The following is a 126,123-nucleotide window of genomic DNA, read 5'->3' on the forward strand; positions in this document are numbered from 1 at the left end:
TATCATAAAGGGCAATAAAGGGCGCTTCTGGGAACTGAAAGCCTGGTACCTGCAGGCTCTTTCTGTGTGTTTTGCTGTCATTGAGAAAGTGAAATTTGAAATGTCTATTATAAAATCTACATCCAGGAGTGAACAGTCAAGGGCACTGTTATTAATTACTGCTGTAAACCCATGGCATTCAGGGGCATTATGTAAGGGATGGATTTGACCCCAAATCGTATAGTGTGCCTCATTGAACTCCTAGACTTATGGAATCCTAGGGCTGGAAGAGACCTCAGGAGGTCAGCAAGTCCAGCCCCCTGCCAAAGCAGGAGCAGCCCCAACTATATCATCCCACCCGGGGCTTTGTCAAGCCCGGATTTAAAAGCCTCAAGGGATGGAGACTCCACCCCTCCCTAGGGAACCCTTCCCAGTACTTCACCACCCTCCTAGTGACATAGTTTTCCCTAATATCCAACCTAGACCTCCCCCACTGTAACTTGAGACCATTGCTCCTTGTTCTGCCATCTGTCACCACTGAGACCAGCCTCTCTCAGTCCTCTTTGGAACCCCCTTCAGGAAGTTGAAGGCTGCTGTCAAATCCCCCCTCACTCTTCTCTTCTGCAGACTAAACAAGCCCAAATCCCTCAGCCTCTCCTAATAGGTCATGTGCTTCAGCCGCCTAATCATTTTGGTCACCCTCTGCTGGACTCTCTCCAATGCGTCCACATCCTTTCTATAGTGGGGGGGGGGGGGGCAGAACTGGACACAATACTCCAGATGTGGCCTCACCAGTGCAGAATAAAGGGGAATAATCACTTCTCTGGAAATGCTCCTCCTAATGCACCCTAATATGCCATTAGCCTTCTTGAATACAAGGGCACACTGTTGACTCATATCAAGCTTCTCATCCACTATAATCCCCACATCCTTTTCTGCAGAACTGCTACTTAGCCAGTCAGCCCCCAGTCTGTATTCTTCCATCTCAAGAGCAGGACTCTGCACTTGTTTTTGTTGAACCTGATCAGATTTCTTTTGGCCCAATCCTCCAATTTGTCTAGGTCACTTACTCTTCAATGTATCTATCTCTTCCCCTAGCTTAGTGTCATCCACAAACTTGCTGAGGGTGCAATCCATCCCCTCATCCAGGTTATTAATAAAGATATCGAATAAAACTGGCCCTAGAACTGATCTTTGGGGTTCTTCGCTTGAAATCGAACACAAACCAGACATTGAGCTATTGATCACTACCTATTGAGCACGACAATCTAACCAGCTTTGTATCCACTTTACAATCCACTTATCCAATCCATACGTCCTTAACTTGCTGGCAAGAATATTGTGAGACCGTATCAAAAGCTTTGCTAAATTCAAGGTATATCACATCCACTGACTGCCCCATATCCACAGAGCCAGTTACCTCATCATAGAAGCTAATCAGATTGGTCAGGTATGACTTGCCCTTGGTGAATTGATGTTGACTATTCCTGATCACTTTCCCCTCTTCCAAGTGCTTCAAAATGGATTCTTTGAGGATCCCCTTGATTTTTCCAGGGATTGAGGTGAGGCTGACTTGTCTGTAGTTCCCAGGATTGTCTTTCTTCCCTTTTCTAAAGATGGGTACTACAGTTGCCTTTTTCCAATCATCCGGGACCTCTCCCGATCTCCACGAGTTTTCAGAGATAATGGCCAAAGACTCTGCAATGACATTTGCTAACTCCTTCAGTACTCTCGGATGCATTAAATCTGGACTCATGGATTTGTGGATGTCTAACTTTTCTAAATTATTCTTAACCTATTCTTTCTCCACTGTGGGCTGCCCACCTCCTTCCCATACTGCGTTGCCTAGTGCAGTAGTCTGGGAGCTGACCTTGTCGGTGAAGACAGATGCAAAAAAAGCATTGAGTACTTCAGCTTTACCCATGTCATCTGTCACTAGGTTACCTCCCTCATTCAGTAAGGGCTCCACTCCTTTCCTCATCACTCTCTAATTGCTAACATGCCTGTAGAAACCTTTCTTGTTACCCTTCACAGCCCTTGCTAGCTGCAATTCCAATTGTGCTTTCGCCTTCCTGATTACTCCCCTGCATTCTCGAGCGATATATTTACACTCCTCCCAGTCATCTCTCCAAGTTTCCACTTCTTATAAGCTTCCTTTTTGGGTTTAAGCTCGCCAGGGATTTCCCTGGTATAAGCTAGTTGCCTACCATATTTGCTTTTTTTACTGCACATCGGGATGGTTTGTTCCTGTGCCTTCAGTAAGACTTCTTTAAAATACAGCCAGCTCTTCTGGATTCCTTTCCCCTTCATGTTAGCATCCCAGGGGATCATGCCCATCAGTTCTTTGAGGGAATCAAAGTCTGCTTTTCTGAAGTCCAGGGTGTGTATTTTGCTGCTCTCCTTTTGTCATAATCCTGAAATCTACCATCTCCTGATCACTGCTTTCCAGATTGCCACCCATCTCTACTTCCCCTACTAGTTCCTCTCTGTTTGTGAGCAGCAGGTCAAGCCTGGTGAATTAGAGGCAGTTTTTCTCACACATGGATTCATGGGAGTGTTGCGAGGTTGGTAACAGGGGAGCTATGAAAGTCCGTGCCTGGATGGAACTCTGGCATGTTGTTCAGAGGAGTTCTAGGCACAGAAGTAACAGCCATATTCAGCGTGACAGCAGCTCTGACTGAATGATCCATCGACCAGTGTTAATGTCGGCTACAGAAGAATCTCTTCGCCCACTCAGGCTCTGTCTACACTGGGGAAGTTTGGCGACACAAGTGCTGTCAACATGCAAAAGTCACCAAAAGTAAAAAACAGTTAAACTGTTTTTTCTGCCTCCCATTGTCAATATTTCATGGCCACATTGCTAGTTCCCCTGTCAACAGATAGAGCAAAGCAATGTGGGTAAGCCCACCACTGCAGTGCTGGGGGAAGGCAGAGCTGATTCTGGCACTTCTTAGGATTCCTTCGTAGCTCTGTGAGCTCTCCGTACTGAAGAATGTCAAGGCAGCACAGCTGTCCTTCCAGCCCTCCCCCTGCAGCAGCCGTCTGCCTGCTGCTGTGTTCCTAGCAGGGCAGAACAGGAACATTCCGATGATTTGTTGTTTGTTTGTTCCCCAAATGGAGCAGCTCACTCAGCTGTCAGACACTGCCTGGAGCTTTGAAAGAGGAGTGGCACATGACTACAGGGCAGCAGAGATCGCAAACACTGAGCATAGTCATCAGGACAGGCATTGTGAGATAGTGGCTGAAGCCAGTTCTCTTAACAAAACAAACAGCAGAGTCCACACTGGCTCTTTGTTGACAATAAAGGGAGGAGGAAAAGACAAAAGTCTGTTGTAGGGCTAGAAGTTTTTTGTCGCCATAACTGGGTGTTTTCCCCGACAAAAGTCGTATTGCAGTGTAAATGTTCTCACTGTTTTGTAACCAAAAGGCAGATTTTGGTGACAAAATGTGCCAGAGTAGACAAGGCCTCAGTCACTTGCTGTAGGTCTCATGCAGCCAGCAGCAAAGCATCATGGGGTTTCTAGAATGCATAGATCCTTTTCTAACACAAAAGGTACTGTGCCCAACCAGAGGAATTCTATTTTTGACCTGCTTAGAGTGGGTAAAAATGAATTGATTACTAGACTGGAAGTTGATGGTTGCCTAAGGACCAATGATCATAGCCCAATTACCTTCATTCTGGGCAAAGAAAGATAAAGAATTCACTCTAAGAAATGATTATTAGATGGCCCAAAGGCCACACTTCCATGATCCAAAACAAGGTCATTATTGAATAACAGCCCATAGTGGTTCAGTGGACAAGCAATGTGAGCAATTAGAAAAAAGCACAATATAGAACAAATGGGGAAAAAGTGAAATAGAAAAGAGAGAAATAGATACCGATCAGTATAAATTAGAAGTTATGAGGTGCAGAAAATCCAAAAGGCAAACAAAAGATGACAGGAAAAATCTGTGCTGGCAAAATAGTAAGATGGAGTTTTTAAAGATGAGTAGGAACAAAGTAAAACCAAGAAATGCTACAGGCAAACTATTAGAAGGAGATGGTAAAATTGTTAATACAGATGTAGGAAAGCCAATAATTGTTGGCTAAATACAGGAGTAACAGTTGGGCTAAATACAGGAGTAAATGGGTGAATTTCAATGGCTTGTGTTATCCAAGAGATCAGACTAGACACTATAATGCTCCCTCCTGATGTTAAAACATATTAATCTGTTTTTTTGAAGATAAGCCTGTGAATGGATGATTAATTCTTGGAACTCATTGCCACAAAGTACTCATTATCAAACTTAGAAAGAGTACTGATTGGTTTTAAACGTGTTGCCTTTCAGATTTTATAGAATAGCCTCTTGCTCTCAAACCATGAGAGGCTAAACATGACGTCTTCTCTAAATCATTTGTTACTCTCTTTATCTAGTCACTTTCAGTATTTTCTGTTTCATTCTTTACACATCTTAATACCTTTTTGGGGGTGAGTTGACCTTTATTACACATTTTGCAGAGGCTTTCCTTGAGCTGTCTGTAATGAAAACTTTTCCCCTAGTGGTTACACTGGATGTGGAACCTATAAAGTAGGTGGGAATAGTGTGGGAAGAGTTCAAATTGTTCCCTTCAGAATGTTTCCCCTTGCACTAGTCAACATTGAGATTCATCGCTCAGTGTTGCCCACTTGCCTAGCTTTGCGTGAAGTTCATCTGAAGTTCCTCACAGTCTAGTTCTGAGAGAAACACAGGTTTGGCCACTTCACTATTCTTGCCCTTCTCCATACGATGGGCAAATCCATTCAACAGCAATCTGAGGCATAACTTGTTGGCACTTCACTTTCAGCCTTTTGCCATTTTGAGAATTGATCATATATTCTTTTTCTTCTGTACCCTGGCCAGTTTCTAATCCATGATGGCAATTTACTTGTTATCCCACATTAAGTTGCTTTAACACCCCGGAGAAAGGCTTTGTCAAAAGCTCTCTGGACATCTAGAGAGCGTCTACACAGCAGGGCTTAACTCGAAATAAGCGCCACAAAGTGAGCTACGTCAATTGTGTAGCTTATTTTGAAATAGGGAACGTCTACACCACACTTATTTCGAAATAGAGCACTCTGCCTCCAAATCCTCTTACTCCTCGTCCAATGCGGGTTACAGGAGTGACCTGGCAGCCTACTCTACTCCATTGCTCATCCCCCAGTTTTCTGCGCTCTACTTCACCTGCCACAGTGGGAAGAGCACAGCAGGCTGGCAGTGGGGCATCGGGGCAGAGTGGAGTGGAGCAGGCTGCCGGCTTGTTCCAGCTCCCCTCACTGCGGCGAGTGCAGTGGGGCTGACCTCTGCTGCTGCCCTGTGCCAGTCCCCCAGAGAGAGGGGGTTTGGGGCAAAGGATACAATGGAGGCCGGAAGGAGTGGAGGAGAAGTGGGGAATTGCCCCGGGCTCTGTGCCTGGGGCACAGGGGTAGAGGGTTGCCATAGGCTCCTTGTCCCTAGGGACAGCCCTGCCAATTGAGCACAGTAGTGAAGACAAGTCTGGTAATTCTATACTACTTCCCCTGTTCCACGTCTCTTCCCTCCCTCTTCCCTTCCCATAACTTTCCACTCTTTCCCTCCTGCCACATTCAGTCTGTGCCCCACTCCCTTCTCCCATTTCCCTACTTTCCCTTTCCAGATCTTCTCTCTCCTTCAGAATACACAGGTTTGTGGTGGCTTTCCACACAGTGAGAGAGCGTGAACAACCACCTGTAGGTAACATTTTCAAAGCAGCGTAAGGGATTTTGACCCATCTGGTGTTCATTTTTCTTCTGTAGAAGTTAATGCCAGATATGTCAAAATCCCCTAGACTGCTTCAAAAATCTTACCTTCTAATTTTGGGGGGAACCCTCAATGACAAGATAATAGATTTAGGGAGCAGATTACTCTTTGAAAATTAACTTCACGGCAAAAAAGATTTCAAGCTTATCTTCTATTTTAAATATCTCTGCTACATTTTCATACTGTAAGCCTTTATACAGGCAAGTATCGATGATTAAATATTTGACCTCTAGAGTCATAGGTGTCTATTGGAGACATTTGCAAGGCAACTCTATAACTTTCTAAAGACCAACTGTGTTGAAAACAGGACTAATGCAGGCAGTTCAGGTGCAGACAAAGGTGCAGGCAAGCCCTCCCCTCCAACAGTCTCCTGCCCTGAGTCCTGCTCCTCCCATGCCCTGCGCCCCTACACCTCCCAGCCCCCTGCCCTGGTTTCTGCACCTTCTACAACCAATGTTCCCTCCTCCACAACCAATGTTCCTTCGACTCTTTTCCATCCATGTGCAGAATAAATTGTGGCCTGTATAAATGTGCACCACTAGTTCAGGTTGTACCTCCCTAAACTGGGACTCTCTGGTTTAGTGACATCCATGGTCCAAATGTGGATGTTCCTGTGTCAGAGAGCCTTGGGGCAGCAGGGCTGGGAACCTCAGAGTGGGGGAGCCCCAGTAGTGTGGTTGGGTGTCCTGGGATGCAGGGGGCGGGCGGGAGGCGATAATGCAGACAGGAGCCCTGGGGCAAGGGTCCAGCCAGTGCCAGAAGCACAGCTAGCTGGAGGCAGGGGGACTGGAGGTGGCTGTGGGATGGGGAGCCAGGGGCAAAGGACCTCCCTGGGTCTGGCAGATTCCCTCATTTGGGTCTGGTCAGGTGCTGAACCAGGGAGGTCCAACCTATAGAAACAAACCTAGCCGTGGGCACTCTGCTAATCAGCTGAGTGGCATTTGACTCTCTCCTGTGGCTGCACAAGAGCACAGATTACAGGGAACACTGCCCACAACCCAGCCCCCAGCCCTAGCCCCTGCACCCACCACAACCTAGTCTCTTGCTCTGAGCCCAATCCCCCCACCGCACTTCATACTCTATCCCACAGTCACATTCCTTACAGGTACTGTCCTGTAGCCATCTCCTGCCCTGGCCCCCCTCATGCAAAGTTGCCGAGGAAGAACGAAGCTGCAGGATACTAAGGCTACGTCTACATGTGTACGCCCCGAACTAGCATTCTGCGCTGTCTACACAGCAAGCCCGTTATTTCGAAATAGCAGGCTTGCTATACGGATATCCCAATAAACCTCGTTCCACGAGGATTAAGGAATGTTTTGGCATAGCACCCTATTTTAAAATTTGGCGCTGTGTAGACAGCACCAAATTTAGAAGAAAGCTATTTTGAAATAGTATCGAAATGAGATGCACAATTTGCATATCTCAATTTGCATCTCTTATTTTGATAGACCGTTGCTGTGTAGACGCACCCTTTAGGAGCAAGGGGAGAGATTCCGCCTCAACACAACGGTACATTTGCAATCCACAGACCTCAGATAGAGCAAGGTAAATCCCCTCATCGAACTTCACAAAGCTGCTGATTAAGCAAGAATGAGTTCAGTCAAGGTAAACAGAGAGTGATGCACTTACTGTGAGGGGCTGCACACAATTTAGAATCCAGCTTCCTTTCTGTGCCTGGGCTAATTCCCAGACAAACAGAACCCAGGGCAGGGAACAAGCCACACTTCTGTCTTCTGTCCTGTCCCCAGCATACAGAGTGTGCTCGGGGAGGGAAGAAAGCTCCACCTGTACAGGGAAATTCAGAGCAATCAATATACAACCTTAACCCTTCCCTTCCCCTCACACAGCTCTAGCCTCTTAGGACCAAACTGTGCCTGGGTTTTAATTCATGAATGGGAACAAGCAGGGGGAGATGCAAATAATCTTTCCCCTTCTTGGCATGGGCCATGCATGGGCCAGGTACAATTGCAGTCCTGGCAATAGGACAGTTTGGGGTGCTCTCCCCAGGCCGCGTGCTTTGGGGGTCCCCATAGTGACCACCTCCACCATCCTATGGGTAGGTTTGAGGGGATTACCTGGGGGCCTGGTGCAGGGCAGCAGCAGGGGCTGCTTTTCACACCCGCACCATAGCAACGCAAGCCAGAGTGGTCCAGCAGCCTGCTCCACTCTGCCGCGCTGCCCTCTCCTGGCCCGCTGCATTCCATTTCTCCATGGCAGCAGGAAGCAGAGCACCCCAGCTCAGACCCCAGGATGCTCTGCTTCCCGCCACTGTGGAGAAGCAAGGTGCAGCAGACTGGGAAAGGGGGACTGGGCAGGGCAGAGAAATTTTCTGGTCCGCTCTGGCTCCTGCTGCCATGGTGCGTATGTATGGGGTGGGACCCCTGCTACTGCCCCTCGCCAGGCCCCAGGTAATAGCTCAGCTTGCATTGCTCAGGGAGAGGGAAGGGGGCAGAGCAGGGACAGGAAGGAGCACGGCAGGGATGGAGCAGGGGTGGGGTTTGGGGACGGGGTGGAGCAGAGGCTGGGCCTGCAGTGGAATGGGGGGTTGCCTGGGGCACTGGGGAAGGCCCCTTAGGGAGGGCCCTGAGACCTGGGACTCAGTTCCTATGGGCACAGAATCATAGATCTGGAGGGATGGGAATGGATGTTGCGAGGACATCTGCTCTAACCCCCGGTGCTGAGGCAGGCCCAAATTAACCTAGACTATCCCAGACAAGCGTAGGCATAACTCAACCCATTGAGGGCTGCGTATGCTGCTCTCTCTGTTATGTGGGCTGCATCCACACAACACATATACTACCCGTATGGCCTAGAGGCTGTTGCATGAGCCACAGCGGTGAGCTAATTGAGCCATAGGCAGCAGGTTGAGAACCACTGGTCTTCCAGAGATGGTGATGTGTAACGGGGTTGGCACTCACCTCACGTGAGTGCCCCCATTTGGCCAAGTGCAGGTTCCTGCACTGTCTCGTTTTGAAAAGTGTCGTGGCTACTCAGCCCTCTGACTGAGTCACTTTCCTTGTGCACTCACAACCCATTCCGGGGTAGGCCTCTAACAGGGGCCTATCCTGGTTCCCTCTGTAGAGTGTCTCGGAGAACAGTCCATTCTCTAATCTGTTTCACCACTCAGTATGAGAGCAGTGCTTTCAGGGCTTTTCCTCCTGGAGACAATGTTCTAACAGCTCCCCACTCTGAGCTGTCCTTGATTCTGCCAGCCAGCCAGCCCTGACCTTCTCCCTTCCAGCTCTGGGCTGTAACTGAGCTGCCTCTAGTCTTGCAGCAACTTTTATAATCTCTCCTGGCTCCTGATTGGCTGGTTCCTCCACAGCCACTCTAGCCTGCCAGGAGGACTTCTCTATGGCCTTAGGGCTTGGTCTGCCCCATCACAGGATACCATAGCCTCAACCAGATCCAGTGATTATCTAGCTTGACAGTGAGAATATTTTTCCTAATATCAAGGCTGACTTCCCCCCGGCTGCAAACTGAGCCCATTACTTCTTATCTCACCCTCTGTGGATGTGGGGAACGCTTGATCATGAGCATCTTTATTACTGATCGATTGCCCTAGACTATATAAAATCCAGCTTTCAGGAGCCCGGCTGCTGCAGACATTTTGGGTGGATGTAAGCGCCGAGGAATCTTTCCAAGCTTTAAGCTCCACTCAAAACGGTGATTGCGCAGTGGACATCCCTTCTAATGCAGATTGGTGGCCATCAACTGGAATGGTCACTGGCCCCAGCCAGGATGTAAGTCACCATAAAGCCACTCTCTTGTCCCTTTCACAGCCCACGTCTACCAGGTGACCAACACGCCACCCACTCCACCTCCATGCGCTCAGAATGGTGACCACATGCTGTCTCCTCCCCTACCCCTGCTCTCGCACACCCGATTCCAATAATCCACTGTCCTGCTGAATAAGTTTATTGAGACGAGGTACAGACAGAGGAGCCATAAAGAGGTTAAGTTTGCTGTGTGCCCTGCACGAGGGTAAAGTCATCATAGTGTTTTGTTCAGTCTCTGTAACGTCATTTTATTCTGGCAATCCAGCTGGCATACGTCCCCTCATAACAATTATTGCTCACGAGATTACACAGCCATACTAATCTGAAGCCACTGGGATGAAGTGTATTTAATAGCCACTCCACCATGGCAATCAAGGAGGCATATCTAACATGATAACATGTTGCTGGCATCGGAATTAACTAGCCAATATTAACTGCTAAGGTTCTCATCAGTCACTGCCAAATGCTCATCAGTTTTGTGGTTCACTTTGTGCATATCTGAAGAGGACAATAAACTGAGTGGCTACGTCTAGACTGGCATGATTATCCGGAAATTCTTTTAACGGAAAAGTTTTCCATTAAAAGCATTTTCGGAAAAGCGCGTCTAGATTGGCAGGATGCTTTTTCGGAAAAGCACTTTTTGCGGAAAAGCGTCCATAGCCAATCTAAACGCGCTTTTCTGCAAAAAAGCCCCGATCGCCATTTTCACGATCGGGGCTTTTTTGCGGAAAACAGTACTATGCTATCTACACTGGCCATTTTGGGCAAAAGTCTTTCAGAAAAAGACTTTTGCCCGAACGGGAGCAGCATAGTTTTTCCGGAAAAGCACTGATGATTTTACATGAGATCGTCAGTGCTTTTCCGGAAATTCAAGCAGCCAGTGTAGACAGCTGGTGTTCCCTGATGCGCGTCTCTGGCAAGAGCAGGCTGAGATGCAGCAAAAGCTAGCAGGGCACTATTTAAAGCACTGGTAGGAACCCAGGTTGCAATAGGACAGTGCCCGTAAGAAATTTTACTTCCACGGCTGGGTTGCAATAGCCTTCCACTCCTGCAGCAACTCAAGTCTTATGAATAACATCTGGGTATATCTTGCTGGTCTGCCCTGAGCCTTCTTGAATAAGCCCCTTTCTCTTCCTAGTCACCTGTATCAACGTCATCCAAAGTGAGGGAACCCTGGAGAGGAGCAGAGGCAATTACTAAACTGTCCCACATTTCAGAGATGTGATTAGCTTAGAATTACTACACTGTCACATCTGCAGTAATCCAGGGGTGGGATTTGCAAAAAGGTCTGTGTGACTTGAGGGCACAACTCTTCTCTCCATGTTCTCATTGTGGACTTGTGCCCCTAAGTCAGAGGGGGCTTGAAAAGTCACAAGTGCAGATGTGCAAATATTTAAAACAGAACAGATACTATATGTAGATGCAGTTTGAACATGAGCTTCCAAATTTTTTTTTAAAAGGGCCATTTCATAGAATCATAGAATACTAGAACTGGAAGGGACCTAGAAAGGTCAAGTCCAGTCCCCTGCCCTCATGGCAGGACTAAGCACCGTCTAAATCTGATATCTGTCTAACCTGCTCTTAAATATCTCCAGAGATGGAGATTCCACGACCTCCCTAGGCAATTTATTCCAGTGTTTAAACACCCTGACAGTTAGGAAGTTTTTCCTAATGTCTAACCTAAACATCCCTTGCTGCAATTTAAGACCATTGCTTCTTGTCCTATCCTCAGAAGTCAAGGAGAACAATTTTTCTCCCTCCTCCTTGTAACACCCTTTTAGATACTTGAAAACCACTATCATGTCCCCCTTCAGTCTTCTCTTTTCCAAACTAAACAAGTCCAGTTCTTTCACTCTTCCCTCATAGGCCATGTTTTCTAGACCTTCAATCATTTGTGTGAGTGATGGGGAGACTGTAGATTAGGGACTCCTTGACCAAATTATTCCAAATTTGAACCACTAACTCTGCCCCTGAGTCTCTACTAAGCTAGCAATATTCAGACCAATCTGCCAAGACGTGTGGATTTGAAAGCTCCATTTGAATTTTCCTATGCTGTTAACAGTTTGTGCTGAGCTGGGATCTCAAAAAAAAAAAAAAAAAGTCTGAAACTTCAGATTCAAATCTCACGATGACTAATCTTTTCTACTGGGCCTTCCCCTCCATGGAATGAGAGAACAGAGAGAGAGAGAGAGAGACACACACACACACATACACACAGAATGTGTGTGTTTTTCAATATTTCTTGGTGTTACCCACAAGAAGGTTTTTTTGGTGACTCTCCAGAGCAGTTCCTCAATCTGTCCAAGTGTTCTTCAGTTTAAGGGCAGAAAAATTTTTTGGGGCTAGCTCGGGCCTGAGCTGAGAAATGGGCCTTGCTTGGTACATCTCCAGACATATAAGTTGTTCCCCAAGGAATCAGTGTGGAGGGCTTCTCCCAGGCACTATTTTTAAAGGGCAGCCATTGGGCTTAACACACAGATGCTGAATGCCCACCAGCACCACTAGTAACCTAGCATTTCTGCCATTGCTAGTGCAGTGAGATGATGGGGAATTTTAAGGAAAAGGTTCAGGGTAATCCCAGCTTTGCAGCACGCCAATGTTTGATCTGAAACTCATTCTACTGTAAAAGAGCAAACAGAAGAACTAATTAGTTATGAGGAAGGGAGAGGAGTGCGTGAAGACAATCACACTCTAACTAGAAAAGAAACAACAGGGGCCAGCGTCTTCAAACTTCAGCTACCAGGTCCTTTTTAACTTCTAGGACATAAACTGTAAGATTTCTGCTTACCCTTCCTTAGCGTATCATTTCCCGCCCCTTCTCTCTGTTCTTTTCCATCCTGTTTGTCTTCTCTAGCATCAGTTTCAGGCTTGGTCAATTTTTGGAATTGGTTCAGTTCTGTGATAGAATTGCTGTAATCAGTTTGGCAGGCTCATGCAGCCTGGGAATCCCTGCACTGGCGTGAGAGAGAACTGGTGGGAAGAAACTAGTGCAAATGTCAGCTGAAACCGAAGGAGTGAAGTGAAACCTAAAGGCCGAGTGACTGGCTTACAACCAAGCTGTCCCTGTGTCCTGCCTGCAGAAGCAAGAATCAGAGAAGTTCCTGTTCTTTTTGATCATTTTCTTAGAGTTGGTAAATATTATAAGTATTATAGAATCCTAGAAAGGTGGGGCTAAAAGGGACCTCAAAGATCTCAAATCCAGACCTCTATGCTAAAATAAATCTAGAACAACCCATACAGATGTTTGGCCAACCTGTTCTTAAACCTCCAATGGTGGGGATTCCACACCCCCTTCAAACACTATGTCAGAGTTTAACTACCTTTGTAATTAGAAAGTTTTTCTTCATATCTAACCTAAATCTCCTTAAGCCCATAATTTCTTGCCCTATCTTTAGGGAGAATAATTGATTACCATCATCTTTATAAAAGCCCTGTAGATATTTGAAGACTATCATTGGGTACCCCCTCAACCTTCTTTTCTCAAGATTAAACATGCCCAGTTTAAAAACCTTTCCTCAGGGGTCAGGTTTCTTACATCTTCTATCATTTTTGTTGCTTCCTCCTGGACTCTTTCAAATTTTTCCTCATCTTTCTTAAAGTGTGGAGCCCAGAACTAGACACAGTACTCCAACTGAGCTCTCACCCGTGCTATGTAGAGTGGGACACTTACCTTCCAGGTCTTATATATAACACCTCTATTGATGTGGCCCAGAGTGTCAGGTCTTTTTTGTTCATTGTGGACACGTACTCAATCTAACAGTTGAGCTTAAAGTGCAACAAGGGAGGTTTAGGTGAGACATTAGGAAAAACTTCCTGTCACTGTGGTTAAGCACTGGAATAAATCGTCTAGGGAGCTCATACGGCAGTATACAGGCAATCCAGGAAGTTTTTGGAGAATGTTGGGGATAACTTCTTGGTACGAGTGCTGAAGGATCCGACCAGGGGCCGTGCACAGCTTGACCTTCTCCTCACAAACAGGGAGGAACTAATAGGGGACGTAGAGGTGGGTGACAACCTGGGAAGCAGTGATCATGAGATGGTTGATTTCAGGATCCTGACCAAAGGAAGGAAAGAGAGTAGTAAAATACACACCTTGGACTTCAAAAAAGCAGATTTTGACTCCCTCAGAGATCTGATGGAAAGAATCCCCTGGGATGTTAACATGAAGGGGAAAGGAGTCCAGGACAGCTGGCAGTATTTTAAAGAAGCCTTATTGAAGGCACAGAAAGAAACCATCCCGACGCGTAGCAAGAGAGGCAAACCTGGTAGGAGACCGGATTGGCTTACAGGGGAAATCCTTGGTGTACTTAAGCACAAAAAGGAAGCTTACAGAAAGTGGAAACTTGGACAAATGACTAGGGAGGAGCTTAAATGTATAGTTCGAGAATGCCGGGGGTTATCAGGAAGGCGAAAGCGCAAATGGAGTTGCGACTGGCTAAGGATGTGAAGGATAACAAGAAAGGTTTCTACAGGCATGTCAACAAGAAGAAGGTGATCAGAGAGGGTGTGCAGTCCCTAATGGATGAAGGAGGTAACCTAGTGACAGAGGATGTGGGGAAAGCTGAAATACTCAATGCTTTCTTTGCCTCTGTATTCACGGACAAGGTCGGCTCCTGGACTTCTGTGCTAAGCGACGCAAGATGGGAAGAAGATGGACAGCCCTTGGTGTTCCATGCCCCAAACTCCTCTAGGAATGGCCCTGCCTGCATTTTCCTTCATTTCCTCTTGACCCTAATGTCAATAAAGAACCTCTTCTTGTTGCCTTTTATGTCTACTGCCAGCAAGTCATGATATGCCTTACCCTTTCTGATTTTGCCTGTATATGCTTATGTTATTCTTCTGTACTCTTCCTTAGGGACTCATCAAAGTTTCCATTTTCTACAGGATTCCTTTTTGATTTTCAGGCCTTTATAGAGTTCCTGATGGCACCATAATGGCTTCTTACTGTACTTCCTATATTTCCATAGGATGGTTTGCTGTTGTGTTGTACATTGTGTCCTTGAGAAATGGCCAGCTCTCCTGAATGTCTTTATCCCTTAGATTTTCTTTCCAGGGGTCCATACCTACCAGGTCTCTGAGTTTGTTAGTGTGCTTTAAAAAAAAATAAAAAGCCCTTGTTGTCCATATTTTGTTGCTCTCACTCCTTCCTTTCCTTAAAATCATGAAATCTGTCATTTCATGTTCACCTTCACCCAAGTTGACTTCAACCTTCAAATTCAGTACCAATTGCTCCCGTGTGTTCAGAATCAAGTGCAGATAATGGTGGTTCCCTGGATTACTTTCTTGGCTTTCTGAAACAAAAAGTTATCCTCCCTACGTTCTAAGAACTTACTAGATATTTCATGTTTTGCTGCATAATTTTTCCAACAGATGTCTGGGTATCTAAATTCCCTCATTACTGTCAGATCTTGTGTTGTGGATGTTTCTATTGTTTGTTCTAGAAATGCCACCTCCACCTCCTCTTCCTGTTTTTTTACTGTAACCCCCTGTCATGTTATCACCCCTCTCTAATTTTCCCTTCTTTACTTCAACTCAGAAACTTTCATCTGGTCTGCCCCTCAACTCCTTCTGGATCTCAGAACAATTGTGTGTATTTTTGCTGTATATTGCAACACTTCTTCCTTTTTTTCCTATTTGTCCTTCCTGACCAGATCCCTCTATAGCTGTATTCCCATTATGAGACTTATCCCATTAAGTCTATGACCTCATTGAACTTTTCCATGTTCACTCCCTCTACTCCCAACATCTGTTGCCTTTTTATGCTTTCCTAAAATTTTTGCAAATGCCAACCTACACTAAAAGTTTTAAGTTCTTTTTTCTGAAATGATTTGGATTTTCCCCACTTTCTGTGTCCTGAGTTTTTCTAGTAGGAATTCAAAACAAAGGGAGAGGGGAGGAGGAGGGGAAGACTGGGGGCTCCTTTTTCAAACTTTTTTCCGTTTAACAGAGTAAGAAAGTGTGCTGAAAAAAATTTCCCTCCACTTTCTCGTATTTTCTTACTGTTTTTCAACCTAAGCAGCCTTTTTCTATGATGATATAAGCAGGGTCAGAAGGAATGTGTCCCTTACAGCTAGCTGAAAATGGGGAAAGACCCTGGGTGTATCTATGTAAATACAGTTTGTTCCTGCTTTGCATGGGTTTGTTAAATAAATATTCAGTGAATGGAGTATGTTTTGTTCATTGTAATCAACTTGGCAAGTGTTGGGTCACACATGCTGTTAATACGAATGGCAATGTCTGGAATTGTTGTGGGAATACAAAAAATGAGGGACTGTGCTAATCCTTGCTCAAAAGACACTGTCAGTTTAAAAAATGACTCTCTTGGGCGTGTGCATGTAAATACAGTTTGTTCCTGTTTGGTTAGATTTGCTTACTATTCAACAAGTAGAATGATGTTTTGCCCATTTGGTGGTTGTGGGTTAACAAATTGTGTTAACATGAAATGCAGGAATTGTGAAATACAATCTCTGATGTGTGCAGTTATTGCGGGAATATAGCAAAGACAGTCTGAGTTTAATCCAGTTCGAAAGGAGAGAGACACTGTTAGTTTAAAGGCCCTCGGATGGACAAGGGTGTCACCACCAGAGTCCTGTGAGGTTAAGAGGAGAGGACAGGACTCTCAATTAGCAGGCTACATGCCCTCAAAGTGTTGGCTGTATGATGGGTTCAGCCTGTTTCTCCCCACTGTCTCAATGGTAAAGCTAAAATAGGCTCCATAAGGAGTCTCTGTTATTATTTTAAATTTACTTCAGTGGATGCTCAGATTTCTTGTGTCTGGACTGTGTTTTGGGCCAAGAACTGAAATCACTGGAGTTTTGCCCAAGCCAGATCCACAACAAGCAGGTAGGAACAGTGAGCTAGCAGGGCGGCCAGTGGAGAGATGGAATGAGCAGCTAGCAGGGCCAAAACAGAGGGGTAATGAGCGGTCACCATGGCAGTGCCAGAAAGCAGCGAGCAGGTGGTTGGTGAGTGACCAGTGGATGGGAGGTGAACTCTGCGGATGCACCTCTGAACTCTGGGTCTGCCTTGCCCAAGGGCAGCAACTGTGAGTGGGGGGCAGAGAAGGATTTGGCATCTGAAGGGGACATTTACATTGCTAGATTTAAGAACCGGAGAGGGAAAGGACACTGTCCAATTTACTTGGGGTGGGACTTTTACTTATGTTTTTTGTTTATGAAATCCAACTGTCGTGTTTTCCCAAATTAATGCCATGTCACTTCCCTCCATTTTATTAAAAGTTTCTTTTCTATGCTCAGACTCTGTGCGTGCGAGTGGGGAAGCATCGCCTCTTAGAGGTGCCCAGGAGTGGTGTGTGAATTTCCCAGGTTACTAGGAAGGAGCTTGAGCCATTTCTGTGTTGGATGGATGGAGAAGAACCCCTAGATATTGAACCTGGCCCTGGTTGGGACCCACAAGGAACTCATTGCGGGGGCAGGGAGCCACGGGTCCTATTATTTGTGAAATTTGCCATTCGTGGGGGATTTGGGAACGTATCTACCATGAATGGCGAGCGTTTCCGGTATCCAAAATTAAAAGAAGAATCCGCTAGGTTAACACTTCTGTCTGAACGCAAGTCCATGCAAAAAGGAAATGAATTAACCACACTGTTAGAATATTGTTTATTGTTGGTGTAAGACGTAGCATGTCAATATTGCTGTGTTGTCAAGGGCCAGCGAAATAGCCGGGAACGAGTAGGTGGCATACATGACGGATGGTGTGTACATTCACATACTACGTATGGGCTTGTGCAGGGGATGCATGGCAGATGGTCAGACAATCTGAAGACATGTTCTGGACTGATAACCTTTTGGGATGGTTTCAATGTGCATTTTCTTATGTCACAATATGTTTTTAAAATGAAGCTTTCTCTATAGGTTTAAAAAGGAAAAAAATCTGAAATACATTCAGTATTCCACTAGTAATTTTTACCTTTAAAGTATTGATAGCTATTTGCAACCTTAATTCCAGTGGCTGAACTTTTTTTTTTTACCCTAGAAAAGGGGCAGGGCTCTATTTAATAATGACTGATTTTAAAGACACAGGAAATGCAAAGCCCATATATAGATTGTGAAAGTGCTCTTGGATTCCACCAGATTGCAGAGAACAGCATTCTTTCATTTTAGCATGACAAAATTCTTAAAAAAAAAAAAAATTCAAGCCAAACAAGGTCTCTTCAGTCCCTCAAGGTGAGTTTGTAATGCATATGTTTATTGATCTATGTCAGTCAGGTTCTCTGAAGAATGCTAGAGTTTTCTGTGCAGATAGGAACTGGACACACAGATTGAGAGTTCTCTGGGCCCTTGTAGAGGCAGAGAGTATAAGTTCAAGATCGTATTTCTCTTGTATGAAAAGGTAAATGTAGAATGTGTGTCATTTGTTCTAGTTTCTGAATCTCTTCTCAAGTCTCTTGTATTTGTGTGTGGGGAAAACAGCAGAAGGAGATACAACGGGGGAGGGGCAGGAAGAACCTAAAACAGGACAAAGGCAGCACCCCCTTTTTTGTCTGTAAGTGGAGGAGTGAAGCATTTCAACTGAAACCTTTTTTTTTCACCCCAATATGCGAATCAGTGTTGGCCAAGTTGTTTTGCAAATTGATGTTGACAATTTTTTTTGGTTGGGGAAAAAAATAAAAAAAATTTATTTTATTTTATTTTGGAAAAAGTGAAGAGGTTTGTTTTGCCATTTTGGAAGTAAAATATCTCAGCTTTGTACTTTGAAATGTCTTGGTTTAAAAATTGGGATTTTGTGGCATCCAAAACTATTCTGTTTTGATTTTGCAAATGTGCCACTACACTAAAAAAACTAACAAACCAAAAACACTTATTTGCACAGCTGGGGAGAGGGGCTATCTAAGCCTCTGTCTATACTGGGAAGGTTTAGTGACAAAAGTGTTGTCTACATGCAAAAGACACAAAAGTGAAACTGGTCAAACTGTTTTTTCTGCCTCCTATTGTCGACATTTAATGACCACATTGCTAGCTCCCTTTCCCTCCACGTTGCTAGCTCTCCCGACAGGTAGAGCAAAGCAATGTGGGTAAGCATCCCACAATGCAGTGTTGTAGGAGGGCAGAGCTGATCACTGCCTTTCTTGGGATTCCCTCCAAGTTGTCTCACAGAATTCTCAGCTGCTGGGAGCAGCATCATGAGCAGCTCTGTGTTTTCTTCGCTGAGGAATGTCAAAGCAGCACAGCAGTCTCTCCAGCCCTCCCCCTGCAGCAGCCGTCTGCCTGCCACTGTGTTTCTAGCAGGGCAGAATGGGAGCATTCTAATAATTTGCTCTTTTTGTTGTTGTTGTTCCCCAAATGGAGCAGCTCACTCAGGTATCAGACATTTCCTTGAGCTTTCAAAGGGGAGGGGTGCATGCTTGCAGGGCAGCAGAGATCACAAAACTGAACACAGCGACCAGGGCAGGCATTGTGGGATACTGGTGGAAGCCAGTTTTCTCATAGAATCATAGAACACTAGCGCTGAAAGGGACCTTGAGAGGTCTTCAAGTCCAGCCCCCTTCCCTCACAGCAGGACCAAGTACCATCTAAACCATTCCTGGTTTTTGTCTATCTAACCTGCTCTTAAATATCTCCAATGATGGAGATTCCACAACCTCCCAAGGCAATTTATTCTAGCGATTAACCACCCTGACAGGTTGGAGATTTTTCCTAATGTCCAACCTAAACCTCTCTTGCTACAATTTAAGCCCATTGCTTCTTGTCCGGTCATCAGAAGTCAAGGAGAACAATTTTTCTCCCTTCTCCTTGTAACACCCTTTTAGGTACTTGAAAACTGCTATCACGTCCCCTTTCAGTCTTCTCTTTTGTAAATGAAACAAATCCAATTATTTCAGTCTTCTCTTGTATCTCATGTTTTGTAGAACTTTAATAATTTTTGTTGTTCAACTCTGGACCCTCTCCAAATTCTCCACATCTATATTGCAATATGGTGCGCAGAACTGGACATAATACTACAGTTGAGACCTTAACAGCACAAAGTAGAGCAAAAGAATTACTTCTTGTGTCTTGCTCACAACCGTCCTATTAATGCATCTCAGAATCATGGTTCGTTTGTTTTTTGACTCATATTTAGCTTGTGGTCCACTATGACCCCAAGATCCCTTTCTGCAGAACTCCTTCCTAGATAGTCACTTCCCATTCTGTATATGTGAAACTGATTGTTTCTTACTAAGTGGAGTACTTTGCATTTGTCTTTATTAAACTTCATCCTATTAACCTCAGACCATTTCTCCAGTTTGTCCAGATCATTTTGAATTATGTTCCTATCCTCCAAATCACTCGCAACCCCTTCCAGCTTCATATCATCTGTAAACTTTGTAAGCGTACTCTCTATGCCATTATCTAAATTGTTGATGAAGACATTGAATATAACTGGTCCCAAAACTGATCCTTGCAGAATCCCACTTGTTATGCCCTTCCAGCATGTCTCTGAATCATTAATAACAACTTTCTGAGAACAGTTATCCACCCAGTTTTGCATCCACCTTATAGTAGCTCCATCTAGGTTGTATTTCCCTAGTTTATTGATAAGAAGGTTATGTGAGACTGTATCAAATGCTTTACTAAAGTCTAGGTATACCACATCCACCACTTCCCCCTTAACCACAAAACTTGTTATCCTATTAAAGAAAGCTATCAGATTGGTTTGACATGATTTATTCTTGACAAAGCCATGTTGTTTGTTTCCTATCACCTTATTTTCTTCCAGATATTTGCAGATGAACTCCTTAATAATTTGCTCCGTTATCTTTCTTGGCATAGAAGTTAACTGGGCTGTAGTTTCCTATTACATGTCTAGATTCAACTGCAAATGGGACAAACAGGATTTGAAATATCTCCATTTTGAAATACATGACTGTTCTGTTGAGAAAATGGTCACATTTGCTATAATGTTTTGTTTTAAACTTCTTTTCTTTCAAACCTTGAGCCTCACTGGAGCAAAAGTCTTCGCCATTATGAACTGACTTTCTGTGGCTAAGCTTTCAGCACAACAATATCTGTGGAAGGGGGTGGAGGCAACTCAGGAAAAGCACTCTATGGTTTTGCTTAGATTTTGTCACCACGTCTTAATTTTTTATTGTTAAACCATTTTCCTTCTTTGAGCTGTTCATTTTTTATGGCTCCTGATTGCTGATTGGCAATTCAATTATTCTTTTGCAGTTCTGCTGAAAATGTTATTGCAAATTCTATTTAAAAACTGGCCTCTGGTTTTGCCACCTAATCAATTAGGGGCTCAGCTTTGGGGAGTGCAAATAATCATGCGCTTCAGTGTTGGAATTTAGAGATCTCTCTGATTTTGGGGCACCATCAACAAATCAGTCATCTGAGAGTACAATCCTGTAAAGAAACCTGCTTATGTGTAATGGTGGCGCCATCTGTTCCTTGGCAGGCTCGGGGCCTGTCACCTGTTGTGCCTACATGATTTACATACCCTCAAAACTGTATCTACTACTGGTCACAGGCAGAAAAACCGAGGCGTTTTTTAAACCAACGGCCCTAGGTCTCTAGCTGGTAGGTTGATGAAATTAGGTGTATGGACATTATTCTTAGTTAAGCATTTATCATATTTTCAATTCATGGCTTTTCAGGAATCTCTCACTTTCCATTGCCCATAAATGCAGTCGGAAGTTTCTAGAGATTTGTTGAACAACAGTTCAACCCCCCCCCCCAAACCTGGTTTAATTTGTAGAGCTATCTTCCATTATTCACCCTGAATATACTTTACCAGCATGTAATCCCACTGAAGTCAACATGAGATAAGATGTCAGATTATGACCTGGAACAGACAGAACAACTGGCCTGTAGTCACACAAGTCTGACTGAGCCTGGGTGCAGCATGATGTCCAAACCTCTTATGACACAGTTATGACCCGTGAGCTAAATGCGTATGATTATCCCCAGTTACAGATGGGAAAACAGAGGCACAGAGAGACAAAGTGAGCTGTCCAGTGCTTCATTTGTGAGGAAAACAATTGTGGAGTTCTGAGGTGACTTAATCTCATCACTAGAATACACTTCTGCCGCCTTCTTGGGGAAAACTGCTGTTACACCCCATTCATTCTGAATAATAGGATTTTATTTTGTATTTCAGTTTCCTTTCCTGATACCCAACGATGGAAAACAGAAGCAGCAGGATCAGTGACCTGCTCGTACATGCCTTCAACAACCTCTCTCAGGAAGAGTTCAAAGGATTTAAAGACAAATTATCACACTCTGACATGGGGGGGAAAGGTACCATCCCCCGAGGTCGGCTGGAGAACGCTGACAGGATAGATACAAAGAACCTCCTGATGGCATTCTATGGTGGAGACATTGCAGTAGATGTTACTGTAGAAATTTTCAGTCAGATACATCTGAGAGAGTCTGCTGCTAAACTCAAAGAACAAAGAGAGAAAGGTAAGAAACCTAACACTGCTGTAAAACCTGGGAGTCTCTCCCCAAGGAATCTGCTCCAATACAGCAGGAGCAGGAGCAGGAGCAGGAGCAGGAGCAGGAGGAGAAACAGGCTGATGGCAGGAATGACTGTCAAGCTTTGAATCCCGGCAAGAAGCCAGGGGGATAAAGCAGAGATGCTCATGATGGGCCAGATTCTTTCATCTCCCTTTTTTCCACTCAGTTGGCACAGCAGAGAGAGTAGAAACAGCTGTAACTCTCCATCTGAGTAAATCCCCAGTGACGGACAGGAGTCCCCAGTGGGCATAGAGCCAGCAAAGTGGTGCAGTGGGAGTGTCGCAGACAGAGAGAAAAGTAGGGAGAAGGAGTGACTAGAGTACATATCCTGCTGGGGGACCATTCTTTGGGGATCAGTGGCAGCTGGTGCAAGTTAGAATTGCCCCCACATGGCTCTAACCTGGGTTGGGGCTAGGCTAGAGAATCCACAATTATAACTGGAAACTGATCACAGAGGAGGATCTGACAGAGTGTATTCTCACTAAACTTCTGAATGGGACTTCCTGTGAGCACCCACACCTGGCCAAGTGTGTGTGCTTGCACTCACTCTGTTCTTCCACTTTTTTTGGCTATTCAGCCCTCTGGCCAAGTCACAGAGCCTGATGTGAATCACTCTCATCCCCTTCCAGGGTACAGGTTTGTGTGTTCCCCACATGGAGGAGTTCACTCAGCTGTCATATACTTCCCGGAGCTTTGAAAGGGGAGGGGCACATGCCTGCAGGGCAGCAGAGATCACAAAATACTGAGCACAGCCATCAGGGCAGACATTGTGGGATGCTGGTGGAAGCCAGTTCTCTTGACAAAGCAAACTGCAGAGTCCACACTGACTCTTTGTCAACAATAAAAAGAGGGGAGAAGACAAAAGTCTCTTGCAAGGGTGGAAGTTTTTTGTGGCCAAAACCTGGATGGTTTTTCCCAACAAAAGTCATATTGCAGTGTATTGTTTTGTTACCAAAAGGTAGGTTTTGGTGACAAAATGGTGCCAGCATTGACAAGGCCTGACTTTTTTAGCCACACGGCTGTGTCGACACAGCCATGTTGCTAAAAGCTGTGTAGTGTAGGCATACCCTTAGCACCTCCTGACAAGACAGAAGCTGTTAGAAAGAAAACCAGCTGTCTTCTTCTGAAGGGATAGCTTGTGGGTAAGGTGGCCCCCCAGTATTTGCAGGGCTCCTTTTGAAATGTTTTTTTAACAGCCATCATCTATTTTCAGTGTGTGTATGTGCACACATATGCATGTTTAATATGATTTTTAAATGTTCCTCATAGTATGCAAAATAAACCAAGTAAATTGATAATGGTAAATATTTACTACTAAACTATTTAAGATATGTCAAAACTTAAGGAAAAACTTAGGTTTGCATTTTCTGCCCCATAATTACTAATCTGTAGCTTTCCCCAATATTTCAAGGCTATTTTTATTTCACATATTAAATCCCAGTGTAACCATTCTTATAAAATTTCTCTCCATTATTAAAAGTACAACAAAACCAGACACACTTGTCCTCCTAGATAGAGACACCTTAAATTTGGTAAGTGTTGCAGTTTAATTTACAAAATGGGCACAGGGTATGATAAAACAGTCAAAAATGTCCAACAGCTTTACAAAGACTAGTTTAAACGAGGCTTGCATTTTGACTCATAATGCATCAGTTTTACTAGAAAGAATAATTTACATCTTTATAAGGAAACTGGCAGAAAAGAAGTAAAATACATATTTTTTCTTACAGTTAAATTTCCTTTAAGCTAGGATGTGTATATATATTCTACACAATAATGGTGTGGTTGTCAGCTCTTTAGAGCCGGCTCCATGTTTTTCTTCTGTTTGTACAGCAGCGATCTGATCCAATGCTGGAATTCCTAGATGTTACGGTAATACATCATAATTAAGTCATACTTATTCCTTCAGAAACCACTGACTTAATTAATTGCCCTATCTCCCTTAACTGCATGACGCATGTGATTCTGTTAAACATTCATGCAAATTTCTCTTTCAGCTTTATGTCCTAAACAAACTCCTGGAAGAACAGGTATGTGACATTCAAACAGAACATTGTATTGAATACAGGCATTAGGCCAGATCAGCCAGATGTTTTGTTTACCACCAGAAATAAGAAATAACACCTTGGACTGTCTAGTCTTGTCAAGCCAGGTCTATACTACACCGAGAAGGTCAGGTTAAGGTACACAATTCCAGTTACGTAAATAACATAACTGGAGGTGACATGCCATAAGATGAGCTTAGTACTGGCTTCACTATGGGAAGTCGATGGGAGCAAGCACTTTTGTTGACTTCCCTTACTCCTCACGAATCAAGGAGTACCAGAACCTACTAGGGGCGCCCTCAACATTCCATTTAGTGGGCCTTTGCTAGACCGACTAAATCAAATGCCAGAAGATCGATCTTTGGCATGGTAAGTATAGATGTGGCTTTAGACCACACAGATAAAGTACAGTTTGAAGGAAGACAAGGAAATGCCTGGGTGATCTCCAAGTGCTGCGGAAAAGAGTGTTAACGATCAGGTGGCATCAGTACTGAGTCAGCCCAGCAGTATGGAGCCAGAAGGTGCTCTTCGGCTAGGGGTACTGTTTTTTAAATAAGGTAAAATAGCGATGGGAGCCCATTGGCAGTCATTAAAGATGCTATGGAATTTTGTAAAACCACTGTTCTGGACTGATTCTGCTTTGTGCAGTTACAATCTTTGCACCTTAAATTCCCACTTCTGTTTAGATTGTGCATTGACCATGTAGTGTCCTAAATTGTTGTGTAAGGCTGTTGCGCATTGTTACACAATTGAGAGGTGGCTGCATTTCAGTAGCTGATGAGGTGATTCCTATAAACATGTCAAGCTTAGTTATCTGACTTCCGTCTATACCAATAGCCTAGTTATGCAAATCAATAGGGTGCCCCGTGTTTTGGAAGGATTTCTGTATAAAGGGCAGTGTGGGAATACTGCCGGCTCCATCCCCTGAGTCTGACAGGGAGGGAGGGAGTAGCTACAAGAGACAGGTGCCTCCTTGGTGCTGCTGCTGCAGCCCTCCCCATCATTGGCAGCCTTGGGGAAGGGAGCCTCTCTCTTATAGCTACTCCCCCTCTCTCCCCCCTCGGACCTCCATCTTGCCTTTACTGGCAGGCTGAGGCGTCAGGCTAGGGTGTGTGCTGAGGAGGTTCAGGGCTCTGACAGAGGCAGGTATGAGGGAGGGTTGTAAATAGGGTTGCCAACTTTCTAATCTCACAAAACCAAACACTTCTGCCCTGCCACAACCCTAAGGCCCTGCCCCTTCCCTCAGGCCTTCCCCTGCTGACTCCATCCCTCCTACCGCTGTCACTTACTTTCCCCCACCCTCACGCACTTTCACCAGGCTAGAGCAGGGGGTGGAGCATAGAGTGAGGGATGAGTTCTGAGCTGGGGGTGCTGGCTCTGGGTGGGATCGGAAATGGGAGAGGGGTTCAGGATGGGAGAATGGGGTCCAGGCTGGGCGGTGGGTTGGGGGGTCAGGGCTCTGCCTAAGGGTGTAGGTTCTGGGATGGAATCAGGATGAGGTGAAGAAGAGGGCTCCAAGCTGGGGCTCAGGCAGGGGGTTGGGGTGTGAGCTGGAGTGTGGGTACCAAGAAGTGGCTGCTGGGTAAACTTTTTGAGTGGGTGTTCCAGTTGGAAACTGGCTGCCTGGCAACCCTAGTAGCTAGGCAGGTGCTCACCTTGGATTTGGAGACAGACAGCAGGCTAAGAAATGAATGGGATCCGAACAGTTGGAATAACATGAGGTCCCCTCTCTGCCCCACATTTCAGGAGAGAGAAGCCTTCTTGTTTGTTCCTTCACCTTTGACACCCTCAGGGACTTAGACTTCCTGGCTCTGACAGCCTCAGGGGAGGTGATCAGTATTCTGCACGTCCAGTTATCTGAACACCCAGTTATCTGAACATTGCAGATAAATGGAATTCTATTATTGGGCCTTGCACGCACACACAGCTTTTAGTTGCATGACTAATTTCCTAACCAGGGCCAGTAGTTAACTCATTTGGGTATACTTTATGCTGAAGCTGCAGTATAAGCTTAACATCGCTTAAATAATTGTCTAAATAGCTTTTTTATAATATTATTGATAAGACTCACCCCTCCCCCCGAATTTCCAATTCTATATTTCTAATGCTTCATGTCACAAATTTAGATTACACGGTGAAATATCGAGAACACATCCAAAACAAGTACAGAGTCATAAAAGACTTGAACTCTCGCCTTGGTGAGAATGTGACTCTAAACAGCAGATACACAAAGCTGATGATTGTAAAGAAACATTGTCACAAAAAGGAAAGAGAACACGAAATAATGACCTTGGGACGGAGACACGAAGAAATCATGACGAAGCGAGCTAGTTCCATCACCCTGAGCAATTTATTTAAATGTGATGAAGATGGACAAACGCCGCAAATTGTTGTGCTACTGGGAGCTGCAGGGATTGGAAAAACAATGACAGCGAGAAAAATTATGTTTGATTGGGCAGGAGGAGAGCTCTACAGGGAAAAGTTTGATTATGCTTTCTACATAAATTGCAGGGAAGTGAATTTTGGCAGTGAGCAGGGAAGAATTGCGGATTTGATTATAAAGAATTGTCCCAATAAAAACGCACCAATTGAAGAGATTTTGATAAATCCAGAGAAACTCCTGTTTATTATTGATGGTTTTGATGAACTGAGATTTTCCTTGGATCAGCCAGAAGATAATCTGTGCTCTGATCCCTGTGAGAAGCAGCCCTTGGAAATTACACTGAGCAGTTTAGTTCGGAAAACTGTTCTTCTTGAATCCTATGTAATAATAACTACAAGACCCACTGCTTTGGAGAAACTCCGGCAGTGTCTGGAGTGTGCACGTTACGCAGAGATCCTGGGGTTTTCTACAGCTGAGAGGGAGGAATATTTCCATAAGTTTTTTGGGAATGAAGAAAAAGCAAGAAAAGCCTTTAACTTTGTCAAAGAAAATGAAATGCTCTTCACCATGTGCTTTGTCCCCATTGCATGTTGGATCATCTGCACGGTTCTGAAACAACATATGGAAGCAGGGGAAGATCTTGCACAAACATCCAAAACAGTCACTGGTGTGTACATGCTCTATCTTTTCAGCTTATTAAAGGGTCACAGCAGCAATGCAAAGCAGCCCACACCAACTAACTTAAAGGGACTTTGTTCCTTGGCTGCAGATGGAATCTGGAGGCAGAAAATACTCTTTGGGGAAGAAGAAATCAAGAAGCATGGCTTAGATACATCCGACTCTCTCTTTCTGAATGAGAACATGTTTCAAAAAGATATTGACTGTGAGTGTGTTTACAGCTTCATTCACTTGAGTTTTCAAGAGTTTTTTGCAGCTTTGTTTTATGTGTTGGAGAAAGAAGAAACAACTGTGGTAGATGCAGGAACTGCTATGAACAATGTGAAAAAATTGTTAGAAAACTATGGAAAATCTAGAAATTATTTAATGTTAACAGTGCGATTCCTGTTTGGTCTCTTGAATGAAGAGAGGATGAAGGACATGGAGAAAAAACTTAGCTGCAAAATTTCACCCAAAATTAAACCAGATTTACTGCAGTGGGTTAAAACAAAACCAAAAATATCATCCTTGTCCCTAGAGTCTGAGGAGCTGTTCTTGGAGCCTGATGAGGAGTTATCATCCTTTAAACGTAACGCTGAGATGATTTACCAGCTTGAGGAGTTTCACTGTTTGTATGAAATTCAGGAAGAGAATTTTGTGCAAAGTGCACTAAATCGCTTCACTGAGCTGTATTTAGCTGAATACAATTTTACCAAAATGGATCAAGTGGCTCTTTCATTCTGTCTAAAAAACTGTTGCAGACTGGAGACGCTCCATCTAAATCTGTGCATGTTTGGATTAGAAGACTCGAGTGAAGATTCTCTAAGGCCACCCAAACAGCCACGTTTGTAAGTAATGTATGACATGGAAAAATGCCCACACAATTTCTTAAGCAGAGAAACATGCATTTGGGGAGGGAGAAGGTCATTTTAAAAGGGAAGCCAACAGTGGGACGAGTGACAAGGGTCTTAAGGCTGAACTCCAGATCAGTGTGGGTACAGCTACACTACAGAGAAGATTGACACTCCAGAGGTCAATCGTCTAATGTTTGATTTAGCAGGTCTGGTGTAGACCCCCAAATCGAATGCTGAGGGCAGCCCCCGCTGGTTTCCTGTACTCTTCATTCTGTGAGGAGTAAGGGAAACCAACAGGAGCATGGGCTCCTGCTAGCCTCCTGCAATGTACATGCTGCAGCGGCTCGGTGTAAAGTAAGCTGAATCCAGCTATGCATTTTGCATAGCTGGATACCCTTACGCTGACCTGTCTGGTCTAGTGTGGACCAGGCCTGGGAGAATATGGGCAGTCCGGTGAAGTGTTAATGAGGCATTAAGACCATAGCAACTTTTCTTCACCCTCACCATCTTCTCCTCCCCCTTCTCCAGTAGGCCTTTCCTCCTCACAGGGTGTGTGTCCTGACCCAGGCCAAATGCTCCATCAAGGTCCCATCCCATCCCTTGTCAACCTGTCTCAATGAGGGGATTCACACCTGCGTAATCTTGTCCCCTTGTCACAGAGATGGGACACTTGGAGAGGATGCCAGAATCAGGAGAGGCCAATTGACACAAGATGTGTTAGCCGAGGAAAATCAATCAGCTCCCTATTATCAGTGCATGCTGCTTTTTGTCCAAATTGTGTGTGGGCAAGAGTGAGGTGAATGCGGGGGGCTAGGAATAGGGAATGCAGAGAGATTCTGTTAATTTTGAACTCATTTCTTCACATTGGAGGATTGTTTTGCCAGCCTTAAAAAAAAACCCAGTGCCACATGCGAGTCCATTTCAAGCCCATGGCTGTGTCTACACTGGCCACTTATTCTGGAAAATCAGCCGCTTTTCCGGAATAACTTGCCAGCTGTCTACACTGGCCCCTTGAATTTCCGGAAAAGCACTGACGATCTACTATAAGAAATCAGCCGCTATTCCGGAAATACTATGCTGCTCCCGTTCGGACAAAAGTCCTTTTTCCGGAAAACTGTTCCGGAAAAGGGCCAGTGTAGATAGCACAGTAGTGTTTTCAGCAAAAAAGCCCCGATCACGAAAATGACGATCTACATTGGCACGGACGCTTTTCCGGAAAAAGTGCTTTTCCAGAAAAGCATCCTGCCAATGTAGACATGCTTTTTCTGGAAATACTTATAACGGAAAACTGTTCCATTTTAAGCATTTCCGGAAAATCATGCCAGTGTAGATGTAGCCCATCTGTTTTATATCCCTTCTTATACCATGCTCATCACTGTAGCACCTGGGTGACTGTAAGGAGTGCATTAAGAAATGTGACTAAACACATCAGTGGGTTGTTCTCTCATCCTCCACCCAGAGGGAGAAGTGTGTGTGCAGTGCAGTGTAGTGTCTTGTTTCGCTGGCGGGGCAGTGAGGAGGAGGGGTTAAATATGTTTTTAGTTGTGTTACCTGAAACTGTGGTTGGACTCCCTTGGGAATCCCATTCCCTGAGTCATGGAATAACTCATAGACAATGTATGATCACACCAGGTTCAGGAAAGAGAATTAAAATCTGCTCCCAGTGATCAGGGTAGGAAATTTCTATTCTCTCTTTTTAGGGAACAGCATCAGGATGAGCTGACACCTTCTCCCATTTACCTGCTCTGCCAAGCTCTGAAGGATCCAAACTGTAAACTAAAGAAACTAAAGTAAGAAGCTCTTTCTTTTCCTTTTTAAAATCCTCCTGTTACTGTTGTTATCCCAGAAGTTCTACAGCACTATGGCTCTCGTTACCTTGTCTGCTGGAATGTCTGTATAGAATTGTCTAAGTGCGCAGGAATTTAAATGTCCATTTACAGTTGACTTGTTATGGTCTGAATAGCTTGGGAACCACAGTTTTTGTATGGATAATTGGGAGTTTGGAGAGTCAAGATTCGGGGGCATGGTCCCCTCATTCATTCCCATCACAGCGTGGCTGAAGAGATCTCCCTGACTCCTGGCCAGGACTGCGCTCTGTCCTGCCATGGTCACATCCTTCTTGTGCTTGTGCCTTCTGGGATCACAAGCAGGGAAGGTTAGCATTCTGTTGAGGCAGAGCAGGATCATGATTGGGGGGGTCTCTGCTGTCACACATTGTGGTGCAGGTGGTGTAACCTAGTGGTTGCAGCAGAATCAAAGGGCAGAACTGAGTTGTGGCCAGGGGTTGGTGGTCAGAGCCAGGGTTCAGAACAGAACCAAATGGCAGAGCTAGGGCTGTGGTCAGGAGACAAGCCAGGGTCTGAGTTAGGACGAGGCCAGGAGTGGAGCAGGCCAGGGCTAGTCAGGTGGCAGGTCTGGCACCAGCGCAGGTGTGGAATGTGTTTAGCCCCTGGGCTGTTCTTGCTGCAGGGCTTCAAATGATGATCTCCTAGATCTTCTGACCACTTGAGGGTTTATTGGGCCCAGCTGAGTTCACTGGGTTGCTAGGCCACTGTGCCCTGAGGCAGCTGAGTTCATGCCATCTCCTTAGCCCTGCCAAGATGGCAGCCTCCACCTTGTGCCTGCAGGGGTCAGAGATCCCCCTCTCTGCAGCCCTCTGCAACTCCACTGGCATGGCCCTGCTCAATCACACTCATGCCAGCAGGGCTGCTGAGGAATCCCTGCAGGCACAAGGTCCCTGCTTTGTTACCCAAACCTCTGTGTTGTCCAAATCCGTTCCTTCTCCTTTTATATGTGTTCACTTTTTTGGACTGTATTCCTTTGGTATATATGGTCATATATCAAAATGTGAAGAGCCCCCCAGAACAGAATTGTCAATCAAAAAAATTTAAAAAAAAATTTAAAAAAGGAGGCTGCACCTTTAAGATGGCCACCATTTTGGGCACCATTTTTAAAACCCAGCAGCTCCGACCCGGTAAGCACAGGGGAGCCGGAGGGCAGTGGGGTCCATTGGGCGGGGGGGCTCAGGAGCGGCTTCATAGGCCTCACTTTCGGGGGGCAAGAGCCGCTTGCGAGCCGCGGGTTGGCCACGTCTATTCTAGGGAGATCCCCAGAGCTCTAGCACAGGAGCTGTGTTTTAAATTGGAGAACAAATTACTTCCTTTTTTAGACTTAGCAGTAGGACTTTGAATTGCACTTTATGGGGAAAATGTGACTTCTGTGGAATGGTTGGTATAGCCCTTGTGCTGGAAATGCTTTCAAACCAAATATGTATACAAGAGAGAGGCCAAAAAGAGAACAGGTATTTAGAAATTTGATTACCCTTTTTAGTGCACTCAGAGGAGGAGAGTTCCCCTGTCAGCAAGCCAGATTTCACAAATATTAGCCCCATCCTGAGTAAGTAAAAAGTAATGTATGTTGTGGTATTTTATTGTAAATTTGGCTTAATAGAACCTTTCAGAAAAAAAATCTGAGCAGAAGGCTAGTAGCTTCTTGTTCAGATGGGGGAGGGGGGGGGCAGAGACCTCTTGTATCCGCCAGTGGAGACAGATGTGATCTCTTGGGTAGAATTACCCGTTCCCCCCCTTGCACTGCTGCTGCTGCAGTTCCCCTGGAGGTACCTGCATTTCTACTAAGAGCATAGTTAGTGGTTAGGTGGCAGGGGTTAACAACACGGGCAGGCCTCATCTCCACCAGGGGAGCTGCGACGGTGAAAACCCACAAGAACAAGTTCATTGTGGGTATGTCCACACTGCAACAAAAAAGTCTTGTGACACCGTGTCTCAGAGCTCAGCTCAGCTGACGCCAGCTGGTGGGGCTCCGGCTGCAAGGCTATAAAACTGACATGTAGATGTTCCGGCTCGGGCTGGAATGTGGGAGCCCATGAGGCAGGAGGGTCTCAGAGCCCAAGCTTCATCCAGAGCTAAAATGTGCACAGTGTGGCGGTATGGCCCTGCAGCCTGAGCCCTGCCAGACTGAGGCAGGTGGCCAGGCCAGCCACGGCCAGGCCATGAATCTTTTATTGCAGTGTGGATATGTCCTGTCGGCCCAGCTTATGAAACTGGGGTTTCTTTGGAAATTCCAGACTTTTCTAATCAAGCCCTGAGAAAACGGGAGAAGGAGGGAAGGACTTGGAGCTGCCGGCCCAGCCATAGGGCAAGGCGAGCAAGACGGTTTCTTTGGGCCCTGTGCCTTCAAGGTCCTGCATTGCCTGGCGCCCACCCGCCCAGCTGCTCACTCACTCGCTGCCCTGGCGAGGAGCTGCTCAGCCACATGGCACAGCCAATCACCTTGGGCCTTGCAAACTCTTTGGCTGGGATTGTAGAGCTGGCAAAATGGAACCCATCTTTGAACCCTGAACATTCAATACTAAGTATCCCAGAGATGGTGGCTTCTTTCGAGTCCTAAGTAGAAATGATGCAACAGAGAGAAAAATGCCTCCCCCCATTCACAGAACTGTAACCTACCTTCCAGAGCTCAGCATTTTTATTATTGCCCAAAGACATTCCTTTCGCTCCCTTTATTACCCGTCCCCCAACCACTCACTGATCATAAAGTTTCTTTATTGGGGAAACCCGAGTGTTTCTGCTGAGGGGATGGAGCATGGGAATTTTGCCACTGAATAACCTTTGTATGTGGAATAAAGGATCCACGAGAGCTACAGGTGCAGTGGATTGAAAGCCACAAAACGATCTTACGATCCACTAGCACAATGTTGAGATTTTATTCCTAGAATGAAGGACGCTTCCTAGCAACCCACAGGTACCCACTGAGGAACCGGACTGACAGAGGTGCTCATTTCCCTCTCTGTTTATCTGTCTCCTGCAGGCTTACTAATGGCCATCTCACCACCGCTTGTTACAGGGATCTCGCCTCTGCTCTCAGCACCAAACAAACCCTGAGTGAGCTGGACCTGTCGATGAACAGCCTGGGCGACTCAGGAGTGAGGCTGCTGTGTGAGGGACTGACCCACCCAACCTGCAAACTGCAGAAACTGGGGTGAGTATTCGCTGGTTTCTTTCTGTAAAGAGCTCAGCAGGATGGTGTGTGAGGTCGGGACCTGGTAGGAGCATGGAGAGGCTGAAAACTGAGTGTCCCCCTGACATCCAGTATGTCAATGGCTCCCAACAGCCTGATGGTCGGCCATTTTCGGAGAACAGAAGTTATAAATAGGGGTGGGCCCAAACTGGAGCACTAATTCCAAACTCTCCTAAAAGTGAGGAGTCAGTGGTAGCGAGTAATCTTCCCTGGAATGGATTTTTGAATAAACATTGAAGCGTAACCTCATCTTCTGAGGGAAAAGCCCATTTTAAATACCACCTTGGGATCTTCATAACAATTTACCGTATACATTCTTGTTATGCTTATAAGAAGCAAAACTCGTGAAGTCATTCTGCCGCTCTACTCTGCACTAGTTAGGCCTCAGCTGGAGTACTGTGTCCAGTTCTGGGCGCCACATTTCAAGAAAGATGTGGAGAAATTGGAAAGGGTACAGAGAAGAGCGACAAGAATGATTAAAGGTTTAGAGAACATGACCTATGAAGCCAGGCTTCATGAACTGGGCTTGTTTAGTTTGGAAAAAAGAAGATTAAGGGGGGACATGATAGCGGCTTTCAAATATCTAAAAGGGTGTCACAAGGAGGAAGGAGAAAATTTGTTCCTCTTGGTTTCTGAGGACAGGACAAGGAGTAATGGGCTTAAAGTGCAGCAGGGGAGGTTTAGATTGGACATTAGGAAAAAATTCCTAACTGTCAGGGTGGTCAAATATTGGAATAAATTGCCAAGGGAGGTGGTGGAATCTCCCTCTCTGGAGATATTTAAGAACAGGTTAGATAGACATCTGTCAGGGATGGTGTAGACGGAGCTTGATCCTGCCTTGAGGGCAGGGGGCTGGACTCGATGACCTCTCGAGGTCCCTTCCAGTCCTATGATTCTATGATTCTATGAAGCACACAGGATCTTTTTCAGGGGAAAAGGCAATATGCTGCGTTTATTGAAAGTACAACATGAAAAGCAGCAGATGCATTATCTCTCTCACACACACATAGGTCCTGCAGCTGATTTATAGTTACCCGTCTGGCGTGGCTCAAGTCAGTCTTACTGGCCAGGTCAGATGGACTGAGTGAGGAGTCAGGGTCTATCGGTCACAACTCGAGGCTTCTCTGGGGCTTGATCTTGCAGGACTGAACTCAGAGTCTAATGGCCAAAGCCCTCCATTTTATATATGTAAGTTCCCATGTGGATTTTGCAGTGTCATGCTGCAGTCCTTGGTATGTTAATCTTAGGGTTTTCCCCACAATTATCCTGTGATGGCTATTGTCAGGCTTCCCATTCTTGTCCCTTATTTGTGTCTCACTCTTGGGGGGTCTGCCTGTCTCCAGGGCTCGTCTGTTCTGCTAATTGATTCAGCTTCTGGCACTGTGGATTTTCTCTCATCCTCTCTGAGTCTCTCTACTCTTTTTGACAATCTGGACCTTCCTGATGGCTTTCTCACACATTCTTCACTCACATCAAACTATTTACAGACCATTTCAGACAAAGGATGACATACTTAATAGAAGACACAATTTAGTTTGCAATGCAGACGTTGTCTAACCATGAGAAAGAGGGTGAAACAGAAGTATACAGAACTTATCAGCAAATCACATAGGACTTGTGATCATTATACTTGTATTCTTATGCCAACACGGAAATACTACATTTTGGCTACCTTGTTTCACATGTAAGGCAGAGATGTGCAACTCACTCAGGGAAGAGGGTGGATCTGTATGTTGTCTGTGGGCCTGAGTTTAAATACAATATACAGTAAAACTCCATTGGTCTGGCATCTGATGGTCCGGCACTCCTGATGGTCCGGCACCATCAGGAACCCGGAAGTGTTCCGGGCATCTGGATCTTTGGAGCTGCTCTGCCCCTGGCTTCCCTGATTCAGCCGCTGCTGAAACGGACCAGCAGCTGAATCAGGGAAGCTGGGGGCAGAGCAGCTGGGGCGCTGCTGGGTTGGTCCCGTAGCTCTGCGCCTCTGCGCTGTGGGACCAACCCGGCAGCACCCCAGCTGTCCCTGATTCAGCCGCCGCTGAAACTGACCAGCGGGTGACTCCGGGAAGCCCGAGGCAGAGCTGCTTTGCTCCGGGCTTCCCAGAGCCAACCGCTGGTCAGTTTCAGCAGCGGCTGACTTGGGGACGCCTGGGGCAGAGCAGCTGAGGTGCTGCTGGGTTGGTCCAGTAGTGCTGCCCCTCTGCGCTGTGGGACCAACCCGGCAGCACCCCAGCTGCTCTGCCCCAGGCATCCCCAAGAGCAACTGGAGTGCTGCCGGGTTGATCTCGCAGCGCCAAGGGGCGGCGCTACCAGACCAACCTGGCAGCATCCCAGCTGCTCTGCCTCAGGCATCCAGATTCAGCTGCTGCTGAAACTGACCAGCAGTGGCTGAATCAGGGACGCCTGGGGCAGAGCCGGACTATCGGAAGGGGGGGCTATGAGGGGTCTGGGATGGCATCCCCCCCACACCACTCTAGACCCCTCATAGCCCCCCCCCTTCCGATAGTCCGGCATATCTGATAATCCGGCACCCCCTGGGTCCTAAAGGTGCCGGATAGTTGGAAGTTTACTGTACTCCTATAAGGCACAATAGAATCCCTAGATAGCAACCTATCAAGGGGACAACATGGGCTTATGCTGTAACTAATTGTTTTGTTTGTTATTTGTTCAGCGCTTTCTTGCCACTTTCTTCATCAGTAAAAAAATCTGCTCCCCTTTAAGGACACTGCATTTCTGCCCTTGGTTTCTCTTCCTTCTCCATGCTCCTTTCTGTTTCTCTTCCTCTTGCTGGTGTTTAGGAGCTTTGCTCCGTTCCATGTTTCCACCTTTTCTTTTCTGTAGCAACTTCCAATCCCCAACCTACTGGCTTTCACTCCCACTCCTTCCTCCCTATTTCAGCCACAAAAATGAAATGTGATGTAAAAGCCAATCCAACAAGTTTTTGTGTCAGTTTTAACTGTTCATGTAGATGCTCCAATCAGTTTAATACATGACAGGAGAGTTCAGACCCCCGAATCATTGTTTCAGGCGGTCTGCAGACTCAGGCAAACTTTCTTGTATCAGCTACACTCAGAGGTAAAAGTAATTTGAATTTCTTACAGGTACTGTTATATTGCAATGCCGGGGGTGGGGGTGCATGGGTGGGTGGAAGGGCTGCAAGATGCCAATACCTGTAAGAAATTTAAATGTGGGGAGCTCAGGGCAGAAGGTTGTGAGGTGTGTGTGGGTGTGGAGGGACTCAGTGCAAGGGATGGGAGGTTGGGGGTGTAGGAGTCAGTGCAGGGCACTGGGAGTGTGGGGGATGTAGGAGTCAGCGCAGGGCACTGGGAGTGTGGGGGGGGCAGGAGTTGGGGTTGGGGTATGAGGACAGACTCGGCAGGGGGCTGAGAGTGTGTGGAGGCTCAGGGCAGGGGACTCGGGGTATGGGGGGTGCAGGAGTCAGGAGTGGGGGTATGAGGAGAGGTTTAGTGCAAGGGGCTGAGGGTGTGGGGAGGCTCAGGGCAGCAAGCTGGAGCTGCGGGAGGATTCAAGAGTGAGGGTTAGGAGTGTGAGGAGGGGCTCAGGGCAGGGGGTTGGGGAGGGCTCAGGGAAGCATGTGTGTGTGTGTGTGTGTAGGGAGAAGTGCAGGGAGGGGTAATAGCACAATTTTTATGCCCAAATTGAAGGAATCTTCCTAGAAACCCCCCGAGACAGGTGCTCATTTCTTCTCTGGTTATCTGTTCCCTGCAGGCTTTCTAACTGCCACCTCACAGCCACGTGTGGTGGGGATCTCGCGTCTCTCCTCAGCACCAAGCCCACCCTGACAGAGCTTGACATAGGGGAGAACAACCTGGGGGATTCAGGCGTGCAGCTGCTGTGCGGGGGGCTGAAACATCCACACTGCAAACTGCAGAAGCTGCGGTGAGTCATTCGAAGTCTCCCTGCTGGAAAGAAGTGGGCGGGGTCTGGGGGATGGTGGGTGATGTCCGATCCCTGCAGGTACAGGGTGAGGCTGAAAGCTGAACGTCTGCCAGTCCCTGAGGGGTCTGTGGCTCCTAACTCCCATTGGCCCATCCTGTTTGAAAAGTGGGACTAAGAAAGAAAGTCAGGCTCAAACTGGAGCCCTCATTCAACCTCCCCCCCCAAAAAAAATTGTTACTAAGTTGTAGTAACACTGACTAAAAAAATAAGTCCAATAAGGTGTAAAGCAGGATCTCACTTCCTTCAATAACAGCCAGTTCTCACCAATATTCTAACGATCTTTAGAACCATGGGACATTTACTTCAATTCCAGACAAATGAAAGGACAAGAGGCTCTGGAAGGCTCAGAATTCTAAATCTCTCACAGTCCTGTCTAAGGGAGGCAGAATTCTTCCTGTACATCATAGAAGATTAGGGTTGGAAGAGGACATCTAGGGCAACCCACTGCTCAAAGCAGGATCAACCCCAACTAAATCGTCTCAGCCAGGGCCTTGTCAGGCTGGGCCTTAAAAACTGTTACGGCTGGAGATTCCACCACCTCCCTAGGAGCATAGCCTACAGATCAAGGGGAGTGCTTATTCCCTCTATTCAGCACTGGTGAAGCCACATCTGGAGTATTGTGTCCAGTTTTTGACCCCCCCACTGCAGAAAGAATGTAGACAAACTGGAGAGAATCCAGGGGAGGGCAACAAAAATGATTAGGGTACTGGGAGACAGGACTCATGAGGAGAGGCTGAGGGGAGTGGGAAGAGAAGAATGAGCGGGACTGGACAGTAACCTTCAACTACCCGAGGGTAAGGGGGTTCCCAAAGAGGACAGAGCTAGGCTATTCTGAGTGATGGCGGATGACAGAACAAGAAGCAATGGTTGCCGTGGGGGAGCTCTATTTCCTATTTATAGGAAAAACTATTTCACTAGGGAGGTGGTGAAGCACTAGAATCATTGAGTACTTCATTTTTTCCCTACATCTTCTGTCACTAGGTTGCCTTCCCCACTTTCCCTATCCACCTTCTTGTTGCTAACATACATGGAGAAATCCTTCTTGTTACCCTTCACATTCCTTGCATGCAGCAACTCCAGTTGCGCTTTGCCTTCCTGATTAGAAGAGCATAAGAACATAAGAATGGCCATACTGGGTCAGACCAAAGGTCCATCCAACCCAGTACTCTGTCTGCTGACAGTGGTCAATACCAGTGTCCCAGAGGGAGTGAATCAAACAGGTAATGATCAAGCGATCTCTCTCCTGCCATCCATCTCCACCCTCTGACAAATAGAGGCTTGGGACACCATTCCTTACCCATACTGGTTAACAGCCATTTATGGACTTAACCTCCATGAATTTATCTAGTTCTCTTTTAAACCCTGTTATAGTCCTAGCCTTCACAACCTCCTCAGGCAAGGAGTTCCACAGATTGACTATGCACTGTGTGAAGAAGAACTTTCTTTTATTTGTTTTAAACTTGCTGCCCATTAGTTTCATTTGGTGGCCCCTAGTTCTTATATTATGGGAACAGGTAAATAACTTTTCCTTATTCACTTTCTCTACACTACTCATGATTTTTTATACCTCTATCATATCCCCCCTTAGTCTCCCCTTGCACCCTGCATGCTCGAGCAATGTGTTTATATTCCTCCCTAGTCATCTGTCCAAGTTTCCACTTCTTGTAAGCTTTCTTTTTGTGTTTAAGCTCACTGAAGATCTCTCTGTTCAGACAAGCCGGCCATGTTTGTTCTTCTTTTGGCACATTGGGATGGTATTGCTGCTGCATGTTTGTCATAAATAGGAGCTGCTCAGGAGAGTCTGACTTACCTGAAGAGTGAGGAAAGGGTTAAGCAACTGGAGCTGTACCTAGGAAGGGAGTTGGGGCATTCAGTCAATAACATTGCAGATAGGAATTTCAAACCAGAAAAGTGTGTGTGGGGGGGGTCTCTCTCTTCTTTGTTTGAGATCGGAGCAGTTTCTCCCAGGTATTGAGGGAGATGGGAGATGCTATCTCTTTCCAAGAACGGACTTCTTGAAATGTGTAAGTAGGGAAAAGTTTAGACAGTCCATCAGGGTTTATTGTTTTCCTTGTTTGGGGGTTTAGAGATCATGTCTGAGCTGGCTAATTGTTTTTCTCTTTTGTAACTAAGGATTACAGCCCAGGGACTTTCCCTGAGTCTATGTCACTTCATGACTATTTATCACCTAGTCAATTTACTATGCTTGCAATAGTAGTTTTGTTTTGATCATAAAGGAGTTTTCCTTTTGTTTTGATTAACCGGTATTGGTTCATTATTGTGTCCTTAAGGTTACATGTCTAGTTACCTGAGCAAAGTCCATTGTTTTCTGTGGATTCCCTCTGCTTGTTTTCCCAACTCCAAGCAAAATGGAGGCTAGATTAGGGGGGAGAGCTTTGCCTTAGGGAGGGGATTCTCAAGTGATCTCTTCCCTAGAAAAGGGTTTATTTTGTCTTTTTAAAGTACACTTGGGTGATGGCAGCGAATTTTTATTTATCCTTTTTTTCTTTTTTTGGATTTCAGGCAGACTAAGACCAGACAAGCTTGTTTCTGGGAGTGCCAGAGACGGGTTTTACAGAGTTTATTCTGCTAGCTGGCTCCCCATCTCTGCATTTGGAGTGTCAGGTTTGGGGATTGAGCCGTGACAATGTTCAATAAGGCTTCTTTAAAATACAGCCAGCTCCCCTGGACTCCTTTCCCCCTTATATTAGCCTCCCTGGATATCCTGCCCATCTATTACCGGAGGAAATCAAAGTCTGCTTTTTGGAAGTCCAGGGTCTATATTCTGCTGCTCTCCTTTCTTTCTTTGGTCTGGATCCTGGACTCAACCATCTCATGATCACTACTGCCCAAGTTATCACCTACTTTTACTTTCCTTATCAATTTTTCCCTGTTTGTGAGCAGCTGGTGAAGCAGACCACAGCTCCCTGTTGGTTCCTCCAGCTCTTGTACCAGGAAGTTGTCCCCAACACTTTCCAAAAACTTCCTGGCTTGTCTGTGCACAGCTGCATTACTCTCCCAGCAGAGGTCACCCTTCACTTGCAGAGGAATTTGTCTGCAGCTCAAACTTTCCAGGAGTGTATTTATCCAGCTAGCTGCGGTGGCCAGTGAATCACAGGGTTTCATCGTGCCCCTCTTCTGCTCTGCTCTCTCCTGCTTTTGTGCTGCTTTGGCCACTGAAGTAGAGAGAGAAGGGATCAGACCTTTTGCTCAGGGAAATGCATGGGCTGAGGCCGTAGGCACAGCAATGGGTGCAAGGAGAGGAAGGCTTCCGGTGCTCTCTGCTCCCCTGGAGTACCTTATCCTGCTTCAAAGGCCTTTTAAGACTACACTTGAATGAGAATGCTTAAATTCGACACTTTATGCCTAAGTTTGAATAAAGACTCTAATTATCTTACCCATTACAAAGATAGCTTCCCCAATTATCACCTCTAATATCATTAGCTCACAGACATTTACCTCCCCCCATCTCCCTTCTGTTCTGAAATTTGACTTGTCCTTTTCATATGTGTTCATTTTTTTTAATTGTATCCTTTGGTATATATGGTTGTGACAATTTTCTTCCACTATTTGATCTGAGGAAGTGGGTCTGGCCCACGAAAGCTCATCACCTAATAAACCATCTTGTTAGTTTTTAAAGTGCTACATAGTCCTGTTTTTTGTTTCAGCTACACCAGACTAACACGGCTACATTTCTATCACTATTGAAATAATCTGTGGGCTATGTTCCGGCTGCGGTGGACATGCCCATCTGTTACAGGGCTAGCTACATCCCTTTCGGCTCTCTGTACGTGCACCAATCTCAGCTCCCAGGCCTCCGCCTCTCGCTGGGTGGAATGATGCAATTCTCCCACACCTTAGACAGGCCTAGTGAGAGCTAACACTGCATATGGACGTGTTCATTGCCCTCTCTGATTATGTCTCCCACAGGTTGATGAATTGTGGTCTGACAGCTGGCTCTTGCGGGAATCTCTCCTCTGTTCTCAGGGCCAAACCGACCCTGAATGAGCTGGATCTTGCGCTGAACAACCTGGGAGAGGCAGGGGGAATGAAACTGCTGTGTGAGGGACTGAAACATCCCGACTGCAAACTGCAGAAACTGAGGTGAGTGTTTGCACATCTCCCCGCTGGAAAGAACTCAGCAAGGCATGTGGATGGTGGAAGGTGTGAAGACCTTGAAGGAACACAGAGAGGCTGAAAGCTGGGAGACCCTCCAGTACCTGATGATTCAGTGGCTCCCAATATCCTTATGGTTTACTAGACTGGAGAACAGAATTTATGAATAAAGATGGTTCTAAACTAGAGGTGGGCAATAAAAAGATGGCGGCCCACCAGGGTTAGTTGTTGGCAGGCCACCAATGCTATATTGACCTGCATCTCCACAGGTATCAGCGATTGCAGCTCCCTTTGCCTGTGGATCGCCATTTCTGACCAATGGGAGTTGTAAGAAGTGGTGTGGATCAAGCCGCACCACTTCCTGCTGCCCCCATTAGCCAGGAATGGGGATCCACGGACAATGGGAGCTGCAATCGCTGATACCTGTGGAGGTGCAGTTAAATACAGTGGTGGGGGCCCAGCGGGGACTAACCGTAGCAGACCAGATCCGGCCCACGGGCCATATTTGCCCATACCTAGTCTAACTTGTAGCAGTAGTTCAAAGCCCCCTGAACTGGAGGAATGAGTGATTTCCACCAACATGTGTTTTTTCAATAAGAATTGAAGCATCCTCTTAGGGGTATGTCTACACTACAGGATGAGGTCGAATTAAGCTACGCAACTTCAGCTACATTAATTGCGTAGCTGAAGTCGAAGTACCTTAACTCGATTTTTGGTGCTGCCCACACTGCAGGAAATCAAAGGGAGAACTCTCTTCCTTCGACTTCTCTTACTCCTCGTGGAAGCAGGACTACCAGCATTGATCAGATCACCCCTCTCAGTTCGAATTAGTTGTCTCCATTAAATCCGCTAATTCGAAGCCTGGAAGATCGACTGCGGCAACTTGGATCTTCTCTGTAGTATAGACATACCTTAGAGCAGTGTTTCTCAATTGGTGCTCCGCAGAACCCTGGTTTTTGTTTTGTTTTGTTTTTTTGCTTGACAAATTTTACCCTGGCAGTCCTGGGGGTTCCTTGAAATTCTTTTAAGCTGAAAAGGGTTCCGTGGCCAAATAAAATTGGGAAACACTGACTTAGAGAACAGACCCTTTAAAAAAGCTGCTTAGTCATCTTTAAGCAATACACCACTTGTTTTGATTTTAAAAAAACTAATAGAAGCATGAGGAACTCTAAGGAACTCAGGATCCTAAATCTCTCAGCTGTCTGCATCAGAAGGAACTGTTGCATTATTTTCCAGTGAGGATCTTGTCTGTCCCTGTATTTCCTCTCCTCTGGATCCTCCTCTAATGTTTCTTTATTAGCGAGAGCTTCAGTGCTTTTACTTCAGGGCCTGGAGTTTGGGAATTTTGCCTTAAAATAACATTCCTATGTGGCACACAGGATCAGTGGGAGTGAGAACTGCAAGTGGGTTGAAATCCACATATAGTCACCTGGTCCCAAGCAACTGCTGCTCCAGCTCTGTGATTTTATTCTCAGAGTAAAGGAATCTTGGTATAAAAGCCACAGAGGGGACAGGACAGCTTGAGGAGCTCAGTTCCCTCTGTATGTGTGTGTGTCTCCCTGCAGGTTGATGGGTTGCCAGCTGACAGCTGCTTGTTGTGAGGATCTCTCCTCTGTTCTCAGTATCAACCAGACTCTGACTGAGTTGGAGTTGAGAGGAAACCTCCTCAGGGATTCCGGCGTGCAGCTGCTGTGTGAGGGGCTGAAGCATGCAAACTGCAAACTGCAGAAACTGGGGTGAGTGGCTCCCTGTTCCTTTTCTGGAAAGAATTCAGCGGGTTATGCCAGTCGTGTGAGACGGTCAGCTCTCTGCAAGTGCCTGCTGAGGCTGATAGCTGAGCATGCCTGCTGCACCTGGTGTGTCAGTGAGTCACAACATCCCGATGGCCTGTCAGGGGTGTAAAAAGGGACGTGTTATAAAGAGAGATGGGGCCAAACTGGAGCACCAGTTCCCAACTTCAACTCTTCCTTCCCTTGGAACTTGCAGAATTGGGCTATGTCTAGACTACGCTGAAATTTCAAAACAGGATATGCAAATTCTGCGGGAATGGGCATATCTTTTTCTGATCTCACTTTCGAAAGAGAAAGCAGTCGGTACGTGGTTTTTTCAGCACCCCCCTCCCCCCGCTTTTCGAAAAACCGCTCTTCCTCAAAAAATGAGGTTTTCGAAAAAGGGGGGTGTTGCTGAAAAAAACTGTGTCCCGACTACTTTCACTTTTGAAAGTGAGATCGGAAGAAGATATGCAAATTCCCACGGAATTTGCATATCCTCTTTTGAAACTTCAGCATAGTCTAGATGAGCCCTAAGTGTTTTGCCTATAACTGACCACATGTGCTGGTAGCACCCTCTGTTATTCAGTGTTCCCAATACTTCCTAGTGTAAGTCTGTCTCCAGTTGCTTATACATTTGCCAAACTCCAATTGCTTGCGCTGAAATTTTCCACACCAGGTGACTGTGTGAGGCTGAACTTGTGCACATATTTCCAAGAACAAGGTTAGGATGAAAATACATTTTTACAGCTATTTTCTACAGAGATGATCTTGCTCCCCCATACATTTGAGGGCACAGTCTTTTTGTTAGATGGGCTTTTTGCTTTTCCTGGGAAAAATCTTCCCATGCTGGTATATCTGGGCCTTCCCGTGCTCTGCCCCAAGCTGACTAACCCGCTCAAGTTATTTGCATCCTTCACTGGGGCTCGAGGGCTGCCCCGTTACACAGCAGCCTTTTGTAGGCATCCCATGCCTGCCCTCCAGCGGGACCTAAGCATATGCAGGGTCAGACTGAAGGAGTGGGGGCAAAACAAGAGGTCTGATATAAAAAGCTGAGTTTGTCTTGGAGTCCCCCCTTTTGATTTGACAAGTGGTTGTGACTTTTTGTCCCAGGAGAGACCCCACCCTGCTTAAAGGTTGGAGGGATTAGAACCTGCCTGGGTCTCCTTAGGTGTAATAGTGGGGAACAGGAGCCTTTAGATCCCATTAACGTTTTAGATATTTTCTCTATGGCTACGTCTACACTGCAGAGTTTTTGCGCAAAAACTTGTGGCGCGTCCACACTACAAGCACGTTTTTGCACAAGAAAAAGTACAGTAGATCGTCAGAAGACAGGGCTTTTTGCTCAAGCGTTATTCCTCTTTCTATGGGAAATAAGCCTTTTTGTGCAAGAGCTCTCGCGCAAAAAGGCGTGTGTGGACAGACAACAGGGGTTTCTTGCACAAGAAACCTCTATCGGAAAAAGCACAGGTGCTCTGATGGCAGATGGGTGGGTCCACCTTCATCACAATATGGCCATCAGAGCTTTCTTGCGAAAGAGCGTCCATAGCAGTGTGGACTCTCTCTTGTGCAAAAGCACATGGCATCGTGGATGCTCTCTTGTGCAAAAGCACATGGCAGTGTGGACACACTCTTGCACAAGAACTTTTTGCAGAAGATCTCTTCCGCAATAGTTCTTGCGCAAGAAGCCGGCAGTGTAGACGTAGCCTGTATGTTTTGTCCTGAAATAATTGCACTCTGGTTTGAGCGCTGGTTGGCTGCTGGTGAACCATGGTGATAGCCTTTGGAATGAGAGCAAAATCCAGGTGTAGCACTTAGTCAGACTTTTGGGATAATCAGACTGCAACTACCAGCTGCTGCAGCTTAACCCCCTGGTCAAAAGGGAAGGGGTCATGGGTCCTGCCAAAAGACAAGCAACAGCTAGAAGGCTCAGGGAGTTTTCCTTGAGCAGACCACACAGATGGTGAACTCTGATAGACAGGAGTGCAGGGCTATCCTGACTTCTGATTGGTCATTAGAAAGGACTTGTGGTGATGCTTAGAGAGGAAGTCTTTCCCCACCCATTAGTCCTCATTGGTCAATGCCAAGGAGTCAGGGCTTGACATGTCTGGTTCATTCCCAGTGCTGGATGAAAGCAGCAAGCAGGGTTTAAGCAGGAAGTCCCACCCACACCACTGTTAGCTGAAGGGTGGGGCTTGTTACAGGGTCTGAGGCAGGGTGTCAGGCCCATTCTCAATGCTGATAGGTCAAGAGAAAAGCCGATGGGCGGGTCCACCTTCATCACAGCCGAGAGAAGCCCCATTCACAGGGTGATGTCTTGTCTGCATTTCTCTCTCCTGCAGGCTGAAGAATTTCCTTCTCACAGATGCCTGCTGTGAGGATCTAGCTGCTGTTCTCAGCATCAGTGAGAGCCTGACGGAGCTACAGCTGGGCATTGACTATCTGAGGGATTCCGGAGTGCAGCTGCTGTGCGAGGGTCTGAAACACCCCAACTGCAAACTGCAGAAACTGGGGTGAGTAACAGCTGGCCTCCTCTGTGTATGTACAGGTGTCCTTTAGGTAAACACAGGTTGTGCTGCTGTTCTTTCTGTTGCAAAAAAATACCCTTTGAAGGGCAGCCCTCCAGGAGTGGGGACGTGTGATTACAGTAACAAACTAGGCAGGTTAGAACAGAGACCAATGTTGTAAGACCATAAGAACAGCCATATTAGGTCAGACCAAAGGTCCATCTAGCCCAGTATCCTGTCTGCCAGATGCCCCAGAGGGAATGAACAGAACAGGTAATCATCAAGTAATCACTTCCATAGCACATTCCCAGCTTCTGACCAACAGAAGCTAGGAACACCATCCCTGCCAATCCTGGCTTATAGCCATTGAGGGAGACCTATTCTCCATGAATTTATCTAGCTTTTTTTGAACCCTTTTATAGCCTTGGCCTTCACAACATCCTCTGGCAAGGAGTTCCACAGGTTGACTGTGAGATATGAAGAAGTTATTCCTTATGTTTGTTTTAAACCTGCTGCCTGTTAATTTCATTTGGTGGCCCCTAGTTCTTGTGTTTATGGGAATGACTAAATAACTTTTCTTTATTCATTTTCTCCACACCAGTCATGATTTTATAGACCTATATCACATCGCCCCTTAGTCATCTCTTTTCCAAGCGTAAAAGTTCCCATTTTATCTCTTCTCATAGGGCAGCTTTCCCCCTAATCATTTTGTTACCCTTTCCTGAATCTTTTTCAATGCAAGTACATCTTTTTGAGATGAGGTGACCATATCTGCGCAGAGCTGTGGGATAGTCTCTGTCTTATTCTTCATCCCTTTCCGAATGATTCCCAACATTCCGCTGGCTTTTTTGACTGCCGCTGTGCACTGAGTGGATGTTTTCAGAGAACTATCCACAGTGATGCCAAGATCTCTCACTCTCAAGCGGCAACAGCTAATTTGGTCTCCATCATTGTACAAGTAGGGTTGGAATTATGTTTTCCAATTGTGTGTCCGTGTATAGATAGATCAAACTCAACTCGGCTTATTTCTCCTTTTATTCTCACCATCAGCGCCTCTTCCTTATCTTCCCTCTTGATGCCAGTCTCCATTACACACACTGAGAAAAGAGAATCTACCAGCTGGTATCAAAAACCCTCCTCTCTGTAGGGAAAGGAGCCCTCTGTCAGCGGATCCTATTCCCTTCACCCCATTCACTTTCCTCCTCCCTTACTCAAGGAGCCTTCTGCTCAGGACTCCTTCAGCCTCTTGAGGATCAAGTCCTACCGATCACTGGTGCATCCCATCTGTGTGGCCCTGCAAAGAGTCCTATACCGATGCTGGCACCGCTTTCTGCCCTTTTTATCCCTCATAGGTGGGAGGAGAGTTGGGAGTGAGTAACTCCCAGAGGATGGTGGCAGGGAGAGGCAGTGATGCCAAATGGTCAGATAGCTCAGGACTGTGATGGTACCTCATCTGCCCCAAATGTAGCTCAGTTTTTATCATTTGTTTGAGCCTGGAACTATGAAATTCCTAGCTCGCCAGGGGAAACACCTTAGGGTTTCAAACAATAAAATATACCTGCATTTTAACTGTCTGAAGTCCTGCTGCCTACTCCCCCTAGCTGGGCAGACCTGCCCATCTGTTAATGCCCCATCCTGGTCTCTGATCTCCATGCAAGTTCTCTTCACACTATGCTCCCATTTCCCTGCCTCTTTCTTTCTTACTCTCTCCACCCTCCCTTGTGGGCTCGGTACGGGACACTTTCTGCAAGTGCATCACACCAAACCCTTGTCTTTCATGCTCAGTGTAAAACAGTCCCCTACCCCTCAGGAACCACAGCTTGTCTGGTGGGCAATTCATAGGCCTCATGTGCCAGACTTGTATTGTTTGAGTTTCAATTGTTTTTGAATGCACAAACCACAAGCAATTCAGTGTGTCCAACTAACCATGGCTGAGTGGACTCAGGCTGTGCCTGCATAGTGGCACTATCTTACCCCCGAAGTAGTAGTAGAGGGACCTCGTGACAGCTAGTCTGACCTGTATAGCACAGGCCACAGAACTTCCCTAAATTAATTCCTGCTTGACTGAGGCTATCTCTTTTGGAAAGATCCAGACCAAACCACAAGAGGAAGGCTCCTACCAAAAAAAACCCCAAAACAACCAACCCTTAAAAACAAGACAGCACATTCAGCACATTCAGGCTGCGTCTACACTACAACTTTTGCCGGAAGAGGCAATGCAAATGAAGCACGGATTAGCATTTTCTCATGCTTCATTTGCATATTCTCTTCCAATCCATTTATGCACAAGGGGTTTTTGCGCAAAAACAGATCGGAAGAGGCTATGCAAATGAAGCATGAGAAAATGCTAATCTGCGCTTCATTTGCATTGCCTCTTCCGGCAAAAGTTGTAGTGTAGACTTAGTGTCACTGACAGACTCTGCTTTTCTGTAAGCCCTAAGATCCACCACATCACGTTCCTTACAACTCCACTCTGATCACACGTCCCTCTGACCTTTAGAACATGTGTGACTGCTGGACACTCGTACCCTCATACTTCAGAGGACAACATCATTTGCAATAACTGAGACAAAGCTAGTGCCTGGGTTTCTCCCTCAGGGGAACTCCCAGGGCTGTAGAGGGATGAGGATCACTTTGAATCGTGTGAAGGCTGGTTGATTACTTAGCCACTGTGAGACTGGGAAGGCAGGAGGGGGCTGGTCTGTGCCATCAGAGGCAGGAGGGAGCTGACTGGGATACCTGGTTGTGAATTTTCCCCATATGAAAACCTCAAAGATGAGCATTTCTGTGTAGTTGAACAAAGCCATTTTTATTTTCAAAAAAAGTTTCAATGGAGGATTTTCAGCCAGTTGTGCTTTCTATAGTACTGGGAAGTGGGAACCTCTGCTCCTGCTTTCCCCGCTGACAGCTCTGGCTCCAGTAGCCCTGATGAGGCTTGACTCCACCAGCTGAGCCACTATTTCATTGTGGCCCTACCTTCTGCAGGGCCTGCACCCCTCATGTAGAGCACTACAGTGGGACTTGGCTTCCCCTGGACCACTCTCTGGTTTTGGCTGCAGGCTCTTTCCTACACTCTGGGGCACTCAGGCCCATAAGGTCCTGGTTCTGAGAGAGCTGCCCCATCAGAGCACTTGTGGCTTCTCGACTTTCCCCTCTCAGCTATGACCAGAGAATGAAAGGAGGAAAGATGGACTGTTCCTTCCCCTCCCCCCCACCCCAAGGATCCTTCTTGTGGAAGGGAGCTGTGGCAAGAACCGATGTAAGTCTGGCTCAGAAAACCCCCTGACTAAAAGGGAGCCGGCTTTACTGTTTTTATAATAGGGCTTGCTTCAATTGAGAGTCATTTCATTTCCAAGAGTCTCCAAGAGAATACAATTCTAAAAGACCTTAAGAGTCTGCCACAAAGAGGAGACCTCTGGCATGACGATTACCCAGGAGTGGTGGCAGAGAATATGGTGAGCTCCACAAACGGGTGGTTCTAGTCACTGGCTCGCTATCAAATTTTGCTCTCTCTAACTAGCAGGGAAAAAAGGAACATCCACAGTACGTGGGATCAGGTGAGAACTATCAGTCTACCAATTTTCAATCCCCTTGATACACGTGGCATTGATTTTTTTTGTGCTGTGCTGTTTTTAATCAAAACATAAATCAAGTTTCTTACAGTAGTTTACAACATCTAATATAACTTTATTGATTAGACTCAACCTCAAAGTCTGGTGCAGAGTCTTGTCAAACAATCCTATTTTCCATGAACTACACTGACTGTCATTATTCATATTCAGTCCTTCACCCCTTTATTACTAGCTCTGTCTCTGCAGTTCCATTATTTTTTCCTGCATGGATGGGAGGCCAAACAACCTATAATTACTTAGTTCATTCCATTTGTCATTTAAAAATCAGCACCGCATTGGCTTTCTTTCAGTCTTCTGGAACTTCCCCAGCTTTCCAAGATTTATTTAACATCAACAGTCTTTGGACTGTACCTCAGTCAAAAATTATCGAAAAAAATGGTGCTGTAAAACCTTGTGATCTATTATATATTTGAGAGCGTTTGTCTGCCTGTGAGTGAGTCTGTCAGTCTGTCCATCTGTTTGTTCAAGAACTTCTCCAAATGGTAAGAGCTAGGGCCACCAAATTCGGTATGCAGGATCCTCATATCATAAGGTAAGGGCAAGATCAGGGTTTGGTTGTGCCAGGACAATGGGATGTGTCTGGAATACAATTATTTTTCATAACATGTAAAGGGAGGGTTCTGCTAGCAGGGACAGTTATACTAGATAGTGACCACATGGGGGCAGTAAGGGGCAAGAGATGGAGACTGGGATAGCTATAACCTCATTGAGGCAAGAGTGGAGGTAAGGTTCCAGTGCTGGTGCTGGGTATGGTTGTCCCTCCCACTCTGTACTCCATTCCGGGAGCACAGAGCTTGCCCTCCATGTCACCTGCAGCTTGCCCAGGGTTGGCCCTCCTGGCTGGCAGTCCTCCATTGCCTTCTCCGCAGGGCCATATTTCCCTGTCCTACCTATTCCTGTCTTCTACACCAGAAGGCATAGACATAGCTACCAGCATGGATACACCAGTGTGGTGTGTAAACCCGCATTCCATGTGGCCTGCTACATCTTACATAGCAACTGAACGGCTCTGCTGTGTGGGAGTCTCATCCCAGCACGCTGCTGCTGCCCAGAGGCCCACACCACAGAGTGGCACAGCTTAGTCCAGTGCTAAGAACTGTGGGATATGCTCCCAGAAGTGCTGGCCCCTAACCTGGGTTAATGCCACACCAAAGGGGACAGCTGCCGAGGTATGACTCAAATGTGGCTCTCGCCCAAGCTTGGCTAACCAGGGTTCCCAGACCTAGATGTCCATTGCTGGGGTGACTCTGTAGTGGGGTGATATGCGGTTTGAGGCATTGGGGGCAGCAGAGGAGTTCACACAGCAGCTTTAGGTTTAGTTTGCATAAGCAGCAAGGAATTGGAATACAAGAACTGTTAAGGATTTGAACTGTTCTTTACTGCCTGGTAGGATTCTCCTACAAGCTCCTCTTTCCCCCCTCTCTTCAGCCCATCTGAACACTGCCTTGTGGGGCACGGAGTGACTGACAGAGCAGGGGCTCATGGTCAGGAAGCCCCACAGAGGCCTTAGGGTTTAACAACCTCACAGCCCTGCTAGACCCCTGTGCCTGGTCTTGTCTCAAAGACCCATCGCTTTCCACACAGACCGTGACATCATCCAGAGAACAGTCGCCGACAGGAAGGAAGCAAGCAATCCTTTCCCTCTCTGAATGTGTCTGTCTCCTGCAGGTTGTGGGGCTGTGATCTCACAGCCGATTGCTGTGGGGATCTCTCCTCTGCTCTCAGAACCAGCCAGTACTTGACAGAGCTAGAACTGGGGTATAACGAACTGGGCGATTCCGGCGTGCAGCTGCTGTGTGAGGGAGTGAAACATCCTAACTGCAAACTGCAGAAACTGGGGTGAGTAGCAGGCGATTTTCTTTTCGTCTGTGCCTACAGCCATTGCAACATTGTGATTTCAGCTCTTTCAACTAGTCAGCACTACAACAAATGTGTTAACAACCTCTAAAAAATACAACTGTCTGCTCAAGGAACCAGAAAGTGACCCATTATTAGATAAGTTGGATCTCACATGCATCATAAATATGTATTTTACTGAAGGCGCTTTGACTAGTTTACTCACTATGTGTAAATGAGAATGCAGCTATAGGAAAGCTCACAATTTGACTAGAATAACCCTCTGTCATTCAAATCCTTTACTTTCATTGTAGCGATCTAGTCCTGGGAAAAACCTAACAACCTGAGGAAGAAACAAGAAGAGGGAAAGGACAAAGAAATTCAGTGGAAATAATCACTAGTTGGGGCTGTTTATGGGAGCATCTGGGGTACTTGCTTCTTCCCCTGCCTCTTCCTCAGTTGCTCATGTCTCTGGGCAGCAACTCTCACAGATGCTGACAGCGCTGTAGGTTCAGTTAGCTCACCCTGGAACTTCCAGTCTAACCAGTGACTGATTAGTGTCAAACTTCCCATTCCTGAGCTCCAAGAAAAGCTAGGGAAGGGACAACAAGGCTATGTCTAGACTACAGTGTTTTATCAGAAAAAGATATGCAAATTGCATTCCTTTTCTGATAGTTTTATTGGAAGAGGCTTTTCTGAAATTTGGCCCATCTACGTTGGGCCAAATTTCAGAAAACCTCCCTCTTTCGGAAGAGCCCTTTTTCCTTGTGGAATGAGGAAGACAAGGCTTCAGAAAGAGCACATCTGCTCTACCACAAAAAAAAGTGGAAGAGCAGATGTGTTCCCTGGGTGTTGCGGAGTTTTTCTGGGATACCTCCAGTATCCCAAAAAAACACCGTAGTCTAGATGTAGCCGGCTGATGCCAACATTCCATGCTATGGAAAAAAATCAAATTCCAGGCACATCCCATTTTCCCGACTTTACTTTAAGTTAGGAAAAGCTGCACACCAAATGATAGCCCTATTACTGTATAGGAGGAATTCTTAAACAAATGGGCTCACAGTCTGATGGACAGATTACGCACAGACCGACTCTCTAATAGATATAAAGATATAGATAGATAAATAGCTTATTTCTCTCTCTAGAGATACACTCTGGTATCAAGGAGGAGAAACAGGTCTCATGCCCCAGTAGTCGTTTTCCTTTCTCTGTCTGCTGCAGGTTGGAGCATTGCAGCTTGACTGCTGCTTGTTGTGGTGATCTCTCCTCCGCATTAAGCATGAACCAGAACCTGTCAGAACTAGATATAGGGAGAAACAAGCTGGGGGATTCCGGAGTGCAGCTGCTCTGTGAGGGACTGAAACACCCCAATTGCAAACTACACAAAATAAGGTAAGCACCTCAGGCGCTGAGCCTCTTCGCACTGTGGTGTTGTGAGCTGCACTCCATTTTCCAGGCTAAGAGAGCGTGGAATTCCACCATGGACCAGCCTGGCTCTGCTCCTGAGACCGAGATCAGACTGTGTTAACTGGTCCCACTTTGCTAGTAAAACAATTGAATAATGCGGTTGTGGGTTCAACCCTTGGTCCTGGTTAAACCAAACAGCTGGGCAGCTGACTTCCACGGCAGCTAAGGACCCCACTGACACGGGTTAATCCTTCAGTGCTGCAAAGCAGATGCAGCCAACTCGGTGCCACCCAACCCTGCCTCTGCTGAGTGGGTGTGGAGTGGCAAAATGAGTTCCACTAATTCCTACATGGGCACAGCAGCTGGGGCAGTATTAGAGCAGCCCTGAGTGTCTCTATTAAACCAGAGCTCATTCTGCCCCCGCTCCACTGGGGGAAAGGTCACAGAGTATTAACTTGGTGCAGTGGATAGGCTACTGGCTTCTACCAAATGCAGCCTATCTCATTGTTACAACACAATGACCCTTCACACCACCCAAGCTCTGACTCCTCCTTGCCACTCCGAGCCCCTCCTAAGGGCTGAGGGGAGGTGGGATGCTGGGGCTGGGAGAAGGAACTGTATGAGCTGCAAGCAGGAAGGGGCAGGAGAGCGGAGCTGGGGAGGCCTTACCCCAAATCTGGGCCTCGTGTGAGGGGAATGGGGCTTTGCAGCGGAGGGCAGTGTGAGTGGCCCATTCCTCTCAGAGCCATAGTTTGAGCCCTCCCCCTAGGTTGACTCCCCACCCCCTGCCATGACATACAGTAATTTGCAAGACAACCCAGGTAACCATGTGAGTTTTAGCACAAGCTACTGCAGCCCCTCAGCAGCTGCTGCAGAACTCCCCCTGCCAGCTGCAAGGGCTGCATTACCAAAGTCTGTGGGGAGGTGGCGTGAGGAGCCCAGGCAGCACCAAGAGCTGGGCTGTCTCTGCTTCCATGGAGAGAGTCTATGAGCTGGGTTTACAGCCCCTGCTCCCTGGGAGCACTGAGTCCCCCACAGCAAACACTGGGGCTGTGCGTGTCCGTAAGTGCCCACTGCCCTGAGCCAGGGCTGCACGAGATGGCGCCTTACAAGAAGGGCATCACTGTCCCTGTCCAGAACTCACAGTTGTGAGCGGGGTGCGTGGGGGGGGGGAGGGGGAGAGCAGGCCAGGCTACAGACTACACCAGCGTTTCTCCACCCCTCCCCCTGCTAGCAGAGCAGTGATGCTGTAACATCCAGGAGATGCAGCACATGGTGCTTCAGAAAGGCTGAAGGTGTTGTCTGCCAAGAGAGTTAACCCGTCGTTCTCCTTCCCTGTCTTCCCCACAGCCTGGGCTATCAGAGCGTCACTGAAGAAACACAGGCAGAGCTGGCTTCTGTGAAAGACACAAAACCTGATCTCCTCATAGAGATATGGTAGGGCTGGGGAGTGCCAGCCACTGGATCAGCGAGGCTCCGACCTGCCTGCCCTGCCGCTTGCTGAGGGAGCAGGTGGGGAGGAGACGGGTCCCCCAGTTTTCAAGGGGAACCCCAGCAACATAATTCATCATCTGTGGTAGGGGGCTGAGAATAGTTACTAGGCCCAACCCTCCTGCCTAAGGTTCAGGAGTAGGAGCTGGGTTTGTTTCATGCTCGGCCTGGCCTCAGAGGGAGTTGGTGGTTTGTGTGGGGAGCGAATGGGAGGGAGGATGCCATTCAGAGCCCAAACGAGGGATGCGGGATGATGGGAGATCTGGTAACCTCCCTTTTCAGTCTCTCTATGTGCAGGAGGGAGACTCAAACACCTTTTAGGGATCCAGAGGGGGATTGTCGCTCTGTACCACAGCTCAGGCAGTTGTTTGTGCGTTTACAGGGATATGGTGTTTTTACACAGCTCCACAGCCACTAAGCTGGCGTGTTCCATATTGACGGCTCCGGCGCTTGTTTGTCCCCAATGTACGTTTCCGCGTCAATTTTGTTGAGTCCAATAAAGATTGTGAGCCAAGACACAGGGTGGTCCCTTGGGGTTTGTATTTCTTGCCATAGTTTGGGCAAATACACAGGAATTCTTCAGGCCCAGGGGAGTCCTCAGGGATGGTTTTTTCTTGTTTCTTAGCCATTATGGTCCACATGTTCAGAAGCGCGGGCAGGGGAAAAATGACAAAGCCCGGGGCGTTGTCAGAATGCTGGCGTGGGCGACCTCTCTGGACCTTGCATGGCCACTTGGGAGTAGATTCCAAAGGTGCAGAACAGGGAGATAGTTAAGTTTATGGTATATCCCTGGTATTTTCAAGTGCCTTTTAATGCTGGGATGGGGAACCTGTGGCTCACAAGCTGGATCTGGCTTGGGGTTCCTTTTTCCTTGCTCTGCAGCAGAGTGAGTTGATGCTGGCATTTCAACTGCATGGGCACCGGTGTTGCCCCCTGCTGCAGGGAGGGAGGTCCCTGAGCCTTCCTGGCCCAGTCAACATAAGCTGGGGCTGGATCCAGCCCACGGGTTTTGCCTGGTAGGGGGAGGAAGTGGCTCTGCATGCTGCAGGGAAGTGTTCCCAGTTGTGGCCGAAGGGAATAGTGGGGGGTGGTGCCCACAGGCAGCTTTTCCCTGTAATGCACAGAACTGCAGGGACCCACTTGTGGCCCCCTGAGAGCTGCACCCAGGAGGGGACACAGTCCACTGCCCTCTCCCACCCAGGCACCATCCTCTAACTCCCATCCTGTACCCTATCTCCACACAGACCCCATATCCCTACCCCAGTCCTCTCCCTGGCAGCCCCCTCCCATGCAGTGGATCCCTCATTCTTGGTTCCCATCCCATTTACCACTCAGTCCAACAAATCTCATACCTCAGTCTCAGCTCTCGGAAACGGCCTGCTCTAATCCCCAGAGCCCCTCACCTTTCATTCACAGCACTAAGTCACTTCCTTCATTAACCAACCAATCCTCTCAATCACAACTCTCCCATGCTTCCCTCACTAACCAACACATCTCCTCATCTCTCGGTCACAGCTCTGAGACCTGGCCAACACTAGTCCACATGGATCCTCAGAAACCAATCTCAACTCTGGGGCATGTCCTACTCCAAAATTCGGTTACTCTCATGCCTTGAGCACAGCCCTGAGACATTTCCTGCTTAATTCAACAAATCTTTTATCCCAGCTTCTACTCTTGGAAACGACCTACTCTCTGTGACTCTTCCCGCACTAACGGAGACTTACAATATCTCAAACATAGCCCTGACACACAACCTGCACCAAGATTCAATTAAGCTCAGATATAGCTTGGAGGTATTTCGAACACTCCATTGAGCAAATATCCTCATATCCCAGTCTCGCCTGTGAGACACTTCCTACTCCAATATTTGGATAGACTCATCTCTCAATCACAGCCATGAGCCATGAGACTCTGTCCAGCAAATCTCCTCATATCCCAATTTCAGTTCTTAGAAACAGCCTATTCTCCGTGACACTAATCAAGAATTCTCAAACACAAGTCTGACCATTTCCAAGAGTTGAAATTGAGATGAAGTTTGATGGATTGAGTGAGAAATGTCTCAGGCTACATCTACGCTACAGGGTTTATGCTCAAAAACGACCGTTTTTGTGCAAAACCCCACAGAGTGTCCATACCTCAAGCGCGTTTTTGCACAAGAAAATTTACAGTAGAACAGCAGAACAGAGGGCTTTTTGTGGCGTAGGTATACCTCCTTCTACAAGGAATAACTCCTTTTTGCACAAGAATTTTTGCACAAAAAGTTGTATGTAGATGCTCAGCAGGGGGTTTTGTGCTGAAAGTGCCAATGGAAAAAAACACAGGTGATTTGGTGGCCATTCTGTGAATAGCAATCAGAGCTTTCTTGCAAGAGAGCATCCATGCAATGTGGACACTCTCTTACATAAAGCGCATCGCTTTTGTGATGTGCTTTTGAGGTGCAGATGTGCTTTTGTGCAAGAAGTTTTTGCAGAAGATCTCTTCCGCAAAAAGCTTCTTGCACAAAAACCCTGCCTTGCAGACATAGTCTCAGGGTTGTGATTGAGGATATGAGTGTATCCAAATACTGGGATTACCTGGGGAGCATCTCAAACACCCAACTGGGCTGGTCTGGGCAGGAATCAGCCCTGCAATGGAAAGGTGGGTGTGGCAGGGTGGGTGTGGCACAAGGGCCTTCAGCACACTCAGCCTATTTGATCAAAGGTGGTGAGGAGGCTGTGACCTCACAAAGGGATCTTGACATCAGCCAGGTAGAGCAAGGGGGCGGGGCAGGGAAACCTCGGGGACCCCTGTAGCTTTGCTGCAGCAAGCCTCCTTCTTGCAGTCTCTCTCTGAGGTCCAAGAGAGGACTGGTGTGGAGGAGCTTCATTGTGAGTCTTTGCCAAGCTTCAACTTTCATCAGTGGAATGGGTCACTTTAGTGTGTAATTGCCTTAAAGCAATATATTGAGAGGTGACGTCAACCTGAGGTATTCATCAGCTTGGCATGCATTTTCTTTATCCAGCAATACACAGCACATATAAACATCAGGCAAATGCAGCACAACATCAATACAATTAGCAAAGGGTGGAACATAGTACAGTAAAACCTCTGTTATCTGACACTTAATTAACCAGAAAACTCAGTTAACCAGAATTTCTGATACACACTTGTGCTATCCAGCACTTAGCTATCCGGAAAACTTTAGAAACCGGCAAATTTCCTATTAGGCCAATATAATTCACTGATCTACTAACAGTTAACCTTTCCAAAGCCTTATAGTAATTACAGTACTGTTTCTTTTTAATTAAAAAAGACTAAATTTTACTTCTTTTATTGTCCTATATATACTTAGCATTGTGTTTATATTGATTATAATATAGTTTACATTGGTACATATCCAAAATTTGAGTTTTACTATTATTGTCCATTAGTTTTTCCTAGGTTGATAGGACCCTCAGATAATCAGAATTTTTAAATAACCAGAACGCCCTAATCCTTGAATGTGCCAGATAACACAGGTTTTACTATAGATAAGTGTGTACTTGGATGCAGGGGACCAAACTATGAAAATATTGTACCAATGAGATGCAGTGATTTTTTTTTCAGATTTAGCCATGTTTAATGTGTCTGCATTTGCATGCAATACCGGAATGGCATGTTTCCCTATATCCTCTTGTGTCTGTTGTAAAAACTTTCAAAGTTTATGAGATCTGTGGCCCATGAAGATTCAATTCTGCTGACTTCATTTTTTGTCAGACATCCTGTTCTCATGATTTTTTTTTAAATATTCAAGACAATGATTTTTCTCCACCCCATAGGCTAGGATGTCAGCCCACCTCCTGCTGATATCACTACTATTTATGTCTCAAGAAGATGCAAAGTTCCACCCCTATTCTGTCAATTGCATGTGATTTATACGTCGTTTGTCTTTGTTAAAGCTGCCACATTATTTTGGTAAAGCTGCAACATTATTTTCCCCCAACATGAAGCAACGTGAGAAGGGAAATTTGATGAACATGTCTATGGAGGGTATGATGTCACTGTTAAGAGAAACAAGTGGCTGAATCCAAAGGGGTGAATCCAAAAGTTAATAAAAGAAATAAAACCCAACAAAATACACATACAGTGACAGACCCAGGGCAGCTGTAGTGTGATGGAGGGCAAATATGCAGGAAACTGGATATATAATTTTCTGTTCCCTGAGTGAACTGGCCAGGCACTTCTGTCACATAATCAAGGCAGGCACGCACTTGGGGTCAATTAAAAGCTTGCCTGAAGCAGCAGGCTAATCAGGGCACTGCAACCAATTAAGGCCTGCTAGGGCCAGTTGTGACATAGTGAGGATTTTGTCCACTCTTGAACTTAAACTTAGACTTAAACTTGGACTTAAACTTAGACTGGCAAGTTTTTCCGCAAAAACAGCTGCTTTTGCAGAAAAACTTGCCAGCTGTCTACACTGGCCGCTTGAATTTCCACAAGAACACTGACTTCCTACTGTCAGAAATCAGTGCTTCTTGTGGAAATGCTATGCTGCTCCCGTTCGGGCAAAAGTCCTTTTGCGCACAAGCTTTTGCACAGTGTAGACAGCTCAGATTTGTTTTGCGCAAAAGCGCGTCTAGATTGGCACGGAGGCTTTTCCACAAAAAGTGCTTTTGCGGAAAAGTGTCCGTGCCAATCTAGACGCTCTTTTCCGCAAATGCTTTTAATGGAAAACTTTTCTGTTAAAAGCATTTGCGGAAAATCATGCCAGTCTAGACGTAGCCTTGTAGTCCTGTGTTCATTGTTTTTATATTCACTGGTTACTTTGTTTTGCTGTGTGTGATTCCTACTGTCCTATGCTACTCTGTAAGGACTCTGTGTGTGGGTGGTGCCCAGCGGGGGATGGGATCTCTGGGGGAGGACTCCTGAGGGGAGGCATGTAGGGAATGGCCCAGGCCGGCCTGTCACCTGAGCTAGGTGGAGGGTTCAGTCAGGTGACTCTTTGCCTAGCAATCTGTACAAAGGAGGGGGCGTGGCAGCCTGGAGTGGGGGGTGGGAAGCAGTGGATGTGAGTGCAAGTTAGTTTTTCTGCTGCCTGTGGGAGAAGGGAGCCTAGCTGGCTTGGGGGGCTGGAGCAGGGGCCCAGAGCTGGGGCTCTGGGTCCCCCTTTTTCAAAGATGGATTGTACTGACTGCTCCTGGTTCCTGGAACAAGACGTCTGAGCTGCGCTGTGTCCCTGTGAACCAACACACTTTCTGTTCTACCGGCTGGCTGAGAGTCACGTGTGACTGCGGATGGGGGTGCAGGATCCAGTGACTCCCACACGCTCGGGGACAGTGGCGGCAGTAGTGGGATGGGCTGCACCCCGTGGAGGGATCATCTGTCAGTAAGTGACGGGGGCACAGTAGAAAGAAGGGGGCTTGCAAGAGCCAGACATGCTGGAGGCAGTGAGAAGCAGTTCCAGGAAGCAGAGATGTCTGCTGTCTAACGTGAGTGTGATCCTCGAAAGGGGGGGTCCTCCCTAGGAAGGGTTTTTTCTGGGGACCAGGAGGCTGAGGGGTCTATGATCTAACCCCAGGGAGTTATGACCCCTAAGGAGGCTGGCACACTGAAGGGGTTCTTCCTGGAAATCGTGGCGTGCTGCAGCATAGGCCTGTGAGTCTGCACCTCTGGGAACAGTGGGGAGATGGTCGATCCCCGTGTCCTGAGGAGAAAGAAGAGATTTGTAAGTCTTAACAGGCAAGTTAAATGGATCCTGTGTCTTCAAGGCAGAGACCAAAGTGGAGAACTAAGCTGAAAGCAGAGGGAAATATTAGTGTCTGTGATGATACATGTTACCTGACTGACTGATGGGTGGGGGAGAAAAACTCCCTGGTTATTGTGAGCAGAGGGGACACACTCAGCCAGCCTTTTGCCTCGGTTAGGCATGGGTACTTCAGGATATGAGCCCATAGGGTGAAGGGGAAATAAAAAAACTTGCTTGCACAAAAGAAAGCTGCAGTTTAGCCTTGAATTGTCAGAACTCCGTTGGCATTGAGCCAATGTTGTGGCCTGACAAAAGGAACTGGAAATGTGCACCGCAGTAGATTTGTTCTGATTGCTGATGGTAACTTTTGTAACCCATGTGAATGCTCATTGGAAAAAACTGTGGAACATGTTAGAAATGATACACATGGGGATCATGGTGCAAAAGCAGATCCGATCCACTATTGTACTTACCAAGGTTTACTCTGGGTTTGTAAAAGAGTGCAAGGATATTGTTATCTCCGTGATACACCTTGCAAGGATGCAGCCTGTTTTAGGCAGCCTGGGATATTACAGTGGTGAGCCAGGCAGGATCCACAGAATCTGATCAATTGAGCTTTGGGTCAGGACTCCATGTTCTTCTAAATTTGAATTAGGTATTGAGAGTATTGTTGTTTAAAGAGCAGCTGCAATGAGCCAGCTACAGTCTGAGGGTCTTTGTAAAAAGCCCTGCAACATTTATTCTCTGAAAGAAGAATCACCTTTTGGGAAAAAGCTTCTAATCGAGGACTGAGATCTTTGCTACTGGCCAGAGATGTTGCAGAAGAAGTGAGAGGAGCAGGATCCAGTAGGAGATTGCAACTTACACGTAAGAAGAAACTGAAGCGTTTAGGCTTCTAGCCGAGCAGAAAAGGGCTGAGGCAGGCTGGGAACAGGCACAGTTGGATAGAAGAACCAGACAAGCTAAGGAGAAAACTGCCAGACTTGAACTCTCTCTTAGGAAAATGGAAGAGCAGCAGAAACTGTACCTCTTGCGGGTGCAGTATATAACTGGGTGGGTCTGTGGTGTGATTATGACATGGCAGATCTGTGTAATCAGGTGGCTCTTTTACCCCAGCTCCAAAGCAAGCGTGGATGTAACTCAGCTACTGTAACTAACAAGGAGATAACTAGAAACGGGGGGTTGTGACTCTGGGAAGTTGTCTGTGGCTTGCCAGTCCTACTTGAGACCAAGGAGAGAATTTCTCTAAATGTTTGTCCGAGGAGGGACATTGTCAAGCTGTGCAGGGAGAGATGGAGGAAAATCGGAGGATCCAGCAACGCCCAGCTAATGGCACTGTTGCGAGTGAATGAGTCCTCCATGGAGCTGGATTCTGTCCCAACTGGGAGCAGACAGACAGATCCAGGGGCTACACCACAACTGCAAGGGCCCAGCACCGAGCTATTGAGATGGAGGCTGTTCCTGGCAGACTGTGACGTGGAAGGTTTGGTGTTAAGGACAGTGCCAAGTCCTGGCTGATGTGCTGGCATGGAGAGAGGAGACCGAACTTCCCCAGATCACCAGCTGAGTGACCCTTGAAGTGGGGAGAGTTGTGACATAGTGGGGATTGTGTTCACTCCTGTAGTCCTGTGTGTTCACCTGTTTTTATATTCACTGGTTGCTTTGTTGTGCTGTGTGTGATTCATAAGAACATAAGAACGGCCGTACTGGGTCAGACCAAAGGTCCTTCTAGCCCAGTATCCTGTCTGCCAACAGTGGCCAGCACCAGGTGCCCCAGAGAGGGTGGACCGAAGACACAATCAAGCGATTTGTCTCCTGCCATCCCTCTCCAGCCTCTGACAAACAGAGGCCACGGACACCATTTTATCCCCTGGCTAATAGCCTTTTATGGACCTAACCTCCATGAAATTATCCAGCTTCTCTTTAAACTCTATTATAGTCCTAGCCTTCACAGCCTCCTCTGGCAAGGAGTTCCACAAGTTGACTACACGCTGTGTAAAGAAGAACTTTCTTTTATTAGTTTTAAACCTGCTACTCATTAATTTCATTTGGGGTCCTCTAGTTCTTCTATTTAGGGAACTAATAAATAATTTTTCTTTATCGGCCCTCTCCACACTACTCATGATTTTATAGACCTCTATCATATCCCCCCTCAGTCTCCTCTTTTCTAAACTGAAAAGTCCCAGTCGCTTTAACCTCTCCTCATATGGGACCTGTTCCAAACCCCTAATCATTTTAGTTGCCCTTTTCTGAACCCTTTCTAAGGCCAAAATATCTTTTTTGAGGTGAGGAGACCACAATTTTATTCTTCACTATTGTTTCTACTAATTTGCCCGGTACTGAAGTTAGACTTACTGGTCTGTAATTGCCAGGATTGCCTCTAGAGCCCTTTTTAATTCCTACTGTCTTATGCTGCTCTGTAAGGACTCTGTGGTGTGGCGCCCAGTGGGGGATGGGATCTCTGGGGGAGGACTCCTGAGGGGAAGCCCCGGCCCGTCTGACACCTGAACTAGATAGAGGGTTCAGTCAGGTGAGTCTTTGACCAGGAATCTGAACAAAGGAGGGAGTATGGCAGCCTGGAGAGGGATGAGCGGTAGCTCTGGGCCCTTCTTTCTCCAAGATGGATTGTATTGAATGTTCCCAGTTCCTGTAACAAGAAGTCTGAGCTACGCTGTGTCCCTGTGAACCAAATACACTTCCTGTTCTACTTGCTGGCTGACAGTGACGTGTGATTGTGAATGGAGGTGCAGGGCCCGGTGACTCCCACACGCCCCATGACACCTATTTAAAAGGCTTCCCCTCAGAAAAGGGAGGGAAGAAGGACAAGGACTAGGAGTGAAGAGGTGCACTGAGAGAGCAAAGAACTGGGAGCATGGTAGAGGGCTGTGGAGGGGCAGGAAGAATTGCTCAGGTACTAGGAAGAAGATGCTGGGGGGATCGTTTGGGAAAGTGGCCCCAGGAAAAAGGCTGAAAGATGGGGAATAGGAGTGGAAGAAATGCTGTCAATTGCCGCTGCCTTAGGGTCCCTGGGCCAAAAACTGGAGTAGTGGGCAGGCCCTGGTTCTCCCCAAACCTCTCCACACCATCACAGAACCTGCCCCTGAGAGGAGGGACCAGGATCTTAGAGGAGTTTCATCCCAAACCATGGACCAGCCTATGATAAGGATGGCTCAGAAGATGGAGATCTTGGCCTCTAGTAAAGGGCCAAAGGCTGTGTGGAAGGTTACAGGGAGCCTCTGAAGCAAACACTACCCACCAAGAAGTGCAGGATCCTCAGGGCATGCTTGGAGCTTTGCCACAATACATGGATGTCACGGAGTGTGAGGAGCCACCAGACTATGCCCCCTTAATCTACAGCCAGAGGTGACTCTCAGTCAGCCAGTAGAAGAGAACATAAGAACATAAGAACGGCCGTACTGGGTCAGACCAAAGGTCCATCTAGCCCAATATCTTGTCTGCCGACAGTGGCCAGCACCAGGTGCCCTAGAGAGGGTGGACCGAAGACAATGATCAAGCGATTTGTCTCCTGCCATGCCTCTCCAGCCTCTGACAAACAAAGGCCAAGGACACCATTTCTATCCCCTGGCTAATAGCCTTTTATGGACCTAACCTCCATGAAATTATCTAGCTTCTCTTTAAACTCTATTATAGTCCTAGCCTTCACAGCCTCCTCTGGCAAGGAGTTCCACAGGTAGACTACACGCTGTGTGAAGAAGAACTTTCTTTTATTAGTTTTAAACCTGCTACCCATTAATTTCATTTGGTGTCCTCTAGTTCTTCTACTATGGGAACTAATAAATAACTTTTCTTTATCTGCCCTCTCCACGCCACTCATGATTTTATAGACCTCTATCATATCCCCCCTCAGTCTTCTCTTTTCTAAATTGAAAAGTCCCAGTCTTTTTATCCTCTCCTCATATGGTACCCGTTCCAAACCCCTAATCATTTTAGTTACCCTTTTCTGAACCCTTTCCAAGGCCAAAATATCTTTTTTGAGGTGAGGAGACCACATCTGTACACATTATTCAAGATGTTGGCGTACCATAGTTTTATACAGGGGCAGTAAGATATTCTGGGTCTTATTTTCTATCCCTTTCCTAATAATTCCTAGCATCCTATTTGCCTTTTTGACCGCCGCTGCACACTGTGTGGAAGTTTTCAGAGAACTGTCCACGATAACTCCAAGATCTCTTTTCTGATTTGTCGTAGCCAAATTAGCCCCCATCATAATGTACCTATAGTTGGGGTTATTTTTCCCGATGTGCATTACTTTACACTTCTCCACATTAAATTTCATTTGCCATTTTGTTGCCCAATCACTCAGTTTGGTGAGATCTTCTTGGAGTCCCTCACAGTCTGCTTCTGTCTTGACTATCCTAAACAGTTTGGTATCATCCGCAAACTTTACCACCTCACTGTTTACCCCTTTCTCCAGATCATTTATGAATAAGTTGAACAGGATTGGTCCCAGGACTGACCCTTGGGGGACACCACTAGTTACCCCTCTCCAATCTGAAAATTTACCATTTATTCCTAGCCTTTGTTTCCCATCTTTTAGCCAGTTCTCAATCCAAGAAAGGACCTTCCCTCTTATCCCATGGCCATGTAATTTACACAAGAGCCTTTGGTGAGGGACCTTGTCAAAGGCTTTCTGAAAATCTAAGTACACTGTATCTACTGGATCCCCCTTGTCCACGTGTTTGTTAACCCCTTCAAAGAACTCTAACAGATTAGCAAGACAGGATTTTCCTTTACAGAAACCATGTTGACTTTTGTCCAACAGATTATGTTCGTCTACATGCTTCACAATTTTATTCTTTACTATTGTTTCGACTAATTTGCCCGGTACTGAAGTTAGACTTACCGGTCTGTAGTTGCCCAGATCGCCTCTAGAGCCCTTTTTAAATATGGGTGTCACGTTGGCTACCTTCCAGTCATTAGGTACAGAAGCCGATTTAAAGGATAGGTTACAAACCACAGATAATAGTTCAGCAATTTCCCATTTGAGTTCTTTTAGAACCCTTGGATGAATGGCATCCAGTCCCAGAGATTTGTTAACATTAAGTTTTTCTATTTATTCCAAAACCTCCTCTAATGACACTTAAATCTGGGACAGTTCCTCAGATTCATCACCCACAAAGGATGGTGCAGATTTGGGAATCTCCCCAACGTCCTCAGCCTTGAAAACTGAAGCAAAGAAATCATTTAGTTTCTCCGCAATGGCTTTATCATCCTTTAATGCTCTTTTTATAGTTCGATCATCTAGGGGACGCACAGGTTTTTTAGCAGGCTTCCTGCTTCTAATGTACTTAAAAAACATTTTGTTTTTTCTTTTTGAGTTTTTGGCTAGCTGTTCCTCAAAATCTTTTTTTGTTTTTCTTATTACATTTTTACACTTGATTTGACAGTGTTTATGTTCCTTTCTATTTATCTCACTAGGATTGGACTTCCACTTCTTAAAAGATACTTTTTGTCCCTCACTGCTTCTTTTACATGGTGATTAAGCCACAATGACTTTTTTTAGGTCTCTTGCTATGTTTTTTACTTTGGGGTATACATTTAAGTTGGGCCTCTATTATGGTGTCTTCAAAAAATTTCCATGCAGCTTGCAGGGATTTGGTTCTAGTCACTGTGCCTTTTAATTTATTGGTTTCTTGATTCACAGGGACACAGCGTAGTGCAGACTTGTTAGCACAGAAACTGGAAGCAGTCAGCACAATCCATCTTGGGGAGAGGGGGACCCAAAGCCAGGGCCCTGGACCCCTTCTCTGCATCCTAAGCCAGCCAAGACTCACCCATACACCCAGCAATTGGTCTCTGCCTCAAAGGTGGCCCCGCTTCCTCTTTTGTCCCTTTCCCTATCTGGTTGCATCCCCCACTTAGGCTCAGGTTACAAGACAGCATGAGCTCTTATATATCTGCGGGGCTGCTTATTTCCTCAATGCACCCAAAACTCCCATCCCCAGTGGGGCACAGGTGCAGTGCCTCAGGAAACTAAGGTACACACACAGTTACAACAGAGAAGCAAGGACCTTTAAAAATCACATACAGCACGACAAGAGAACGCAATCCCCACTTCGCCATAATGGATTAACAAGGCTTCCAGCCATCCTTGCTGCAGGCTGTTAGAGAAATTCAGGAAGTGCTGAAGACCAGTCTTAGCTGGTGATGTTTTAGTTTCTTTGTGTTGCAGAATAAACTTTGAGCAAACAGTTTCCTGTTCCTTTACTTAGGTTTTTTTTTTTTTATGTCTCTGAACACAAAGGAGACTGAGAGAAACCAAGCAAAGAAGGGCCATCAGAAGTGACTGCTTTCTGACTCATAGTAAGTCCATCAATTTCTGCATTTTCACCCTGGGGGATGTTAACTTGAATCTGATCTATTGGTGGTGTATACATTTGGGTGGTGAGAACTCTCAGGGTATGTCTACACTACCACCCTAGTTCGAACTAGGGTGGTTAATGTAGGAAACCGAAGTTGCAAATGAAGCCCAGGATTTGAATTTCTCGGGCTTCATTTGCATCTTGCCGGGCGCCGCCATTTTTAAATCCCCGCTAGTTCGGACTCTGTGCCCGCTGCTACACGCGGCACTGAGTAGGTAGTTCGGATTAGGCTTCCTATTCCGAACTACCGGTACACCTCATTCCACAAGGAGTAATGGTAGTTCGGAATAGGAAGTCTAATCCGAACAACCTACTCGGTGCCGTGTGTAGCCGCGAGCACGGAGTCCGAACTAGCGGGGATATAAAAATGGCAGCGCCCGGCAATATGCAAATGAAGCCTGGGAAATTCAAATCCCGGGCTTCATTTGCAACTTCGGTTGCCTACATTAACCACCCTACTTCGAACTAGGTGGTAGTGTAGACATACCCTCAGAGTGGGTCCCAGGGGTATATTTGCCCAGCAAATGAGAATTGCAATTCCCAGTGCAAGTTGGACGTACTTGCATTAGCTGTGCTTGTGCAACTGACTCAAAATAGCAGCATGGAGGATGGTTTGGTTTAGCCACCCGGGTTTGTATCCAGGGGGTTGGAGGACAGGGGAGAGATTTTACGGGGCGGCTAGTCCATCTTGCCACTGAGAAACTGTTAGTTTTAGGGCCTAGCTCAAGCAGAGCTGAAGCAAGCTGGGACAGATAGCCCACAGTTGCTGTGTGGATGCCAGAAATTACCACTGCTCTACCTCACCATGTTCTGATAGCTACAATATCCAGAAGGTTCTCATAAGCTAACTCTGGATCTCAGGATACAGGGCCTGATAGTCCAGAACTGTGTTTTCTGGATTAATATTTCTGAAATGCAGATTAAATGAAGGTATCTCACCTCTATTTTCAAACCCAGTTGGATGATAAATCCTGTCATTTTAACCCCTTTCTTCCCTAGACCTCTCCCAGCTTTTCAGACATTAGTTTAGCTGCACCACACCCCCATCAGTTAGATCAGTAGGGTTATCTTCATGTACAGATGTGGAAACTGGAACAATCATTTGTGAGAGAAAAGCACCGAGGAGTGATGTGTCTCAGTGTTGTTCTCCCACCGCTAGTTTGCACTTCTTCCCTCTACGCATTCTTATACCCTATTATTAACACCAGGACTTTGCATGGTATTTTAGCTTATTTCTTGACGCCCACTGATGGGAAACCAAAGCAGCAGAATCAGTGACCTGCTTGTGCAAGCCCTCGACGACCTTTCTCAGGAAGATGTGAAAAGATTTAAAGACAAGCTATCGCACTCTGCCTTTGAGGGGAAACGCACTATCCCCCGAGGTCGGCTGGAGAACGCTGACAGGATAGACACCAAGAACCTCCTGATGGAATTCTATGGTGGAGCTGCTGCCGTAGAGGTGACCATCAATGTTCTCACTCAGATCAACCTCCGAGAGTCTGCTGCAAAACTCAGAGTAGAAAGTGAGAAAGGTAAGAAACTGAGAGTCTCCTCCAAACATCTCCCTCAGGGCAGCAGCAACAGGAGAAGGAGACATGGGCAGGGAGCAGCTACTTGGTTTAGACTGTGAGTTCTGTCAGGCAGGGATAGTCATGGTGTGTGTGCCCAGACCTAGTACAACAGAGCCCTGATGGGGTTTTAGATCCTAGCGGACCTAAGGAATATATATTATTGAGAGGTGGGATGAGGGTAGTTTATTCCCCTAGATTACTAACAGATGGTTGGCAAAGGGAGTGGCAACATTATGCAAAGTTTTCTGGTTGCCTATGCAACTTTATTTCAAAGCATCCAACAAGCATTAGATTGATGACAGTCTATAGAAAAGCTAGGCTTTGTTGGGGGCTAGGCAGGACTGGAATAAGGTTTTTGTAGGCTCTAGCTGCTCTCATAATCGTAGGCCTTTAAATTAGAGTAGATATATAAATATATAAGGTGGAAATGCCGTATCGTCTATATACCTAATATTTAGTTGTATGTTATACCTGTATGTTGTTTGTTGACTAACGATAGTAAATTATTAGACTTGTTTTAGCAATTTTCTTTTCTTATTTTTGAGTCAATTACAGCTGGTCCCCAAGTTGCAAATGGTCGAGTTACGACTGTTCGCATTTACGATCAAAGCTCCCATGGAGTGGTCATAAAGGCGGTCCCCGAGTTACGAACGCAACCCGTGCTTATGGGGTTGCAAACCGCGCGGTCGCTATTTAACTCAATGGGGCCGAGTTACGAACAGATTGGGTTATGGCCAAGTGTTTGGTCCATAACTCATTCGTAACTTGGGGAGAGGCTGTATGAATTTTTTTTTAGGTCCCAAACTTTTTCCTAGGCCCTATGCACTGTGACTATTGTACCAATGGATAATCTGCAACTGGGGCTAGGAGACCCAAGTGGTAGTTATTCCAAATGAACAAATTTGCTCTGGCTGTCCTCAGTTTCTGCCTTAGACCCCTAAGTTTGTAAAGGCTTCCCTGAGCCACCCAGCCCAGGGTCAGCAATCTTTTCAACCCAAAAAGCCAAACTACATCAACATTCAGAACAAGTGGTCAACAAAGATCTGGCCAGACCCCCCCACCTCTGCACCCAGCAGGGCCACCAACCACCATCCCCAAGATGGGGGATGGGGGTGGCTCCACACCCCCAGAAGAGGCAGTCAGTCCTTAGCATGGCCCGGGCTGCAACACTGCTTCCCCCCAGCCAGGTGCCAGAGCTGGAGCTGAGCCATCGTACATCCCCAAAGCAAGTGGGCAGCCACCTCCAATGTTGAAGGGCTGAGAGCTCTGGCTGTGTGTGCCAGCCCTGGTGGGAAACAGAGTATGTGGGGGACCCTTGGGACGGGATTATCTTACCTGGCCAGGGCTGGGCTGCTACACCTGGGCAGCAGTGGCTGGATGAGGGATTGGGCCAGGATCACCGCAGCCAGATTGTGGCCTCCTCTCTGACCCATGCCACAGCAGGACGGGGGCTGCCGCCAGCCCTTCCTGTGGCCAAATGGGGGCCAGGCTGTGGGCCTTTCTCCAGGATTGTGGCCAGATGTGGGCTGGGCCCCAATTGGGGCTTTATTGGCCAGGTGTGCTGTTTCTGGAACCCAAGCTGGGCCACCACAGCTGGGCTGTTGCAGCAGTCACAGCACTGACAGACAGATGGGGCTGGAACCATGTCGCTGTGGCTAAATACCACCACCAGCCCCTCTTAATCCCTAGCTGGGACTGCATGTGTATGCCTGCAGCCAGCTCTAGCCACAGCATAGCCTGTTCTTACTGGGTGCACCGCCTTTCTTTCACCTCTGGTGAAAGGAGAAATAGGCAAAACAAGACCATCTTGACAGAGTAATTAGGTGTTTTAAAATGTTTGATTTAATTTTTCATTTTAATTTAAAAAGCTGCATGTATTTGGGGAATGACAAAAGAGCCAGATTTGGTTCTGTACTGAGCCATAGGTGGCTGATCCCTGACCTAGCCCATCTCCTGAGCAAGGACAGAATGGTCCTTCGTGTGGATCCTTTTAGTGGTTTCACTTAGTCCATGTTTGAATATGAGTGTTTTCCCGGGATTCTGTGTCCCTATAGACAATCCTGAATTGATTTAGTCCCAGGGCAAGTTGGTCTGAGTTTCCCTGACAATGTGGCCTGCTTGTCCTGCAAAGTGCAGCAGTGGAGCCAGGCCAGGAGAAGTCCAAGAAGCCAGACTCCCTGTACAATATTCCACAAATTGAACTCCATAAACTGACTGTTGAGAGCCGTGTTCTTCTGCATGGTTACTTCATTAACGCAAAGTACAATTGCACTATTTGGTCAGCTGCTGCCTCCACCCAGAAAGGAAGTGCGCTTGTATTGAAATATATCCTGCATCCTTACAATACTGTTTCAATGTCATTTCCTTTTCAGAGATTCCTCTGAGCCAAAAATCATCAGAGTTGTCTGCAAAAGGTATGTGACGGCTACCCAGGAATTGACCTAAGGACAGCGGTTCCTTCTTATTCAGTTGGATACTTTCCTAAATCGGGTTTGTTCCACATCAATAGAACAATTTACACATGAACAAAATATTTTATGTGCCTTTCCAGGGGACTCCATTAGCACAGGGTTCCCTTGATGTTCTCCAGAACAGGGACCACCATGAACCTGCAGGAAGTAGTATTTCCAAAAGCAACACTTTGATTGTAATGGTAACTGTGGTAATAGCGCTGGAGGTGAGACACAGCCCTGAGGACTGAATGGGCAGCAGCTAATGCGAGTGGCCAGGAAATGCCTTTGTAGTGGTGGTGTTGCAGAGGTACAGTCCTGGTTCCTTTAAGAAATGGGAGAGATGAATAGTGAAGAGAAAACACAGCATTTTGTCTGATGTTCCCTTGCAATTTCCCTGCTGCTGAGTACAGGTGCAGCATATGTGTTGACCAGCCACCCTGAGACCCCGAAGAAGTGTGCCCAAGAAAGCTGCCACAGAACTACTTGTTAATTATAACTGTGTTAAGCATCTGGTCACAGTTAACGTATTTCATAGAATCCTAGGGCTGGATGAGACCACAGGAGGTCATCAAGTCCAGCCCCCTGCCCAAAACAGGACCAACCCCAACTAAATCATCCCAGCCAGGGCTTTGTCAAAACCTCTAGGGATGGGGATTCCACCACCTCCCTAGATAACCCATCCCAGTACTTCACCATAGTTTCCCCTAATATCCAACCTAGACCTCCCCCACTGAAACTTAAGACCATTGCTCTTTGTTCTGCTCTCTCTGTTTAAAGGACATTGAAGGAAAAGAGACATTAGACAAAAGAGACACCTCAGTCTTCAAAGTATCATCCATTCTTAGCTCTCCTTCCTCGCTAAGCAGTGGAACTATGTTTTCCTTTGTCCTGTTGTATGTAGAGAACATTTTATTGCCTTCTACGTCCTTGGCTAGGCATAACCCATTTTGTGCCTTAGCTTTTCTGATTTTGCCACTGCACCTTTGTGCAGTTCCTTTGCATTCATCCTGAGCAATTTGCCTGGTTTTCCACCCTAGATCATGGTAAATGCCAGGAGGTGGTGGGAACTGCAGCCATACTGGCAAAGTTTGCTCCTTCCTTTTCATTTTGTAACTCCCAGAAAAACCATGTCCAACAGGGAGTGGTGACAGCCTCATGCCCTTACACTGAGTCCATAAAAACACCTGGGTGATTTCAATTGTAAACATTTTTCCTATTTCCAGACTCTCAGCTCATTGTCATCCCAGCCTTAGAATTCACCAGCAGCCTTGCAAACCCCTCAGTGCTGCTTTTCTAGCTTAAGTGATCCAGTTTTTGCAAGTTGTTTCACAGACAGCTTTATATAATGGTCTGAGTGACCTTTGTTACCTTGGGTAATTGCCAACAGCGACGTGTGCAAAATATCCTTCCGGGTTAGTACTGGGTGAATGCATTAGCCTGGTGTTGGAGGGCACTCTGCTGTAGGGGTATATCTCATAGTCCTGGTCCATACTACAGTGGAAGGTCAATTTAAGTTACGCAACTCCAGCTATGTTAATTATGTAGTTGGAGTAGAAATGTCTTAAATCTCTTTTTCTGCACCATCCACACTGTGGGAAGTTTTTGCTCCTGTTGGCTTCCCTTACTCCTTGTGAGGAGCAAGAGTACTGGCTCTGAATTTGACTTAGAGGGTCTTAACTAGACCCACTAAATCAAACCTTGGAAGATGGACCGCAACAGCATTGATCTTCTGTGTAGCGTAGACTTGGCCATAATGGCAGAAGGTAACTGGAGATATAACTGGAGATACTCAGTTTTGGAAATTAAAGATCCCATGATGCTCTGTCTTCTAAACCCACGTGCCCTGAGAAATTCTAGTTTATGAAGTTACATTCCTTCCACCAAAATTCCCAGTGTGGTTTTAACTACATATGATAGCCTCCCGCACTTGTGATCTACTTTGTTGCATAATGTTACTGCGCACTGTCAAACAGTAGTTGGGTTTCATCAGAGAGGTGGCTGCATTTCACTGGGGATGAAGTAATGCCTGCGGTCTTTACTCAAATGAATAATTTCTGTGGGGCACCCATAACTGAATAAATGCTGCATAAACCCCACTCAGAGTTAAGTGATTTCAGATTCTTTTCTGAAGAAGGTTTCATTATAAAGCTGAAGAACCGTTATTGTGGTTCCCTAAAACTATTTAATAGAGTAGTCTGTGATTTGTGGTTTTCTGGATTGTCAATTTCATATCTCTAATGTCTCTTGCTGCTGATCCAGCTTACAGGAAGAAGTACAAAGAAGATATTAAAAAGAAATACAAACTAATAAAAGATATGAACAGTCGCTTTGGAGACAAGATGTTACTAAACAGAAGATACACAAACCTGACTATTGTAGACAGACCTCGTCAGGCAAAGGAGAGGGAACATGAAATCATGGCCACAGGATGGAGACATGCTGAAGTCATGACTGAGCGAGCTAGTTCTGCAGTTACACTGGCCACCCTGTATAAACCTGATGAAGACGGACAAACGCCACAGGTTGTTGTGCTGCTGGGAGCTGCTGGGATTGGGAAAACAATGACGGCAAGAAAGATCATGTATGACTGGGCAGCTGGGGAGCTCTATAAGGAAAAGTTTGATTATGTTTTCTACATAAACTGTAGGGAAGTGAACTTTCTTAATAAGCAGGGAAGTGTGGCTGACCTGATGTTTAAAAACTGGCTTCATACAAATCCACCGATTAACCACATTCTGATGAATCCAGAAAAATTCCTGTTCATAATTGATGGGTTAGACGAGCTGAGATTTTCCTTTGATCAGCCAGAGGATGATTTGTGCTTTGACCCCTGGGAGAAGAAGTCAATGGAAATTATCCTGAGCAGTTTATTTAGGAAAACAGTTCTTCCTGAGTCCTATTTGATGATCACAACCAGGCCAGCTGCCCTGGAGAAACTTGAGCAGTGCTTGGAGTGTTCACGTTATGCCGAGATTCTGGGTTTTTCTGAAGCTGAGAGGGAGGAGTATTTCCACAAGTTTTTTGAAATGGAAACCCAAGCCAGACAAGTGTTACAATTTGTGAAAGCCAATGAAATTCTTTTCACCATGTGTTTTGTCCCCTTCATGTGTTGGATCATCTGCACGGTTGTGAAACAACAGCTTGAAAAAGGCGAGAATCTCACACAGACTTCAAAAACCGTCACTGGAGTGTACGTGCTCTACCTTTCCAGCTTAGTCAAGCCTCTTAGCAACGATTTGAAGCAAAACTTGCATGGAAACCTGAGGGGACTTTGCTCCTTGGCTGCGGATGGCATCTGGAATCAAAAGATCCTGTTTGAGGAAGAAGAAATCAAGAAGTTTGGCTTAGATCAAGAAAACTCTCTCCCCCTCTTTTTAAATGAAAACATTTTCCAAAAAGAAACTGACTGTGAATGTCTCTACAGCTTCATTCACTTAAGCTTTCAGGAGTTTTTTGCAGCTTTGTTATATGTCCTAGAGGAAGATGAAGCAGCAATAGATTCAGGGACTCTCGGGAGAAATGTGAAGGCATTGTTGGAAAACTATGGAAACTCAAAAAATTATTTAATGTTAACGGTGCGATTCCTGTTTGGCCTCTTAAATGAAGAAAGAATGAAGGACATGCAGGAAAAATTCAGATGCAAATTTTCACCTGCAATTAAGGCAGATTTACTGGAGTGGGTTCAAGCAAACCAAGAAACAGATTTAAAAACTTTGCCTTTTGCTCACAAGGGGATTCATCAAAGACATCAGCTTGAGTTGTTTCACTGTGTATACGAGATGTATGAAGAAGATTTTGCCATTACTGCATTGGATCACTTCACTGAACTAAAGTTGAATCAAAATAAGTTTACCCAGATGGACCAAATGGCTCTTTCATTCTGTGTCAAGCATTGTCGTAGACTGGAGTCACTTTGTATATATGACTGTACATTTAGCTTAGAAGACCATGAAGTAGGACTCCCAAGACTACAAAAGTGGCTACATCAGTGAGTATTTTCTGAGCTCAGATATCTGAAGTTTCTTTAACAGATTGAATGTTATTTTCCCTAAGTCTGGATCACAAATTGACTGAACAAGACAACCTAGAACAATGCTACTGTTACTGTAAGATAAGGCTACAGTTATTACACTATCAAAATTACCTTCCTTGTATTAAATGCATTGTTTGGTCTACTCTGTCCTCTCAACAACTGACATGCTTGTAGCACTTCTTTGTATGCGGAAATGAACAGGGTGAGGTGAGACATGGGTTGGGGAAGGAAGATTCCCTGTGTCAACAGTTGTACAACAAAGGTCCAGAGATATTCACTGAGGCCTCCTAAGATTTTTGCAAAGTGCTTTACTATGGGATAAGGACATCACTAGGAAACAAAATTGGCTTCCACATCCCTGTTGTACAATTATTTATTCCTTAAGGACAAAATAAGTCATGGGCTTTTCAAAACTCTTTGTATCCAAACTCAGTTTCATATTCTGAAGTGCACTAAATTCACCAAGGCTTTGATGGGCAGAAGGTTCTGCCTGGTGAATGTCAGGGAAACATGCTACCTTTGCCCAACCAAACAGATATGACCCCTGCCTCTTTACACTAAGCAGGAGAGTAAAACCAAAAGTTGAATTCCAGCTCAATGGTGCAAATCACTGTTTAGAGTTCTCAGGGACCTCCTACCAATTGTGCAGGGCCTGTGGGGGCTCTGGGCTGTGCGGTAACTTGCTTGTTACCTTACAGCAGTTTACACAGGCGACTGCAGACAGCTTAAGAGGTATATGTGTGGTCATGGCATTGGGTGCAGGTTCCCTTCATTACTTTAAATGCAGTTGAGCTGCCACCAAAAATGTCACCTGCAAATAGTGCTATCAAATAGTCAACATGCAGAATGGCCCGTGGTCATTCAGTGCAGCAGCCAACCATGTGAGAACAGACCCTGAGACCACAAAGAAAATACCTTGTGCTACTAAGGACTTGTCTGTGAAGTCATGCTGCTTTAACTGTACCAATATAATTAAAGTGGTACAACCCCTTCCCCCTCCATCTCCAGTGTGGACACAATTCTACCAGTATCAAGATGCTTATACTACTATATCTTATGCCCCAAAATGAAAGGACATAGCCTATACCAACATAAGCCACTTTTATGTGGTAAAAACAGCATCCACCTTTGGGATTGTACTGGTCAAAACACGGTGGTAAACATTTGCTCCCTCATCTGAACAATTAGCATGTAGTTCGACGGTGCTGTGGGGTGTAGAAGGGGGTTTGTTTGAACAGTTCTTGATATTAAAATCAGAACAAAACCAAAACTTGATATTTCCCACAAAATTCTGAGTTTTAACCGGCTCTAACTGCCCCTCAAAACCAGGTATCATCACCACCCCAGGATACTGCTGCACTTCCATAGAATCCTAGAACTGGAAAAGACCTTGAGAGGTCATCAAATCCAATCTCCTGCCCTCATGGCAGGACCCAGTACCGTTTTGACCATCCCCAATAAATGTCTATCTAACCTGCTCTTGTATATCTCCCATGATGGAGATTCTACAACCTCCCTAGGCAATTTATTCCAGTGTTTAACCACTCTGACAGGTAGGAAGTTTTTCTTAAATATCCAAACTTTCTTAAATATCCAAAATTTAAGCCCATTGCTTCTTGTCCTGAACCTTAAAACAATAAAGAACAAATTTTCTCACTAGAAGGCTTCACCATAATTTGCTGCGTGTGGAATCTCAGTAGCACGTATTCCGTTTGATTTCATGCACTTAAAATACATCTCAGGTTACATCTAGGCTGCAGGCTTCTTTTGGGAGAAGCTTTTCTGGAAGAGATCTTTTCAAAGAACTTCTTCTGAAAGAGGGTCTGAACTGCCAAAGCGCATCGAAAAAGCAATCTGCTTTTTCGAAAGATAGCATTTATACTGAATGGATGCTCTCTTGCATTTAAGCTGTGATTACTATGGACAGCAGTGATTACAGCGGCCACCAAGGCACCTGTGCTTTTTCCTCTTTCCTCTCTTTCGAAAGAACTCCCTCTTTCCCGTCCACACACTCCTTTTTCTGAAAGAGCTCTTTTGGAAAAAGGCTTCTTCCTCATAGAAAGAGGTTCACCAATGTCAGAAACCCCCCCCCCCCGCCCCCGCCCGTTCTTTCACTTTTTTTTTTTTTCTTCAAAAAACATGATTGCAGTGTGGACGTAAGTGAATTTTTTTCAGAAAAACGGCTGTTTTTTAAGAAAAACAACCTTTGTATTGTAGACATAGCCTCAGAACACTAGATGTAATTTTGAATTGGGGGCTTTACTACTAACTGTAACTGCAAAACAGCCCATGTGTTATTTATGATCACACTGTCCAGGAAGCTATTTCAATGTTCAGGAAATGGAATTAAATTCTGTCTTCAGAGAACTACATAACATTTTTCTATTCTCTTTTTTTAAGGAAACATCATGAGGATAAGCCAAAGCATTCACCCATTTACCTGCTCTGTCAAGCACTGAAAGATCCATACTGTAAATTAAAGAAACTAGAGTAAGTAATTATTCTTTCCTTTTAAAAATTTCTCTTATTACTACTGCTATCCCAGGACTTCTACAGCAATGCAGCTCTTCAACATGGCTGGTACAGCAACCACACAGAATTGTGTAACTTCTGACAACCATGTTCAAATTTGCTGTTAACATATATGGGGTTAGCTTAGTCAGCCGACTGATGCAAAACTAATTACCTTACCAACAGATGCTGCTGAGAGACCAGGGCATGAAGAGTGGCCAAGGAAATTCATTAACACGGGTCCTACAGTTGACAGGTTAATGCTTTTGCTGGTCTATAGATCTTGGATTCTTGTTATTTCCATTCCAACTCATCTGAGGAAGTGGGCTTTATTCATAAAAGCTCATGATCCTTTTTTTGGGGGGGGGGGGGGGGGGGGGGGGGGGTTAGTCTCTAAGGTGCCAAAGGACTACTCACTGTTTATAATGCACTGCATCCATCCAAAAGAAAACAAGTGTGCTGCATGATTGCTGCTTCTAGTTCAGTCACACTGGCGCAAGTTGAAATGTGGAGTTTTCTGGTGCACATGTCAGATTGGGACCACTTCGTGGCATTGCAAGTTAGTGCCAGGCCTTTGAATTTGGAGTGACAGGGAAGGGGAAGCCAACTGAGTTGCTGGAGCATCATAATGACATGCTCACTTTGTCCTTTGTAATGTCAGGAGTGATCTGCTGCCAGCAGCGTGGGGTGCCTGTTCCATCCCAAGAATGCAATGTGGCAAACCAACAGAAAGGTGACAAAGCCATGACGGACAGTGGCTGAGGACTAGGGAATAGAAGTGCAGCACAGAAAAGAATGAAATGGAACATTGTTTTGCTGTTTCCAGATCCCTATGGCCTAATGGAATTCCGTGATGGAAACACGCGCGCGCACACACACACACACACACACACACACACACACACACACACACACACACACACACACACACACACACACACACACACACACACACACACACACACACACACACACACACACACACACACACTTCCCAAAAGGGACCAGGCTACAAATCCATTCATAGATTGTAAGGCCAAAAGGGACCATTACATCTTTTAGTCTGACTTAATATAAACACAGACCATTACCTTTCACCTAGTTACCCCGGCTCTAAGTCCAGTAACTTGTGTTAGACTAAAGCATCTTTCAGAAAGGCCTCCAGTCTGGATCTGAAGACATCTAGAGATGGAGATTCTACCGCCTGCCTTGGTAGTTTGGTTCCAGTGGCTAAATGCCCTCTCTGTAAGACAGGTGTACCTCATTTCTAATGTAAATGTGTCTGGCTTTAATTTCCTGCCACTGGTTCTTGTTATGCCTCTTTCTACTGGACTAAAAAGCTCTGGGAATCTGCAGAGCCTGTTGCCTGACTGAAGCTGGGAGCTGTTTGCTGGAGGATATTGAGCTGGCTCCAGGACACCTTCAGTACCAGTCATGACTGTCCCTCCCAGCTATTTAGAGGCAACGGTGCTAGAAAGCTGGGGGTGTGACTTTCTTTTACCATTTGACATTTCTCTGCTCCAGCTACAAGAACAAATTGCCATTGTTTGAAATTTACCCAGTTCACTGCAGCACATCTTCCTTCTTCCTCCCACATCTCCCTCCTCTCCTGCATCCCTACGTTCCCCACACCCCAAAAACCACATGGCTAGAGCCCTGCAAATTTGCAGATATCTGCTTTTTATCCACAGGTGTCCACCTCTGCCCACGGATGTCAATGCTGCCATCTGTAGCTAATTTTTGCAGATACAGATGTGGCCCCGGATACAAATTTTGTATCCACACAAGGCTCTACACATTGTCCCATGTACAACCCCGCCCCACCACCAGTCTAGAGGTATGCCTACATTACCCTCCTAGTTCGAACTAGGAGGGTAGTGTAGACATACCCTAGTAGCGGGTTCAGTTAGTCCCATTTTACTATAGCTGCAGAAGTAAATACAGTACCATGTTAAATGCAAACTACTAAAAAAGCAAAAACAAAACCTTTTATTAGCTTTCCTTGCCTCACTTATAATAAAGTTTCTATTTAGCGGACAACCAAGCGTGTCTGCTTAGGGATGGAAAATGCTCCTGTGAGGACTACAAGATCAATGAGAGATACAGATGCAGATGGTCATCTGGTCCCCACCATCCATTACTCTAGCTGTGTGATCCAGTCCTCCCACCCCATGACAGAGCCTTTCTAGAAACCCATGGAGGGGACTGGACAGACAGAGCCTTTTCCTCTCTGTGTATCTATCTCTGGCAGGCTTTGTGATTGCCGTTTGACAGCTGCTTGTGGTGAGGATCTTGCTTCTCTTGTCACCAAGCAGACCTTGGTGGAGTTGAACCTGGCAGGAAACAGTCTGGGAGACTCAGGAGTGAAGCTGCTGTGTGAGGGACTGAAACGTGCAAACTGCAAGCTGCAGAAATTGGAGTGAGTATGCACAAGTATTGTTTTCTGTAAAGAACTCTATGAAAGGTGAGGTCGGTGTAAGATGTTGGCTTGCTGCAGGTACATGAAGGTGTGTGTGTGGGGGGGTCTGTATTGCAAAAAAGACCCATAGTAGTGGACAGGGTTGGATTAACTCTAGCCCATGAGGATCTCTAGCCCTCATGTGGCAGGCCTGGTCTACACTTAAAATTTAGCTGAACATAGCTACCTGGCCCAGAGAAGTGAAAAAGTCAATACAAATAAAAAAATTTAAAAAATTGACCCCCTGGTGTAGATGCAGTTGGTGGATGGAAAAAGACAATGTACCTTCAATTTGTCTTTTTTGGTCATAGACTCCTTGATCTGAGGGATATTTCTTTTTAGTGCATTGAGACTTTTAATCTGCAAGAAAGAGAAACTAAAATTTCCAGCTGGCTTCCTACATAGCTCCCCTATTTTTCATTTTTCACTCCAGGCTCCATGTGTTTCTTTATGGATACATTGGAAACCCTTAGATTGTCAGGAGAGCTCTGGTTCTTGGCTTTCCTCGCTGGCATGGCCACTGAGAGGGGAGGACTGGATAGACAGACATGCTCATTCCCTCATCTGTGCATCTGTCTCTTGCAGCCTGAAGGCTTGTAAACTCTCAGCTGCCGGTTGTGGGGAGCTCTCGTCTGTACTCAGCACCAACCAGTGGCTGAGCCATCTGAATTTGAGCGGTAATCAGCTGGGAGCCCTGGGAATACAACTGCTGTGTGAAGGGCTGAAACAGCCAAACTGCAAACTACAGAGACTAGTGTAAGTGTTGACGCATTTGCTTTATGCAAAGCCCATGGCAGGAAGCATGAATTGGGAGTGGACAAGCTTCCTGCAGGTACATGGTGAGGTCAAAAGCCTCAGTGGGGGATGCTCTCTCCCCTCCCCCAAGCATGTGAGAGCAAGAAGGAGCTGCTACCCATAAGGACCCTTGTGTATGTGGTGGAATAGTCCTGCTTTTGAGAGGAACTTTTCTGGCTTCTGCAGTATCCCAGTGAAATGGGCTTGTGAAAGAATCTGAGTCCTTCCTTCATCCAGAGGCCTCCCTAACCTTGAGGGTTCCCCTTCCACTCTCCTGTGTGGCAGACTCCTTGTAACCCCAACAAGGCTGGGCCCAGGATTCCTGGGGGCTCAACCCCTAACCTTGTTGTGGTCACCTAGCACAGAGGCTAGGGCAGGGGTGGCCAACCTGTGGCACGCGAGCTGCATGCGGCTCTTCAGCCACCCCCGTGCAGCTCACAAAGCCGCCCCTGCAGCTCCACCAATGGCCCCTGGTCCCCGTCTCCCTGGTCTTACTGGGTGCTGGGGAGCCGTCTGTTTAGCAAGATGGCCACTGCAAGATGGTGGCAACTGATGGAAAACTGCTGGAGCCAAAAAGGAAAACTCCTCTTGCCTTAAAGGGGCTGTGTCTTTTTTTCTTCTTCAATGACTCTGGAGTCTGGTGGGTGGGTGGCTTAACCCTTTGGTGTGCGGCCATGGTTCCTTTTTTTTTTTTGCTCGCTCAACAAAAATTCTGGTGTGGCTCTTTTTTCCGCTGCCGTTTTGCTCTTCTTGCCTACTGGGTTGTCCTGGGCTAGGGTGTCTCTGCCCTGGATGTTTCCCTGACTCACTGATGGTTATGTACAGTTCAACACAAACACAATTTATTGAACAGCAGATTGATTTTAAAAGGAATAAGGAAAAATGGGAACAGTTCAAGGAAAACGTGTCACCCTGCTCTGTGGCAGGGGGCCTCCCAAACAGCATTTCTGGAATGTAAGGACAGGTCACAGGCTGTTCCTCGTGAGTCCCCAGCCTCCTTACCAGGGCCCTAGCTTTGCTGCAGGGATGCTGTGGGTCGGACAGTTGCTCTGGTGGTGGCTGCACACCTATAGGCTGTATGCAGCCGAATCTAACTACATAGATTTAGCACTGAAAGAAGAGAAAGAGGAATTCTTGGTCTCATCCATAGCCAAGGAGCAGGCATGAAAGAATTCTTTGTTAAGACCTCTGTTCCTGCTCAAGTGTTCTCAGCATGGACACTTGGGTTCCTTTTCCCCCTTGCAACATCTGTCACAAGAAAGAGAAACCACTAAGATCTGTGATGGCCATACAGCAAGGAAGTGCTTGAGAAGCAAAATACTCGTGGCTGTGGTCAGTCAGTGACTGTGTCTCACTGGTTCTTTTTTTGTTCTTGGTTGCTGGGCTGGAGCACAGGCGCATTGCCACGAACACACATACTATGTTTAATACTTAACTTTATTATAAACAGTCTTCATCCTACACCATCTCTATGGAAAGAGGCTTAGAAGTAATTGTGCAAATGTGCATGCTATTTTCATTGTTTTCTATCCCTCTAAAGCTAAGGCTATAGAAGAATTTAGAAGAACTCCTTTTTATCCTGCAGCTGAAATATTGTAGAGAACTCCCAGCGCCAATCACGCCCCGCCTCCCAGCCACTCCCCCCGCCCCTACTAGGCTTCTAGGCTTCTGACATGACCGGAGTGGCAATCCTGGCCCCGCCTCCCACAGCTGGGATTCCCAGGCTCGGAGGTGGGGCCACAATCTGCATTGGGAGCCTCTGCCCCCACCAGGCTTCTGCACAATCACAGGCTCTCAGCACCGATCGTGGTCCCACCTTCCCTAGGTCTTCGCTTTGCTACTTTTAGTTTCTCTCTGCTTGAATGTTTTCTTTCCTTGTCTCTCTGTCTTACTCCTCATTGTTTGGTAGTATCTGTTTTTACCCCCCAATTAACTTCTCTTTTGACATTTCTCACCTTCTAATCTTCTCCTTCCATCTTCCTCCTAACCCTTCCCTAGAGCCTTCCTTGAAGCTTCACTTTTTCTCTCTCCATCTTTATAGTGCAAGCAGCAGTGCTACTGCAGGAAGTCACATTCTAACCTACTTCTCATTGGATGGGGCTTGCGGCTGAATCTAGGGCAGATTTCTGGCTCACTCTTGATGTTGATAGGTCAGGGAAAGGAGCCAGTGGACAGGGCCACTTCTTCAAACTGCTGTGATGAGCCCGTGATGGATCTGCCAGGCTTTTCTCTCTCCTGCAGGTTGAGATTTTGCAACCTCTCGGGTGAGTGCTTTGGGGATCTCTCCACTGTTCTCAGCACCAGCCAGCACCTGACAGAGCTGGACCTCAGTTATAATTTTTCTCTGGGAGACGTTGGAGTTCAGCTGCTGTGTGAGGGACTGAAACATGCGAACTGCCACTTACAGAGACTGGAGTAAGTCACGTTTGGTCTCCTCTGTGGATTGTCAGGGCCTGTTTCTTTTTCTTTCAGGGCAGTCACCCTACGCAAGTCCTGTTAGGTTCTGGGGACTTAAGGCCAGATTTTCAAAAGAGCTCAGCCCCCAGCTGCTCCATTATGGCACGTTTTTGTCTAGTTACTTTTCTGTTAGATGCCGAACTTGCTGAAAACTCTGCCCCTAAAACACCCGCAGAGTGAATGTCAAAACCAGCCTCCTTTTGCTGCAGCTGCTGCTGCCTGTCATTGGTGGGTGGGGCCTGAAGCAGAAGGGGTGGGGCTAGACTGCTTCTGGGATTCCCCACCCCCAAACCATAATTGGTTTGGGGGTGGGGGAGCCCCTTTGCCCTCCCCCGCACTAGGCACTCATGCCCCTGGCAGGGCGGGAAGAGGCTTCACATGCTCCCCTGCCCCCAAGCCCTGATTGCCCTGGGGGCAAGGGAGCTGTGCAAAGCTCCCTTCACCCTGCCCCCACCCTGCATGAGCATAGGGCACTTTGAAGAGCTGTGAGCGCCTGGCAGGCCGGGGGGAGGAAGGAGGACAGAGGAAACTTTGCATGCTCCCCCGCCTCCAGGCCAATCAGGGCCTGGGGGTGGAGGAGTGTGTGACATCTCCTCCTGCCCTGTGAGCAGGGTGTGGTGCTTTGAAGCCTCACGTGCTGCTGGACAGGCTTCACCGTCGGGGAGGAGAGCAGGGGGCATGGTCAGAAGTGAGTCATTTTCCTTTCTCTCTTCAGGTTGGAGTGGTGCAGCCTCTCAGCTGCTGCATGTGGGTTCCTCTCCTCTGGCCTCAGCCAGGCCCTGACAGAGCTGAACCTGTGGGGCACGAAGCTGAGAGACGCCGGAATGCAGCTGCTGTGTGAAGGACTGGCCCAGCCCAGCTGCAAAGTGCAACAATTACTGTACGTACTGGCTGGTCTCCTCCAGTCTGTGGCTGCTGGCACGGCTGCTCTGGCTGCTGGGTTTGCAGAACTCTGCTTGCTCCCACCAGCCCCAGAACCTGCCCCTCAGGGGAATCCAGCCATTCTGGGAACTGGCTTCTCTTCTGCACGGGTTGGGGAAAAAATAGACACTCATAGATCTGCAGCTGGAGTCACGCTTGTCATTTGCAACCAGAGAAATGTGGGGCTGGAAGGGACCTTGGAAGGTCATTGAATCCATCCCCCTAGGCTGAGGCAGGATTAAGTAAATTTAGCCCAGTCCAGACAGGTGTTTGTCTCACCTACTCTTAAAAACTCACAAGGATGGGGATTCCCAAGGCCAGGTCTACCCTACAGGAGAAGTTAAATTAAGATGCACAAATCCAGCGAGTTAATGATGGAGTTGGAGCTGCCAGACCTTAACTTGAGTTTCCCTGTCATACCCACAGCGGGAAGCTGACAGGAGCAAACACTCCTGTTGGCTTCCCTTCCTCTGAGCAGAGCAGGAGTACTGGCTGCGGACGGGGTGCCCTCAGAGTTTGTTTACTTGTGTTCAGTTTGTGACCACTCCAACCCGCAGCTCCTTTCTTGTACCACTGCCAGTGAGTCAGTTATCCCGTTTCTTGGTGTGCATCTGATATTTTTCCTTCCGAACTGCAGTAGGCTGCGTAATGCTGACAGGTGGAACCAAACCGGGGACTTCTGGACCTTAGTGTATGAGCTGCTACTGCATGAGCTAAAATGCAGCTGGCTGGTAGCTAAGGCTGTGGAGCAGATTACTTGCTCTGTCTATAAGTAGTGTCAGTGCCAGTAGGGGGGACAGGATGTAACCCACACACCTACTGGGTGTGGTTCACTGTCCCATGTGGTGGCACTTAGACCACTGGGCCCACAGCCCTACTCAGTTTCCCCAGAGGCTCACCACACCCAGCTTCAGGCTGCTCCAACCCCAACTCCACTCACTGCTACTCTTCCTCCAGCTCCCAGGCTGCTGCTTTAGCCTCGCTAGCTCTGCGGTGGCAGCCTTACTGTCAGCATAGGCTCAATCAACTCTCTGCACTGTGGTGGCTGCAGCCCTGCTCCCAACACAGGATCTGCCTCTGTGTCGCCTGCTGGCACAGCCCTGCTCTCCAGCTCAGCTTGGGCCCCTCCTGTCTCCTTAGTGGGTCCCTGCTCTGTCTGACCCAAGCAAATCCAGCTCACATGGAGAACAGGATAATTTCCCCTCCTCCAGCCTCCTGACTCCCTCATTAATCTGCCCACCCTGTCAGTCAGACTGACTTGGAGTGCTGGCCTCTCTCCTGGGGGCTGTCCGTCTCAGGGATCTGATTTCTCATGGACTCTTCCTCCTCCTCTTGGTACTGGGGTTAGCCAGCCAACACTGAGTGTTAGTAAGGGGCAAACAGCCCCCTTCCATAATCCACCAGGGTGCAGGGTGGTACCATGGTCCTTGCACCGTACGGCAGCAAGACAGGAAATCAGGAAGGCTGCTTCAGCACAAGCAGATTTCAGCCAGCAAAGCAAAACACAGCAAAACGTAAACCACCCAGCGTGAGACTCACTCAGCATGGATTTGCAGCCACCTCAACCCACAGCTGTTCTGCTCCCATTGGCTCCCCCACACTCATTTTGATAGCCCTGCCCTGAGCACCTGTTCAAGGAGAGTGCGAAGGAAGCCAGAATCCCCCCTTTACTCACTGAGACTTGGGATGACCCTAGCCCCTGAATATTTAACTTGCAGCACATATGGCAGGAGCCAGCCAGCCCTCCTTCCAGAATGGAAATGATCCCCATTCCAGGCAGACGCTCATCGCAGTGAGGGAATCCCAGCCAGCAGGGAGGAAACCAATGATCACACTCCTCTCTGTGTTTGTCTCTTGCAGGCTGGGGAGTTGCAGGCTCACAGCTGCTTGCTGTGGGGATCTCGCCAGTATTCTGCGCACCAGCCAGTTCCTGACAGAGCTAGAACTGTCCGATAACAAACTGGGCGATTCCGGCGTGCAGCTGCTGTGCGAGGGACTGAAACATCCCCACTGCAAACTGCAGAAACTGGGGCGAGTAACAGCTGCTTTCCCTCAGTCTGCGTGTACTGACGATGTGCGGTAGTGACTTGGGCTGTGTGTGCTGTGGCATCAGTACTACTGACAGATGCAGGGAACTATATCCCATCCCCTCCACCCCCCGTTTTCCACTGTGATAACACGAGCGAGAGAGACTGAGAATATCCCACTAGTTAGGGCCCTCACCTTAGATGAGGGAGACACAGATTAAAGTTACTGTTTTGCCTATTTTTTGAAGAGATGGAGCTGGGCTTCCGACAGGCCAGGTGAATGTCCCAGCCATGGAGCTACTGGCTTTACTAGCTGTGGAAAGCAGTGGCCTGGCCCATGCCATATCCGGTACATCCCCATGGCCAGAAACAGCAAACTGTGGCCAATGGGCTCCGTGCCTGCAGACACTCAAGTAAATAAACCATCTCATGGCCCACCAGCAGCTAAGCCTGACAAACCATGTGCAGCCTGCAGGCCGGAGGTCCCCCCTCCTGCTTTGGAGTTGCTTCTAGGAGGGTAAATGCAGAGAACAGGGCATACGCAGGCCACCATTTTTCTCTCCATATTGCTTCGTATCCTACAGATTGGGGTATTGTGACCTCACAGCTGCTTCTTGTGGGGATCTGTCCTCCATCCTCAGCACCAGCCAGGCCCTGATGGAGCTCGTCATCAAATGGAACAACCTAGGAGATTCCGGAGTGCAGCTGCTGTGTGACGGATTAAAATATCCAACCTGCAGATTACAGACACTGCAGTGAGTACCAGCTGGTTGGGTCCCTTCCGTCTGGGCCTGTTAACAGGAAGGTGTTGTGAGTTGCACTCCATTTACCGAGAACAAAAATGCAACACGGCTCTCTTCTCCCAGACTGGCTGCAAACAATGCATCTGAAAAACTAACAGCCCCACAACAGGGCTAGGACTCCCCCTGCTCATCCCCAGTCATTTTGGGCTAAAGCTGCAGCACTCCCCAACCCCTCGCAGCTATGGGTAACACAGGCCAGCCAGAAAGTGTGTCACTGGGAGCCAGCCTCACCCTGTGCATGTTCTGGCCCATCCTTCTCATGGCCCTATGGGCTCTAGCTCAGCCCTATTATCACCGCTGTCTTCGGGGGTCCTCTGTATTGTCCTCCTGTCACCAGCCCAGCCTGCTTCCCTGATCAGTTGCTACATTTCTCCCCAGCATCCTCGCTCAGAGCCTCAGGACGCTGCTATCAGGTTTTCTCCCATTGCTGTGTGCTGCTCACCTCAGGCTCACTGTCCAGCTCTCTTTCCCAGCTTGCGCATCTCTGTGCCTGGGTTCTCATGTCTCTTTCCTTGTCATTCTGAGTCACACAGTGCCCCCTACTGGTGTGTTGCTAATCTAGGTCTTTGCTCTCTCCCTTCACTTCATCCTAGGTGGCTGTGTGCTCAGTAGGGAACAGGCAGGTCATTACATCTTGTTAGGAGAATTCCACCCACTAGATATAGCTCCTCAATCCACCTTTCCTTTCAACTCGTCTGAACAGTCACATACAGAATACACAGCCACTGCTACAACACAGCCACATGGTAATGTATTCCCTTGGGGGCTTGCAAGGTTTTATTTGAGAGGGTGAGTTTCTGTGGGAGTCCCACGGGATTGGGGCTTGGCCCCCTGTCTTCTAACATTTTGATCAATGACCTGGAAGAAAACACAGTATCACTGGTCTAAGTTTACAGATGACACAAACATTACAAGAACGGAAACAGAGTAGAGAGGTAGAGCACACATCACTGCTTCAGAGTGATCGGTATTGCTGGGTAAATTGGACACAAGTGAACAATGTGTACGTCTTAGCACAGACAACTAGAAACGTGTCTCTCTAGGAGCAACACATGGAGGCCACAGGTGCAGGAAGGGGGCCCTGTCCTGGGAAGCAGTGACTCTGAAAGTGTGTGTGTGTGTGTGTATATATATATATATATATATATATAAACAGGCAAACATGAGCACCCAGCGTGAAGCTGTGGCCAAGAGGGCTAACCTGAGCTGTGGATATTTAAACCAAAGACACCTGCATAATAGCAGAGAGGTTATGTTACCTCCATATTTGGCATATTGTGTCTAGTTCTGGTGCCCAAGAAACATGTTGCCAAATTGATGAGGCTTCAGAGAAGAGCCATGAGAATAATTCAAGGGTTGGAAAATGCTGCCATCTAGTGACAGAGCTCAGTCTCTTCAGCTGAGGACAGAAAAGAATAAGAGTTGACACTCTACTAATATCTACGTGGTTTTAATGGGTGAGACTTACTGGTTCCAGTTACCCAGTAGGAACTGGAGCAGCTCCCCACCCACTATGGTGGGCCCAGCCTGGGTGGTGCGATGCAGGCAAGTGTTGCTCTGACCAGCTGGAGCAGTGCCTGTCCATGGTGAGCCTGGCTTGGGTGGTGTGCTGACCAGCTGGCTGGAGCAGTCCTTGTCCACATGAGGGGTGTTGCTCCAGCCCAGTGGGGCTAGAGCGGCCCCTCATCTTCCCCTCTTTAAACAGTTAGCCATCATGTTTAACCTGTTAACCAATGAAACGGGATTTGACGTCCCTACTACCTGGGGAACATTTATTTGCTCATGGGCTCTTCAGTCTAGCAGAGGAAAGTGTAAGAGGATCGACTGGTCGGAAGTGGAAGCTCGACAAATTCAGACTGGAAATAGGGCTCAGGGAGAGCAGCTGAGCACTGCAACAATTTGCCAAGAGTTGAGGTGGATTCCCTGTCACTGCCAATTTGAAAATGAAGAGTGGACGGTGTTTTCTAGAAACTCTGCTGTAGTTCAGACAGGACTCGTTTGGGGGATGGTCTATCCTGGAGGTCCCAGTGGCCCTTTCTGTGGCCTGAGCATCTATGACTAATCCCAAAGCCCCTTCACAGTGCCCTAGTCTGTCTTCATTCTGTGGGGCAAAGATAAGCAGTCACTAATTGCTGTATATCTCGGGCTCCTGCAGACTGATTGGCTGCCGCTTCACAGCAGCTTGTTGTGGGAATCTCGCCTCTGTGCTAAGCACCAACCAGACGCTGACGGAGCTGATCCTGGGAGAGAAAACAATGGACAATTCAGGAGTGAAACAGGTGTGTGAAGGACTGACACACCCAAACTGCAAACTACAGAAACTAGGGTAAGTTGGAGGTGTGTTCTTTTAGCAGGTGTTCCTCTCAAGTGGGGCCACTTTTTCTAATGTGCTCATCACACGGTAGCTCCCACTGCCACATTTATAGTCAGATTTTAAGAAGAGCTCAGCACACTGGGCAAATGAGACTTCAGTCCTCTTGAACTTTCAGCCCCAAGTGTGGGCGCTGAGCTCTTTGGAAAATCTGGCCCATAGTGGTATGGTTCTTAGTTCTTTCCATTGGGGTCACAGCGTTATTGTGCATGCTCCCAAGAACTGGTGCCGTAGTCTTCTGCAGAGCGAAGAAGAAAGAGCCACTGCTGGGTTAATAGTAGAGCTGGGTGACATTTTTGGTCAAATAGTAAATTCACAGAAGAATGCTGTTTTGGGATCAAATTGAGGTTGAATCTGGTTGTGTATCATAAAAGGATGATCATTTTGAGACTAAGCTTTTGACTTGTCATTTTGTAACAATTTTATTTAGAAATTTAGCTAAATTTGATTGTTTTCTTAAGAGGGTTAAAAAAAAACCCTTAAAAACAAAGTAAAACATAAATGCACAAAGATAACTTGAAAGGAAGCTAAACAAACCACACAAAAACCCTCCACATGTTTTTGTGAGTCAAATAAATTGTTTCATTTGACACACAGCAAACGCTGTTTGATTTGTTTCATCAAGAAAAAACTAAAAATGTTCAGTTTTGGTTCAAAATGAACCTTTTTTTTCGCTTTAGCCACCAAACCAACAAATGTATTTTTCATGAAGCTCAGCTAGCTTAAAAGTAAGACAATAAAGTGGCTGCTTGAGCACTCCAATGGCCGCGTAGTTTTATGTTAGAATCTTGTTGATTATTCAGTAAACATGATTGAGAATACAAGTCTGGGACCCTTTCACAACTGAGTTAGAATAACTCTCTGCTCAAATTATAATTTACCACTATTTCAACAAATAATGTTGGGACAAAGTCAAACAGAGAGAGAAAGGAAAAGGTTACAAAGTGAACACCTAATTGTTCATATTTAACTTCTTTTTCTGCCTGTGATGGGCAACCCTGGTTCCTTCACTCCTTTGCCTGCTGGCTGGCTGTCCAGTCAGTAGCTCTTAGGGCACGTCTACAGTACATGGAAGATCGATGCTGCTGTGGTTTATCTTTCAGGGTTGGAATTAGTAGGTAGGCTTGGAAAGTTCAGCTGGCTCCTCAGTCAACTTTTCCTCCAGCACAATGTCAGGCAGTTTTAAATGCCGTTTATGACCTTTTTGGTTCATAAAAGCTACCAGGGTATTTGCTCAAGCACCATTTAAATCTCGTGCCAGCCAGTCAGTTTGGGGTTTTAACTCCACTGATGTGAGAGAATGTTTTGAACTTTCTATTCCATTGGCCTGAAGGGGAAAGGCCAATCTATTAAGAGAGAGAGAACTAAAAGGACCAGAAATCAAGGAAGGAAGATAAGACTGATGGAATGAAAACATGGAAGTAAGTTATGTTGAGCACTGGGATAGCAAATACATTTGAACAATATCCAGGTCTTTTTGCAGTCCTAATCTCCTGTATACAGCCTGTGGTCAAACTCCATAATGACAGCATTTAAAATTATTTAGATTTAAAACAAGAACTTGTATAGAGCAATAACAATTCAGGAACAAATAATTTCCCCAAAGTCTGTTTTATTGCTTGATATAAATTTCCTATGCTGGCATCTCCCTCCCTCTAAGTGGCTAAGAATTCCCCTTCTTGCTCAACAGCAGCCTCTTCAGCAGGCAAAGGCAGACCTAGTCAGACTCCAAAGGGAATCCAGCGCAGATGGTGATTACTGGGGTGGATCAAAAATGTGTGCAGTCGGGAAAGAAGATGAGCCCAGATAGTTGTGTATGAACATTGATTGCGATAGCCTGGCGTGTGCATTCTGGATCTGATTTCACTGAAATCAGTGGTGTGTGGCTACCTGCTTCAAAGGGTCTGTGCTCTTGGGAATGGTTTAGTATTTTTTCTTGACTTGTTTCCCCCCACAGCTTGAGCAGTGTCAATGTGAATGAAGAAACACAGAGAGAGCTAGAAGCTGTGAAAAAGAGAAAACCTGATATGGTCATATATGTATGGAAGAACTGGTAAGCAGGGGCCAATGTACCCACACTGCTCTGGCCTGCCTGTGATCCTGCTAGCTGGGACAGCACCATGGGATGGGACTTGCCTCTTTTAAGGTAGCTCTGCCATCATGAACACATTAAGCCAGGGCTACTCAATATGTGGCCTGTGGGCCGCATACGGTCCTCAGCACCTCCACGTGTGGCCCGCGGTGTGTTGCGTAACTCACTGCTTTTTTTTCTCTTCAGCTGGCAACATAGGGAAGAAGTGTCAGGTGGCCGGAGTAGCCACTATTTTGCCCGTGCCAGCGTTTGTGTGCCAGTGCTTGTGCATTCTGGTGGGAGTGGGGGAAATGTCCCTGCTTTTTTTTTTTTTTTTTTTTTGCTCAACAACTTTTGGTTGGGGTGCTGCCCACTGCATATGTTGTGGGTATTTTTGTGGTCCCTGGGGCTGCCAAAGTTGGCTAGGAGTGGAGAAGAGGGATGTGGCAAGCAGCAGGAAGTGGGCTGAGTATTGTGTGGTTCACATTTTCAATTCTTCACCCACAAAATGTAAAACATAGAATCTCGTCTTCAAATTTAAGGGAAGATTGAGGATGGCTGTCATAGAGGGAAAGAGTCAAAATGGCCTGGGCCAACCTGTGCTTTCCTATCCTTCCTATCAGATTCCTTTTTTTAAAATGGAACTTGAACTTCGAATTCTCGTCTTGTCAAAAAATTGGGGTTTTCTGGCTTTTTTTTTTTTTTTTAAAGAAGTTGCTGGTGTATTTGCAGAGAATTAATTGTGTCTTAATGTTGTCTCTTGCCTTGCAATATGAAGGAATTTTTAATAAAAAATATTTTTCTAAACTTGTTTTATTACATGTTTGCCAGTGTTACAGTATGTTTCACCAAGTTGCACAACAAACCTTAAGAATGCTGAAAGCTGGAAGTTATTTTTTTTTTCAATTTCTATGCCCATTCTTCTAACCAAACAGGAAAAAGTTTCCCCAATATGACAGTCTGTTCCCCTGTGTTCTCCCCCATATATACATACACACTGCTACAGTAATTTTTGTGCATAGTATGCCTGGTGCGAGATTTGAAAACACATAATTTGCTGGTCTCAATATTGCCCTGATAAAATATGTATAGAAACATTGTACGTAAAGTTATAAGATTCCCCTATATAATACTATTAACACATGGTCCAAATCACACCAGATATTGGTAAACAGGTCTGTCTGCAACAAAGGCATGAGTGCTCTGCTTAATTTGCATTTAAGCAGGTAACAGAATCATCACACAGGAAAAGTAGCCAAAGAAACCTCAATCAGGTGTGGACAAGCAGCAGGGAACATCCTTCTCCACAGGGCTGTGTCTAGACTGGCCAGTTTTTCTGGAAAATCAACCGCTTTTCCGGAAAAACTTGCCAGCTGTCTACACTGGCCGCTTGAATTTCTGCAAAAGCACTGACTTCCTACTGTAAGAAATCAGTGCTTTTTGCGGAAATACTATGCTGCTCCCGTTCAGGCAAAAGTCCCTTTTGCGCAAAACTTTTGCACAAAAGGGCCAGTGTAGACAGCTGAAATTTGTTTTCCGCAAAAAAGCCCCGATCACGAAAATGACGATCGGGGATTTTCTGTGGAAAAGCGCGTCTAGATTGGCACGGACGCTTTTCCGCAAAAAGTGCTTTTGCGGAAAAGCGTCTGTGCCAATCTAGATACTCTTTTCCGAAAATGCTTTTAACGGAAAACTTTTCCATTAAAAGCATTTCCGGAAAATCATGCCAGTCTAGACATAGCCCAGATGTTTTGTTTCTAGGATCTTAGCTGGAAATATTTTCCAGGAGCATGACTGTTACTATAAAAAGAAGGAATAAACACCTCAAGGCACTTCAGCCTCCTTTCCTGCCCTTTGCATTCATGGCACTTGAAGCAACAAGACAAAGACAGCATGTACTGGATTTTAGGGAGAATGGATTCTAAACCTAAGGAAAAAAAAACAGCAAGCAAATGGTCTGGTAGCACTTTATAGACTAACAAAACATAGATGGTATCATGAGCTTTTGTGGGCAGTTTTGTGAGGCTGCTGAAGCAAGTGGCAAGAAGACTCTGCTCTGAATGTAAGATTGCTTGTGAATTAAGGCATCAATAAATGTTTTATATTTATTTTTCCGTGTAACTATTTCTGACTTTTTAAATGAGTACAAGCAATGAGCATAAATCTCTTTGTAACTAATACGTTTCTTGTATTATTTTATCCAATGCAGTGTGTTCAAATGGCAATGTTTGGAAATTCCACTCGGGGGTGGCAAGTTGTGAATTACTATTGTGCTGTTTTTGTGTTGTTGTGGGAACTCTGGAATTAGTTCAACAGTGAAAGTGAATGTAAGCGCCTTCATAAATACTGAGGTTTCCTAGTATGGATGCAGCTGAAAGAAATCACTGAGCTAATTATATTCCTCCTGTCGTGCAATTGACTTCTGCAGTTAGCTGACTGCTTTGAGATTCAGAAACATGGCCATCTGCAGCCTGCCCAGCGGCCTGACGGATTCATTTCTCTCTTTCAAAAGGAGCAAGGACCTGAAAAGAGAAACGTGACATAATTGCTGCTTTTCAGAATAAAGAGTTTCACATTTGCTATTCGATTGCCACTAGGCCACAGTCACTTGCTCACATTGCAGAGCTTGGGTGAAAAATCACTGGTTACATTCCCAATGCTGATATGGCACAGCATGAGGAATATACATGGACCTATGACCAGAGCCAGCCTGTCCATAGGATGGTTAAGGACAAGTGTCTCAGGTCCCATGCTTTGGGGGCCTGTGCTTCAGGGGAACATGGCAGTGCGGGGCCAACAGTAGCAGGGAGGATGAGTGGGGGCCCTGGTGGCCTCAATCGAGGTTGGGCCTGCACCTTCACTCACTAATGGGGGCCCCAGCCTGCTCTGCGCTGACAGCTCCCAGAGTCACTCAAGGGAGGGGGCATAGGGCAGGGGAGGGGATCGGGACAGAGCAGGAGCAGGTAGAAGCAGGGCAGTGCAAGGCCTGAAGTGGAGGAGGGAACTATTCCAGGCTCCACACCCCCTCAGAGTTGGCCCCACCCATGATATTAGCACTTGTGCAACAAACAGCCCCAGAAAGTGAAGAGGAAGCAGGTAACTTCATTCCTGTGAAAAAGGCACGTCACAGATTCAGAGACAACTGCCCCTTTGATCCCCTCTTCTGGTCTCCCTTAAGGGAGTTAATGTTCAGGCACTCACCTGTCACCTCCCACAACATAGAACTGTGGCTCTCTCCCACCCAACTGAGGTCAGGTATTTCAGTGCCACTGCGCTTCACTTGCCTTCCCCAGAAGGCCTGTCCTGAATCCATCACTTATGGTTTCCTTTGTAAGGCTTTCACCCTAGCAACATATGTTGCTGTAGCCCCTTGAGAAGGGATAACCACAACCGTTCCCATACACAAGCCAGAAGCTTACTAGAAAGCCCTATGGCACTCCAGACGCAGCCTTTAGATGTCATTAGCCTTTCCTTGTCTGGTGGCCTCGGACAACCCGGCTGGTTTAATACCTCCCCCCCCACACACACTCCCTGCTCATCTGAGGAAGTGGGTTTTGCCCAACAAAGATCATGCTTCTATATACGTATAGGCTACATCTACACTGGCATGATTTTCCGGAAATGCTTTTAACAGAAAAGTTTTCCGTTAAAAGCATTTTCGGAAAAGCGCATCTAGATTGGCAGGACGCTTTTCTAGAAAAGCACTTTTTGCGGAAAAGCGTCCATGGCCAATCTAGACGCGCTTTTCCTCAAAAAAGCCCCGATTGCCATTTTCGTGATCGGGGCTTTTTTGCGGAAAACAGAACTATGCTGTCTACACTGGCCCTTTCGGGCAAAAGTCTTTCGGAAAAAGACTTTTGCCCAAACAGGAGCAGCATAGTTTTTCCGGAAAAGCACTGATGATTTTACATTAGATCATCAGTGCTTCCTGGAAATTCAAGCGGCCAGTGTAGACAGCTGGCAAGTTTTTCCAGAAAATCATCTGATTTTCCGGAAAAACTTGCCAGTGTAGACACAGCCATCATTTGTTAATGTCTAAAATGCCACAGGACCACGCATTGTTTTTAAAATTACAGACTAACATGGCAATTCCTTTGAGACTTCCAAATATTAGTGCCATTCGGATAGTTCTGGCAGACTTTCTGCCCCAAAGATGTTACACACAATGCTGTGGTCACTGTAACTAACCAAAGTAGCTGCTTTCAGTCAGCTAGGATGAAATCGAGACTAACAACAGCCTCTCCACTCATGTATCCTAGAACAGGCATGTAAAAGTACCAAAATATTCAGTCCCCTTGTGCTCTTTTGTATTTGTGGTCACATTGCTATAGCACCCAGAGGGCTCAACTGCGTGGCAACCGCCTCATTCTCTCTGGGACGCTAAGCAAGGATACGCCATAATGAGCTTTGTATCACTCTGGCCACTGCAAGGCTAATTGGGCAAAGAAGCAGCTGTCAGCCAGAATGGCTTTAACTGCAAAACGGAGTCCTCAATGTACAGAGCTGAGAGTCTGTTTCAGCAGAGAGCCCAGATGGCGCCAGGAATTCACCCCTTATATGCGGTCACTCATTGACACTCATGGGATGTATCACACTCACTCTTCAGAAGGGGCTGAATTTCATTGTTCAGTTATGGTCCTTAGGTCACAAAGTCCTGCTCTGCACGTCCCCCGATTCACAGCACAGCTCCCATGAATGGGAGCTTGGCACAGAGCTCAAGGGTAGGACATGGCCCTTAAGGAGCAATGATATTAACAAAGCAAAAGCTCAGTTATTAGTGGTTCAGTATCCTGCTGTCAGTCTCCCTGCCTGGGGAAATCTGCTCTTCTTAAGGATCAGCCCATGAGTCTCCCCTGTTCTTGATCTCCCCCCTTTACTTTCTTTATAGCTCTTCTTTTTTCTCTTGTATATTTCCTTCCCTGTATTAATTCCCTGTGACAGCCTGTACCTCAGACTAGCACCCTGGAAACCTGCTCCCAGCACCATCCCCAGCAATCGGCCTGGGGACTGCTGCTCTCTCCCCAGCCCACCGTCAGTGAGGGGGTCTCTGTTATTCTCCTGCTGGCCTGCCCCCTCCCCAGCACATTCAGATGCTCGCTCTGGCAGCCGGATCTGTGCGGGGAGGGGATGGAGTCACTTCTCCAGCAGCTGAAGGTGGCTGCTCAGGGTCACTGTTCTGTGCAGAGAGCCTAGGGAACCCGCTCCCTCAGCTTCCCACCTGGGCCCAGCAGTCAGAGATGAGGCCGAGTGAGCCAGAAAAGTGCTCAGGGTGGGGGCGGCCTCTGGTTCGCTCAGTCCCTTTCCCTAGTAGCCAGGCCTGGGCAGGGAGTGAAGGGGTCGAGCAGCTGCCTTCTCCCCCCACCCGAGCTCTTGCCCAGAGCACCAAGCTGGAGCAGGCAGCATGAGACGTGGCTGCTCCTGCCCCTCCCAACTTTAACTGTCCTGGCTGCCAAGGACAGGGGCCAAGCATGGTAGAGGCCAGGCACAGCAAGAGTAGGACAGAACTCCTCTCCCTATCTCCCTGTCCTGCCAGCAGAAATCTGGGGGGCGTTTGACCCCACGTGCCCTTCCTACATGTTGCCTATGATTATATGTGAAGAGAGGGGGTGTGACTATATGTTTGCCACTGAAATAGGTGGTAAGTAGGGAATGCCCACAGCCGGCCTTTCAGTAGCAACACTAACACAACAGATGGACATCTAGATTGGCTGGACACACATTGACGGCTCATGAGGAAGAATCCCCTTTTCTCCCACACAGTCCTCAGAGAGGCATATACCACTGGAAGCTGCGTAACCCCTGCCTCACACAGCAAAGATCTTCCCAACACCTGCAGAGAAAGTATAAAAGCAGGTCAACGACGTCACTGCTTGGTGATCACAGCACCTGGAGGGGTTTGCGGCTTATCGCTAGCACAGCATTATAAGAGGCAGAGCAGGCTGAAGAGTTTAAGGGGACTTGGCAGTCCTATAGTTCCAGACTGTGCCCCAGAGATGTCACACTGCCATCTATAGGATCCTGCTTCCGCCTCTCTTCCCCATTCCATCCACGATAACGATCAGCAGTGCAATAGTTCTAAATCCCAGGGGTGACACTTCATGTCAATGTGAACTAACCCCTCCTTCCCCGAGAGATTAACGTGGGGGTAGGATTAGCATGAGAGTCACACCACCCAGAGTCTTCAGCCAGATAGCACTGGAGCAGTGAGGCGCATTTCACAGACGAGAAAGCCTTGACCTCATGGCTGTGTCTACACTGGCATGAATTTCCGGAACTGCTTAAAACGGAATACTATTCCGTTTTCAGTTTTTCCAGAAAAGGAGCGTCTACATTGGCAGGCTGCTTTTCCGGAAAAGCGTCTGTGGACAATGTAGACGCGCTTTTCCGGAAAAGAGCCCCGATCGCCATTTTCGCGATCCGGGCTTTTTTCCGGAAAAGACTACTGGGCTGACTATGCTGGCCCTTTTCCGGAACAGTGTTCTGGAATAAGGACTTATGTCCGAGCGGGAGCAGAATAGTTTTTCCGGAATAGCAGCTGATTTTGTACATAGAGCGTCGTTGCTTTTCCGGAAATTCAAGGGCCAGTGTAGACAGCTCGCAGCTTATTCCAGAAAAGCGGCTGATTTTCCGGAATAAGTGGCCCAGTGTAGACACAGCCCATAGGTATAAAGAAAAGGCTACTTTTAAAAGTCAATAAAGAAAAGCATAGAATTTGACTATGGTGATAAAGCAACAAAAATACATCACACATGGGGCCAGGTGTATTATACCCCAGCTTTATAAAGGCAATCAATCCCCCCTTATATCCTCTTACACCAACAAATTCCTTTAAGGGAGTCAGAAACTGCATCAAGATTTACTGATACTCTATACAGCCTCGCATTTCAGACACTTAACAATATACCAGCCAATGAAGGCAGTATGTAGCAATGCTTAACAGCAGCACAAATCCAATGCCCCAATAGTGCGTCACAAAAATGTTCTGCACCAGGTCTGCACTTCGAGCTGTTAGTCTGCAGATGGATGCACGGCACTGACGCAGAAGACATGCCATCCTCCTTGCCTTTGTACCTGGGTTCTGAACTCTGGATCCTGCACCATGCACAATCGACAAGCCCGGTTTTATTTTCTGCACAGTGTCCAACTCCATGGCTGTTGTTTCGTCGATGTGGCTTTCAAACAAGCTGTGAAAAGAAAAATGAACCATGACACAAAACTATCAACCTAGTGCCAAGTTTGTAAATATTTATCAACGACTTCATGGAAATGAAGCCTAAGACAGCATTGCAATTTTAAAACCACAGATGACAGGGAAAGTCAATGTTACAATGAGAAAGTTGCACTAAGAAAAGACAGTTTTGGAAAACATAGAAATGTAGAATTATGGTTCCTCAATAACATTAATCCTGTTGTTCTGCCTCCCCCCAAACTCTTGCCATCCTATACCCTTCAGATCAGGGAAATGTGTGTCTAAAAGCATCAGAAAGTAACATGTTAAAGCTCAGACAACTTGACAGTTCAACAAGGAATCTCTCAAACCCCACGTTAGTGTGGAGATTTGACTGCAGGCTTCTTAAATCCCATCCCACCTATGTCATGTCGCTGAACGTACCTAACCAACCAGCAAGGGAATAGGAAATGTAGAACGTGGGGAGCTAGATCACTGTGGAGAGTGAACGGTGAAACAGAGCATGGAAGAAATGGTCAGAACAGGGTGTGGTCAAGGGCACAGCTGCCTCTTCAGAGCCCTAGCAAGGCACCCGTGTCTCCAGACAGGTGCTGGTCTCATCACAAGAGTCAGGGAACTAATGCAGAAAGTGCAAATTCACATCCCCCCTAGTTATTAGACAAGATGCATTAGAGAGCCAAGGACAGAAGAACTGGGCAGTGGTAACAGTCTAGCAGCTGACAGCACCTTAGCCACAACATTCCACTTTTGGGGTACAACTACAAGAAAAATCAGGTAGAATACAAGAGGCACCCCAGGCCACCAGAAGACTTCCCCATTGGCTACTCAATCCGCAAACCATCAAACACTCAACAGAACTGATTACATGCCGTTAAGAGTGGGATGCTGTAACAGGCCACGGAAGTCATGGAGTCGGTGGCTTTCCTAGACCTCTGCTGCAGTGGCAGGGCTGCAGTCAGTAGCTGTCAGTTCCAGGGCCTGCTGGAGCTGTGACTCAAGGCTGAAGCGGCAGATTGGGTCAGCGCCTGCTGCAGGAGCAGCTGTCACAGCTGGTAACCAGCCCCCCTATAGCAGTAGGATGGTGCCCAGTCTCTCCCAGCACCTGACCAACAACCAGCCCTGGGACCAACAGAGAAGCTGGCCAGTGGCTGGCCCTGGGGTCCTCTGGAGTAGCAGCACCCACTGGCTCTCTCCATAGCACTCCTGCTGTTAATCCAACCAACCTGCAGGGTCCAGGGTATTTTTGGTAAAATTCAAAGAACAGCTTCCAGGCTTCTGTGAATTTCTGTGTGTTGCCCATGACCTCTCCCTCACTATTACTAACAATACCCATGGCACCATCTTAACTTTATCCACAATGCAGCCGTGACAGCCTCCCTTCCCTGTGGGTGTGAAACATGGACAGCTTACCACAGACACAGTAAGCCACTTCAAAACTTCCATGTGTGCCCTCCCCGCTACATTCCGATGGTCAATGGCAAGACAAAGTCCCCAATATTGATGTCCTTGAAGGAGCAGAGTCAAGGACAGACATGACTGGAGAGCTACTGTCAATGATGGTTGTGAACAGTTTGAGGAACACAGATAAGAACAACTGATTGAAACAAAGGGCCAAGCAACATAAAAAATCTTCCATGGGAAGACTGCACATTCTAGTGCTACATGTTTGTGGCCTTGCTCCTCCTGGGTCAGGCTACACAGCCAGACGAGAACACATGCAGTGCTGTGACATCATCATCAGCCATGGCAGAAAACCATACATGCATTCTGAATGCATTTAGCAACAATTGATTGGTTTGGCGTTGGGAAGGAAACAGCCCTGCTACTGTGCACAGTGCTCATTTGAGAGATGGAAGGCAGGAAAATCAAATTGCATATTTTATTATTTGGTGACTACTTTAGAAATCCAGATACATCGATTTTTTAGTAGTTTTGTAAAGGGTTCACTAGTCAAATATTGATCAAAATTCTACCAATTGGCTTGCATTTCATAAGAAACACACACACGGGAGACACTGTTCCCTCTAATTTTTTCCATCTATGTGCAGAATAAATTTTGTTATGTGCACATAGGAACATGCAGATGTGCACCATCAATAGAAATCTATGCTGCTGGCTGTGGGTGCTCTGCTACTCAGCTGGCTGGCACCTAAATCTCTCCTGGGCAATTTCCCAAGTGCTCAACCTACAGGGAACAGTGACAAGGGACAATTTTCCCTCCTTCTGCAGCCCTTGCGCACTGCTGCTCCAGCATACAGAGCAGTAACAGCCCCTTAGATGTTGGGGAGGAAGGAATTCCCTCAGTGCTAGCATTGTTTCAGACAGTCATAGACTGCTTTGTGCGAGTCCCAGTGTAGGAGTTTGGGAGGAGGCAGGGTGCCTAAATTACACTGTTTCGGGTCCTTACCTGCCTGGAGTCAGAATTGTGCAAAGGTGGCTTAAAGGTGCTTTAGCACTCTCCCCTGGGTTGCCCTTGTGTGTGCAGTACCTCCTAGACCAGTGGTTTTCAAACTATGGGTCGCAATTCAATACTGGGTTATGGAATGTCGGGCGCTGGGTCTCATTGCTGCAGCAAGATCAGGTGACCAGTGGGGTTGCTAAGGAAGGTCCCTGCCTGTCCTGGCACCCCAGACTGTGCTGCGCCCCAGAAGCAGCCAGCAGCAGTCTCTGTGCCTAGGTGAAGGCATGTGGCCAAAGAGCACACAGGGCTCCGTGCACTTCCCCTGCCCTGAGCACTAGCTCCGTACTCCCATTGGCTAGAACCTGCTGCTGGCTACTTTTCGGGTGCAGCATGGTCTGCGGTGCCAGGACAGGCAGGAAGCTGCCTTAGCAACCCTGCTGCATTGCTGGCCTGGAGCTGCTTCAGGGAAGCCCCTCCTGCCCCAACCCTGACCACCCGCAAAGCTGAAGCTCTCATCCTCAGCCCCTCTCTGGAACCCACACTTTGTCAAAGTACGTTAGATCATGGGCATCCACAATTTTCTTCAGCTGGGTCACAAGAAAAACAGTTTGAAACCCCCCTGACCTAGAGACACAGAACACACTCCTGCCTCAGCCTATACATCTCAGCCCAACTCCCATCATTGGTTCATGCAGCCCAGACACAGCCTGGTGGCCGGAAGCCCGGCACACACTGCGACGGATTCTTTGGATACAGAAAAACATCAGTCACTTACTCCAGCTTCTCTAACTTGCACTTTGGGTGTCTGAGTCCTTCACACAGAAGCTTCACTCCTGAGCCAGTCAGGTTATTACCGCTCAGGTTCAGCTCTCGCAGGGACTGGCTGGTGCTGAGCAGAGAGGAGAGATCTCCACAGCAGGCATCAGTGAGACGGCAATCCCAAACCCTGCAGAGACGGAGATGGGCAGAGTGAAGAGAGAGCAGAGTAACTAAAGGTCCCGATTTTATAGGGACAGTCCCGCAGAAAATGGATTTCTATGTGGCTATTATGAATTTATGTACAACCATAAGTTTGAATGTACAAAACCCACATTTACCTGCCCAAATGTTTGCACTTACAATTTAGTAGCTGTATGTCCATTTGCTCCTGCAAATGTAGGTGATTTCACAAATGAAAATAGGACCTCTATTATCAGTGTGAAATTAGCGGGCCCCTTGAAAAGGCTGGTTTAACAAGGAAATTCTCAAGGAACCCAGCAATGACTTACACTAGTTTCTGCAGTTTACATGTGGGATGTTTCAGTCCTTCACACAGAAGTTTGATTCCTGAATCTCCCAGTTTATTCCCACTCAGCTCCAGCTCCGTCAGGGACTGGTTTGTCCTGAGGGCAGCAGAGAGATCTTCACAACAAGCAGCTGTGAGACGGCACTGCCACAACCTGCCAAGGGAACAGAGAGAAGAATAACATCTCCTTCCAGAAAGGTGTCAGTATTCACGTCACTTCCTGCTTTCTGGTAACCTGGTAGTTTCAGTGTCTATAAAGTCTCTATGTCCACCCAAAGTATTTGAAATATTACAATTAACTGCATGATTAATTCCTCGCTTTCATTTGATTTGTACACAATGCAAGAAAATGTTCAGAATATTTCAGATAGCAACCCACAAATATACAGAAATTGTATAATCATCTGAAAATGTGACATTTACATTCAATGCATGTCCTCCTATGATGCTGTGATTGGCTGCTCTAGATATTGAATGTCCAGTTAGGCATGGCTTGTAGAGAGCTCTCCCTTTTGACCTTGCACAGGACAGAAGTGTATGAAGAAGTGTAGAAAGTCTGAGGGGCAGGCGACCCAATCCCTGTAAGTCGAGCTAAATAATCCTATTTCAATAATGTAATTGAAGTGGATGTAACACAGGTCGACTTACAGCAGTGTCTGTACCATGCTATGTCAACAGGAGACACTATCCCACTAACTGACTTTCTGCCTCTTGTGGAGATGGTGGAGTACTGATTTCCATGGAAGAATGCTCTGCCATGACTTTGTCTTTGCCAGACCTGCTAAATAGACATTGATTGCAGCAGTGCCAATTTAGACATAAGTATAGACTAGCTCAAAATCTCCTTGGGAAAGGCAGTAGCAAGTTATTAAACCTCTGCCATAAGAAAAGAGATGGAAACTAGGGAAAACGGATACTTTAATGCTTGGCTTGGTACCCTGCAAAGAATTAACTGGGAGCATTGGGTATTTCAACTTGTAATTGAATTCTAAATAGCTGTCTCTAATGTTACATTGTGCACTACACAGCAAAGACCACAGACAGGAAAGATGCATATTACACTGTTATGGCCATGGTTAACAAGCAAAACTCTGAGAGTTTGGTCATTTCATTAGACTAGTGGAATGCCCTATCCGTTCCCCTGCAGGTTTCTTGCCTACATCCATGATCCCTGATTCATTCTCTTATTTTGAAACAAAAGCTTATTCAATTGATTTTTAAAACACTGCCCAACACAAAGCCATTGCCTTTTGGAAACAAACGAAGTTTAAAGGATTCAGAAAAATTCACCAAGTTTCTTGCAGGTGTTTTGACCAGACCCATGGCCAGTCCTGCCCCCTGCAGCCTGAATTGAAGGGGGAAATAGGCTATACTCTGTTTAGCTGCATCACTAGCTACCCTGACCCAGCTGAGGGCTGTGCAGGGCATAAACATAAAAGAGCAGAGAATAAGAACCTGTCAGTCCTCTTCTTTCTGTGCTCAGAAATCTCATTCTCATGTAGATTCCCTCACACAATGGGCCAAATTAGCACCCTTTTCATTCCATACAAATCTGAATGTGAATTTTTAGTAGTGCTGTTCCCAAAATGATATCTCCCTCCCAACCAGAATTATCAGAGCCAGGAGCTGCTAACTAGGGAGTTATTTTGTTCATACAGCTGGGCTTATTTAGGATAGAAGAGCCCAGGGCACAATGGTATTGGGAGGGAAAGAATCCTGGGGGTGGGAAATGGGGTAGATTGAAGGGATGGGAGAAAGCAGCAAGTCAGGAGATGTCAGGCGTGGTCTAGATGCAGTTTTTTCCTTGTTATCACTCTATCACCTAGGGGGGTGTTGAGTTTATTCTGGTAAAATGCCTATCCTGGAGTGAAGCTGCCTTATAGTCATGTAGCTGATTACCTTCCCTTACAGGAATAAGCTACATGGCTATCAAACACATTGACCCCTGTATGGCTTCTTGGTAAAGTGAAGCGTGGGCTGGGGACTGGCAGGGAGAGGGTGCAGGCAGGTCACACTGAGTTTTAAGAAAAAGTTACAAGGTGTCTAGTTTGTGGCTAGAGGATTTATTGAGAATGGGCAAGTCGAGCCTCTTGGCTAATACGGTGGCAGAACTACAGGAAGTCAGCACGGTGACTGGACTCCCACCACTGATGCCCAGTGAAGGATCCAGCAACACCACGTTCTGCCCTGCGGAGGTGAACACATCCTGCTGCTGCTGAGTTTGGGTTGGGTCTCAGTATAGGGAGGTATTTATTACTGAGTAATACATATTTGTATTGCAGTGACACCTAGAGGCTTCAACCAGCTTGCCTGCTGGCCCCCAGCTTACCTGGATCTGGCCCCCGAGGCTCGGGATTCTCCCCCCCCCGCCCAAAATTGGGGTGCCCGTGCTGGCACTCCAGCCCCCTGCTGCCCCAGCTGGAGCACACAAAATCTGCTAACCTGGCCCCCTCGTACGCGAGGGAAATATTTTTCTCACGAAAGGCCCTGACTGATTTTTCTGTGGGTCAGCGGCCTGTCACCCAGAAAAGGTTCCCCACCCCTGAAAGACTGGAGAGGCTCCTGACCTTCCTCAGTTCCTTCTAACCAGAAACTTGGCCCCAGTGTCCCGGGTGCTGTCTGAAGTCTGACAACCTCTGCTTCAAAGACCCAATAGGCTGAAAGGTAGGACAAGGCAGGTGGATGAAACAACACAGTGATTAGCATTGGGCTACTTACAGCAGTGACTGCAGCTTACAGCCTGGCTGTTTCAGTCCCTCACATAGATGTTTCAGTCCTGAGTCTCCCAGTGCATTAGCGCTCAGGTCCAGCTTTTCCAGGGCCTGGTTTGTAAAGAGGGTCTGAGGGGAGAGGTCCTTAGGGAAAGCGGATGAGAGTTTGCAGCTGGACAACCTGAAGGGAAGAAGTGGACAGGTCAAAGTTAGCTCTGCTCTGAGCGGCCACTCCCAGAGCCTGATCCTACTCCACTTCCACTGGAGCCCGGGTAGCCCCAAGCTCCCCATTGCTGCTTGATTCTCTCCAAGTCTCTCACTGCAGCCTAACTACCTCTCCCCCGGGACCTGAGCTACCAATCAGCCTGGGCCGTGTTACAGGTGACTAGCCCAAGCTGAGTCCCAACTTGACTTTGGGGGGGAGAGGTGAAGTGGGGGCGGGGTCTTAGAGCAGAGTGTGGGCGGAGCCACAGCCTGGGTTTCTCTGGCCAATTATACCTGCCGTTCAAGTTAACTGTTCTGCAACTGTTCTTCTTTGAGATGTGTTGCACGCAGCCTTCCCACTCTAGAAACATCGTCATGCCCAGCATACAGCTGTCAGAGATTTTTTCACCAATGGGATGGGGGGGGGGGGTGTACTTGTCTCCTGCTGGCACTTTCTGCACTGTGATGGTATACACAGAGAATGTGCCCCCAGCTTGCCTGGATTTGGGTTCCTGAGGCTCGGGATTCTTCCCCCCAAAATTGGGGCATTCTCGCTGGCACTCCAACCCCCCACTACCCTAGCTGGAGCACACAAATCTACTAACTTGGCCCCTCTCGCAGGTGAGGGAAATATTTTTCTCACGTCAGTGAGGAGGACCCTGTCTGATTTTTCTGTGGATCAGCGGCTCACATGCCCCAAAAAAGGTTCCCCGCCCCTGAAAGACTGGAGCAGCTCCTGACCTTCCTCCGTTTCTTCTAATCAGAAAGACTCAGTAAAAAGGGACGGGAGGGTGATATGCAGAATGGATACGTGCAACACGTCTCAAAGAACAACAGGTATGGAAGAGCTTAGGAACTGTTTCTTCTTTGAAAGAAAGTGGCAGCCTGATGTGGGACATGCATGTGCTGTCACTCAAACAACCACTGCTTGGGGATGGATTCCAGTCAGGGACTTTCATCGTTTCATAGAGTTTAAGGTCAGAAGGGACCACCAGATTATCTAGTCTGACCTCCAGTACATCTCAGGACACTGCACAGCACCAGGCTACTCCCATATTAAACCTAAAGGCTGTGTCTACACTGACATGAATTTCCGGAACTGCTTAAAACGGAATACTATTCCGTTTTCAGTTTTTCTAGAAAAGGAGCATCTACATTGGCAGGCTGCTTTTCCGGAAAAGCCCTTTTTCCGGAAAAGCGTCTGTGGCCAATGTAGACGCGCTTTTCCGGAAAAGAGCCCCGATCGCCATTTTCGCGATCGGGGCTTTTTTCCGGAAATGACTACTGGACTGTCTACACTGGCCCTTTTCTGGAACAGTGTTCTGGAATAAGGACTTATGTCCGAGCGGGAGCAGAATAGTTTTTCCGGAATAGCGGCTGATTTTGTGCAGTAGAGAGTCGTTGCTTTTCCGGAAATTCAAGGGCCAGTGTAGACAGCTCGCAGCTTATTCCGGAAAAGCGGCTGATTTTCTGGAATAAGTGGCCCAGCGTAGACACAGCCAAAGACTTTAAAAACAACCAGTCGTCCTGTGTTTTTAGATGATGAAGTGGGGTTTGCCGACAAAAGCTCATGATATATTTGTTTGTCTCTAAGGCCGTATCTAGACTACGCGGAATGGTCGAAAGAGGATATGCAAATTCCACGGGAATTTCCCTCTTCGTTGAAAAGCCGCTTTTCCTCAAAAAATGAGGTTTATGCAGCTTTTCGACAAGGGGGGGAAGGTTAGCCAAAAAAGCCATGTCTTAATTACTTTCACTTTCAAAAGCTCTGCTTTCGAAAATGCGATTGTAAGAAGATATCCAAATTCTCGTGGAATTTGCATATCTTCTTTCAACCATTCCCTGTAGTCTAGATGAGCCCTATGGTGCCACAGGACTACTTGTCAGTTTTAAAGTTACCGACTCACATGGCTACCCCTCTGAGACTAAAGACTTGTGAAAGTAGAAAGAATTATATTGTAAGAGAAAGATGAATTATACTAAGTTGAAAGAATACTGTTTGTCTTTGAACAGGAAGAGATGATTATGTTTGTAGGTATGCAGATCAGAATGAAGCCCGGTGAGCCTGGGATAACAGGAAAAGGAACATTAGGTGTTAGGTAGAAAGCAATTGAGGTAGTCAGAGAGATATGGACAGGAGATCGCTGTGTGCTTGATGTGGAAATGAAGATACTTGACTAGTCTCATACTAATCATGTGAAGTTTTGCCACCTTTTAATCTTGTTAAGTTGGCTTTCTTTTGACTGTATAAATCAAAGGGGTTTGAGCCTTGAATGGTACTCACATTTTCTGGGTGTATTAGCAGAGCGGCTTTGCTAATAAACAGAGCGTTCGGACAAATCTGTGAGTTCTGTGTCTGACTTTGACAGACTATAGTTAGCCCAAAATGTTCAGTCCTCAGGAAATAAGACAGTTGTGCCCCACAGGCAGAGAACAAGAGAAACTGTGATGCCACCTATGGCTAGTTGTAGAAGGGAAGAGCATTAACAGAACAATGAGCAGGAGTCTTCCAAGAATTGGTCTGAGAATGAACCAATGTAACGTTATTAATGTGCTTCCATATATGGGGTGACATCTCTGCAACATAGAAGTCTGTGTCTTGGGTAAGGAGGATTCCTACATCTTGTGCATCATCCTAACACCTGGACACTTACTAGGTGGGGGGCAGAGAAGCTAGTTTAATAATTTCATGAAGTTTGATTCTTTAGGTGTTTATTATGATTTGCAGCTCAGGGGTAGATTTCAAACAGAATTCAGGGTAATATCAGGAAATGGGCAGAAATGCAGAGCGCTCCTGGCATAGCAGCAAGAACAAAAAGGCTGTCAGAGAGGGGTTTGCTTACGATATTGTCTTTACTTTACAGTTGGGATCCTTCAGTCCCTGCAACAGTGAGTATGCAGTTGACATTCTTGGATCTTTCATCAGTGGGTTCCTAGAAAAAACCGCACACTTTAAATATCATTTCCACCAGGCATATTTTCCATCCCCTTTCCTGAAGATGGTAGGATGGGCTTTATTTCACAGCAGATATTTGTTATAAACAAAGAGAAACATCTTAAGACACCACAATTCCTTGATGTGATACCACGATAGCTATTCATTCCTAACAGCAGTATAACCCACATTAACCCCATGTAGCATTTGTCCCCCTCTAGTGGCTGGGCCATGGGTGAGCTGCTGCTTTCAATGAAAATCCTGCTTCACCTTTTCAGTTTGGTATGGGAGAAAGAATATATCCCAGAAAAATGGAAAAGATGGGTCTGAATCAACCTCCTTTCAAAAGAACATTTGAATGATTTCAACAACTGGCACAAGATTACACTGCTTCCACTCTCAAGGAAATTTTTTGTGAGGTCATCCTAAATTAGAATGAATAAAAGTGTGAATTTGAAGTGAATTAGTTGAACCACATTAAATCTCTGTATAAATGTTGTTATTCATAATTAAAATGGCCCTTGAAATAAATAAACTAAAGCCAATTTAATTTTGTATAACAGTGTCTGCAGGGATTTAGTATAGTTTAACTAATCCACTTCAAATTGATGCCTTTAGTGAATTCAGATTAACTTTCCCAGATGTCTTCATTTAAACAAACCTTTAAAAGCCATAGATAGCAGGTTTAGAGAGCTGAGAGCTATTATTTGGTCAGGTAGAACTTCAGTAGACTGTACAACAAAAATAATAAAAGGTAGATAAAGTAGTCTTGAATTGTATGGGTTTTCAAAAGGCATTTGATGGTGTAGATAGGGAATCATGATAACAGAAAAAATAATTCATGTTGTTATAAATTTGTGTCAGAATTCTTCATGTATAATATGGACAAACCAAGAGTCAGCAGACTGGTTTAAATGTTATTGCTGGGGTCGGGTTGTATTGTGCTGTATCTTGTTTGGAGTTGCTAGTGACTGTGATGTAGTGGGGATTGTGAATGCTGTTTGCTTTGTTATATGTGATTCTTATTGTCCTGTACTGTTCTATTGCAACTCTGTGTGTGTGTGTGCCTCAGTTTCCCTGGGGGGCACTGCACATGAACCCAGTGGGAGATGGCAATATTGAGTGGAAGGCTGCCCCATCTTGGCATGTACCAACCGTAGCTCAGGCTGTCCTGTGATCTGAGCCTGGGTGGGAGAAGCAACCAAGTGACAGGTTGCCCAGCAGTCTGAACAAAGGAGGGGCAGAGCTGCCTCCAGGCTAGGGCCAGTGGCTGGGGATGTGAATTAGTTTTTTGGCTGGCTTAGGGAGGGGAGGCTGGGTTGGGGAGCCAAGTAGGGCCCCAGAACCTTGGCCCTGGGCTCCACTTTCCCCAAGATGGATCGCACTGAATATTCCTGGTTCCTGTAACAACAAATCTGAGCTACTCTGTATCTCTGTCAATGAATAAACTTTCTGTTCTACTTGCTGGCTGGGAGTCACATCTGACTTCAGATGGGGATGCAGGGCCCAGTGACTCCCCCACAGTCCATGACAATGATCTTGACAGACAGTCAGTGTGGAAACGGCCATTGTGAGGCTACAGGGGGAGCTTGGAGACCTATCCTTTACAGATGACATTTTGATATAAATCATAGAATACTAGGACTGGACGGGACCTCGAGAGATCATTGAGTTCAGTCCCTGCCCTCATGGCAGGACCAAATACTGACTAGACCATCCCTGATAGACATTTATCTAACCTACTCTTAAATATCTCCAGAGATGGGGATTCCACAACCTCCTTGGGCAATGTATTCCAATGTTTGACTACCCTGACAGTTAGGAACTTTTTCCTAATGTCCAACCTAAACCTCCCTTGCTGCAGTTTAAGCCCATTGCTTCTTGTTCTATCCTCAGAGGCCAAGATGAACAAGTTTTCTCTCTCCTCCTTATGACACCCTTTTAGATATCTGAAAACTGCTATCACGTCCCCCCTCCATCTTCTCTTTTCTAAACTGAACAAGCCCTATTCTTTCAGCCTTCCTTCATAGGTCATGTTCTCTAGACCTTTAATCATTCTTGTTGCTCTTTTCTGGATCCTCTCCAATTTCTCCACATCTTTCTTGAAATGCGGTGCCCAGAACTGGGCACAATACTCCAACTGAGGCCTAACCAGCGCAGAGGAGAGCGGAAGAATGGCTTCTCGAATCTTGCTCACAACACACCTGTTAATGCAACCCAGAATCATGTTTGCTTTTTTTGCAACCGCATCACACTGCTGACTCATATTCAGCTTGTGGTCCACTATAACGCCTAGATCCCTCTCTGCCATACTTCTTCCTAGATAGTCGCTTCCCATGCTGTATGTGTGAAACTGATTGTTCCTTCCTAAGTGGAGCATTCATAAATAAATAAGCTGAAGATGAAAGACAAATGATCATGCACATTCTGCCAAGCAAGTAAGTCTCATTAATAAATTAAAGGCAGAAGTTATCAAAACCTAACTACAATATGGAAGTCCAATGCAATTAGCAAAATTATCAGAACTGGTATCCATGACTATGGAAGTCCATTCAATGCAAATAAAAGAGTTAATCGAATATTCTATGCAAACACCAGCAAAGTAAAAGCGGTCAACAGAATAGTGAAAAGGTGCCAGAATGGGCACAATTACCTACAATATTACAAGTAACATGGAAGAAAAGAGGGACATACCTGGGGCATTTTTAAGAATGTTCAAACAGGTCTCTTTTTTTTGTTGACTCCAGGGCAAGAGACAGAGAGACTGACCTACAGGCATACTCTGTAGCTCAATAATGGTTAAAGTGGCATTGTTACAGCTGAATACAAAAGACGTGGTAAAATAAGCCCAGTATGGGGAGTTTTGGCATTGTTCCATGTCTGTCTTATGCTCCAGTGGTGCGAGAAGAATGATGAAGATAATGCTGATACTTTTAGGCTAATGGACCTGATACTTTAATTTGGAGTAAAGGGGGCTAATCTCTGGGGCACAAAGACTTTTACAGTCCCCTGCCACACACAGAGCCTGTTACCAGTAGCACCAGATGAAAAAAGGCAGAACTTTCTATGAGACAATTGTCTGCCCCAAATCGGGATGAGACAGCAAAACAACTGCCATGTGTCTGACTCCCACAGCTATGTGGGAGGTGGCTATGCATTGCAGGTCCTCTGCCTTCCTCTCCCCTAGAGCTAGGAAGTGGCAGAACAACTCCACATACTGCAAGACAGCCCTCTAAGAAAGCTTTTGTCAATTGTGCCAACAGAAAATGAAACTGACAAGAACCTTCTAGGAAGGTAGCCACTTCCTATTTTCTCAAAATAAAATCGCATTTTTTTGGCAAAACTAAACTCCTCATGGAAAAATTCAGTTCTCATAACTGAGCGGAGGGAAGGGGGTGGGCAGGAAACCTCTGGCGGTTGGGTACTTCCCACAATACCACCAGGGAGAGAAGGAACTAAGGATAGTGCCCAACAGAGCCCGTACACAGAGCAACCTTGCTCCTCCCTGGAGGGACAATGCAGTAGCAACGCTTCTGCTGGCCGCCAGGTGGCGCTGCATTGTACGATGCTGACTGCTAGCTGGAGAACACTTGTATCATGGCCAGTCACTGGGTTGCGCAGGAAACAGCCTGGCTTGGACGGCAGCCTTAAGAAGCAGCAAAGGCTGATGGAGAGGGACTAAGGGGCGACTGCTGGAGGGCTTCAGGCAGCTGGCTGAGTGCCAAAGCAGATTGCAGGCGCAGAAGGAGCTGAGCTACAATCAGCTTCCATTTGAGAGTCCTCTGAATTCTTTATTGCTAATCCTACTGTGAGAGACTGGGGCATAGCTCATGGGCGCTGGGTGAAGGCCCAGCTGGGGAAGGAAAGTCAAAGCCCCGCCCCTTCTACCTCAAGCCACACCCCTGTGACCATGTTCTTTCAACAACTCCCCCCCTACACCTGCAATCTGATCCCACTCAACCCTAACTGAGGGCTGGGGCTGCCGTGTGGCACAGCCTCAGTCTTCCCCGGCTGCCAGGCTTCCGCGTGATGTGATCTCAGCCCCTCCCAAACAGCTGGGCAGTGTAGGCAGTTTTGGGAAGGCAATTCCTTCCCTTGCCTACATTACCTGCTGCCCATGGCGTAGCTGGTCAGGCCTTGCCGTCACAGCTGGGCTGAGATCTGCTCATTAGGGGCAGTCATTGCCAGGCAGGTGCTGGAGGAATCACAAGAGCCCAGTTCCCTAGCTAAGGGTCAGAGATCAGGAGACCAAGCAAAGACTGACACTGCAGCAGGCCAAAGTCTGTGTGGCTCTCCAGACAACTTCTTGGGGCAACCCTGGAGTTAAATAGAGGGCTTTGGCACTGTGGGAATATCAGCTCTCCCAAACTCCGTAGACTCAGGTTCTCGTTCTTACATTATTTCCTTTTGCTGTCCATGGTCCTGGGGAGGTCTAACACATTTGCTCCTGGGACTAGGTTGTAGCACAGCACAGGTCACTCACCCAGAATTCTCTGGAACTCAAGGTAAACTGGTCCCCACACACAACATACCTGATGATAGGGTCAGATGCAAGAAGCAAGGGCTATACTTGTGATATGGGACCATATTTTGGAAGGCAGTGTCTCTGAAAAGGACTTGAAGTTATGACAACTGCCCATGATTTCCTAGTGCAATGCTATGGCTGAAAGGGTGAATGCGACCCTTCGGTTTATAAACAGGAGTGTATTGAGTAGGAGCAGGGAGGTAACGTTTCTCCTTTTGGATATGTCCACATTTGCTACCTATCTCGAGATAGGGATGCAAATGTAGTGTATCGAAATTGCTAATGAAGCATGGGATTTAAATATCCCATACAATGAGGTTTAACAGTTATTTCGAGAGACGGATTTTTCTCTCAAAAAAACGCTGCTACACAGGGCATTTTATTTCACAATAATGCCATTTCAAAATGGCGGTTGGATGTGATTATGCTAATTAAGCGTGGGATATTTAAATCCCGCACTTCATTAGCAATTTTGGTACACTACATTTGCATCCCTATCTCGAGATAGGGAGCAAGAGTAGACATACCCTTCTACCCAATTGGTGAAACATCTGACCAAGTGAGTCTTTGCCCACGAAAGCTTATGCTCCAATATATCTGTTAGTCTGTAAGGTGCCACAGGACTTCTCATTGTTGAAACTAAAATGTTTCCTCTAGTTCTGGTGTCCAACTTTTCCAATGCTGACTGGTACTTAGCTAGGCAATCACCCCCCGCCCATAGCAGTTAACTTCCTTATCCTTCTATCTGACCCAAGCTAGTTCCCTAGGAAGCAAAGGGGCCCCAGCTGTTCCTTCTGATTAACCCTGCTTTCCTGTTCCTGCTAACCCTGGTCTCATGAGCTTTTCTGACCCAGCTGCCTTGACCGGATCAGGCCCAGCAGGAGAGTGGAACTCCATCTTACTAGGAAAGACCCAGACAAATATGCAAATAATTTATTATGAACCTCTGAAAAGGAGGCATTATAATGGTGACATGATGAGATGCCACTCTATGGATTTACTGATTTATAGTAAACTAGAAGATTTACCCTCCATTGCTCGGGTCCTTAGCTCAGTTCATTTGGGGGGGGGGTATTTAAATCCTTGCTCTGAGGTGAGGCTGGGGATTCGGGGCTTAGTCTGAAGGCTGCAGTGGGGACAAAAGACTAGCCCACTCTCACTGCAGCAGCTGGGGACCAGGTGGAAAGCCCTTCTCCATGGCCACTGCTGCTCCAGTGGGTACAGCCAGAGGAGGGGTGTATGGCAGATCCAGGTTCATCTGCCCCTTGCACCTCTCCCACCCCAGCCACAGTGAGGAATGCAACAAACTGTGCACATTCTCGCTCTCCCTGATGAAGGGGAACAGCCAGAAATGTCCCTGTATGAATCAGGGAGGGAGCTTCAGGTCCTCTCCCTAAAGAGCACATGGGGAGCAGGAGGCTCAGGGCTGGAGCAGTCCCCGATGATGAGGGGATGCCCCCAGCCAGCCGCTTTCCACTGTCTGGAGCCCATTTTCCTGGCACAACCAAACCCTGACCTTACTATAAGTCACGATAAGAGGAAGCTGCGTATTAAATTTGGTGGTCCTAGTTCTTACCATATAGGAACAGTCTTGAAGAAACACACATGTGCACACAGACAGTCTCACAGAGTCAGACGAACTCTCTCAAATATATAACTGATAAACTTTGATACTTACAGAGGAAACAACCATTTGCGTAGCTTTGCTATCCATCCTTCTTCTCGTTCTCCAATCCCAAGGGTACAATTACATAGGTAAAGTGACTGCTTACTACTACAGTTTTTTACACAGAACGAAAGAGCAATTTCATCCATTGTTGTGAGCCTGAGATGTTCCAGCCTAATTTCTTGGAAATTATCCATTGCACTTCTTGCAATGTCTTCTTCCTGACTCTCATACAAACAATGAAACAATTCAAGCTGGTCATGCAGCTCCTCATAGGTCTTATAGGAAAGAGAGGAGATTTTTTTAGTTTCTTCTTCAAACCACTGCAATAAATCATCTCTTATTCCAGACGATGTTTTACAATGTAATTTTTTCTCTGTGTCATTTAGTCTTTCTCTATTTGAGAGACCAAACAAGAAACGCACTGTTAGCATCAAATAATTATTTGTAGATATTCCATAATTTTTTAGCAAGCTTTTCACATCTTTCTTAGAAGACAGAGAATTTTTCATTATCTCTTCATCTTCCTCCAGCACATAGAACAAAGCTGCAAAGAACTCTTGGAAACTCAAGTGAATAAAGCTGTAGACATTTTCATATTCTGTATCCTTCTGAAAAATGTTTTTACTCAGAAAGAGAGAGTGAATGTTAGACAAGGATAAATTGTGTTTCTTTAGGTCATCTTCTTCAAACAGTATTTTTCGTTCTAAAATTCCATCTGCAGCCAATGAGCAAAGCGCCCAGAGGTTAGTTTTAGATTGTTCTATTGTGTCAGTGATATGATCTGTTATCAGGGTGGAGAGAAAGAGCAAATATACTGATGTGGTTGTTTTTGAAGTTTGTGTCAGATCTTCCTTTTTTTCCATTTGTTGTTTCAGAACTGTGCAGATGATCCAACACACAATGGGGACAAAGCACATGGTGAAGAGCATTTCATTTTCTTTGACAAAATTAAAGGCTTCTGTTGCTTTCTTTTCATCACAAAAAAATTTATGAAAATATTCTTTCCTCTCATCTGCAGAAAATCCCATTATCTCTGCAAAACGTGGAAGTTTCAGATTCTCCTTTAGTTTTTCCAGAGCTGTTGGTCTCGTAGTGATCAGCAAAAAAGATTTTTGAAGAACCTTCTTTCTCAATAAACTGCACAGGGTGGTTTCCACTGGCCTCTTCTCAAATGGGTCCATGTACAGGCTAACATCATCAATGTCTAGCAAGGAATTTAATTCATCAAAACCATCTATTATAAACAGGAGTTTTTCTGGCTTCTCAAAGATTTCTTTAATTGGTCCTTCTCTATCAGGACAATTGTTCAAAACCAAATCAGCAACACTTCGATTTTTGGCACCGCTTTGATTTTTAAGAATATGATTTATTTCTCTGCAATTTATATAGAAAACATAATCAAACTTTTTCCAGTAGAGTTTTCCAGCTGCCCAGTCCAACATGATCTTTCTCGCTGTCACTGTTTTCCCAATCCCAGCAGCTCCTTGCAGCACAACAGTTCTTGGGTTTTGTAAATTTCCATCAGAATCAAATAAAAGATTAATCTGAGTGAGACTGGTTTGTTGAGCCATCAGTTCTGCGTGTCTCCTTCCTCTGGTGATGATTTCATGTTTTTTCTCCTCCCGCCCTCGATGTTCCTTTACAATAAGCAGTTCTGTGTATCTTTTGGTTAAACTCACATGTTCGCCCAGGAGAGCTTTCCTGTTTTCGATTACTTGATATTCTTCTTGTATATGTTCTCTGTACTTCCTCTGGTAAGCTAATTCAAAGACAGTGGCATGAAGCATTAGACATACTGTATACATGTGTTCAACCAAAGGTCATGTGAACTGCCACTCATTAGTTATATCCAGAACTTGGACCAAAGAAAATTTTGATGGCATTCTACTCTTTCCGTTCTACTAGTGCCACATCATGTGACTTGACATTTTGCTAGGATTTTACATGTTAAAAATAGTCTTTTGTCTTTTACAGTTTAATTACTTTGTTCATGATCATCTCTCCCCTTGGTCCTCATTCATCACTTAAGCACAGATTTAAGTCCCATTACAATGAATGAGATTTGAGATGTGCTTAGAGTTAAGAATTTGCTTAAGTTCTTTTCTAAACAAGGATAACGTAAATCATTCTCCCCCCCCCCCTTTTGATCATTTATTTTAGTTTCTATCTTATTTCTCTTTTCTCCTCCCTGTCCCCACAGTACCTTTTTACTATTTCTGACTGCTTCTCTTCTTGCTTCTTGGTTATATTTTCTCTCCCCTCTTGTTCATCAGCTCTTTTAATCTCTTTGGCTATGTCTACACTGTGCGATCTTGCGCCAGAGCTATGCAAATGAGGCTAAGCGTGGAATATCACTGAGCCTCATTTGCATATCTAATGAGCCGCCATTTTTGCAGAAAAGGCTCTTGCACAAGAAAGAGCTGTCTACACTGCCCCTTCTTGCGCAAGAAAAACCCTCTTGCACAACGCCATTATGCCTGAAAATAAGCAGCGTAACAGCATTGCACAAGAGGGTTTTTCTTGCACAAGAAGGGGCAGTGGAGACAGCTCCTTCTTGCGCAAGAGCCTCTTCCGCAAAAATGGGAACTCATTAGATATGCAAATGAGGCTCGGCGATATTCCATGCTTAGCCTCATTTGCATAACTCTGGCGCAAGATCGCGCCAGTGTAGACATAGCCCTTCTGTTTTTCCTACCTCTGGATACTCTTCTCTGCTTCGCCCTCCACTCCTATTTCTTGCTTCTGCTTCTCCACACACTGCAGGATAGGACTGGAAATGGGTATTCAGTCAAGGCTCATCTCTAATCATGAGTAGTGTAGTTTGGGAAGTGCCACTGTTTCAGTGGATAGCTGACTTGCATATAAAGGCTCACTCTCCTCTATAGCCAAGGTCCCTAACATGACTATATCATCCCTGAGGCACCATGTTTTTCTCTCTTGTTGAGTCACAAGGTGCATGTGGGAGATGTAGTCCAGAAAGAAGAAAGGGCCCACAAGGCAAAAAAAGGTCATGAGGAATATGAACTATGAATCCCATTCAGAATTCTAGCAGCACTTTGGAATGTTACATTAAAAGTGTTAAAATATCCTTCAAATCATTTAAACCATGGGCACCATTAAACCAATCTACAGGCCATGTGCCAACCACACGAAACAAACAAAAAGTATGTTTTCGTCTGAGTAGGAGCTCACAGACTAACCATAATGTGAAGCATTTCTACAAATAGTCATCACACAATTCCTAATACAGAGTAAATTGACCCAATAAGTGCCTAACAAATGACTTCTTCATACAAGCAACCCTGCATGTGTCCATGTGGAATTCGTACCTCTATAAGGGTATGTCTATATTGCATTCCTCCTTCAAGAGAGGAATGCAAATACAGACAAACAAAATTGCAAATGAAGCGTGGATTTGAATTTCCTGCGCTTCATTTGCATAATGGCGTCCGGCTGCTTTTCCGAAATACCGTATTTTGAGAAAAAAAGGGGTTATTTCGAAGAGAAATCCTTCCTTCAAAATAACCCTTAAACACAATTTTTTAAGGATTCAGTATTATATCAAAAAAAGCATTTCTTTTTTTAAAAAATCTTTTTTTCCTCAAAATGCAGTATTGCAGAAAGCAGCCGGATGCCGTTATGCAAATCATAGAATCATAGACTACTAGGACTGGAAGGGACCTCGAGAGGTCATTGAGTCCAGTCCCCTGCCCTCATGGCAGTACCAAATACTGTCTAGACCATCCCTGATAGACATTTATCTAACCTACTCTTAAATATCTCCACAGATGGGGATTCCACAACCTCCCTGGGTAATTTATTCCAGTGTTTGATTACCCTGACAGTTAGGAACATTTTCCTAATGTCCAACCTAAACCTCCCTTGCTGCAGTTTAAGCCCATTGCTTCTTGTTCTAGCCTCAGAGCCCAAGATGAACAAGTTCTCTCTCTCCTCCTTATGACATCCTTTTAGATACCTGAAAAACTGCTATCATGTCCCCCCTCAATCTTCTCTTTTCTAAACTAAACAAACCCAATTCCTTCAGCCTTCCTTCACAGGTCATGTTCGCTAGACCTTTAATCATTCTTGTTGCTCTTCTCTGGACGCTCTCCAATTGCTCCACATCCTTCTTGAAATGCGGTGCCCAGAACTGGACACAATACTCCAACTGAGGCCTAACTAGCACAGAGTAGAGTGGAAGAATGACTTCTCGTGTCTTGCTCACAACATACCTGTTAATGCATCCCAGAATCATGTTTGCTTTTTTTGCAACAGCATCACACTGCTGACTCATATTCAGCTTGTGGTTCACTATAACCCCTAGATCCCTTTCTGCTGTACTCCTTCCTAGACAGTCGCTTCCCATTCTGTATGTGTGGAACTGATTGTTCCTTTCTAAGTGGAGCACTTTGCATTTGTCATTATTAAACTTCATCCTGTTTACCTCAGACCATTTCTCCAATTTGTCCAGATCATTTTGAATTATGAACCTATTCTCCAGTGCAGTCGCAACCCCTCCCAGCTTGGTATCATCTGCAAACTTAATAAGTGTACTTTCTATGCCAATATCTAAATCGTTGATGAAGATATTGAACAGAACTGGTCCCAAAGCAGACCTCTGCAGAACCCTACTTGTTATACCTTTCCATCAGGATTGTGAACCATTAATAACTACTCTCTGAGTACGGTTATCCAGCCAGGTATGCACCTACCTTATAGTAGCCCCATCTAAGTTGTATTTGCCTAGTTTATTGATAAGACTATCATGCGAGACCGTATCAAATGCCTTACTGAAGTCTAGGTATATGACATCCACTGCTTCTCCCTTATCCACAAGACTCGTTATCCTATCAAAGAAAGCTATCAGATTGGTTTGACATGATTTGTTCTTTACAGATCCATGCTGGCTGTTCCCTATGACCTTGCCACCTTCCAAGTGTTTACAGATGATTTCCTTAATTACTTGCTCCATTATCTTCCCTGGCACAGAAGTTAAACTAACTGGTCTGTAGTTTCCTGGGTTGTTCTTATTTCCCTTTTTATAAATGGGCACTGTATTTGCCCTTTTCCAGTCTTCTGGAATCTCTCCTGTCTCCCATGATTTTCCAGAGATGATAGCTAGAGGCTCAGATACCTCCTCTGTCAGCTCCTTGAAGCAAATCTTCGCTTCATTTGCAATTTCATTTGTTTGCATTTGCATTCTTCTCTTGAAGGAGGAATGCAGTGTTGACATACCCTAAGGCAGGGGTGTCCAAACTTTTTTCAAAGAGGGCCAGATTTGATGAAGTGAACATGCGTGAGGGCCGACCATTTTGCCTGACATTCTTTGAACCATTAAAATTAAATGCAAATTAACTATTTTATGCAAAGTTTATTGCAAACGGCATACTTTTCATTTCGTCACATGGATGACAAATCTAAACAGGTGTTAAATCACTCTGCCTTTCATATCTGAAGGCCAGATGAAAAAAAAATCCAGGAAGCTGAAATATATGTCAGGAACATTGTAAAGTACATTACATATTATTGGTAATAAAGGTTGTCTGTCAACTTTTAAGTTCAAAAAATATGAACAGGAACATAACACCAAGTATACATGTTGTGTCCAAATATATTTATAACTGATTTAGACCAACTGACATTAACTGAGATTTTACAATGTATTCATCTCAATACATATGATTCGTTGGGGGCCATAAAAGATAGATATTGCCAAATTACCTGTGGGGCCGTATTAAACCGGAACACGGGCCGCAATTGGCCCGCGGGCCGGACTTTGGACATGCCTGCCCTAAGGGTATGTCTAGACTTCATGGCTCCGTTGACAGAGCCATGTAGATGAGTTTACTAGACATAGAAAAATGAAGCAGCTATTTAAATCATCGTTGCTTCATTTATATCAAAATGGCCGCCATGTTGTGCCGATGAGCTGTTTGGCGGCACAGCAGGGCAGTCTGGACACGCCGCGGTCGACAAGGGAAGCCTTTGTCGACCGCTCTGGTAAATCTCATTTCACGAGGCATACTGGAGCAGTTCTTTCTCTGTCGACAGAGCCATGTAGTCTAGACATACCCTAAGATTTTGGCCATAACTTTTCAGTATATTTATTTTTTCTTCACAGGTCAATAGGGCAGTCCTCTATTTGTATTTATTGTTTTTCTCTGAGTTCCCCTCATTTGATATGCAGCTTTTTGGCATAACTGTGCTCAGAAGTGGACACAGTATTCTAAGTGCAGTCTTACCAGAGCCTTTCAGAGATGGATTATCAATTCGCAGCTCCTTAGCATGATGTGTCTCTGCATATGGTCCCTGATTCCATTGTCTGTCGTTCCCTCTTGTTTCTTCTTTAACTTGTGCTGTTTTCTTATTTTCCTTTGACAAAACTAACAAGGGAGATTAACTGCAACAATATTACAGACCAGGGGGAAGCCATCAGATACTGTAGTCTGACATCCCGCATGCAACAAGCTTTCAACACTCCCCAGTACCTGCTCATGAAATGCAACAACCAAAATAAGACCCAAGTATTACAGTCCACAGGAAATTAGACTATTATGTGCCACAGGTGGGATCAGGATGCCTGCCTGATGTCTGCAATGGCAGGGGAGTAAGATATATCCAGATAATCCTGGAAAACCACCTGCCCCCACACACTGCAGAGGGAGAGGAAAAAAACCTCAGAGTCACTGCCAATCTGCCCTGCGGTTTTACATGCACTAGCGATGTATTAGTGTAGTTGATTAACCGCTTACCGCATCTCGTCCACTAGTATATTTTTTAGCAGGCTGACCAGCAGTCCAGCTCAGTCCTGGGTAATGAGTCCAGGAAATACCCTTGCTGCGACTCTGCCTTTAAAATGAATTAGGAGCTAGGCAGGCAGGCAGCTCGGCTCAGTGCTGGCTCATGCCAGGTCTAGGAACTCAGACCCCCACCCCTAGACACGGGCTGCTGCCACCCTGCAACAGGCAGCCAGTCTGTGAAAGGAGCTGGTTTTTAATTTGGCTCCCCTCGTGGACCAACTCTTGCCTAGCACCCCACACTGCTGCCTCTGATATAGAGACAGGAATGTGAAGTGGCAGGGGGTTCTCGGGAGTGCGGTCAGAGTGTGCCCCCACCCCTGGGGACTATAGAATAGTCGAGTAACCAATAAGAATTCATGGGTTTACTTGACTATTCAATTAACCCATATTTAACATCCCTAACCAATACCTAACATTAGAAAATCCTACCCCAGGTTTTATGATGGCATTGCCACCTCACCCATAACTACAGTGTCATGGATTCTATTGCTAGAATAGGCTTAGATTGGACCTGATGTTTGTGCTGATGTGGAGGGAGAAAGCCTGGTCCTGATTGCACACCCTTGTAATTCCCGCACAAGAACTAGGGGTTGTTGCAAAACCTGCTCTGTGGGCAGCAAAGGACGTGTATCTTTGGGGGAACCCAGCACCCTAAAGTGACAGTGAGAAACAGAGAGGAGGTAAAGCCCTATCCCTATTCCCCTCCACCTTCCACAACTGAGCAGGAGCAGCACATGTGGGAGACTACTGGAGCTGGACAGAATTTCTTTCCTACCTCCCCTCCTTCCCCCAGTCCTTCCATGGAAAATGTTGAATTTTTGGTAGAAAAGGCAAAACAAGCAAGCAAGCAAACAAACAAACAAAAACCCTTAAAAGCCACAAATGTTCATATTTTACTCTCTCTGCTGCTTCCCCAGGGCACATTCCTGGATTTATCAGTATCTTTGGGTTTCTTACCTTTCTCACTTTCTACTCTGAGTTTTGCAGCAGAATCTTGGCGTTTGATCTCAGTGAGAACATCTATGGTTACATCTACAACGTCTCCACCGTAGAATCCCATCAGGAAGTTCTTAGTGTCTATCCTGTCGGCATTCTCCAGCCGACCTCGAGGGATGAGACCCTTCCCCTCAAAGGCAGAGTGTGAGACTTTGTCTTTAAATCTTTTCAAGTCTTCCTGAGAAAGGTCGTCAAGGGCACTTAGAAGCAGGTCACTGATTTTGCTGCTTTGGTTTTCCATCACCAGATATCAGAAAGCAAAACTCAAATGCAAAGTACCATAATTAATAATTAATAAGTTATAGCAACTCTTATTCCTATGTAGAGGGAAGAAGTATAGTCTAGTGATGAGAGTGATATTTTTCTGTGCTCAGTTTCCTTATGGTAAAAAAGGGGCAACTGCTCATCTAACAGCAAGGAGCATTATGTCACTTAATTACTGTTTGTAAAGCCCGTTGCAATTTAGGATGAAATAATCAAATGGATTTTAAGAAAAATGAATGGCACATGTAGTCCTGTGGGACATAGAAAATAACACACAGCCACAGCCCTGTGAAGTTACTGGTATCCTGGAGTAGCAGGAACAGCTATAAAGAAATATCCAGCAATTATAAAACTAAAAAAGATTTCCAAGAAATCAGCTAACTGGGCTCTGTCCAGAAGATTTAATGATCTCAGGACTGTTGGCTGCAAAGAGGAAGGAGCTGTGGGGAGGCTACAAACAAAAGCGGAAGAGAAGTTTTCAGGGCCTCTTTCCTAGGAAAATCTGAATTCCCACATGCAGGAGTCTGTATTTTAGCTGATTTTAAAGCAATGCTGATTCTCACTTCCTTTCCAGACATATCTGCCCCGCTCATGCTCTTTCCATCCATCTCACAGGTGCACCGTGGAGAGACTCCATCCCCTCTTGTAACCCCGACACACTGTTCAGATGCTCACCCCTAAAAAACAGGAGAGAAACAAAACTAAGGGCTTATTAATGACAAGGCACCTGGACAAGTCAGTGGAGGTGGAACAACAAACAAGGGACAGGAAGTACAGGGAAAGTGAGGAGAGGATGGTGCCTGCATAGGGCTTAAAACAGGGGAAAGGGCCTGGCTTGGTGTCTTCAGAGCAGAGCTGGGGGACAACAGAGCGGGGAAACTCCACCTCTGTAAATCTTTACACCTCTGGGGAGAAAGTGTTAACCGTCGCCCTGGCTTTCTGGGCTGACACTCAGAGGCTACGTCTACACTGGCATGAATTTCCGAAAATGCTTTTAACAGAAAAGTTTTCCGTTAAAAGCATTTTCGGAAAAACGCGTCTAGATTGGCAGGTTGCTTTTCCGCAAAAGCACTTTTTGCAGAAAAGCGTCCGTAGACAATCTAGACGTGGTTTTCCGCAAAAAAGCCCCGATCGCCTTTTTCACGATCGTGGCTTTTTTGCGGAAAACAGTACTGTGCTGTCTACACTGACCCTTTTGCGCAAAAGTCTTTCAGAAAAAGACTTTTGCCCAAATGGGAGCAGCATAGTATTTCCGGAAAAGCACTGATGATTTTACATGAGATCATCAGTGCTTTTCCGGAAATTCAAGCATCCAGTGTAGACAGCTGGCAAGTTTTTCCGCAAAAGCAGATGATTTTGCGGAAAAACTTGCCAGTCTAGACACAGCCAGAGTCTTTTACACAAGCTGTCATGTGAATCACCAGGGAGAGGCAGGTTCAGGCTGTGTCCTTTGCATTTTACCCAGCTGTGTTCGTATGAAGCAGCCACATGGGCACTGTTGGGGTCCGAATAATGGTGCTGACCCAGGGGCTAACAACACATTGTTACTCTCGGAGGGGTGTGTGACTCTGGCTATGTCTGCACTGGTGGATTCTTGTGCAAGAACATCTTGCGCAAAGGTTCTTGTGCAAGAAGTCTTGTGCAAGAACACATCCACACTGCCATGTGCGAGATGTGCTTTTGTGTAAGAGCATCCATGGCAGTGCAGATGCTCTCTACCACAAGAAAGCTCTGATGGCCATTTTAACCTTAGGGCTTTCTTATGCAAGAAATCCCTGCCGCGTGTCCATACTGCCTTTTTGATCAAGAGCTCCTGCGCAGAGAGCTTACACCTGTTAGAAAAGAGCGTAGCTCTTGCGCAAGATGCCCTCTCCTACCACGCAAGAGTGGGCAGGCAGTGTGGACACTCGGTGGGTTCTTGTGCAAGAATAGCTGTACTTGCGCAAGAACCCGCCAGTGTAGATATAGCCTCTAAGTAGTTTGTTGCTGGGGCTACTTGCCAGTGTCCGGTAAGGTACGTCCTGCCATTACTGCTTCAGCAGCACCCAGGGAACAAGCTCATACATTATGAGCACTGGTGTAGACGAGTGCCTCAGTTAAGCTGGAATGAACCCCGTGTCACAGAGGGGCTGCTGCTGCTGAGAGTTTATCCTCCAGCCTGGGCTGGGACACACATTGTCAGTTATGATCAATAATAGGAAATAAACTTTAAAATTCCTTTTATTTTAAATGTGGCATTGCCCAGACCTGAGCGCTACTGTAAATGGCTGTGCAAGCTGGGCATTTGCAGTGTCTGCAATTCCTTATCCAGAGTGGAAAACAAAAGTTGGATCAAAACTTTGAGAAGCAGCTTTCGAAATTTTTTCCCCTGAGCATCTGAAAGCTCATGATCCCACCGACATGTTTTGTTAGTCTTTAAAGTGCGACCAGACCATTCGCTGTTTTTTAAGTTTATCCTGTGCAGACTAACTCGGCTACTGCCTGAAACTTTTTAATCCCCCGAACACGTTATTGAAGGGTTTAGGGGGAAAATGATCAAAAATCCCAATTTCTTATGGAGAGTCATTGGCCAAACTGGGCGCACGCTCAGGATGCCATGGCCAGGGGATGCCACACAGGGCTCAGGATTCTCTTCAGTGGCTGTAGTGCAGACTCCTCTCTGGCCGCTTCCCCGTGCTGGGCCTGCAGACTGCTCTCTGCTCCCTCTCCTCCACCCACTCACTCCCCAGCCAGCCAGCTGAGGATTCCAGATACATCTTGGCCCCCTCCCCCATCTAGGAATTGCGGGGAATGAGTCCCTCTCTGCTGGAGCTGCTCTGTCTCTGGCACCGACAGGGCCCCGGGGGGCCAGGAGCAAAAGTTTGCAGCATGTGAGTGACTGGGGGGAGCCAGGCTGGGCAGGCAGGGCTGAGAACAGAATACGGGGTGGTACCTGGTGGCTGGGAAGAGTGGAGAGGCACCGAGGTCTGGGAGCACAGCTGGGAATGAGACTTCAAGAAGGATGGGAAGGAAGAACTGGGCTGAGGATGGCTGGGAAAGGAGAGGCAGGTCGGGAAGGGGAGAGAGAGAAAGAGAGACAATGTGTGTGTATGTGTGTGGGAGGGAGGCAGGGGGGAGTGCATTGTCTGGCTCAGTGAGGGTATGTCTACACTAGTCCCCGAGTTCGAACTAGGGAAGCTAATGTAGGCATTCGAAGTTGCAAATCAAGCCTGGTATTTAAATATCCCAAGCTTGATTTGATCTTCCTGGTCGGTCGCCATTTTTTAAATTTACAAGTCCAGTGTAACTGCCCGTGGCTACACACAGCAGGGACCTGGTAGTTCGAATTAAAGCTCTAGCTCGAACTATCTGTTATTCCTCCTGCAAGGAGGTTTAAATCCTGGGCTTGATTTCCAACTTCAAATGCCTACATTAGCCTCCCTAGTTCGAACTAGGAGGCTAGTGTAGACATACCCTGAATGAGCAGCCAACAAACTAAGCCCTCCTGGGAGCAAGCTGGTGTCCTTGGGGGACAGCAGCTGTTCTAAGCTGCTCCATAGTGCACCTGCACTTCTCCCCTCTTCTGTCCACATGCTGGTAGTTCCCTGCAGTCTCCTTTTCACTCTTCCTCAATATGCTCTCAAGTTTTAAGCCTGGAAGTTTTAAGGATCTTCATTGGAATTTTTCCTCTCTCCCTTCTCCAGCAGAGATCAGCAGCAGATGTGGGCTGGGAAGCGGGAGAGGCACAGACACTACCTGACTGGGGAGGAGGGAAAGTAAAAGGAAAGTAAAAGAAGGTTCAATGATTAACAATACGCCTGTGTCAACAGGAAACTGACTCTAAAATAGAAAGGGCGGGGGTGTACTTGGAGCAGAAAAGCAACAGTCCAGGCTGCAGAATTAGCTGGGGCCGTGTGTAAATCAGGGCAGAAAAAAAAGGGGGCTGCCTGAATAGAATTCCTTTTCTTAGTCACCTGCTCATCCCAAGCACCTCTCTGCTTTTCAGGCTTAGAGGGAAATGCAAAGGCCATTTGGGAGGTGATGGCCCAGAGCCGTGGCAGCCAAGGGACTGGATGAAGGCTGGACTTAGCCATTGGTATCAGCTATTGCTTTTTTACAAAGTGAGGACTCCCATGTCACCTTAGGGTATGTCTACACTACAGAGTTAATTCGAAATAACAGATGTTATTTCAAATTAACTATAATAGCTGTCTACACATACAAACTGCTATTTTGAAATAAATTCGAAATAGCAGAGCCCTTATTTCGAATTAGGTAAACCTCATTCTATGAGGAATAACACCTAATTCAAAATAGCTAATTTGAAATAAGTGCTGTGTAGATACTTATTTCGAATTAGGGGGCCTCCAGCCCTTCCCAGTTTCCCCTGGTGGCCACTCAGGGCCAAACCAGGAAAACTCCTCTTCTCTCCCCCAGCCACGGGGCCCTTAAAGGGGTAGACTCTGGCCAGATGGCACTTGCCAGAGCAAGGCCCACCAGCAGTCTCTGCCCCTGACCCAGTGGCCCCAGGATGAGCCAGGCAGCCAGTGGCAGCCAGCCGTCCCCCGCCCAGTCCCCCAGCACCAAGGGGGGCCAGCCAGGGGCCGTAGACAGTGCGCGCTCTCATGGACTAGTGCGGAGACCATGGACCTCATTGAGGTTTGGGGGGAGGCCTGCAATGTCCATGATCTCTGCACTAGACTGAGAAACAGCCTATGGCTGCAGCAGCACCCAAGGGCAGGTGCACCTGAAGGTGAAAGAGCTGCGGCAGGCATATGCCAGGGCCAGCAGGGGCGGCGCCGCAGCAGAGGTTGACACTTGCCCCTACTTCCCCGCCCTCGACCGACTTCTGGGGGGCGGGGTGGTCCACGCCAGCCCGGGAGGCAGCGAGCTGGGACCGG

General features: G+C 46.3%; 3 protein-coding genes across 4 annotated transcripts; 2 read left to right on the plus strand and 1 right to left on the minus strand.

Annotated features, from left to right (window-relative positions):
* The first annotated feature begins 17,621 nt into the window (after positions 1-17,621).
* LOC102455656 (NACHT, LRR and PYD domains-containing protein 12-like) lies at positions 17,622-58,044 on the plus strand. 2 transcript variants are annotated; one of them, XM_025188929.3, is made up of 13 exons: positions 17,622-17,740; positions 21,654-21,958; positions 24,010-24,042; positions 26,184-27,945; positions 29,652-29,741; positions 32,779-32,949; positions 36,718-36,888; positions 40,879-41,052; positions 42,630-42,800; positions 45,176-45,346; positions 50,641-50,811; positions 52,030-52,200; positions 53,566-58,044. In XM_025188929.3, exons 2-13 carry the CDS (start codon positions 21,676-21,678, stop codon positions 53,654-53,656), a joined length of 3,459 nt encoding a protein of 1,152 aa, XP_025044714.3. In that variant the 5' UTR covers positions 17,622-17,740; positions 21,654-21,675; the 3' UTR covers positions 53,657-58,044. The 2 variants fall into 2 exon arrangements, with proteins under 2 accessions (XP_025044714.3, XP_075784469.2); XM_075928354.2 differs by having other exon boundaries at positions 32,815-32,949.
* Positions 58,045-58,716: 672 nt separating this feature from the next.
* Positions 58,717-92,857, plus strand: LOC102453021 (NACHT, LRR and PYD domains-containing protein 12-like). The gene is made up of 14 exons (XM_006131661.4): positions 58,717-59,153; positions 65,676-65,734; positions 67,022-67,325; positions 69,737-69,778; positions 72,077-73,805; positions 76,251-76,340; positions 78,613-78,780; positions 79,405-79,575; positions 81,856-82,029; positions 82,787-82,951; positions 84,853-85,023; positions 85,604-85,774; positions 87,978-88,148; positions 90,151-92,857. Exons 3-14 carry the CDS (start codon positions 67,043-67,045, stop codon positions 90,248-90,250), a joined length of 3,435 nt encoding a protein of 1,144 aa, XP_006131723.3. The 5' UTR covers positions 58,717-59,153; positions 65,676-65,734; positions 67,022-67,042; the 3' UTR covers positions 90,251-92,857.
* Positions 92,858-93,135: 278 nt separating this feature from the next.
* On the minus strand, positions 93,136-121,220 carry LOC102455899 (NACHT, LRR and PYD domains-containing protein 3-like). The gene is made up of 8 exons (XM_075928358.2): positions 120,941-121,220; positions 119,426-119,566; positions 113,193-114,942; positions 106,898-106,987; positions 103,858-104,031; positions 101,123-101,293; positions 100,630-100,800; positions 93,136-97,448 (listed from the first exon to the last, which is right to left on the minus strand). Exons 1-8 carry the CDS (start codon positions 121,218-121,220, stop codon positions 97,157-97,159), a joined length of 3,069 nt encoding a protein of 1,022 aa, XP_075784473.2. The 3' UTR covers positions 93,136-97,156.
* Positions 121,221-126,123: the final 4,903 nt, after the last annotated feature.

Source organism: Pelodiscus sinensis, chromosome 5, assembly GCF_052426305.1.
Source record: "Pelodiscus sinensis isolate ZL-2025 chromosome 5, ASM5242630v1, whole genome shotgun sequence".
NCBI classification, from domain to species: domain Eukaryota; kingdom Metazoa; phylum Chordata; order Testudines; family Trionychidae; genus Pelodiscus; species Pelodiscus sinensis.

What these genes read in the sequence shown, in the direction of transcription:
- LOC102455656 (XM_025188929.3), top strand. Translation starts at nt 21,676, where the DNA reads ATGGAAAACAGAAGCAGCAGGATCAGTGACCTGCTCGTACATGCCTTC. An exon ending in TGCAAACTGCAGAAACTGGG is followed by an intron (nt 42,801 to 45,175) that starts GTGAGTGGCTCC and finishes TCTCTCCTGCAG; the next exon opens with GCTGAAGAATTTCCTTCTCA. An exon ending in TGCAAACTGCAGAAACTGGG is followed by an intron (nt 50,812 to 52,029) that starts GTGAGTAGCAGG and finishes TGTCTGCTGCAG; the next exon opens with GTTGGAGCATTGCAGCTTGA.
- LOC102453021 (XM_006131661.4), top strand. Translation starts at nt 67,043, where the DNA reads ATGGGAAACCAAAGCAGCAGAATCAGTGACCTGCTTGTGCAAGCCCTC. An exon ending in TGTAAATTAAAGAAACTAGA is followed by an intron (nt 76,341 to 78,612) that starts GTAAGTAATTAT and finishes TATCTCTGGCAG; the next exon opens with GCTTTGTGATTGCCGTTTGA. An exon ending in TGCAAACTACAGAGACTAGT is followed by an intron (nt 79,576 to 81,855) that starts GTAAGTGTTGAC and finishes TCTCTCCTGCAG; the next exon opens with GTTGAGATTTTGCAACCTCT.
- LOC102455899 (XM_075928358.2), bottom strand. Translation starts at nt 121,220, where the DNA reads ATGGAAAACCAAAGCAGCAAAATCAGTGACCTGCTTCTAAGTGCCCTT. An exon ending in CAGAGTAGAAAGTGAGAAAG is followed by an intron (nt 119,567 to 120,940) that starts GTAAGAAACCCA and finishes CTCCCTTGTTAG; the next exon opens with TTTTGTCAAAGGAAAATAAG. An exon ending in TGTAAAGTAAAGACAATATC is followed by an intron (nt 104,032 to 106,897) that starts GTAAGCAAACCC and finishes TCTTCCCTTCAG; the next exon opens with GTTGTCCAGCTGCAAACTCT.